General features: G+C 45.3%; 2 protein-coding genes across 6 annotated transcripts; both read right to left on the reverse strand.

Annotated features, from left to right (window-relative positions):
- Nucleotides 1–3,528: 3,528 nt before the first annotated feature.
- LOC115085770 (lymphocyte antigen 6E-like) lies at nt 3,529–108,876 on the reverse strand. 5 transcript variants are annotated; one of them, XM_029592155.1, is made up of 7 exons: nt 108,791–108,876; nt 90,270–90,389; nt 81,965–82,094; nt 28,148–28,291; nt 19,894–20,010; nt 7,205–7,409; nt 3,529–4,090 (listed from the first exon to the last, which is right to left on the reverse strand). In XM_029592155.1, exons 2-7 carry the CDS (start codon nt 90,270–90,272, stop codon nt 4,069–4,071), a joined length of 621 nt encoding a protein of 206 aa, XP_029448015.1. In that variant the 5' UTR covers nt 90,273–90,389; nt 108,791–108,876; the 3' UTR covers nt 3,529–4,068. The 5 variants fall into 5 exon arrangements, with proteins under 5 accessions (XP_029448015.1, XP_029448014.1, XP_029448017.1 ...); XM_029592154.1 differs by having other exon boundaries at nt 28,148–28,294; XM_029592157.1 differs by lacking the exon at nt 90,270–90,389 and having other exon boundaries at nt 28,148–28,294.
- Nucleotides 108,877–130,217: 21,341 nt separating this feature from the next.
- On the reverse strand, nt 130,218–136,417 carry LOC115085771 (lymphocyte antigen 6E-like). Its single transcript, XM_029592160.1, has 3 exons — nt 136,267–136,417; nt 133,121–133,237; nt 130,218–130,689 (listed from the first exon to the last, which is right to left on the reverse strand). Exons 1-3 carry the CDS (start codon nt 136,316–136,318, stop codon nt 130,493–130,495), a joined length of 366 nt encoding a protein of 121 aa, XP_029448020.1. The 5' UTR covers nt 136,319–136,417; the 3' UTR covers nt 130,218–130,492.
- Between the last annotated feature and the right edge of the window lie 7,762 nt (nt 136,418–144,179).

The raw sequence follows: 144,179 nt of genomic DNA on the forward strand, positions 1-144,179 counted from the left end.
CTGCAATACATTCATTTCATCACAGGCATCACATTCATTTCATCACAGCATCACAGGCAATACTAAAATCCTTTTAGCCCTTCCCACATCCACCATCCTCATCCCTCTCCTTCCGTAACAATACTCCTCACCCGCTACATCTCCTTCCCTACTCCCATACAATAAATTAAAACCATACATAATGTTGAGCATCCTCCCCACCATCTCAAAACCTACCTTCCACTCTCTATCGCTTCAGTTAAACCCATTAACATAAAATCAGCCCAAATGTCCTTGAAAAATGCAACTTCTCACCTGTCATGTATAAGAAGTTCACATTTCATTGCAGAACACCAAGAGAAACCAGCATCAACTAAACACCTCCACAAATAAACCAGGCTTTAGTCAGTTTACAAAATTTCAGATAATTAGACTCAAGCCTCACCTCCATTGGGAGGCCATTCCATAAGGATGGAACACTACATCCGAATGCAGAATTCCTGGTGGTGTTCAAGCTTGCTTCAGATACAAATGGAGTGGCCAAAATTCCAGCTCAGATGATTGTAATGACCTTGTAAAAATGTATGGCGTCAACATTTCCTCTAAGCAACTAGGAACATTCCTGTAAGTATATTTCAACACACTAGACTGGAACTTGAATTTAATATGCTGGCAACCAGCGTGGCTCGCGTAGTAAGAGAGTAACATGATCTCTACTCTTAGATTTTAACAAGAACCAAACAGCAGTATTATGTAGTCATGTGCATTAGTTTAAAACAAAATAGAAAAACGAAAAGAACAGGGGCCAATTAGATTCTTTTGTGGAGTCCTGAAATGAATTGAAAGGGCCCTAAGAATTAAAAGAATCTTATTTGTTTCATTTGTTCTAAATAGAATGATTTCTATAAGCCAATATAGTCAATGGACTCATAGAAATCATAGGAAAGCAACAGGGGCATGTGTATAGTTAGAAACTGTAGAACAGACAGTCAGCAGAGAAGGGGAGGATGGGCATATTGTCGAGGAGATGCAAGGAATGATGTATCACAGCAAAGCATTTTGCTAGTCTGATCTATCACTGTGGACCCGGTACAGTGACGCTTTCTTGAAGACTGAGTATGTCAGAGAATTGCTCTGCAGTGCTTCTTAATATATTGTCTGTGTGAAAGCATAGCTCTGAGCTCTCTCTGAGTTATTGCTAAAGTTTTTTGTTGTGGTATATTTTATGGTCTCACTGTGCCAACCCATCAACAGCCCATCACATGAGAGAGGAAAGCAAAGAGTGAGGCCGCGCTGCATCACAATATTTGTCTCATTTCAGATGTGTTGCTTCGCTTGCAGTTCTGTTTTTCCTTTCTCGTGATTGAAGCCTTAGGTACAATTGAGATTAGTCATTTATTCTCTCTTTGCCTATTGGTGGGCACAGTGTGGGCAGTGGGCACTGGGCATAAGTGAGCAGAGGGCAGGGCAGAGAGTGCAGCATAACATGCTGTGTTGTGAAGCCTATGTCAGAGAAGTAGTGCAGACAGAGCAGATAGTGTGACACTCACTGTTTAGGCACAGTGTGAACAGTGCGCATTAGGCAGTGATCATAAGTGAGCAGTGAGGGCAGGGCAGAGAGTACAGCATAACAGGCTGTGTTGTGAAGCCTATGTCAGAGAAGTAGTGCAGACAGAGCAGATAGTGTGACACTCACTGTTTAGGCACAGTGTGAACAGTGCGCACTAGGCAGTGATCATAAGTGAGCAGTGAGGGCAGGGCAGAGAGTGCAGCATAACAGGCTGTGTTGTGAAACCTGTCTGTGTCAGAGCAGTAGTGCAGAGAAGACAGTGAGACACTCACTACAGCAGATTCTCTGTGTTCTCCACAAGGCAGCATGGTACTGGCATAGTCTGGGCAGTACAATGCTACTACAAAATATTAAATCTTTGTTATAATCTTCACATCCCCAGTAACATAAAAACAATCATGTTAGGGATAGGGAAAGGCAGAGCAGATGAAGTAAATGTGTCCAAAATTGGGCAGGTTGGCACCGGCACTGGCAGTACCAGCAAGAACCGAAAAAGTAGCTCCAGTATGGCAAACCAAGAAGAGATCAAGTGTGGGAGGAACAGCCAAGGCTCTAAAAGAGTTTATCACTTACCAGCAACATTGCCGTGAACCCCTGATGGCATCTCAGGTGGCAAACTGGCATTGAAGGTGATATTTAGCATCCTAAGTCAATATGAAGGAGAAACAAAAAAGAAAAGGAGGCACTTAAGCCTCCAAGGTAGGCACTGATAAAGGGGGCCAAGCAGCACAAAGAGAGGCTTCAAGGTTCCAGAGCACCAAGAGAGGTGGCCAATTCTAGTCCTTGAGAGCCACAAACAAGCCAGGTTTTCAGGATATCCACCATGAATATGCATGAGATAGGTTTGCATTCAATGACGGCAGTGCATGCAAATCTCTCTCATGCATATTCATAGTGGTTATCACGAAAACCTGGCCTGTTTGTGGCTCTCGAGGACTGGCGTTGGCCACCCCTGGAGTAAGACGTATGTTGGTGGGCTCTCTCAGTTTTAGGCTCCCAGTCTAGAACAGGAAGGGGAGAGACCGCAGGATCAATTCCTGGTACAGGGCTGACAAGGAAAAAGAGTTTGCTGTTTTTCCTTGGGGTTTTTTTTTCCTATTTTTGACCTGATCTTTCTGGGAGGTTCTTTCCCCTACTCAGGAGGGAGCTGCTCACCCCGTCACCCAAACAAGGAGAGATTGTATTATCCGCAGAAGTGAAGCTTTCCCCCGTTTTCCATCTAGAGGGAAGGAAGATTTATTTTCTGTCATCCTTCCTTATTCAGAGCTGACAGTAAGAACTGTTTCTAGCAAAAGGTCTTTCCTCCAGGAAGGTCTGGCTGCAATTTTGGAGAGGAATCCAAGGGAGAGTAGAACAGCTGAAGACCCTCAACGTAGTTTCCATCCTAGCGGCCCAGACAGGATGAAGACCAGAAATGCCTTTGGACCTCTGGTAGTGCGGGAAAAGGGGACACCCACCACTAGGACAACCCCAGCCAACGTGGGACATTTGTCTCTCTACCCCATGGAGGATAACCAAGTTCCAAGCTCCCTGCCCTGAGGGAAACATTCTCCGGAGGCAGAGACAATAACAACCCATACTCCTGCATCGTTAAGAACCCTGGATATATTTGGACACTTTATTATTGTTTCTTTTGAAATCATCCACAGTAAAATTTATGTATGCCTGCCCCAAAGAGCTATGGTATTCTACACACAAGGGAGTTCATTCCAGTCCTGGGCCTTGAAGATTATCCTCTTGAGACAAGAAGGGGGGGGGGGGGGGGGGGGAGAAGAGACTGAAGATGTAGCTCCTAAGTACAAATGTTTTTATGGACCCTTAGATCAGTGTTTCTCAACCCTCTCCTGGAGGCACACCTAGCTAGTCGGGTTTTTAGGACTGCCACAATGAATATGTATGAGATGAATTTGCAAACCCTGGGAGTTCAATGTATGCAAATCTCCCATACATATTCATTATAGATATGCTGAAAACCCAGCTGGTAGGGTGTGCCTCCAGGAGAGGGTTGGGAAATACACTTTAGGATACAGCTAATCCACCAAAATAGGGTCACACATAATTGATGAATTTTCCGCAAATCGAACAACGAAAAATGAACAACTACTGAAATCTGGCTTTGCATGGATGATTTTGTACCAAGCCATATTCCTAGACTACATATCACTTCTTTCACGGAAGATCAACTCATAAGACTGATGGTTTTATTGTTCATGGTCTATTTGTTCTGCTCACTCGCATCATCTCAAAATGCAACTTAGTGGGACCTCATGCTAGGTAAGCACAAGTCTGTCTCATTGGGTGGACGAAGTTCAGCCACGCACTGAGGCAGGCAAGAGTCACGTTGCTACAGTGGTGTCACACAGTTGGCTTGGGTGGCAGGGCAGGTAGAGCTGTGATACTGAGACAGCGTGTTTTGTATGGCACATGCATTGTGGGCAGTGCCTGCTGAAAGGAGGAGGGTTAAAGTCTGCTGGCTGAACTTTCACAGGTATTTTAATACTTCTTCCAGCATCTAAACATTATTCATAAATTCGGTGTAATCTGGAGGGGAAAAAAAAGACAGTTAATAACCCAGCAAACCTATGTTCAGCCTTCTGAAAATACATGGACCATTCTGGCGGTTTAATGCCAGACTCCATCAAAGAAAAGCTGGTGGATGCAGGGAACAGCTGGCCAGTGGTTGTAGTGACTCAGAATTTAAGACAGCATGAGATATTCACTTGGGGGGAGGTGAGTGTGAAGCCAGAGTTCAAGTAGATTATTGCAAAAGGGAAAAATGAGATTACATAGGTCTTGCAGTATTTGTACACTGTCATAATCTATATTTTCACTCCTGAGACCCAGCTTCCAAAGTACTTGTCTAAGATGATATTATGAAACAAAAAAGTCCTGGCTAGCCGCCTCATACAAACTGTTAGTTGATTGATATAAAGATACCCTATGCGCCACATAACTATTTAGAGGCATTTGCAAAACTATTTAGAGGCATTTGCAAAAAAAAAAAAAAAAAAAAACCCACCTCATGGTAAAACAATTTGACATGTGCGCTTGCAAATTAAATTGCATGTTAGAGTACCACTTAACAAGTGATGCATAAAAGATTTAGAGTTAGCATGATAAAAGTGACTCTTAAAGAATGCCAACGATATTCTCATGCACAAAAACACAAAAAAAGGATTGGCTAAATAGCTTGACCATGAGTAACCAAATACTAAATAGCATGATCATGCTAAACAGAGCAAACCTAGATCTCTCTTCTTGGCTCCTCATTTTTGTTTGCCAAGGGTATACAAGTAGGTCTGGTAAGTAGAGGTTTCTTATCAGAGCTGAAGAGAAAAGTGGAAGAGCTAGACATAAGGAGGTCGATATTCAAATGCTATATAGTAGTAGGACTTATCTGACTATCTAGCAGCCGCTATTTATCCAGTTATATCCAGTTAGCAGGGCAATGGGGCAGCGCTGCTTAGCCAGCTAAGTAGCAATATTTAGCAGGTGTAAACATAGATGGATAAGACGTCTCTGTCTTAAGTAGTGATTTGTCCAGGGATATTCAGAAGCATAGCCGTGCTGCTGAATATCCCATCTAAGGGGGTCATTTATCAAAATGTGGTAAGGCGTTTTCGCATGCGAAAACGTGTTTACCGCATGCGATCGCACCATATCGTATGGTGCGATGCAAATTCCAAAAATAGGAGGAGTTAGCCTGTCTGCGAAGAGCTATTGCACAGCCATAATGCTGATTTTAACAACACCTCTTTCAAATGTGTTAGCTGCTGTAACATTTCATTGCCATGTCTCCTGTAAGTCTGGCTTCAGGGGGAAGAGAGAGAGCTAGGTTGATGTAGACCATCAAGCTAGGTTGAGAGAACATTGCCCAAATCTCATCTTGGAGTGAGTTTCCTCACTCCGAAGGCCAGCAAATCTTCACAAGAGACCACTGTTCTGTTCGTAGGTGTCACGTAGCATGTCAAAGTGGCCCCTAACCCCCTACACACTTACCTAATCCCCACCTCGAGTTACTAGGTGGGCCTACCATAGGGATACAAATACCTGCCTGTGGGCCATGATATTATGGGCAGGTTCTCTCTCTCTCTCTCTCATTAAAAATGGTCCCCCAGTGGTTGAATGTAGGAAATACATCAGCAATTTCATGGAAGGGGGGTGACCCAGGGAGGAATCTGAAAGGACATTTGACCATTTCCCTTTTTTTTATAACCATCCTGTACTGTAGGCATCACAAGGCTGGACCATACTACCCGTTAGTGCCTCAAAAGCTCACAGAGAAGAACTCTGTATTCAAATCAAAGCTCCTGATGAGCTCAAAGAAGCTTCTGAGGCTCTGATTACTGTTTTGTCTTAAGCCTCTGAATGTGCACAGTAGTCTTGTGGCTGCACTAGTATTGCAAATCACAACAAAGACCTTTGCCCCCTGGTAAACTATTGCCTGGATATACATTTCCTTTGCATAAATAAAGGTAATTTATTATTTTTTAAATTTAAGTGTTTATTAAATCAATATTAACAGTATCACAAAATATAACAGAAGATTCTACAATGTGACATTTTTATCAAACACAACATGGTTCATTCTTGCCCTCCACTCATATTACCTACCCTAGCCAAAGAAATCTACAAACAATAATCAGAAAAAGAGGATCCCTTAGAAAAAATAATTCAAAGGGTCTCCAAACTGCATAATATTGAAAATATTTTCATTCTAATTACCATCAATTTACTCATATAATGAACCTTCTATATATATATAGCGTAGAGCTGCTTCACCAGGCAACTTCAGACATTTCCAATGAGAGGCTATTTCTGTGTCAGATATACCCAATAAACATTATTTTGTGATCTTTCAACAATGCCCAGCCCATTATCTCAAAAATGAATGAAATCACCGTGTCCCACTATATATATATTTTTTTATCGTTGGGCATTCCCAACATACTCCAGATCTCCCCCTGGTCCTGGTGATGCCCAGTTTATGCTTTCTGCGACTAGCCAAGGGAGGGGCTGAGTGATGATCAGATGGCAGTAAGTCCATGTGGAGTCTGAAAATCCAGATTCCAGGCTTGAACAGCTGAACAATAATAGGAAATAGAAAAAAAACCCATAATACTGGGACATATGCAGAGCTAAACTTGTGATGTAATATGCGCTATGCTTTATCTTAATGATGCATTAGGTTTTGGGGGACTATTTCTATTTTGCCACAAGTTGACAAATGAGCTGCTGTGGAAGAGATCAGGAAACAATTTGGGTATATCTGACTTCAGGAACAGAACACCTTTTAGATTTATTTTTTTCTTTTTTTTTTTTTGCAGGGTTGGGGGGCAGGAGACAGGCAGACACCAACCTCTGCCTCTACCCAAGCTCCCTAGTTACTGATGGTATGTGGAGCAAAAGGTTGATAGGACCGGTGGCTCGCTCGTTCCGCTGCTTACCTCTGACTTCATACATGCAAGCTAGAGGAAGGCAGCTGACGTTACACAGAGAGAGAGGCTTTCAGAGATTGTTTGTTGCAGTGAAGAACATTAAAGAGGCCCACCTCATGTCTGAATAACCGTGGAACCTGAATTAGCAGAGGTTTATCTCCCAGACACAGAATGAGAGGGAGCCTGGGGGGGTCAATCCGTCCCTCTGCTCCCTCACCTTATTGTTAGAGTCCAGCCCCGCAGCAGGGACAGGACGAAACCCGCCGGCACGAGAAGAGCCAGGAAACTGATTTTCACGCTCGTTGCTCCGCTGTAGTTACACAGATCGGCCTGGCAGCAGGAAATGGAAACTTTCATGCCCTGGAATTCACCTTCCCCTGAAGCACAGACTGGAGCACACTGTTTAATGATTACATTTTTTCCTGTGCAGACACAAAGAGAGAGAATTACATGAAAAGTATTTTTATAATGAATCTCTTTCTTGAAGGTGATGCTTTCCAAAGTGATGGGGCTCTGGATATCATCTTGTGGGCCTCGAAAGACTTTTATGAATTTATATGTACCGATACACCTTAGTCTTCATGGCAGCAGAGAGGCTAAGCCGTTCCTGGCTTTACACTCAGTTCATGCAAGGACTGGCGGTTTCAATTTCTCAAGAAGCAGGCATTACAAAGTCCCATCATGCAATGGGTAGAAAACCAGGATTGGCTCGGCTTTTCCTTAGCGACGTGGAGAGTTTGCCAGTCATGGACTGTGGTAAAAATCTAACTGATATTAACACCACAGGAGGGTGAGCTTGCGTGCAGAAGTTCTGGCTTTCACTCCCGAGCCCAGCTTCCGCTCCCCGGGTCGGCTGGGGCTGGGGGAGAGGGAGGGAGGGAGCCTCAGTTGTAGAACAAGGGTGGTAGACGGTGGCCAGACTCAGGGTGCATGCATACTGGGTTACAAAAGGGAGCCATGGTCGTTCGTCCCTGGCTAGAAACTATCACTACGATGTGGAACATCATGAGAGAAAGAGGAATTTTTTTTTAACTCTTTTTTTTTAATGTTTTTCAACATACATATCAAATAACACATACCTCGCATCGAAACAGAAAAAAGGATCCAGCAAGAAAAAAAGATTTAAGGAAAACCCTGGGGAAATTTCAAATGAAGAATGGTAGCTGCATAATCCAGTGGAGTTCAGGTTGGATTGAGCTGAAGGCCCAAAGCAGCAGGAAGCAATGGGCCATTAAAAAAAAAAGAAAAATTATAGAAAAAAGTAAAACTATAGTATATGAGGCAGCTGCTGAATACAGCACCAAATAGCCTACAGTGTAATCAAATTGTAACTGCCATGTATCTATCTGTATGTTGATATTCACAATATCTGGCTGACTTTTGGATTTTGCTGGATAAAACACAGCATTTACAAATTTACCCCCATGTACTAGCTAAATTTTAGGCAACAAAATAATGTGCGGCAAATAATTATACTGGGCAATAACAGTTTAACAAGCAAAATAGTTTTTTATTCTGTTTGTGCACACATCAATTGTGCACAAGTATTCAGAACCACAATAGACCAATGCTTATAAATGGAAGACCCCGACACGGCCGTGTTTCACGTCAGGCTGCATCAAGGAGATCAGATTTTTCAAATTTTGAGAATTATGGGAGCGGACAGTTGTCAGCTGATTACTTAATGGTAGGTGAGCAGTTCAACTCACGGAAGTGACTATAACACCAAGGCATTGAGGAACTTGAAAACACTTTGAAATGTGAAGTCAACAGGGACTTGCTCCTTTGCAGTGCCTTGGTATGCTATTTCTATTACTCTTACTGTTGCCTTTGTTGTTCTTTTGGTGTCTTGGGCTGTTTATGCAAATATTGTTGGTTCCCTTTGTTCTGCCTTGGGGTTTTCATGCCTCCCTGCTCTTTGCGACACCCCACAGTCTATGCTTTGGGGGTTTTGATACCTCTGTACTGTTTACCATAGAATACACAATATATATTTGGGTATTTGATGTTTCCATGCTTTTTCCAGCATCCCACACTATGTCTTGGGGGTTTAGATACCTCTTTGCTGCTTGTGATTTCCTGCACCTATGGTTTAGGAGTTTTGATACCCCTATATTCTCTGCCTTGTGTGTTTTGAATCCTTCGTGCTGTCTGAAAGTCCCTACACTCTATAGCTTGGAGGTTTTGATGCCACTCTGTCTGTCTCTCTCTGCACTGTAAGCTAGACAGTCTAATATGCAGCTCCTATTTGAGACAAATTTCAGTGAACACTAGCCTAAGCCTTGTCTGTTTCTTCTCTGTCTTATAGGCTGTGTATGTGTGAAAGTACTCAGCACATATACACAGTGTGTGTGAGACTTTTTCACACAATGTGGAAGGAATCAGTACTTTTTTGCGTGGGACCTTGTCTTTTTAAAAGTATTGGGGCAAAGTTAACTATTTGGGAATATTATTTAGTGTGTTTGTTCTTTTAATAATCAGTAAGGAAGTGAATAAACAAGTTAGACTCTTTGTATTTTTAAATAATCAATAAGGCAGCTAGTAAGCAGTAGGTAGTGTATTTATTTTTAAAAATCTGTAAGGCAGCTAGTAAGCAGTAGGTAGTGTGTTCATTTTTAAAACTCTGTAAGGCAGCTAGTAAGTAGTAGGGAGTGCGTTTATTTTTAAAAGTCTGTAAGGCAGATAGTAAGCAGTAGGGAGTGTGTTTATTTTTAAAAGTCTGTAAGGCAGCTAGTAAGCAGAACTGAGTGTTTGTATTAAAAAAAAACCCGAAAAACACACACAACGCCCCCCCCCCCCCCCAAAAAAAAGTAGCCATAAGCTAGAAATAAGCTAGGAGCAGTGTATACCGAAGTAAAAAGGTTGAAAAGTTCAGTTCAGTTACTCACCTTGGAAAGGTGTTGAGGTAGTGTGATTTGGTTTGAATAGGTACCAACATTTGTTAATCAAGAGAGCAGTGAGTCACTCTGGCTGAATAACTGAAGTTAGACTGATGGCACAGAGTCCAACAGGATAAACATCCTGCATGAGACTAAAATACAAAATTGAATCTTTATGGGTAGAAATCCCTTGTGTGTCAGGGAAGACTATAGTGATACTACCGTCCACCTGGTCAAGATGGTGAGACGGACAGTGAAATGCTAAGAGAAATTAGGGAAGCTAACCAAATTGGTAGTGCGGAAATAATGAGAGACTTCAATTACCCCAATATTGACTGGGTAAATGTATCATCGGGACACGCTAGAGAGATAAAGTTCCTGGATGGAATAAATGATAGCTTTATGGAGCAATTGGTTCAGGAACCGAAGAGATCTAATTCTCAGTGGAGAACAGTATTTGGTGAGAGAGGTAATGGTGATGGGGCCGCTTGGCAATAGTGATCATAATATGATCAAATTTGATTTAATGACTGGAAGGGGGACAGTAAGCAAATCCACGGCTCTCGTGTTAAACTTTCAAAAGGGAAACTTTGATAAAATGAGAAAAATTGTTAGAAAGGAGCAGCTACAAAAGTAAAAGTGTGCAAGAGGCATGGTCATTGTTAAAAAATACCATCCTAGAAGCACTATCCAGATGTATTCCACACATTAAGAAAGGTGGAAAGAAGGCAAAGCGATTGCCGGCATGGTTAAAGGGGAGGTGAAAGAAGCTATTTTAGCCAAAAGATCTTCATTCAAAAATTGGAAGAAGGATCCAACAGAAGAAAATAGGATAAAGCTTAAACTTTGGCAAGTTAAATGTAAGACATTGATAAGACAGGCTAAGAGAGAATTTGAAAAGAAGTTGGCTGTAGAGGCAAAAACTCACAGTAAAAACTTTTAAAAATATATCCGAAGCAGAAAGCCTGTGAGGGAGTCAGTTGGACCGTAAGATGATCGAGGGGTTAAAGGGGCACTTAGAGAAGATAAGGCCATCGCGGAAAGATTACATGATTTCTTTGCTTCGGTACCAGAATTGCATGAAGGGCCCAAGGAGTGGTGCAGCAAGCATGCAAAGCAATGGATGACCAGGGAAAGAAAAAGATTAGGCCAGTAATGAAGGGGTAGGGGATTTGGAAAAAGAATCTCAAAGACAGCTAGAGCAGAGAAGGAATCACCCTAAGGCAGTTTTTGCCAACCCTCTCCAGGAGGCACACCTAGCCAGTCGGGTTTTCAGGATTTCCATAATGAATATGAATCAGATAGAGTTATATACCCTGGGTTTCCGATGTATGCAAATCTCATACATATTCATATGGATTTCCTGAAAATCTGACTGGTTAGGTGTGCCTTCAGGAGAGGGTTGAGAAACATTGCCCTACAATACAAAGGCTGGTTTGGACTAGAGACAACAGCAGTGGCACTAAATGGTAGGAGCAATGCAGCAGGAAGAGTAGCTGAAAATCCCCTAAGGTACATCTATCTATCTATCTATCTATCTATCTATCTATCTATCTATTTATTTATTTATTTATAGGTTTTTTATATACCTTTTGAGATGGAAGAAAGAATAGCATCAGAAGCCCAAGGCACCAGGAGGGGCAAAGCAATACCAGAAGTGGCCTAAGGAGTGGTGAAGTTCAGTCCCGGAGACAGTATCTCCAAAGGGACAAAGACAGGATGGAGGCGGTCCAGAGAAGGGCGACCAAAAAGGTGGAGGGTCTTCATAAAATGACTTATGAGGAGAGATTTAAGAACCTAAATATGTACACCCTGGAGGAGAGGAGGAGCAGGGGTGATATGATTCAGACTTTCAGATACTTCAACAACAAACAACATGGTCAATAACAAACCTTTTCCGTTGGAAAAAATCAGTAGAACTAGGGGTCATGATTTGAAACTCCAGGGAGGAAGACTCAGAACCAATGTCAGGAAGTACCGGTACTTCTTTACGGAGAGGGTGGTGGATGCCTGGAACACCCTTCCAGAGGAAGTGGTGAAGACCAAAACTGTGAAGGACTTCAAAGGGGCGTGGGATAAACACTGTGGATCCAAAAAGGCTAGAAGATGGGAATGAAGAGAAGAGTCATGGGGGTAGCTTGCTGGAATGGTGGCTACTACCTGGTGATTACTACCCTTACTCAATAAGCCTTCACACAGTTAATGCAACTCCAACATTGCTCTCTGCTTCAATGGCAAGGAGAAATGTGGAAAAGAGGATTTGCATTCAGACAACAACCAACAAGGACTGAACTACACAGTCTGGGTAAACAAATAAGCGTGGGGTAGCTTGCTTCTTGTGGTGGTTACTACCCTAAACCAATTAAGCCTTGAATGCATATACAGCGTTGCTCTCTGCTTCAACATCAGGGGGAAATGTGGAAAAGTGGATTTACATTCAGACAACATCCAACAAGGCATTGATCTGTGCAGTCTGGTAAACAAGCATCTGGGTAACTTGCTTGATGCAGCGGCTACTACTCTTAACCATTAAGCCTTATGCTTCATCTTTGATACAACTCCAACATTACTCTCTGCATCAACGGCAGGGGGTGGCAGGAAATTTGAATCAAACAGTTACCAACAAGGGCCCTGAACTTGGTGGTCGGTGAAACAGATAAGTATGGGAAAATAAGTGTGGGAGCTTGCTGGGCAGATTGGATGGGCCATTTAGTCTTTTTCTGCCGTCATTTCTGTTTCATGTTTCAAAGCAAGTGTACAAAGCAACAGATGGCTAGGGAATGACCAAGTGTCAGAAAGTACCATAGAAAAATGGGATTTGGAATGAACAAGACAGCCGGGGCACAAAGGAAGAACCTTTGGGTCCACTCCAGAGGACTTTGGGACATGGTGCAGGGAGTCCTCACCAGGGGCTGTCTTTGGCATAGCAAGGTAAATTCACTCAGCAACTCATCCAGAGGCCCAAGCACAGATACAGAATTGCCCATTCTCTCGGCAGCCAGGCAAGGAAAAGGTGAGTGCATATTCCTCTGGCTTTTATGGAAATGCCAAACTCCCCAATACAGAAGAGGCTGGGATAGCCTCAGCTGTGCAAAGGCCTTTCCTTCTGCTGGAAAGCATCGGGTGAGCCCCCATCCAGTGCATGGCAACTGCAGCAGTGTAGGGTGCCTGTCCCAACTGGAGGCATGGTTACCTGGTTGAGCCATGCACGTGTTAAGTGCATACTGCCTGTACAAAAAAACTATAAATGGCTCATTAAAATCAATTATAGTTCCATCTGTTATTTGAAAGCAGTGGTAATTGTAGAACTAATACATGGTGATGAGCACTGACCCTAATATGTAACGCAGGGAATTGCAAATGGCACAATGTCAAAACCCCCAAGGGTACAGTGTGGTCAATTGCAGACAACAAAAAGGTTACAAAATCCTCAAGGTATAACATGAAATCAATCAAACAGCACAGGGTATCAAACCTCTTCCCCCACAAGGTTTTGAGTGTGGGCAATCACAAACAGTACAAAGGTGTCAAAACTCCCAGGGCATAGAATGCAGTCAACTACAAATGGAACAAAGACATCAAAATTCCCCAGGTGTAGGAATGTGGAAAATCACAAACAGTACAAAGGCCTAGACAGGCATAGACAGCAAGATGGAAAATCAGAAAAGAGGTTGGGGGGGGGGGGGGTTTACAAAATGCTCCAATATAACAGAGAGAGAAGCAGGGTGGGAGAATTAGGATGGAATTGTAGCACGGTACAAAAAAACAGTAAGATGGAGAACCAGAAAAGAGATGTGGTGGGAGAAGAAACTTGTATTTTTTTTCCTTTTCACCTTTTTATTTTGGGGACAAAACATCCCAACATAAAAAAAAGAAAGACGTTTGGTGGGAGAACTAGACTGGGATCCAAAGAGCAAACAGGGAAGCAGCAAAAAATCCCAAAGAGGTACATCATAGGCATTACAGCTAGACATAGTGGCACATCTGGGTGGTATATCTGAGGCATGTTAGGTAGATAAAAGTGGCAGCAAACCCCCAAGGTGGGACATCTTTGGCATAGCAAGTAGGCACATTGGTAACAAGAGCCCAGGATGATATATCTGGAACATGGCAGCTAGACATAGTGGCAAAAGACTCTTAATATAGTATATCAGGGGCATGGCAGAAAGGCAGCAAGACCTCCAACATGCTTTCAGTGGTCTTGCCACTTGCATGGAAATTCTGCAAAACCCATCAAAGGCAGATTTTAAAAAAGAACAGTCTTTCTATTAATTTTGGCACCAGCCTTGAATGAGTGGGGCTCACGATGTTCCCTACCATTCAGAAGACACATTAACTAGGAACACTGGTTGGTGGGTAGAAAAGACGATGCTGAGCCACCTGGACCAAACCAGGCCAGACCATGGACTCATGTGCCCAATATGACAGCGCATGCGTGTCCTTTGATGGGCTCTGTTAGAAGGCAAGTTATGGAAATTTCTGCTAGAATCTCTTTTGTTGTAGTGGGGCGAGGGTCCCGCCTGCCAGCTGCTTTAGCTATGGTCTGTGCCTAGAGAGACAGTTGTGTGTAGGCAACTTGGCTTTGGCATTTTGAGGGGGGGGGGGGGGGAAGGAAGTGCTAGCTGATAGGATGCTGCTCATACCCGCACTATTCTCTGGGACGGCCACTCTGTTCTGTGCTACATCTCCATAGAGTCTCTGCCTCTGGCACTCCTGTTAACACACGCTAGCTGCCATTATCTCCTTTATGTATGTGAAATGCTGAGACTGGAGGGCAAAGCTCCCTTTTAAGTGTAGCAAACGTGGATGAATTGCGTGCTATCAGATGTTTCAGTCTCACTTGTACCTGCTGCTGCAAGGTATCCACAAACTGCTACCTCTGCTTCCATTCTCTCTTGCTCATGGAACCGTTTAACTTTTCCACCAGAATATTTACTATTAGGGATGCGCTGTGAAAAAAACTGTTTTGTTTTATAATTTCGTTATTGAGGCATTTTTTTTCTCATTAATTTCAGTTTGTTTACAATGTTTATTTTGTTTTTGTAAGTTTACAAAAATAAAATATTAAAAAAAAAATAACAAAAACAGATTTAAAAAAGAAAACAAGGCCTGTGGAGGCCTCTCTACCACCCATCCCTCCCACCTGGAAAAATGCAGGGGCCAGGATCCTCCCTGGCTCCCACTTACCTGGTCCAGGGGGATCCGAAGAAGCCTAGGCCTAAGACAAAGCCTCTGCTTCACATAGGCCTAGGCTGCGGGAGGTTGCCACGACCTTAGCTAGGGAACCACACAAAGGCCCAGCTTGAAAGCTTGGAACCGACACCTAGGCCTTGGCCTAGGATCAGACCAGATGCAGCCTGGTCCTGATGTCCAGGCCTCAGCTGAAAACAAGTACCGGGGGCCCGATGCCTGAGCCATAGCCCAGGCCATGGCCTAGAGGTCAGGTTGCAACACCTGGGTCTGGGCGTAGGCCAGCACCAATGCCAGGGCTCAGCTTGGAGGCTTGGTCCCGATGCTGGGGCCTTCCCCAGAGGCCGAAGACCAGGATGTAGTGACCCTCTTCTCATCTTCATAAAATGATGTCCTTCGCTAGGGACATGCCAGAGTAACTCTGACTCCTTCATTCTCAGCAGAGTGTGCCATTTTGATGTACGGCAGAATCAAACGATACAGCCTAGCACAGAGACGTAGGACCAGGCCCCTGGCTAAACACTCAAGCCTGGCCCTGATACTGGGGTCTCAGCCCAGGCCCAATGCCCGCACCTGATACAGTCCCGACACCTGGGTTCTTGGCCTAGGCCCGGGCCGCAGTGATCTTCTTCGTTCTTCACTTCTTAAAATGACGTCCTGCTTTGCTGGGGCGCACCGGAGTAACTTAACTCTGGTATCTTCCTCTTCAAGTTACTCTGGTGCATCCCCCAGCAGAGGACGTCATTTTAAGAAGACAAAAAAGAAAAAGATCCCCGCAGCATGTTCTCCGACCTCCGGGCCAGGCCCCAGAGTTTTGCCTGGGCCTAGGCCTCAGTGCTGGGCCATGGCGTCGGATCCCAGGCAAATTAAGTAAATGGCTGCTGGGAAATTTCCCAACCCCATCAATCTTTTTTGTGCCTGGACTTTGCTTGGGTCTCGGCTGATGCTCCAGCATCAGGCCTGGGCCTAAGTTTTGGCCACTGTTTTGGGCCACATCCTACACGTGGATGAGGCCCCGGCCTTGGGCCTTGGCCTAGCCCTTGGCGACATGCTCAGGGATATGCTGCAGCCCCTGCTTTGAGCCTTGGCCTAGCCCTTGGCGACGCCCCGGTCTCGGGCCTTACAGGTAAATTTTATTTTTTTTCTTTTTCAAAACAAAACATGAAAACCAACAACATTTTGTCGAATTTTCAATCATTTAGTTTTGAAAATACAATTAAACAAAACAAGAAGTATCGTTATTTCCTATTTCATTTCTCACGAATGGATATCCCTATTTACTATAATGATCACCCTGTCCAGGACTGCTCTTCTGGAACACAGATCCCCTGTGGCATCCTTTAGAGTTTTAGGATTTGTATCATCTGATTCTTCACTAGCCAATCATGATGCCTCGCTTATCTGTTTTCCCGAGGCGGTTAATGAAGGGGTATTTTCTGCTCCACTAACCTCTGCAGCATCAGATAAGTGACATCCACTGGAATTCCAACATACTGGATCAGATGCTTACAAGGCATCCGGCATTCTTCCAGCTTCTCATGGAGAAGCTGTCAACCTTCGCTCTTCGATGGAAGCGCCCCACCATTTTTCTGCACCTCTGTAGCAGGTCCTTCAGTTCTGGATTTCCGTGGTCCTTGGGACCCAGCGTATCCATCACTGCCAGGTGCAGCCAGTGAGGAAAGCAATGAAATCCCCCTAAGGCCATCTTCCATTGCCTTTATCATATTAGCACCATTGTCTGTCACAGAGAAACCTGCATGGAGGCTCCTACCTCTCCCGTCCAGCTGTCAATTTTCCCAGCATCATTCTTATGTCTGTCAGAATTTTGCATTAGTTTTGACAGTTATCCATCACCTCAATGTACAGCACAGCCCACCTCAAACCCTGATGCTCGGTCCCCACTAGAACTGCCTGCTTTAGCCAGGTCCCACTAGTGTGCTCTCAGAGAGAGATATGCATGGCATAGCATTTGCACTGGTCCAGAAAGCGCTGGTGAAATGTAATGCTAATCCCCCTCTGTTTTAGAAAGCTGTGCCTGAATATGACTACAGCACTAGTATTTGTACAGGGTGGAGTTAATCTGCCTCCTGAATGTAATTCTGGAGGCACTTTGCAACTGAGAGCTAAGAGGTGCAGAAGGCCACATTCTCCACTATCTGGTCATCTAAAACACTCATTTCTCCGATGCACCTCTTTACTGCTTTCGATGCTGCCTACCTCTTGCCCCAGGGCAATGCTAATGGACACCACTCCATTTCCTTTACTCTGGATTGCCACTACAGACGCATGGCATGCTGTCAGGCCACTTGAGTGGCAGAGGGGGCTATGGGATCAGTTGGCGAAAAGTCTTCTCCTTTTCAACCCCTTTCCTTTGACCTTTGCTTTCAGTGGCAGAGAGGGTCACTAGGTTACTACTGCCACTTTCCCCCGATGCCACTGCTAGCAAGTGCTGCTTCTGCAGGTGATGCTGCATTCTAGCATTTGCCAGATGCCCCTTTTAGGCTCCCTCGACTGATGGCCTTATTATGGTGAATACACTGAGCAACACACAGGTCCTCTATCACTTTAAAGTGATTCCAGACCAGGGATGCCTTGCACAATCTCTTCTCTGCATCTCTGGAAGCAGATGCTGGCACTGGAATTGAGGTTGAGGGTGGACCATAAGGAAAAAGGCCAGGGGCATCACTCATGCTCTCCATCTACACTGCCTGCTCTTCCAGGTGGTTGCTTTCAACACCATTAGTATCATATGTCTCCCTCATCACCTCACTGGAGGCTAAGACGCTACTGACTAAACCTCTGAAATTTCCTTCAGCTGTTAGCTCTTCAATTTCTGATTTAGGAAATCCCAGACAAGGTTCTTCTTCAGAATCAGTTGTTGAAAACACTGCCTCCATTGCCTGGGCAGCAGTAAGCACAGGAGTGCACTGCTGGTTTTTGACTGCTATCCTTGTCTATGCCCCTGCCCTGCTAATACCAGATTTTGATGGTTCTCCCACCTTTTGCTCCCTACTCCAAAACAAGGAGGTAGAGGAACTGGTGGCAGTGGCACCTGCTCTCCAAATTTCAATTGCTTCTGGTGTAAGCTGGCTTTCATTGCTGGCATTCTGTTGCTAAAAAGTCTCTTCAGTTTAGGTACAACTGCCTTTTTTCTCACTGCTACTTCTGGACTGATCTGTATGCAGCGAATCCACTGCCCTTTCCTCACAGTGTCATGATGGAATCTAAAGTGCCTACTGGGGGATTTTGATATTGCAAAGAAATTTGATACTGACCCAGCACTCATAGTATCACTCTAGCATGTGCAATAATGTCTGTCAAACACACACACAGTGTGTATATGTGCGCTGCTGACGGATTACTTTTGCATACACAAACAAAACCTGTTAGACAGAACCAAGAAGGCTGGCACTGACAGTCTGGTAAGGCTCTTCTTTACTTCAGTCTGTCTGCTAACCGTACTGCATTGCACTGTGCTAAGTCAGACATCGACAAAAAAAACCCCCAAAAAAACACATCGACACTACTTCGATCTCCACTCCATTCCTACCTTGCCCCCAGTGAAAACAGAAAGCAGTGACACTGCCTCCGCCTTTCTTTTACCACAGTGAGTGAGAATAGAGACCAGACTACTTACTGGAGACTGAAGCACCAAATCCTATTCTAAAGCTTTTTTCAACTCAGAGGTTCCATAAAAAAAAAAAAAAAGAGAGAGATGCTTCTTTGGAAACTGCCAGAGATAGGTTCTTGAAAATGTTAAAACCATTCAGTGGGAGGACATCAGAGTCTCTTGATCCAGATAGCAGCAATAGGCTAACTAAAAAAATACTTCACTATGATTTGTCCTCCATCTAGTCTCCTTGCCAACTTATCTTGTCTCATCTGAGCTCCCTGGAGGCTCTGATGTCACACAGGCAAGAGTTGGTTGCTATATTTACTAGTTTGTTTGCTCAGCACAGCCCTAGACTTGAATAGGCCATTTACTTGAATGGAAAACAAATACATGGGACAAACATTTTCATTTAAATTCATGAGCACCCTCCATTCATTTCAGGGGTTCACAAATGAAATGAAAATGGACATTTTTGCAATTTTTCCCCGTTTGTTACAAACGAAGATCCCTATTCCTTCAATCGTATGCAAATCTATCTCATGCATATTCAATAGGCTAGCTTGTAAACCCAAGCAGATAAATGAGGACTGGAGGTTGTTTACATCTGTCCATTATCCCTTGAAAGAATCGCTTGGGTGATGCCAGTCCCCTATCAAAAAAATGATGGGGAAACTATATTCAGCATGTGTGGGCTGTGATCCCAGTGCATGTATATGGGTGTGCACACCTCTACTCCGCTATTTTATAACCTGTGCATATATGATATAGGTGGGTTATAAAATACACGAATATATGCACCGCACGTAAAAGAAAAACCATGCATATACAATAATTTACTTATCCGGAGAAATGTTGTGTTATCTGGATAAGTAACGGCACTTATCCAGACAAAAGTGCCAATTTATTCGGCTAAGTTGCCGCAGAGTAGATAGTGTTGTAGAAACTGAGGCACAGGGAGATAAAGCAACTTGGCCAAAGGCAGAGAGTCAGTCACACAGCTGGGAAGAGATCAGGAGAAAAGAGAGGTAAAGCTACCAGCTCAAGGTGTTAATGTATCAGCGGTAAAAGGGACTGGATATCGTGTCCAATGGAGCCCTCTTAATTTCTCTCTCGGCCTATATCTAGACCTCCATCTGCTCCCTAGGTGTCATTAAGTAGTGAGGAGTACCCAATGCCATAAGTCATATGCTGACTCCCTCTCGTAGTATGTGTGGTGGAACTTACCAAATGCTGAACCAACCGTGGTCTCACAGTAGTTCTCATCTGAAGTGCATTCAGTTTTTGAAAGGCAGTCGCTGTTCTTTTCTGCCTTAAGACACGTGTAACATATCAGAGAGTGTGCTGCAAGAAAATACATGGTTTTATTGACATAGGTCTGTATTTCTTTCAACTGCCAAAATCTGATATTTTTTTCAAGCAGCATTATTATTAGATAGTCAAATCAAATCGGAGATTTCAATTTCTTGCCCCTCTCACCAGCCACGTTTTACCTGGGCAAGACATTACCCGGATAAAATTTAGCTGGATAAAAAAAAAAAGAGAGAGGTAGGGCAAGGGGTGCTCTGCAGGCATAGCTAAAGTTTATCCGGCTAGCTCTGATATTCAACACTAACCAAATAAGCTAAGTAAGTCTGGTTGGAAAAAAAAGGCAGGCCTAAATGCAGCCACTAGCCAGGTAAGTATGATCTACCCGGCTAAATCCCACTGAATATCCCACAGAAAGTTATTCCAATAACTTTATCCGGCTCTATTTTCGCTTGCTAGAGGAATGAATTGTGATTTCATGGAGAATACAGTAAGGGTCCGTATTCAGATGGGTAAAGGTGAATCGGATATTAACTCTTTAAGGTAATAGAAGGACTAGGGGGCACGCCATGAAGTTAGCAAGTAGCACATTTAAAGAAAATCAGAGAAAATTCTTTCATTCAACACCAATTAAGCTTTGGAATTCATTGCCAGAGGATGTGGTTAGGGCAGTTAGTGTAGCCGGGTTTAAAAAAAGATTTGGATAAGTTCCCGAAGAAGTCCATAAACTGCTATCAATCAAGTTGACTTAGGGAATAGCCACAGCTTATTAGCTGCATCAGTAGCATGGAGTCTATTTAATGTTTGGGTTCTTGCCAGGTACTTGTCACTGTTGGAAATAGGATGGCTGGACTTTATGCACCCTCAGTCTGACCCCAGCTTGGCAAAGTCTTCTGTTCGATGGCCAAGTTTGGGACTTTGTCAGATAAACCACAGTTTTTACATCCCCCCCCCCCCCCCCCTTTTTCGCCTGCTAACACTTATCTAGCTCAGGGGGTAGATAAATATAAATTTAGCTGGATAAGCCAGAGGAGGTCCGGGGCATTCTGGGGCAGGACTGACTCGTCAGTATTCAGTTTTATCCAGCTAAGTCAGCCGGGTAAATCTGGTTGCGCTGCAGAGTTATTTGGATAAACCAATCTGGATAACTTTGATTTATTTGGATATATTCAGCAGCACAGCAGCCGCACTGTTATGAGAAGAGTCTGTTGGTGAACCCTTGGGCCGGCTGACTGGAGAAGGGCTCCAGTCGATGGTAAGGAAGCCGGGTGGCGGAACTAGGCTGGGGCGGGGTGACAAAGACTTCGCCCTGGAAACCCGAGACCCCCCCCCCAGGAGGAGCCCGTAGGGGTCCCGGTCACTGGAACTTAGGAGATCCGGTAGTCGAGGCTAGCTGAAGACAAGGAGAGACGAGAGGAAGTCCGGTGGTCGGGGCTGGCAGAAGACAAGGAGAATCGAGAAGAAGTCCGGTGGTCGAGGCTGGCAGAAGACAAGGAGAATAAAGAAGAAGTCCGGTGGTCGAGGCTGGCTGAAGATAAGGCAGGGTGCTGGAGAAGCGGGAGCGGAACCACGGAAGCGGAGGCTGGAACAGGCAGGACTGGAGAAAGGCTGGAACAGGCAGGAACAGAGCACGGCTGGAACAAGCAGGAACCAAGGCATGGCAGGAACAAGCAGGAACCAAGGCAGGAACAAACAGGAACAGCAACTAAGCACTCACTGGGAGCGACCTCGTTGCAAGGCAAGGTAGGAGAGACAGACGCCGGTTTAAATAGCCAGCCGGCGTCTGACGTCAGGAGAGGGGCGGTTCAGCACTTCCGGGTGCTGGACCTACAAGAAGCGTCCCTTCGCGCGCGTTCCCCGGCAGGGGGAGGAGTCCGGTTCGGGCCTCGGCGGAGTCTCCACGAGGGAGACGCCGCTGCCACGCGGCAAGGCAGGCCTACCTTTCAGTGGATCGCGGCACGAGCGGGGGGTCCGGTATGAAGGTAAGGACCCGGTCGCTAACCTGGCGACCGGGACCGCAGCACGCACTGCTGAATATCCAGTTTAAATTATCTGGGGAAGTTTATCCAGATCTCTTACCCGGCCTGCCCGCGGCTGATTGTGAACCTTATTGTGTTCTCTCAGGCTGGTTTCTCCACTTGGGTCTGTTTAGTGCGTAACCTTCACAGGAATGAACCCTCATGAGTAAGCCAGGGCATGTTGAGAATGATCTCAGTCTCTCAAATTCACTGCTAATGCCCTTCTTAGTACTCGCATTTTGCCAAAAAAAAGCAAGCCTCCTCCTGGAATTCATAGGGTATAGTTCTTATAGGCAACATATCAAGGTGTGCCAGGAAAGTCTTCTTAATCAGGCCAGTGGCACCCAATAGTATTCTCATGAATCAGGTGTGTTAAGTCAGCGATTCTCAACCAGTGTGTCGCCAAGCACTGGCAGATGTGTTGCACACTCCCACTGGCCTGGTTGCTTTTTTTTCTTCCCTTCCAGCGATATCCTTCCGCTGCTGCCGTTACCATCCAGGCTGTCAGCATGCTCAAGGCCAGACGAGAATGGCACCCGTATTAGTGGGAGTTGGCAATTGCAGCATGGTCTCTTCTTCTTTCCACACCCCCCCCCCCGTGGCCTGGAAGAGGAACTGATGCTCAGCGGGGCACGCGGGAAGAAGAAAGGGCCATGCTGCATTCAAAAGTAGCTGCAGCATCAGCCCAAGGAGAATAACATCTGATGATCCGCAATGGAAGACAGCAGCGTTAGTCCCAAGGCTGATGGGATTATTTCTTGGGCTCTGGGGACTGGAGGAGGAAGCTGCTGCAGCTCCCACTTGTGCGAGGGGGGGAGGGGGGAAGGGGGAAGTGAGCGAAATTGAGAACAAGCCAGCATGTGTGTAAGTGAGAGAATGAAAATGTGTGTGACTAAGAGCTTGATTTAAGTGAGAGAGATCATGTGTATGTAAGTGAGAGAGAGCAAGCACTGTGGGATTGAGAGAGAAACTGTTTAGGAAGGTTGCTGGTTTGCATGTGAGAGAGAGAGAGAATGGTCAGGAAAGTATTGTGTGTGTGAGAGAGACTGGTCTGGGAGAAAACTGGTGTGCCTGTGAGAGTGGTCAGGGAGGTGACTGGTGAGCATGTGGGAAAGAGAGACTGGTCAGGCAAGTGACTGGTATGCACGCGAAAGAGAGAGGCTGGACAGGGAGCAGACTTTTGTGTGTCTGTGAGAGAGACTGGCCAGGGAGCTGACTGTTGTGTGAGAGATAGAAACTGGTCATGGGGGTATAAGAGGTGTGTGTGTGTAAGAGAGACAGAGAGACTGATCTTGGGCCCTAAGGAAGAGGACCATCAGGACAGAGCTTCAGCAGCCCCTTCTGCTTCTGGTGAGTGCTAATGGCCTGCAAGGGAAAGGAGTAGGAGAGTTGCTGGAAAGAGTAAGTTAATTTTTCCTGACTGCCATTTTAATTATTGGGAATTATGTGACTAGTCTGCTGTTTTGAAATATTTTATTGGTGTTTGGATAATTTTAAATAATTTTTATGAGTTTGTAATTATTGGATATTATTCTACTCATCATTTGTTTTAAAACATGTATTCTCTTTATTAGAATAATTTTACAATTATTATTTTATAGTTCTTGAGGAATGTATAAACAGAAATGTGCAGACAAAAACTGAACTGGAAACAGCAAGAAGTCAAACTCTGTATGCAGTGCAACAATGGAAAAACAAAACCATTAGCTTCATGGTTATTTTATTCTGTATTTGGTGAGGAACTGTCTGAGTTCTGTATGTGTGACCCAGCTAAGGATGTTCTGCAAGCTTGTAGTTTCTGTATAGGGACCTATAGCAGCTTGGCTTGTTCTGTTTTCCTAATAGGAGGTGTATTGGTGTTTAGGCCTTGGTTTACTATTTGCAGTGTTGCCTTTTCATAGGTAGGGTTGTGAGTGGATTAGTTTGTGTGCATTATTGCAGATCCTGAGAGTCTGTTAGGTGGTATATTTCTCTTTCCATTTCTCCAGGTTTGCACTGCATGCAGAGTGGCTTTTTTTATTTTCCATTCCAGTTTCTGTCTCCATATTTATAATTTGTGGTCTTTCTGTACTTGGTGAAGGTCAGTTCTGGGTGTGTGACTGAGGTGAGATATTTTACTAGCATGTAGGCATTTGCATCAATCTTATTTATTGTGTTTTCTCAATAAGACATGCATTGGTGGCAAACTGCAGTCTTTTCATAAGAAGAGCTATTGTGCTTAGTAGTAGGGAGAGTTTGTGTTGCCGTTACTGAGCTGACACGATATCATCTTTTTTGTAAGGTAATTTGTATGGGAACTGCCCTAGTTCTGCTCTGCAGACATTGTTGGGGGTCAGGGGGTTCCTGTGGATGTAGAGTGCATGTTTACATTTAGCCCCGTGATGGTCACATGTTCAGTGTGTTACACATGAGAGAACCATCCCAACAGAATAAAGGTTGAGAACCACTGGTGTATGTAATCAGTTGATCTATACAGTCAGCAGCAGCCCAGAAATATTTTAGCAATCTTAATAAAGCTTTTAATCTTTCTACACATTTTCCTCGTGTATTTTAAACCTGCTTTGTGCTTCTGGAGAGAGCATTTTATCAACTTTTTCTGTTGTCATCATTCCTTCCCTCGGGTGCACATTTTTCACTATTGACCTTGTTAGCAGTCCATATGTAAGATCCGACTGCCTTCCTTAATCTAAATTTATAGCCTCACAAGTGGAATAGTGAAGTCCATTGCATCCCTCTGAAGAAGCAGCACTGCCACCAGGGAGTGCATCAGGACCCTGAAAGTTCTCCAGGAAAGTGGGCATGAGAGCAGCTGTAGTGCTTTCCTAGAGGAAGCATGACTAAAGAATCTGGGAATTCAGCAAACCTACCCCTCCCTCAACTTTTTCTAGGTAAGACCTTTTCACAATTAGAAGCCCTAAATTACAGGTTGGCAGCTGCAGGGTTAGTGCTTCCATTAGGAAAACTAGGCGCTTGCCGAGAGCACCACAATTATGGGGGAGGAAAATAGCCACAGACCGTAGAGGCAAAAACTCATAATAAAAATGTTTTTAAATATATCCGAAGCAGAAAGCCTGCAAGGGATTGGGTTGGACCGTTAGATGATTGAGGGGGTTAAAAAGGCTCTTAGGACAGATAAGGCCATCATGGAAAGATTAAACAAATTCTTTGCTTCCATGTTTACAAATGAGGATGCTGGGGAGATACCGGTTCCTGAGATGGTTTTCAAGGGTGAAAATTCAGATTAACTGAACCAAATCACGGTGAACCTGGAAGACGTAGTAGGCCACATTGACAAACTAAAGAGTAGAAAATCATCTGGACTGGATGGTGTACACCCCACGGTTCTGAAATTTCAATTTTGAGTTCTTTCAGACCTCTTAGTAAAAATTTGTAACCTATCATTAAAATCATCCATTTTACCTGAAGACTGGAGGGTGGCCAATGTAACCCCAATATTTAAAAAGGGCTCCAGGGGCGATCCAGGAAACTATAGACCGGTGAGCCTAACTTCAGTGCCAGGAAAAATAATGTAAACTATTCTAAAGATCAAAATCACAGAGCATATAGAAAGACATGATTTAATGGGACACAGCCAGCATGGATATACCCAAGGGAAGTCTTGCCTCACAAATCTGCTTCATGTTTTTTGAAGGGATTAATAAACATGTGGATAAAGGTGAACCGATAGATGTGGTGTATTTGGATTTTCAGAAGGCGTTTGAGAAAGTCCCGCATGAGAGGTTTCTAAGAAAAATAAAAAGTCATGGGATAGGAGACAATAGACCAAGCAATGTGAGAGGGACAAAGGAACGTCAATAGTAACAAGAACAGGCCAAGACACCAAAATATAGATGAAGAACACCAAAAACAGTTGCAGGAAATCAACCAAATCCCCAAAAGAACAGCATACCAGCAGCAACTATGGCATAAACACCCCATGGCACCATGAGAATGGGAAAGCACCAAAAGTGGTAGGAACACTTCAAAGCACCAAGAGAAAGTCAAAACAGCACAAACCAGTCTGTCCATCCACACCAACTGCTCAGCTCTACAATCCCTACCATTTCTTCAAAGATGACCTGTGCTTGACCCATGCTTTCTTAAATGCAGATACTGTGCTTGGTTCCACCACCTCCATGGGCAGCTTGTGCCATGCAAAAAAATATGTGTGAAGGATCTGGCGTAACTTGCAGTATGATCTAGAATCTAGTACTTAAGATTCAATGTAAAAAAATGCAGTCACTCATTTGTGCTGCAAATAAACCCAAGGTCATGGCACAGTATAGAGGGAGAAATTCTGTAAAGAAATGTAAGGAGAGAGAGCCCATTCTGTAGTGGTCATGGAAAGGTGGGGGATAAAGATGGGAGAGGAAGTGATAGCTGTCAAGGTGTTTCTAATCCTGACAGTACTGTGTGGGATACCCTCTCTTTCCTGTGTTGCATCACCACCACTGTCTCTGTGGCTCCGGAGCTTCCATGCCTGCAATCTTGTCACCAGGGTCTCCTTCCAGTGAATTAAAACTGTGGGACCACAGGGTGATATTTCCTGTCACCTGTGGGTGACACAGCAAGGATAGCATGTAAAGTCATAAACTTTACATGCTAACTTTACATGCTACACACAGGCCCACTGAACGTCGCCTGGGAGGCCACTTTGCAATTCAGGAGTGAGAGGTGTGCGGCAGCCGCTGAAATTCCATGTTCTCCGTGATTTTTGAGAGCTGGTCAACTAGAAGACCTCGATATTTACTGGCCAAAACTGATGGACTTAACCGGAAAACTGAGAAATGTCCCTCGCACAAGCACAACCCTGCTGACACACGCACATAAAGAAGACCCGGCGAAGCCCTATCTACGGAAGGCACGCCTGCTTGCTTTGCTCAAGCAACCCCAGGAGAGCATACTTAGGCGCCCAAGTCTGCGCACGATTTAAAATTCCAGCGCATCTTCGCTCGCGCGCCGAGACGTGCGAGCGCGGGCGCACGCCCGCTCGTTTTAGAATTAAGCAGAGGCTCTCTTAGATCCCGTAGATCTGTTGGATGTCCTTTCCTCCCGTCGCAGCTTCACTGGATTATCCAAGGTGGGACTGACAGTTCTGTAGTTTCCAGTCTCGTCTTTGGTGCCCAGTCCTCTGGAAGCATTACTACCACTGAACACTACTCTCATTTCTACACTGCTACTCATCAGCAGAGCTCTGCAGATACACATTAGAGAGAGTCACGGCTCTACAGAGCTTACAGTCTAATCGAGACAAGCAAACAGGACAAAAACCAAAGACATTGGGGACTTAATTCATTATGAAAATGGTTAAAGTCAAGAACGTGAGTGTGTGTGGGGGGGTGGTGGTGGTGGTGTATAAATCGGGGGTTAAGATTTGAAGCAGCCAGAAAAAAAAAAACAGTCCATGTCAAACCACCAACAATATAGAGTTTCACGTGGGATATTATAAAACATAAAAGTTAAAATAATTATAGCATGTATTGGAACATAAAAAAGAGATGAAGAGCATTGTGAGATATATTAAGAAAGAAACAAAAATGTTCCGTCAACATTTTTTTTAAATGTTAAAACTAAATTGAAATAGCTAGGAGCTTTCTAAGGGTCTCATTTTCAGTTCTTCAGCCAAATCTTCTCGTGACGGATTCCCCTCGTGACCTTTCCCATGCAAGACCAGGCTAATTTATGAGGATCCCTGGTTACCCTCTATTAACCCAGAGCCCCTTCACATACCCCAAGGTGATGCCGTGGTACTGAGCCTTCCAGACGACGCCCAGCGCTTGTCCCAGGGCTACGGAACCACGGCCTACCCTGCTGCAAGAGGATGGCGGTCCACAGCACCTTACCTATGCTTTCCTGGGATACCATCACTACTACGTTTACAAAACATTAAATCTATCCCCCCGGAGCATGGTTGTCATTTCAGATCTGCAAAATACACTAGGCAGCTTTATTTGCCGGGCACGCCGCTGGTTTTGTCAGACGTACAAATTACGTAAGTGAGAATTATGTTAACCCACCCTTCTGTCTGGCTTGAAATGGTAAATATATTGCAGAGAAACGCACTATCGTTCCTCACTTCTGTTTTTCGTACGAGAGAATTATTAAAAACATCACGTCTAAAATGGTGCGAGCTTCATCCCTTGCGTCTCGCCTACCTGCATGAAGACAGAGAGCCGCGGCCAGCAGGGGGAACAGAACAGACTTCATCGTCAGCCGATGCCCTTGGACGACCGGGAAGGGGATGGTCCACTGGGCCGATCTTAGGTAGTCTCTCAGTTTGGATTTCCTGCAGAGTGATCCTACTGACAAGAAAGTGAAAATTCCTAGATTATGTCGACATGAAATGAGCAATTTCTTCGGCACATGTCCTCTACCACCATGCAATGGTCATGCTGATCGTAATCAAGGACTAGGACTGTAAGTAAGGTTGGAGCCCTGTGCAAGGCTCTGGTGAGACCTCTTTTGGAATGCTGTGTACAATTCTGGAGAATGCACCTTGATAATAATAATAATAGTACTTATTTTATCATTCAGAAAGATATAAATCCCAGTTGGTCCGGAAGACGGCTGCTAAAATGGTCAGTGGTCATCATCATAAAGCGTATGGGGACAGATTTTTAAAAGATCTCCAGGCGTACACCCTGGAGGAAAGGAGTGGAGCGAGGAGCTTATTGTAACCTCTAGCACTCAAGCAAGGAAGCGCATTCCCGCTTCTGTCACGGTGTCCGGGGTGGCTCTTCTCATCTGAGGAGTAATGAAGCAAAAGGGCCTATTCCCTCTCCCCCAGTCCCAGCTCTCTGCCAGGTAACTGGGACAAGGGCCACGACTCAGTGGGAATATTGGTTTTATTTTCCAGGTTTTATGCACCGTCATTAAGATACAATCCATCACAGTGGTTTACACAATGCTCTAAAATCAATAAGAGTGAATGAAAGAGAAAATACAGTAAATACATAATAAATACATTATAATAATGTTACGTCATAAAAAAAAAGTATTTAGAAATAATAGAACATGATGTAGAAAAGAGGAATAAATGTAAAATAATCACATGCATTAATTAAAAACTAAAATAATAAATATCTCAGGACCTTCCATCTGGAATGCCATGCCTCTGGACCTCAGGCAGGAAACCTGTCTACTAACTTTCAAAAAGAAACTAAAGACATGGCTTTTCTGCCGAGCCTTCCCAGATACCAGCGCTAAAGTCTGATTTAGAATCCTCATATCACTTATGTAAATAATCAAATGCTATTCTTGCTCACATCTTATCATGAGGTTTGGCTTCTGCCTCCATCCCATACTCCATTGTATATAGTAATTTATTGTATTTAATAATTTATCTTTCGTTCTCCCCCTCTTTTTTTCCTTCTCCCAGTTAAGGCAACCTTGTTATAATGTAACTTTTATGCTCCTTCTAAATGTCTCTTGTTGAATTGTTGGTTATAATTCTGCTTAGTTCGATGTAAACCGAGTTGATTTGATCTGTATCAAGAAAGTCGGTATATAAAAGCCTTAAATAAATAAATAAATAAATAAAATGAATAAGAGCACAAATAAAAAAAAATAAAGCAACTCTGCTATTCAAGGCTGGGATGGACACAAAGCAAATTATGATCTTTATCTGCAGTTTCTACAAACTAAGCCGTTCTATTGTGTTTAGAGATTAAGTAAATCAGTGATCGGAACTAAAAGACTTCAGTGTCAATGTTTTATGTGCGCCTCTCACTGGAATGGCGCAAGATACATTTCTCAGACAGGCAAAGAAGTGCATCCAAAAACCTTTCACACCAACAAGCTCTGGCTAATCTGTGCCAATCAACGTGGCGGTGCAATTAATTAACTTTTAGCCTGGGCCATTAACTGGATAGCCCAATGTGTGCTGTGGATACAAACAGTGAGCTTACGATTCGTTGGGGACCTTCTCACCAGGATAAGCAGCACCGACGATCCCTGGTTCCTCTGAACACGGACGCGGCCCCCTTCACTGTAGCTCTTCTCGAGCCTTGAGTCCTGACGGTGCCTGTCTTCCTGACTTAACGTAACTACTCTGTGTAACTTTGGGTAACCAGTCCCTTGCTCCAACTGGAACCTTTAGGGTCCGATTTTCAAATGCACGTCCGCGCTTAACACTGGGTTCAACACCTGTAAATGCACTTTACCCCTGCCAGTGAGCTTTCAAAATTGCTACCACAGATGGCATTGACTCGGCGACAGGTTTTACCTGCACTGAGTGCGCTTAACAAGGGTAAATGGCTTTAGAAATTTGCTACGATAGGACGTCACGTTTGCAAGCTTAACTCCTTCGAAAAATTCACCTGCTAGTGAACCAGGGGGGACCTAGATGTTAGGAAAAACAAACAAACATTCGGCATCCCTAAGTGTAGTAAGCAAGAGAAGAGTACAACTCACAGCCACTCTTCCTGTGTCACGCAGCGGAGTCCTCCTGCAGCTTTCTCTCCGGCTCGGGCTGAATTCGCCCTCCCAGAAAGCTCTAGGCTCTTCCTCTCCCCGACGCACTTCTCTCACATGCGATGTGGGGTCTCGGGCTCCTCTTGGTGCACCCTGGCTCTCAGCAACTTCAGGCCAACCTCTCCTGGACCAGGCTCACCTCCTCACGGTTTCTTGCCGGGCTGTCTTCTTCTCCTCTACCCAGCAGTGCCTCCTGTCTTCCCCTGCGACAAACACCGGGCTCCGGTGCTTTCTAAGCTCTCTTCTTCTTTCTGCCTCCTTATTTGTGCTGTCAGGTGCTCGTCCTACGTTTCCCGTGGAGGGGGGGGGGGGGCACGAGGAGGACCTTCCTGGACTTCCTCCTGCAGGACAGCACAGCTGTGCTTGGGGGAGGGGGGAGGGGGGAAGAGGAGCTTTTTATGGTTTTCTACTGTTTACAATATGATAACAGACATTTAAGTACCGCCAGAAAACAAGGACACACGAGACGGGCCTCTTTCAGTGGAAAGGAGGACCCAGGACAAATGCTTATGGCACGGGGTGAGTATGAAAGCGGGGCAGACTCGGGAGTAACCTCGGGAAATATTTCTATAGAGAGAGAGAGAGGTTGGTAGAAGGGTGGAGAAGCGTCCCAGTGGAGGTGGTGGAGGTCAGGGCCACATCAGAATTCAAGAGGACATGGGACAAGCGCAGGTGGTCTCCGAGGAACAGGAAGGGACTACAGAGCTGAGCAGGAGATGCGGACGGGCAGACTGGTCGGACGGACGGATGTTCTGCGTTTCTAGGATCATGCCTGATCCGACCCGGGCTCCCTCTGGGTGCACTCGCTCGCCTGCACGTCCTCCGTCCAGTTCTCTTTTTATGCCTTCGGATATTTTGTCACACTGGCGGGAGGCATTACCAGGGCAGGTTTAGGTTAGGGAAGAGAATGAGCAGCCACCTGGTAGCTAAGAGCAGAGGGCTGAGAAGTAGGAAGGCCAGGGTTCAAATCAGGCTGCTGCTCCCTGTGTCCTTGGTCAAGTTACTTCACCCTACATCTAGGGGAAGAGATGGCAATGAGAAAAAAAAATGGTCTTTAAAAAGAGAGGTCTTTCAAGGAAAACGGCCTTAACAGTTCAGATGGGGGTCCTATCAGAGCCTCCCATATCAGAACCACAGGCCTGAACAGAAGGAAAATCTGCTTCTGGGTGTGTGGTTATCTGTCACCCTTTTATTGCACCTCTGTAGCATGAAATGGCTGCCACTTGTAACTTTACCAAGTTAAAGGGCAACCTCTTATCCAGCTCCTTCTGCGGGAAACGCAGGATAACGGCAACATCCACCTTGCGGGGGGAGATTTTGGGCTCCGAACAGAAGCCCTCAAATACAAGCCAGATCCGAATATAAGCCAAGGATGTTAAGGCTTTGCAGGCCCACAGCACCGTCGATGCGACCATGGGGGGGGGGGGGGGGGGGGGGGGAGCGTAGCCTTTTCTGCATAGACTGCATAGACGCTGCCTTTCAAGGGCCAAGCCGTAAGTGAAAAAGGAGCCTGGTCTTCAGTCATGATCAGACCCTGAGATGGGACGCTTGTGCTTCCTGGGAAGAGGCAACAGAGAGCCAACCAAGAGCCTCACTGAGCCCGAGTACCAAGGATGCCTTGGCCTAGTCAGGGGCAGCCAAGATTGCCGTTGTGCAGTGTTTCTACCCCAGTGGTCCCCAACCCTGTCCGGGGGGCCCACCAGCCAGTCGGGTTTTCAAGATATCCACAATGAATATGCATGAGAGAAAATTTGCATGTTATGCAGGCAGTGCATGCAAATTTTCTCTCATGCATATTCATTGTGGATATCCTAAAAACCCGATTGGCTGGTGGGCCCCCAGGACAGGGTTGGGGACCACTGTTCTACTCCTTTCGAGGTTCTGCAGCCAGTGCAGACCCGTACAGGAGGGCATTCGCCTGCCAGGGTTTGATCAATGTGTCTAGGCCAGCATTTCCCATCCAGTATGCTGTGGCATATTAGTGGGCCATGGCTGAAGGGCAGGGGGTGCCACGGCTGCAAGCTTGCTTTTTTCTTTCCCTTCTGGTCTGCAGGATGCCCTCCTGCCAGTAGGGGGTGAGACGGAGAGCAGTGCTTTCCTGCCTCTGCTCCCTTTTCCCTCTTCCCTCAGCAAGAGAAACTGCACAGGCCCTGTAGTCTTTTGCCAGACCTGCTGGTCTCAGGCTGCAGAGGGGAAGCCGATGGGGGAGGAAGACGCAACCACCAGGACGGGGGCAATACGGAAGAGCCGGACTTGCCAGGGAAAGTGATGATGCCAGGGAGTTGGGGGACAGGGAAGGGAAGGTGGTGATGATGCTGGGTGGTGGGGGAGAGGGAGAGGGATGCTGAAGATCATGCCAGAGGGTGGAGGGAAGGTGATGCTATTGATGCCATGAGAAGTGAAGGGAGAGGGACAAGAAGAAGGATGATGATGCCAGGGGAGATGGAAGAGAAGGTGATTATGATGGGGAGTGGGGAGAGGGAAAGGAGGAGAAGGTGATAATGCTGGGGATGGGGAGAGAGGGAAGGTGATGATGCTAGTGCGCTAGGGATAGATGGAAGAGAAGAGAAAGCGAAGGTACAGAAAAATGGTTGGGAACCACTGGTCTAGGCCACTGGATTCATATTAGGCTAATATGATAAAGGTGATAGGTTGAATATGACGATTATGCCTATTATGGAGATTAATTGGCTTTACATAAAAGAGTATAAACAATTAACATGTTCCTGTTTTAAAAAGAACTGCTTTACATTTTTGTGAGTCTTGTGTGCACTATTTAAAAAAAAAAAAAAAAAAAAAAAAAAGAGGAACCAACTGCAGCAACTTTGGGCGTTGGCTGTCATTTTTTTACAGTCCTATGCAGGTATTAAAAAAAAAAAAGAAGCATGAAAGTCTATAAAATAGATTTTCAACAGAGCCAGTCGTCCAAGCATGGATGCACCCATAATGCTTGAATTGTACAGGGCTGCAGCCGCCGCCACCACCACCATTGTCCTAGTGAAAGTCCTTGGGACAGTCGCTAGGCCAAAGCCTGCACCTGAAACCGGAAGTGCTTGCCTAGGACACAAAAGCAGAAAAACGTTTGCTGTGCTTCCCAGATGGATATGTGGAAACAGGATGCTGCAAGGTCACGAGCCGTAAGAAATTCCCTTTTCATAATGGAGCAAAGGGGCTTCCACTCGGAAACACGGTAACAAAGGACATTTGTTGACTTCCGAGAGCCAGAGCTGGCTGAAAGGACCCTCCTTCTGTGGCACTTCCCTGGGTGGTTAACTCAGAAGCCGCTTTCTCTTCTGATTTTAAGAGATTTTTAAACATTTTTTTTGGACCATCATCTGCTGGAGGAAGAGGACAATGACGCCTTCTCCAGCTGCACCCGGTTTATCTAGACCAGCGATTCTCAACTGGTGTGTTGCGGCTTCCCGGTGTCCCGCTGCCCCGGTTGCACACGAGACGCACAAATTCTTCCACTAACACTGCTGCCGTTCCGTCCAGGCAGGAACGGCAGCAGTGTTTAAAAAAAAAACAACCCCCCCCAAAAAACCTGCCCCATCCCTTCCTATGTCATTAAATATAAAGCCCCCCCCTCTATCCCGACCCCCCCTCAAGACTCGCCCAAGCTCCCTGGCAGTCCAGCGGAGGGGGGAGGGACCTGGGAGCGATCTCCCGCTCCCGGGCCATTGGCTGCCAGTAATCAAAATGGTGACGGCAGTACCATGTCCTTACCATTTTGATTACTGGCAGCCTACGGCCTGGGAGCGGGAGATCGCTCCCGGGTCCCCCCGCTGGACCGCCAGGGATCTTGGGCGAGTCTGAGGGGGGGCGGGAGGGGGGTCTTCCTATTTCTTTAAATATAAAAGGATGGGGGCAGGTTCTGTGGTTTTTCTTTTTTGTTTGTTTGGTTTTTTTAAACACTACTGTCATTCTTGCCTGGACAGAACGGCAGCAGTGTTAGTGGAAGAATTTGTGTCTCTCGTGCTCAACCAGGGACTTGAGTAAGGGTGAGCCAGAGGGAGAGAGAGTATTTGTGTGTGATTTACAGCATGCAAGTGAGAGAGAGCGTGTTTCTGCAAGTGTGATTGACAGAATGTGTCAAAATGAGAAAGCATGTGTGTGAGGGAGACAGAGACTAGTCAAGGAGATGACTGGTGTGTGCGTGTGAGGGAAACAAGAGACTGGTCAAGGAGGTGACTGCTGTGTGCGTGTGAGGGAGACAGAGACTGGTCAAGGAGGTGACTGGTGTGTGCGTGTGAGGAAGACAGAGACTGGTCAAGGAGGTGACTGGTGTGTGCGTGTGAGGGAGACAGAGACTGGTCAAGGAGGTGACTGGTGTGTGCGTGTGAGGAAGACAGAGACTGGTCAAGGAGGTGACTGGTGTGTGCGTGTGAGGGAGACAGAGACTGGTCAAGAACATAAGAACATAAGAAAATGCCATACTGGGTCAGACCAAGGGTCCATCAAGCCCAGCATCCTGTTTCCAACAGTGGCCAATCCAGGCCATAAGAACCTGGCAAGTACCCAAAAACTAAGTCTATTCCATGTAACCATTGCTAATGGCAGTGGCTATTCTCTAAGTGAACTTAATAGCAGGTAATGGACTTCTCCTCCAAGAACTTATCCAATCCTTTTTTAAACACAGCTATATTAACTGCACTAATCACATCCTCTGGCAACAAATTCCAGAGTTTAATTGTGCGTTGAGTAAAAAAGAACTTTCTCCGACCAGTTTTAAATGTGCCCCATGCTAACTTCAGGGAGTGCCCCCTAGTCTTTCTACTATCCGAAAGAGTAAATAACCGATTCACATCTACCCGTTCTAGACCTCTCATGATTTTAAACACCTCTATCATATCCCCCCTCAGTCGTCTCTTCTCCAAGCTGAAAAGGGAGTTGTTCCATTCCCCTTTTCATTTTGGTAGCCCTTCTCTGTTCCTTCTCCATCGCAATTATATCTTTTTTGAGATGTGGCGACCAGAATTGTACACAGTATTCAAGGTGCGGTCTCACCATGGAGCGATACAGAGGCATTATGACATTTTCCGTTTTATTCACCATTCCCTTTCTAATAATTCCAAACATTCTGTTTGCTTTTTTGACTGCCGCAGTACACTGTACCGACGATTTCAATGTGTTATCCACTATGACATCTAGATCTCTTTCTTGGGTTGTAGCACCTAATATGGAACCCAACATTGTGTAATTATAGCATGGGTTATTTTTCCCTATATGCATCACCTTGCACTTATCCACATTAAATTTCATCTGCCATTTGGATGCCCAATTTTCCAGTCTCACAAGGTCTTCCTGCAATTTATCACAATCTGCTTGTGATTGAACTACTCTGAACAATTTTGTGTCATCTGCAAATTTGATTATCTCACTCGTCGTATTTCTTTCCAGATCATTTATAAATATATTGAAAAGTAAGGGTCCCAATACAGATCCCTGAGGCACTCCACTGTCCACTCCCTTCCACTGAGAAAATTGCCCGTTTAATCCTACTCTCTGTTTCCTGTCTTTTAGCCAGTTTGCAATCCACGAAAGGACATTGCCACCTATCCCATGACTTTTTACTTTTCCTAGAAGCCTCTCATGAGGAACTTTATCAAACGCCTTCTGAAAATCCAAGTATACTATATCTACCGGTTCACCTTTATCCACATGTTTATTAACTCCTTCAAAAAAGTGAAGCAGATTTGTGAGGCAAGACTTGCCCTGGGTAAAGCCATGCTGACTTTGTTCCATTAAACCATGTCTTTCTATATGTTCTGCGATTTTGATGTTTAGAACACTTTCCACTATTTTTCCTAGCAATGAAGTCAGGCTAACCGGTCTGTAGTTTCCCGGATCGCCCCTGGAGCCCTTTTTAAATATTGGGGTTACATTTGCTATCCTCCAGTCTTCAGGTACAATGGATGATTTTAATGATAAGTTACAAATTTTTACTAATAGGTCTGAAATTTCATTTTTTAGTTCCTTCAGAACTCTGGGGTATATACCATCCGGTCCTGGTGATTTACTACTCTTCAGTTTGTCAATCAGGCCTACCACATCTTCTAGGTTCACCGTGATTTGATTCAGTCCATCTGAATCATTACCCATGAAAACCTTCTCCATTACGGGTACCTCCCCAACATCCTCTTCAGTAAACACCGAAGCAAAGACCGGTGTGTGCGTGTGAGGGAGACAGAGACCGGTCAAGGAGGTGACTGGTGTGTGCGTGTGAGGGAGTCAGAGACCGGTCAAGGAGGTGACTGGTGTGTGCGTGTGAGGGAGACAGAGACCGGTCAAGGAGGTGACTGGTGTGTGCGTGTGAGGGAGACAGAGACCGGTCAAGGAGGTGACTGGTGTGTGCGTGTGAGGGAGACAGAGACCGGTCAAGGAGGTGACTGGTGTGTGCGTGTGAGGGAGACAGAGACTGGTCAAGGAGATGACTGGTGTGTGTGTACGTTTGTGAGGGAGAGAGACTGATCAAGGAGGTGACTGGTGTATGCGCATGTGTGTGAGGGAGACAGACTGGTCAACAAGGTGACTGATGTGTGCGTGCGTGTGTGAGGGAGACAGACTAGTCAAGGAAGTGACTGGTGTGTGCGCGTGTGAGGGAGACAGAGATTGGTCAGGGAGGTGACTGGTGTGTGTGAGTGAGGGAGACAGAGATTGGTCAAGGAGGTGACTGGTGTGTGCGTGCATGAGGGAGTCAGACTGGTCAATGAAGTGACTGGTGTGTGTGAGGGAGACAGACTGGTCAAGTAAGTGACTAGTGTGTGTGAGGGAGACAGACTCGTCAAGGAGATGACTGGTGTGTGCGTGTGAGGGAGACAGAGACTGGTCAAGGAGGTGACTGGTGTGTGCACGCGTGAGGGAGACAGAGTCTGGTCAAGGAGGTGACTGGTGTGTGTGAGTGACAGAGACAGAGATTGGTCAAAGAGGTAACTGGTGTGTGCATGCATGAGGGAGACAGACTGTTCAAGGAGGTGACTGGTGTGTGCATGGGTGAGGAAGAAGTGGATATGGACTGGGTAGTTACCAAGAGTATCTTCTTCGGGTCTATATGTGTTGTGGCTCATCAAGCACATCCTCCGAATAGAAAACCATAACAGAGATACTCTAAGCAAAGGGGCTTCCAATCAGAAACACGGTAACTAAAGACATTTGTTGACTTCTGAGAGCCAGAGCTGGCTGAAAGGACCCTCCTTCTGTGGCACTTCCCTGGGTGGTTAACTCAGAAGCCGCTTTCTCTTCTGATTTTAAGAGATTTTTGAAAACATTTTTTGGACCAGTCATCCACCATCTGTTGGAGGAAGAGGACAATGACGCCTTCTCCAGCTGCACCCAGTTATCTAGACCAGCGATTCTCAACTGGTATGTCGCGGCTTCCCGGTGTCCCGCTGCCCCGGTTGCACAAATTCTTCCACTAACACTGCTGCCATTCCGTCCAGGCAGGAACAGCAGCAGTGTTTAAAAAAAAGCCAACCTCCCCCAAAACCTGCCCCATCCCTTCCTATTTCATTAAATATAAAACCCTTCCCTCTATCCCGACTCCCCTCAAGACTCACCCAAGCTCCCTGGTGGTCCAGCGGAGGGGGAAGGGGCCTGGGAGCGATCTCCCACTTCCGGGCCGTCAGCTGCCAGTAATCAAAATGGTGACGGCAGTCCTATGTCCTTACCATTTTGATAACAGGCGCTTCCAGCTCACTACTTATTTTTTATTTATTTATTTAAATTTCTTATATACCAGCATTCGCGATGGGAGTCGCATCATGCCGGTTTACAAATAACAAGGTGTGACAACAGAATAAATATTTAATAACTTAAAAACATTAACATGTGATAGAAGAATAGGGTAGCAGTTACAATAAAACAGGGATAAAATGCAACTTGGAATGTAGAGAAGGCAAAAGAGAGATTAACAATGAGATAACAAAAGAATAACCAAGGTAAATAAAACCTGCCAAATTAAAAAAGAAAGAACATTATTGAGTTGTCAAAGGTTGTTGATTACCCTGACGGGAGTTCTTAGTTGCTTGAGTTGAGAGTGGGTTCAGTTGGTATCTGGAAAGGCTTTCAAGAATAGCCAGGTTTTAAGTCTTTTTCTGAAAGTGGGGAGGCAAGGTTCCACCTCTGGTGGTTTACCATATTGTCTAATAAAAGAACTATTGTGTGTCTGTCTCCTACACTAAGCCTGACCTGTGGTCCCTCTCGGGATTTCCCCCAAGGGCGTGGTCACCTGCCACTGGTCCAAGGATCCACCCACAACTACTCTAAATAACTACAGATTGCTATACCAGCTTTCTCTACAGAGCTTTGACATCAGATTGTTAACTCTGCATGGAGAACACATCAGATTGCTATCTCCTCATGGAGATCACAGCAGATTTACATCATTTGCTAACTCCATGGATCCGGCTTGTCTCCAAGGTTCTGGCTTGTTTCCTAGGTTCCGGTTTAACTCTATGCATCTGGCTTGGCTACTTGATTCCGGCTTGATTCCAGGGTTCCGGTTTATCTACATGATTCCGGCTTGTTTCCAGGGTTCCGGTAAACTCCTAGGATCCAGCTTGACTACAGGGTTTGGCTTAACTCCAGAGTTTGGATAACTACATGGATCCAGCACAACTCAATATTTTGCATGCTATACCGGGCCTGGCTCAGCGCATCGCGGAACAAGAGGACCCTTGGAAAAACTTACTTCAGCTTTTCATCAGCTACACACACAGAAAGTTCAAAGTACTACTTCTAACCATGAAAGTCAGTTACAGGAGGTAACTTTAAAGACTGCTGTACCACTGTCAGCTCCGATCCGCTTCTCTGGAGAAATACAGAAGACTCGGGGCTTTTTAAACCAGTGCTGCTTGCACTTTACCTTACAACCATCTTTATTTCCTACTGCTCTCTCCAGGACTACCTATATCCTTTCTTACTTGGATGGTAGGGCCTTGTCTTGGGTATCTACTTCGTGGGAGCACAAGGACCCTATTTTGCAGGACATAGAAGGATTTATGGACTTATTTAAATCCGTTTTTGATGACCCTGCTCGAAATTCTGTAGCCGGTTTTACTTTGGTGGATTTGAAGCAAGGCAACAGATCATTGGCTGAATTTGCCATAGAGTTTAAAACTCTTACGGCGGAACTTTGCTGGGACCCTAAATGTCTCAAGACTCTCATTTGCAGAGGCCTGGATACCTGTTTAAAAGACGAGCTGGCTGCTCATGAAACACCTGACTCACTGGATGAATTAGTAGCCTTGGCTACTCGGATTGATCACTGGCTCCAGGACAAGGTGAAGGAACTCCGGCCTAGGAGGTTATCTGGGTTGGATCAGGCTAGCTCTATACCTGCACTTCGGAAGGTTCCAGTAATTTCTGCTGCTGATAAAGATGAACCTATGCAACTTGGTCATGGACATTTGACTTCTAAAGAGAGTAGATTTCGGAAGAAGCGCAGCCTCTGCATGTATTGCGGTCAGCCTGGCCATGATGTCTCTACATGCTCCATTCATCCGGGAAACGGACGGGCCTGAGTCCTGCAGGAGGACTGTTTTTGGGCCTTAACGCGTCTTCTCCTCCACATTCTCTCCCAGTCTCTTTGACCTGCAGACCGGGTTCGGTTCAGACTCCTGCCCTGGTGGACTCAGGGAAAGGAGGCAACTTTACTCCTCAAACTCTAGTGGAATATCTGAAGAGTGCTCTCACCAATTCAGAAGATCCACTATTGCACTACAACTTGAAGTGGGCTTTGGACGTTTCTCAACACTGCCACTTCTATTGAAGAATGCTACGACGTCTCCTGCAGCCTTTCCATTGCTGCTGATATTCATAAGCCTTCAACGTTCACCGTGGCTCGAAGGCGCTCAACATCATTACCGTATTCACTGATCCTATACCTTTGAGTATCTCTGTCATGCTCTTTTCCATTCGGATGATGGGCATGATGAGCAATGGTACATATCAATGTTGCGTCCGTCGCTGCTCGACGCCCTCACTCCGCCCTCCTTACCACTGTGGCGACTCCCTCCGGGCCTGATGGATGGTTTGCTGCCGCGGCGTCTTCTTGCCGTCTTCCTCCGGCGTCCCCGGAGCGGCATGATGCTGTGGATCCGCCATGTTCCTGATGACGTAGGACACGCGCGCGAGCTCTGAATAATGTACCAGCAAGGGCGCGAACCTCAGGGGCGTCCCCCTGAATTGATTTCATTCGCTTCCAATATAAAAGGTCTCAGTATTTGCTAACGAATTGAGTTAGCAAGGATTCGTCCAAGCTACTCTGCCTCCTCGGACTTACCAGGAGTACCTCGGGGGCCTCGCTCTCTTTTCTCTATTTCAGATTGCTGATAGGAACTGGTACTCGCTCCTCGAGGGCCCACCTGAACACTCTGAAGATTCTCTACTGCCTGGAAGCTATCACAGATACAGATAATTGTGAGTTACCATCGCTCTCTCAGAGCTTTCCCTGGAACCAGGTACTCGCTCCTTGAGGGCCTAACCCTTTTCCAGCTACTGAGCTTTCTAAAGACCTTATGTGAGTTCTGTCATCCAGTTCTGGCTATGAACACAGCATACCCTGTCTACTCACTATCTATAGTTTCTCTACAGCTCAGCAATCCTGGGATCACTGTTCCAGTACCTGAGGGACTTCAGCCCTGCCGGGCATATCAGCTCACTACTGCCACCTCTGGTGGTTCTACTAACCTGTCTAATAAAAGAATTATCTGTGTCTGTCTCCGTACTGAAGCCTAGCTGGTGGTCCCTCTCAGGATATCCTCCTGGGGGTGCAGTCATCTGCCATCAGCCCAAGGATTCACCTATCTACATTCCTCTACAGCTGAGTGTCCTCTCCAAGCACTCCACTGGTAACAGATGGCTACGCCTTCCCCACCTGGAGTCTTCAGCAACAGATTCATTACAGTTTGTTACTACTCCCTCTACAGGAGCTGAGCATATCAGTTTACTAACTTCTCCTTCCTCAGGAGTAGGTCATAACGGATTGCTAACTCCGTATGGAGATTCATAACAGATTGTTAACTCCTCCCTCTTGAGGTGTCATTCTCAACCAGCTTGCTAACTCCTCCCCTTCATAGGAGTTTAACCATCACAGATACCAAGCTCCTCCCTCCAGAGGAGCTCGCTCATACAAGATCGCTAACTCCTCCTACCACAGGAGCAGATTCCTAACAGATTGCTAACTCCGCAGTCTAAACCCTAACAATTAAGACCCGAAGAAGATACTATTGGTATCTACCCAGTCCATATCCGCTGGCAACATCATCAATTCTCATCCAGCAATATGTACTGGAATGTCATTTTTTAAGTGGTTTTTGGACGTTCTCAACATCGCCACTTCCACTGAAGTTTCAGTGACGTCCCCAGCAGCTTACCACTGCTGATGAATTCCATAGACTGTGGCTTCAGATCAAGGACATGCTCATTTAAGCGAGTGACCATCCTAAGAAGTGCTACTATGCGCTCCTTGCGCAGGCTCCAGTCTTCAAGCCAGGAGACAAGGTCTGGTTGTCAACCAAGCACCTCTGATTCATCTGTTCTCCCTTTGGATTGCTCCTCGCTACATGGGTCCATTCCCAATCCTTCTTCGTTTCGGCAAAGTCACCTACCGTCTGAAGCTACTACTTGGTCAATTTCCATAACACATTCTACGGTTCATCTGAAACCGCTCATTCTCAACGAATTATCTTCAAAATTTCAAGATCCATCTGTCATCTATGCAGAAGAAGATTTGAGGTTAAATTCAAGAGTTACTGGATGTTCGTAACAGAGACAAGATTTTTGAATACCTTCTATGATGGGAAGGGTTCGGCCCCGAAGTACACACTTGGGAGCCTCAGACCACTATCTTGGATAAGTGATGCTTCGTCGATTCCATCTTGCGCATCCTTCAAAACCCAAACCTGGTATCCGAAGAAGAGACCGCCCTTTGAAGGGGGTACTGTTGTGTCCGTCGCTGTCCGATGTCTCTGCTCTGCCCACCTTACCTCGTTGGCGACTCCCTTCGGGGTTGATGGAAGGCTAGCTGCCGTGGCGTCTCCAGGCCGTCCTCCTCCAGCGCTCCCGGCTTGATGCTGCAAGCCGCCATGTTGACCAGATCCCTAAGGGCGCGCGCGGCCCGACTGATGTACCAATGTTGGCACGAACCTCAGGGGCATTCTCCTGAGATGATGTCACCAGCTCCAGATATTTAAGGTCTCAGTTTTCGCTAACAAGTCGAGTTAGCAAGGGGTTCGCTTCCTCCTGGTCGCTGCGGATGGGATTTGCTCTCCACGACCCTAGCTACTCTGCCTCCTTGGACTTCACTAGAGGTACCTGCTCCTCGGGGGCCTTGCTTTTTCTTTTTCTTTGCAAGTCGCAGTCCGGAACCAGTACTCGCTCCTCGACGGCCCACGTCCCGGACTTGTTCCTGTATACCACTTCTGCTAAGAAGTCATCGCTGCTTACAACATTGTGAGTTTCCATCTATCTCTCGGAGCTTTCCCTGGGTACATGTACTCGCTCCTCGAGGGCCTAATGTATACCATCTCCTGGGCTGCCTTATGAGACTATTGTGTGTGAGTGTTACCATCAAGGACTTGTTCCAGAACTCTGCATATACTGCCTACTCACTGTCTTAGTTTCTCTACAGCTTAGCCATCCTGGGATCTCTTTTCCAATACCTGAGGGAGTACAGCCCAGCCGGGTGCTTCCAGCTCACTACTGTCACCTCTGGTGGTTTACCATATTGTCTAAAAAAAGAACTAGTGTGTGTCTGTCTCCTACACTAAGCCTGACCAGTGGTCCCTCTCGGGATTTCCCCCGAGAGCGTGGTCACCTGCCACTGGTCCAAGGATCCACCCACAACTACTCTAAATAACTACAGATTGCTAATACCAGCTTTCTCTTCAGAGCTTTAACATCAGATTGTTAACTCCGCACGGAGAACACATCAGATTGCTATCTCCTCACGAAGATCACAGCAGATTCACATCAGCAGGCTCCCAATCACTGTTTCTCTTTCACTGGCACACTCACAAGCAGGCTCCCAATCTCTGTCACTCTTTCACAGGCACACTCACAAGCAGGCTCCCAATCTCTCTCTCTCTCTCTTTCACAGGCATACTCACAAGCAGGCTCCCAATCTCTCTCTCTCTCTCTCTCTCTCTCTCTTTCACAGGCATACTCACAAGCAGGCTCCCAATCTCTCCTTCTCTTTCACAGGCACACTCACAAGAAGGCTCCCAATCTCTCTCTCTCTTTCACTGGCACACTCACAAGCAGGCTCCCAATCTCTCTCTCTCTTTCACTGGCACACTCACAAGCGGGGTCCCAGTCTCTCTCTTTCACAGGCATACTCACAAGCAGGCTCCCAATCTCTGTCTCACTTTCACAGGCACACTCAAAATCAGGCTCCCAATCTCTCTCTCTCTTTCACTGGCACACTCACAAGCGGGGTCCCAGTCTCTCTCTCTCTTTCACAGGCACACTCACAAGCAAGCTCCCATTCTCTCTCTCTCTTTCACTGGCATACTCACAAGCAAGCTCCCAATCTCTGTCTCACTTTCACAGGCACACTCACAAGCAAGCTCCCATTCTCTCTCTCTCTTTCACTGGCACACTCACAAGCAGGCTCCCAATCTCTCCTTCTCATTCACAGGCACACAAACAAGCCCCCAATCTCTCTCTATCTTTCAGAGGCACACCCACAAGCAGGCTCCCAAACTCAGAATTGTACCTCTGTTCATTCTTCAGCCCTGCTGGCCTTGATTGAAACAGCTCCCATCACCTAGTCTCTCTTCTCCTTCGGTGTGCTGCATCTATCTTCTCCATTTTTGGCCCTGCCAGCCTGAGCTCTTGCACGAGCCGCTGCCATGTCTCTCTTTTGCGCCGCTGCCACGTCTCTCTTCTTTGATGCAGACTAAGCGTTGCAGCCGGGTACAGATACTTGAACATATGAGTTGTATCTGCAGAGGAAGAGAGAGTGCACCTTTGGTTACCCATTGGAGAGCCTCAGGAGTTTGGGCTGAGGATTTAAGGTTTTTTGTCATAGCTCAGATTCAATTACAGAAGAGAGGGGGAGTAATATTTCTAAAATATTGACACAGAGGGAGCAGAGATTTATTTTTGCATGGAACACTTTGGAGCTGCATGGGTTAAATCAGGATATAGAATGCAGTGTTTTCATGTGATTCCTTTGGGATTTGACGAGTTGGGATTTGTTGGGTTTTGGCCAATCCCAGTTATATGCCTTAAAAAAGAGGTAGGACATGTTTTCCATTTAAAAGGCAGCGTGCATATTGTTCGCATGCACAGCGTTTTAGATGAGACTCACCATGTTGAAATTTTTTGGTTTTGGAGATTTAATTGCTGTCGTAAAATCTTGCAAGTAACAGCGCTTGTTACGGGGTAATATATGGCTTGTTAAATCATATATATTAAATCTATTTAAAACCATTTAAGATATGGTTTATAATGGTGCTTTATTGTTTGTTGTAGGTGGTGACCTTTTGGGAGTACGGCAATGTGACAGAAATATTTGGACAGATGGCACAACTTGTATTCCAAAAATAGGTTTGAGTATTTTGTAGGTGTATTGTCAGTGTGGGTCTGATTTACAATATAACTTTTGATACAGGGGTTTAACATACTTTATTTATTATTGCTTGCCCACAGATATTTCAATCATTCAATTGTGTCGGAGGGAAATAAAGGTCCAATGCATTTTGCATATGGGCTAATTTAAACCCATCTTGGATGCTGTTATAAAAATGTTATAATTTATGGTATTGTGTGCTGGTTATGTGGGTTTATAATTGGGTAGGTTTAGTCCCCTGAAGAAGCTGGCTATGTCACCAAAACTAGGGTCCTAGTTGGGACTGTAGTTGATTTTTTAATATAGTTACAATATATGTGTACGTGTAGTTTGTGGGATTGGAGGCAACTTTTTAACATTTTTATAACATATGTGTGCCTGTTTTTTTGTAATTCATATGTACTTGGAATAATATTTAATAAATATTTTGTGCATGTTATGTCCACCGCAGCATCCCACGACGCTGGGGAAGGAGATTAAACCCAGGGGGAATGACTCAGAACCAACACCTTGTTTATTGTTTAGTATCTTTACCAGTTGCTTGTAGTTATTGTTGTTATTTGGTGCCTGTGGTACCGATTCTTTGATTGCTGATATGTTCAGTTGGTTTTCTTTAATAAAAACTTTAATTACAAAAAACAAAAAAAAAGAACCAACACCAGAAAAGGTGGTGGATGCCTGGAATGGCAACACCAGAGGAGGTGGTGAAGATGAAAACAGTCAAAGATTTCAGAGTGGCATGAGATAAAATCGGTGGATCCCTGAATGCCAGAGGATGGAAATGAAGAAAAGTAGGTCTGAGGGTAACTTCCGGGTGTGGCAATTACTATTCTTAACAGAAAAGTCTTAATACTTTTGATGCAACTGAAACATTGCTCTCTGCTTCTTCGGTAGGGGGAAAAGAAGAGTTGGATTCAGACAACAACCATGAGGGCCCTGACATTTACGGTCTGGGGAACTGTTAAGCATGGGGGTAACCTGCACGGACCAGCAATTATTACCCTTAGTAAAAGGCAAGGGATTACTACCTTAACCAATAAGCCTTGATGCTTTTGAAGCAACTACAACATCACTCTCCACTTTCACGGTGCTGAGGGGAGGGGGTGGAAGAGGAATTGGATTCAGATGACCACCAACATGGGCCCTGACTTTTAAGTTCTGGGGTACTGATACACAGACAGAAATGAAAAAATGCAGGACTGCTTCTACGGCCAACTCCATAAGCAAACCACATCAGCACTTTCTGAATTTTCAAGACGGCTCATCAAATAACTGCACGGAGAAGCAGTTGCTACCCTTGAGAGAAACATGGGGTAACCTGCACAGTGTACAGATACTACCACTTTCTGGGCAGACTGGATGGACCATTTGGTTCCTTTCTGCAGTATATGATACTGTGTTAGTGAATACCGAAGCAAAGAATTCATTTAGTCTCTCTACTATGGCTTTGTCATCCCGAAGAGCCTCTTTTACCCCTTGATCATCTAATGGTCCAACTGACTCCCTTGCAGACTTTTTACCTCTAATGTACCTGAAAAAGGTTTTATTATGATATTTTACATCCACAGCAATCTTCTTTTCAAATTCTGTCTTTGCCTTCCAATGGTTTGGATCTGACTTGCCAGGCTTATACTTTTTCCTATTTTCTTCATGTGGATCCTTTTACCATTTTTTGAAAGAAGTTGTTTTGGCTATAATAGCTTCTTTCACCTCACCTTTTATCCTTGCCAGCAATCATTTCTTCTTCCTTCTGCCATTTTTAATGCATGGAATATATCTTGTCTGGGCTTCCAATATGGTGTCTGTGCCCCTGGATAGACAATCGCATTACACTCTTCATGAGAAGAAAAATGTAAAACCACAATCCTCTCATAACACCAACCAATCATATTACTTCTTGAATGAAAACTATACTTTAGTGGATGTGCCAAAAAACGGACGATTTATAGGAAGCAGGATTAATTTAATAAAACAGTCTACTTCCTTATTCAAACCAAAGGGCTCAACTGTTTCTAATCTATAGTGGGTAGATTTTAAAAGGCCTATGCGTGCTTGCAGGTGCCACACTGAATTGAAAAAGAGGCCGAGTACACGTATATTTCCCGGTATGTGCACAAATCCAAAAGAAAAAAAATGGGTGAGGTGTGGGCAGGACATGGGTGGTTTGGATGTGTAACTACAAATGTGCGTGTAAGTACTTACCGCATAACTTTACTTCTGGAATGGAGGAGGTGTAAGTAGAAAGCAAAATAGGCTAAGCAGGGTTTTAAGGATCAGGACAGGTAGGGTTAAAGAAAGACTAGTTAGCTGGGGGGTGGTAAGAAAGTCCTTTCCTTTAACTGGGCAAACTGGGAATGGACTGGGGAAATGGGTATTGGTATCGACTCTCATATCTTACAAAATCCCCCCCTTACGCGGTAGATGCGGCATTTGTGTGCACATGCACGCGTCCATATAAAATTGTGCATACATGGATGCACATCCTGATTTTATAACATGCATGCATATATGTGCATATGTTATAAAATGGATGCGTGCACGTGTGCGCGCACGCCAGAATGAAAGTTACCATCTAAATCTACTGCTGTTCACTATGTAGTGAAAGCAGGTTCAAATCTCCATCCCATATTTTCTTAACTGGTTGGTCCAATGCTGAAAGAAACAAAGGATCCTCGAAAGAATGTCCTGAAGACTGACAATGTCTTCAAATTCAACTACGATTCTCTATCAGACAGGATTGGAGAGCGTCATCTTTCCTACCCGTCTGTGTAAGAAGCTTAGGGTCGGCAACACTAAGGATGAGTCCAATGTGTGCAAGCAGACCGAGAGGGAGTCTAACATTTGCTTGGCATTTGTTGAATGCAGTTCACTAATGTCTCTTTTAGTATAAGACTGACCTACACTCCATGAGTTCAGAGTTCGGAGCAGAGCACCATTCTTCCTGGTTATCATTACGCAGATGTAGAGGTGGCAAGAGTGCCTCGACAACTGATGGAGAAGCTGCAGGGATATGAGAGCTTGGAGGGCCAGCTCTAGCTAGTCGAGGACATTCATCCAAAGCCAACTTTTTCAGGATGCATGTTCCTTTATTCTCTCCCTCTCTGGTGTGTGTGTTTGTGCACACATGCGTGGTGGCATTGTTTGCTTTCTTCTGCTTTGGGTGCAGTCCTCTTAGGGGGATCACTGACTCATTGCCAGAATACGGAACATATCTTTGGTAAAAACCCTACAGCAGGCACACTTAGTCTATGCAGCTGCTCTCCCTCTCTATCCTATGCTTTTTGATTACAAAGAAAGCATGCGTCATGGTGGAAGAGCAGCCAAGGGGACAAGGACTACATGCATCGTGTTCCTGCCTGCCGTTGCTCTGCTCATACGACTGTGCCCCAAGAAACTAAAAGGAACCCAACACCAGAAGATTAACATGGGCTAAGGGATAGTTCAGAAGCTCTGAAACACATATTATTAGTCTCTCTGTACCCCCTAGTGGGGTGTTTTAAGTCCCAGGGGCAGACAATCTTTTTTATATCTTCTGGGGTTGCTCTGGCTAACTATTCACTCTCACACACTGACTCTTAATCCTTGGGGGTGGGGGGCTTTTTATAGGGGGAAAGTTCTTGCTTATGGCCCAGACGATGAAAAGAGGTCACCGATTATGTGTGCTTCCCATGAGGTGAGAGGTTTTACAAATAATTAGACAGGACCAGGTCTGGGTGGTAAAATAAAGTTTACTGATTCTTAAAGTTAAATTAATGTCCATTGGTCCAAATTGATGTTGATGAGTGTACATCTGACTGTAGTTACAGGGTTTTTCTGAGTAGGTAGGTGTCTTTATTACAGACCTCTGGGAAGAGTCCATGGTGACTTTAAATGCGCATAACTCTCCCAGCAGCTGTCCCATGGAATCCTAGTGAGAGGGCTCCCTTTTAACTGCCTGTCCTGATTCCTTAGGTGGAAATTTGGATGGGATCTCCTTCTCTTGTTCCTTCTTCCTTTGGTTATGCTGTTAATGTATTCCCCAGCGGTTACTTCAGGTGATTTCTCTTGTGGAAAAATCTGGTGACCAGGCTATTAATCCTGCGCTGAAATCCCAGTGGGGAAGGGGGATCCAAATAAAAACCTCCCCACTACTCTTTAGTTCCAAAAAATACTTTAGATCTTAATCTGGATGGCTTCTCTACCATCACTTGTCTCTCGCAGCAGGATCCATCCCTGGTGCTTGCCTGCCTAGGGAGTAGAGTAGGCTCACAGGTCTTTGATTCCCTGAAGAGAGCCCCTTCATCCCAAAGAGATATCAGGCTTTAAAAGTCTATCTCACTGCAAATTATAAGAAGGACCCTCTGGCGGGGAGTGCACGGTGAGCACGGTGAGGTATCGCTTCTTTGGGCAAGGCTGGGAGGCCCTACCAGACTGTGGGAAAAAAATGCTTCTCTACTTTGCAGCTGCTCTCTCTAACTGAACCCCCCTGACTGTTAAAATGGCCGGGCTAAATAGCACAGAGTCACTGAAATCAAAGCTTCCTGGTGGGAGGGACTGAAGGGGTGCATGGCTCCCACTAAGTATGTTCTAAAGACAGGGATAGTGGCATCTAGAGGCCAGTCAGGAGGGTCTGCCACATCTACTTAAGAACCAAATGGGTCTGGATCAGTGCCTTATATTTTATTTTGGAAGATGGAGAGGAACCTGGGGAGAGATGAACTGAAGGGAAAGGAGGGAGAAATAGAGAGGAATCCAAGAGTAGGGGTTGACAAAGAGGAACCTAGCAGAGGAGGAGAAGATGGAGATGAGCCTGAATGGAAGAGCAAAGATGGTGACAGACAGGGAAAGAGCAGAAGGGAAGAGGAGAGTGTGGAGGGAAGGAGAAGGGGATGATGCGAATGAACTGCAAGGGACACTATTTCATTGGTCTTAGCTTTTTTTTGCCTCTCAGTTTTCTCCTGCTCTTTTGGGCTTCCAGTTTAATCTGGACTGGCCTCTATTGGTCAATGCTGCCTTGAACCTTCATTCACAACTGCTGGGGATTTTCCCACCCTTATTTGTATATCCCATGGCAGCAGCAGTCCTCAGCTGGGGGCCACAGGCTGTGGCTCCCTCTGGAACCTGGATAATGTGTACCTTGAGTCTGGCCACTAGGAGCTGATGTTGGGCAATGACTTGGACTCATTACCCCCCTCTGCCCTCAAGGCATCCCCACCCTCAGCCAGTGTGGGGAGCAGAGGACCTAACCTGGTTCCCTCCTCATGGCAGGGCAAAAAACATAACCACCGAGCCACCAGGCTGGCACCTTTGAGTGGACAGGCTTAATGCATTTGTGGCTATCTTTCAAGAGTTGTACTCCCTTCCAGCCATGGATCTAGTCCTTGAGCCACAGGGGAACCATTGCTCTGAACATCCGGTCTATTTCCGTATGACATTCTGCCTTCAGTACCAAAACAGTGCTTAACAATAACATCTCTCTGCACAAACTGCACAGTCTTCTCTATCACCCTTCCCCTTTGAGATGCTCTTTGTGTGACCCTACGTGGGTCTTTCTGTTCCTCGCCTTGAGCCATCTATGGGAAGGCAAATCCAAAAATGGAATTAATAAATCAAAAAGGTTCAATTTGAATATTGTTCCCGTGTCTGCTGTTTTTCTCTTTCACCCATTCTATGTTTAATTTGGAATATTAAAACATAAGGAAAGCCTTGGCCTTTCTCATGCTTAACGTGTGGGCATGCGTGCATGTCCAAGGCTGACGTGGCTGCCCTTTCTTTCCAATGAAGGTGAATGATTGACTGGAATTCATGCAAACTGGGAAGGCGATTATTTGTACAACAGATGGGGCTAATTGTACCTCAGCCACTACTTCCTCCTCAAGTGCAATAATTCTGCCATAAATTGCAATTCAAGCTGAAGGGTTCAGGAAATGAAGCAGGTTTACAATTAAAAAAAAACCAAAAAAACAGTGTCCTTGGGGCGATTGAAATGTTGCCAGACTCTCGGCTCAAACCTCAAACAGACTGAAGAAAAGAAGATATGGGGGGGGGGGGGGGGGGGGGGAGGGAACAGATAAGGGGAGGGGGAAACAAGGAGTGGGAGTGGGAGTAGAGGAAGAAGGGGAAGGGGAAATAAAATGATGGAGGAGCAGAGGGAGCAAGCTGGTGAGAGAAGTTAAGAAAAGAAAGGAGGAATGATGAAAAGGAGGAGGAGAACTAGGAGAGGAGAAGGAGTGCAGCAGCACAAGGAAAGATGAGCAGAGGGAAGGAATGAAAGGAAAAAAACGATAAGGAGGGAGGTGAAGGAAGGGGAAGAGGACGTAGAAGAGCAAAGGGCACTAGAAGAGGGTGGGGGCAGGGACTGGATTTTTAAAGGAAAACTTGAGCAGAGAGCACCTCTTTGATAAGGAAAGAGTGGTGGATGTGGCTTCTTTGGGCTTCTGACACTGAGCCACGTAGAGGGCTGGTAAAGAGCTCTCAGCCCACTTGGGTACTTTTGTACCCGTGGACCCTGTCTCTAAATGTAGCTCATTTTCCAAAGGAACCTACCCCGACGGCCCAAGTACTTTGCCCCTGCTGTTTCTCCAGGTGGCAGAACCGGGGGCAAAGCACCACAGGCACATCTGAAATTACAATTCCACGTGTGTCGTTTACTCCCCAGTCTAGATACCCCATTGGGAATGCCGGTTTTTATTGTAGCTAAATGCACGCGCGCTGCGAGAGCCCCAGCCACAGGATCACTCCTTGCCATGCCAAGCTGATGCTTTCCTTTGTGTCTTTGGTCCTCCAAAGCAGTACTGGGGCTGCCACAGTGAAGGTGAAACTACTCTGCTATGTCCCTAAAGGTCTTTCTATACCTCTGTCTGCCTCAGCTCCTCCACGCTCGATTCCAGAAACCAGGCTCATTTTCTGAGAGCTTTGGAGCCTTTTGCACCACGTACACACTTCACACATGACCTCTCCCCAACAGGCGGATAATCATGCATGAGGCAGTCAGTGTTAAAAGACCAGATAGCTCCCATCCTGCTGCTGGATTCCTGCCTGTAGCTTTTGCGTTATTAAAGGAGAGTGGGATGGGAAATGCTTAACATGCTTACGTTCCTTAAACTGCTAAACTTTGTAGTCGTAAAGGTTTTTATTTGAAATTTATTATTGGGGATTCAATTCAACTAGCCTTTCAACGGTTTGATAGTATTTAGCTTTAATTGCCTAGTGCCACTGCCTAAACCCCTGAGCTTACTGCCCCTGAACGTAAGAAGTGTCATGTTCAGTCGCACCAAATGTCCGTCTAACCCAACATCCTGTCTCCTATAGTGGCCAAACTGGATCACCATAATTATTTACTTATTTTTAAGTATTTATTAATCACACTCTCCTTCAATCAAAACAGCGTACAGATAAAACAATCATAAAATATATATAAAAAATTCAAAAACCACAACCATCAAAACAAAATAAAAATACCCAAAATAACCATCTAGGATAATGTCATTGCTCGAATCACAGATAAATGCGAGAAGTACCTGGCAATCTCAAAGAGCAGATCCATTTTTTAATGCCCAGTCTGGTGGTTTTCCCAATTCTACCTGCTAATAAAGGTTGATGGACTTTTCCTTCATGAACATATTACTATTCTCAATATCTGACCATATCACATGGTAGGGAAAAAAGTGTTTGGCATCATTTTGAGGCTCGGAGCCAGTGGGCGCTATGGGCCCGCACTGCACCATCAATGAATCATTTTAAGGTATGGGGAGGTCTGGGGGAGATGGAGGGAGTCTGGGGGGGCCCTAGACCACCAGGGAATTATTTTGAGACAAGGGAGGGGGCCTATCCTAGACCACCAGGGACTTATTTTGTTTGGAAGGGCGTCCAGGGAGAGGGGGTTTTGGGGGGAGGCAGTGAGGGGGAAAAGACTTTGGTTGAGGCAGTGGATATTTTTATGCCAAGGGAAGGGGTTTGGTTAGGGGGGGCAGGGCATCGCTGCATGATTTCTAAAACTTTTTATTTTTTTATTGCAGGGCCACCTCGACAGGCGGCCCCAGGGTGGGTGGAGTCTACCAAGCCACTTGGGGGACATTTATGTATTTTGGGGGTTGTTGTTATTTGGAGGCCTCTCTCTTTAACAGGCCTCCTGGGGGACATAGGGAAGCGCATTAGCATCCTGATGTCCCGAGGAGCAAATAACTGCACATCCTGAAATGCAAAAAAGTAATGTGGTTGAATGTTTTCAAAGTCAGCCGCATTATTTTACTTGCCCATTGCATTGCCTATCCCTTAACTGCTTTGCATGCATTAGGCAATTTTATGCACGTAAAGCAGCTAATTTCCATAGGGGGAGGAAATGTTTGAAGAAAATCACGTTAAGCGCTGTTTATCACGTGCGATAGTAATAATGCGGCTTAGTAAATCTAGGCCTAAGGGGCCTCATTTACTGAGCATTTCCCCCATAGACACAGAATAGAAGAAAAGCCTTAGTAAATCAGGGCCTAAGTTAGTATCGGAGGCAATGGAGAGTGAAATGACTTGCTCAAGGTTACAAGGAGCAGCAGTGGGATTTGAGGCCTGGTTTCCCTGGGTTGGAACCTGCCGAAGCATTATTCCACTAGGCTAATCCTCCACAAGCAACTTAGAGTTTTAAAATTGTCTTAATAGCAGTGTTTGATTGCTAAGCAGTTTATTTTGTAAGAAATTAAAAACATGGCTTATGTCAATGGCCTGGTGATTGACTAATGAGAATTGTTTTGGGCAATATTGGTCTGTTGACATTTGTTTTTACTGTGTATAGTGTTTTAATGTTATGATTATGTTGCAAATTGCTTTGAGAGATGCAATCAGGAAGGCAATTAAGAAGTATCTTTAAACTATATAAATAATTATATTCATTTTTATACCTCGCAAACTTTGATACAATCATTCAACACAACTTACAAGAAAACATTCATAATAAACATAATACATACACTAAACTAAACAAATATATATATAGTTAGAAAAACATACACAAGGCAAATATAATTAGGTAAAAGCCTGAACAATCATTTACTAAACTTTAGTAGTCTCATTCCTCTCGCATATGAAGTGATAATGTATTCCATAAAGAAGTGCCTGCAATAGAAAATCCTCAATTTTGTGTCTCTTGTAGTCTGTAAATATGAAAAGAAGGCAACACAAGCAAATTCTGAGTAGCACAACACAAAGAGCGTTTAGGATATCGTAATTTAACAAGTGCGCAAATAATGAGGGCCATCTGAGTAAATTATTTTATGAACGATAGTTTAATATGGTAAACTGCAGTCTTTCCGAGACAGGTATCCAGTGTAAAGTCAAGTAACCTTCGAGTAATTCTGTCATTCCCTTTGATCCCAGTAATGACTCTGATGGCAATGTTCTGAACTAATTGCAGTACCTGTAACAGTCTATTAGGAAGGGGGCTCTGATAAAGCGAATTACAATTGTTTAACTTCGATAAGACCAACGTCTATACCACAAATCTATAATCAGAGAGAAAGAGAAACTGTTTAAAACGGACATCTTGACTATAGCACTAACCTGCGGTTTTAAACCCAACTTACAGGCCGATGCAATAAGAGGTGCGAGAGAGAGCCGGCGCTCTGAGTCGAACGTCCGCTCTCCTGACGCAAGCCCCCAGGCACCTCTCTCCTGGGCGCGCGATTTTGTATTCAAATGAGGCTGGAAGCGGTGGCCGTCAGCGGGTCCAACAACCGATGCTCAATTTTACCGGCGTCGGTTTTCGAACTCACTGACAGCCATGGGTTCAGAAAACGGATGCCGGCAAAATTGAGCATCCGTTTTCAAATCCGCCAACTGGTGAGCAAATTTTTAATTTTATTTTTTTGGTATATTTTTATTTTTGGTGCCTTCGACTTAATAATGCTTTCAAAGTTAACGCCTGCCCTTGGCTTGGCCGCACATTTTACTTTCAGTATTCCGGGTGAATAACAGGCTCATCATCATGCATTTGCATGTGATGAGCGCTATTAGTTTCGGAGGGGTTGGCCGCGCGTTTTCCATGCGTTATTACCCCTTACAGTATAAGGGATAATGATAGCGCGTCTAAAACGCACGGCCAAACGGGGGCTAAATGGTGCACTCGGCCTGTTACATAGAAGCCCAGAAACATTTCCAGCATTAAATTTCAATGTCTTTTTCTGGGCTTTTATTTAGACTCTAAGTTGGGTTTAAAACCACAGGTTCCTGAAATAGAATAGGATCAGCACAGATAAAATACCACATTTCTAAAGGCGACATTAATTTGGCCGATGGCTGCATACAGACATTGAAAAGCATGGCAGACAGCAATAGCAGTCCAATAGGACATCACATCACCCACTCTGACCTGCTGGGCTCTGTCCAGCAAATATGAAGCAAGCCACTCTAGTACAGCCCGCCCCCAAATCCCAAAAGACGAGCAAGCGGAGTTTCGCGATGGACCATATCCGAAGCCGATGACAAATCAAGCTGAACTCAAACCCCTGAAGGTCCATAATCGAAGTGACACCTCAGAGAACCCAACAAGGAGATCTGCAGCGTTTTTGCTTTCCATGTGCCTCTCTGAATCCAGATTGCCCTGGGCATTTCTTGCTGCATTAATGTTTGAACTATTGCACGGTACGTGGACTACTGATCAACAGTTGTACTTTTAATATAAGGGGGCTGAGGTGAATGCAGCCCTGAGAAGGGAGGGCTATGAATATTCCAAGGGGCAGAAGCAGCACAGGAGGAGCTAACTCGCAGCCATTTAAGGGCTCAGTCAGAAAGTGTCAGGGTTGGTGTACACCAGGGGTGGGCAATTAATTTTCCCATGGGGCCGCATGAGAAATTGGGATGGTTTTAGAGGGCCAGACTAATATAATTAACTCAGTTCTCAATAGCCCTACTTATGAAAAGACAGCAGTTTACCACCAATGCATGTCCTCTGAGAAAACACAACAAATAAGACCGATACAAACGCTTACATGCTAGTAAAATATCTCATCTCAGTAACAGACACAGAACCGACCTAACATACTCCCAGGATCTGTAGTAATGCACATAAACTAATCCGCACACAGTTACACCTGTATTATGGAATACACTCAAACAGGAGCAACCCTATCTATGAAAAGGCAACACCACAAATATTAAATCAGGTCCTAAAAACCAATACACCTCTTATTAGGAAAACAGAACTAGCAAGCAGCTATAGATCCCCACACAGAAATAATTGTAAAACTATACTAATAAGCAGAATAAATGTTTCAAAACAGCTATGAACAGAATAACATCCAACAATTAAAAACTCATAAAAACTATTAAACATTCTCCAAACACCAATAAAATATTTCAAAAAAGCAGACATCACACAATTAAAATGGCAGTCAAGAAAAATAAACTTAAAGCCATCTTTACTTACCCCCTCCAGCAGCTCTCCTACTCCCCTTCCCTGCAGGCCGTGGCACACACCAGAAGCAACAGTAGAAGCTAAGCTCTATACTTATGGTCCTCTTCCTTAGTGCCCATGTCTCTCACACACACACCATACCAGTCATGCCCCCATGACCAGTTTCTGTCTCTCACACACCAATCATCTCCCAAACAGTCTTTGGCACACACACCAGTCACCTTCCTGAACAGTTTCTCTCATGCCATACACACACACCCACAGGCTTCCCACTCCCGTGTTCTTCTTACATATATGGGCTTCTCACTCTCATAATCACTTTCTCTGTCTCTCTCTCTCACACACACACACCCACACACTCACTCACCAGTCTCTCACTCCCATGCTTGTTCTCTCCACATGCACAGGCTTCTCATTCCCATAATCACTTTCTTTCTCTCTCTCACACACACACACACACACACACACTCACCAGTTTCTCACTCCCATGTTCTCTTTCAGATATACAGGCTTCTCCCTCCCATGATGTGTCTCACACACACCCAGGTTTCTCACTCCCATGCTCACTCTTCACATGCACAGGCTTTTCATTCCCATAATCACTTTCTCTCTGTTACACACACACCAGTCTCTCTCATTTCCATGCTCACTCTCCACGTGCACAAGCTTCTCATTCCCTGAATCACATTCTCTCACATTCACACACACCAGTCTTTTTCTCTCACACACACCGTCACCTTACCAAGCAGTCTCTCTCTCTCATGCATGCACACTCACCCAGGTTTCTCACTCCCACAACACCAGGCTTCTTACGCTCATGCTTTCCCACATACCCAGACTTCTCACTTCCATGCTTTTTCTCTCTCACACACACACACACATCAGTCACCTCCCTGACTAATGTCTCACACTCTCACATACACATCAGTCATCTCCCTGAGCAATCACTTTCATTGTCTCTCACATACACACACATCAGCTCTCTGACCAGTCAATCACACCCAGGCTGGCTGGCTGGCTGCTTCTCTCTCTTTCTCACTTCCTCTCCCCTCCACCGGAGCACAAATGGGAGCTGCAGCAGCCCCCGCAGGCCAAGAAAGAAGAATCCCATCGGCCGCGGGAGGCTCATGCTGCTGACTCCTTTCTCGATTACCGGCTGCTTCAATTGCTCTGGGACAGACGCTGCAGCCGATGCGGCACGGCTCTTTCTCCTTCCCGCGCACCGCTCCGTGTATCACTTCCTGTTCCGGGTCACGGGAGGGGGGGTGCAGGCGCGGGAAGAAGAAAAGGCCAGCCGCGGGTACCACAGCTTCTAACACTGCTGCCGTTCCCGCTGGGCTTGAACGTGCTGACAGCCCAGCGGCAACGGCAGCGGGAGAGACCGGGAGCGCGCGCCGCGGACCGGCAAAAAACTCCTGCGGACCGGTGGTTGGGGACCCCTGAAAAAGACCACGAAAGGCGGAACTGGTAGGTAGGTAGGAAGGAAAGAAACTCGAGCGAAGACACGCTGCCCGATTGGCCGGTGCTGGGCAAGGCTTGCCCAGTACCGGCCAATCGGGCAGCGTGTCTTCGCTCGAGTCACTCCCTCCCCCCCCCCCACCGAACGCTGTAAAAAACCAGTTCATTCTCCGCTCCCTCGCTCCCCGATTGGCCGGCCAATCGGGGAGCGAGGGAGCGGAGAATGAGGCACGCTGCCTTCCCTTGCAGAGGGAAGGCAGCGTGCCTCATTCTCCGTCTGCTCTCAGCAGTGGGCGGGCCGGTCACAGACCGTAGGCGGGCCGGATTCAGCCCGCGGGCTGCCCCTTGCCCAGGTCTGGTGTACACCTTAGCGATGTTGGTTTTCAGCCCCACTGGTTGAATACCTTGTTTCGTAATGGCAGAAGAGCACGTGCAGCAGCCTTATCTGACCTTCCTTTGTTTAGTGACCTAGTTCTTGGCGGCAGGAAGAGGCTACTCGATCCATCGAGTCTGCCCAGCTAGTCCTGTCCGCGTGCAGGATCCCAGTCCTTTAACAGTCAGCTTTTCTTCCTCTTAACGTCTCTGCCATTCTACATAGATGACCGTACAAGATCCCACCCCAGTCCAAGATGGAGCACCACCTCTCCTCCAGCATCGCCAACCCTTACTACAAAGCTCCATAATAGTTTATAGAGGTACAAATCTAGTGATGCCGTTGCCTGAACATCCAGCCTGCTAGGTCTTCGAGGCCTTCCTGGAAAGTACCAGCGCCAACATGATTGCTTCCTGGGGAGTGGCAGCCTGTTGGTGGTACCAACCCGAGACTCCCGTGGTCTGTACTATTGCTAGCTTGTGCTTCGTTTCCCTGCCCTTTTCTTTACTCCTTATCACTTGCCGCTGCTCTTGAGAGAGTGAAGATCAGAACATTTGTAATACTGCAGCCAATCAGGTCCATTCCAACTACTGTTTGACACTGTGATAGCAGGTGACCATTTGTTGAATATGGAGGCATAGAACACACTTGAGGCAGCTTTCATCGCAGGCAGGAAGAGAAGGGGTGAGCCCTCACGAGGCTCTTCCTTTTATTTGTACATTCATACAAAGGCAGATGATGTGTCATTACATGATTGGCTACTTTCCCCATAGCAACAGACGAGTCCCTACACTATTGGCTTTGGCTCAGGGGGTGTGCACGGATCATCTCATTGGCTTCTGAAATCTATACCTCCTGACTTTGTCCTGCCTCTGACTAGGGAAAACCCAGCCCTTCTTTCAGGCTAACAGGATTAATTATAAGCCAGAGAAATACATGACAGTCAGGTATCCTTTCCTAGGCAGAGAGGCTTAAGCACAAGTGATGCTTTTATTCAGGCAAAGTTCAGGCAGAAGGGAAGTTAGTGTTTAACCCCTGATGAAATGGCTTGCTGGCAAAGCTCATATTTCCCACAACCATTAGGTCCATCTAGTCTGCCCAGCTTCACTCCTGCTTCACTGCCACGTACCCCAGCTGAGCTCTGGCTAATCCCCTCATTTCTTTACCACCAGGGATCTTCTATGTTCATGCCAGGCTTCTTTGAATTCTGTCACCAGGTTTATTCCACCACCTCCGCTGGGAGTTCATGCCATACATTCTCCGCCCTTTCCGATGTTGCTATTGAGTCTAACCTCTTGGAGGCTAATACCATGACTTTGGGTTATTCTGTTAAAAAGATTTGCTGCTTGCGACTCACTTATACCTTTCAGACATTTGAACATCCCTTGTCTGTCCTTTCCTCTAGGGTATTATAAGAACATAAGAACATAAGAAAATGCCATACTGGGTCAGACCAAGGGTCCATCAAGCCCAGCATCCTGTTTCCAGCAGTGGCCAATCCAGGCCATAAGAACCTGGCAAGTACCCAAAAACTAAGTCTATTCCATGTAACCATTGCTAATGGCAGTGGCTATTCTCTAAGTGAACTTAATAGCAGGTAATGGACTTCTCCTCCAAGAACTTATCCAATCCTTTTTTAAACACAGCTATACTAACTGCACTAACCACATCCTCTGGCAACAAATTCCAGAGTTTAATTGTGCGTTGAGTAAAAAAGAACTTTCTCCGATTAGTTTTAAATGTGCCCCATGCTAACTTCATGGAGTGTCCCCTAGTCCTTCTACTATCCGAAAGAGTAAATAACCGATTCACATCTACCCGTTCTAGACCTCTCATGATTTTAAACATCTCTATCATATCCCCCCTCAGTCATCTCTTCTCCAAGCCGAAAAGTCCTAACCTCTTTAGTCTTTCCTCATAGGGGAGTTGTTCCATTCCCCTTATCATTTTGGTAGCCCTTCTCTGTACCTTCTCCATCGCAATTCTATCTTTTTTGAGATGCGGCGACCAGAATTGTACACAGTATTCAAGGTGCGGTCTCACCATGGAGCGATACAGAGGCATTATGACATTTTCCGTTTTATTCATCATTCCTTTTCTAATAATTCCCAACATTCTGTTTGCTTTTTTGACTGCCGCAGCACACTGAACCGACGATTTCAATGTGTTATCCACTATGACACCTAGATCTCTTTCTTGGGTTGTAGCACCTAATATGGAACCCAACATCGTGTAATTATAGCATGGGTTATTTTTCCCTATATGCATCACCTTGCACTTATCCACATTAAATTTCATCTGCCATTTGGATGCCCAATTTTCCAGTCTCACAAGGTCTTCCTGCAATTTATCACAATCTGCTTGTGATTTAACTACTCTGCACAATTTTGTGTCATCTGCAAATTTGATTATCTCACTCGTCGTATTTCTTTCCAGATCATTTATAAATATATTGAACAGTAAGGGTCCCAATACAGATCCCTGAGGCACTCCACTGTCCACTCCCTTCCACTGAGAAAATTGCCCATTTAATCCTACTCTCTGTTTCCTGTCTTTTAGCCAGTTTGCAATCCACGAAAGGACATCGCCACCTATCCCATGACTTTTTACTTTTCCTAGAAGCCTCTCATGAGGAACTTTGTCAAACGCCTTCTGAAAATCCAAGTATACTATATCTACCGGTTCACCTTTATCCACATGTTTATTAACTCCTTCAAAAAAGTGAAGCAGATTTGTGAGGCAAGACTTGCCCTGGGTAAAGCCATGCTGACTTTGTTCCATTAAACCATGTCTTTCTATATGTTCTGTGATTTTGATGTTTAGAACACTTTCCACTATTTTTCCTGGCACTGAAGTCAGGCTAACCGGTCTGTAGTTTCCCGGATCGCCCCTGGAGCCCTTTTTAAATATTGGGGTTACATTTGCTATCCTCCAGTCTTCAGGTACAATGGATGATTTTAATGATAAGTTACAAATTTTTACTAATAGGTCTGAAATTTCATTTTTTAGTTCCTTCAGAACTCTGGGGTGTATACCATCCGGTCCAGGTGATTTACTACTCTTCAGTTTGTCAATCAGGCCTACCACATCTTCTAGGTTCACCGTGATTTGATTCAGTCCATCTGAATCATTACCCATGAAAACCTTCTCCATTATGGGTACCTCCCCAACATCCTCTTCAGTAAACACCGAAGCAAAGAAATCATTTAATCTTTCCGCGATGGCCTTATCTTCTCTAAGTGCCCCTTTAACCCCTCGATCATCTAACGGTCCAACTGACTCCCTCACAGGCTTTCTGCTTCGGATATATTTAAAAAAGTTTTTACTGTGAGTTTTTGCCTCTACAGCCAACTTCTTTTCAAATTCTCTCTTAGCCTGTCTTATCAATGTCTTACATTTAACTTGCCAATGTTTATGCTTTATCCTATTTTCTTCTGTTGGATCCTTCTTCCAATTTTTGAATGAAGATCTTTTGGCTAAAATAGCTTCTTTCACCTCCCCTTTTAACCATGCCGGTAATCGTTTTGCCTTCTTTCCACCTTTCTTAATGTGTGGAATACATCTGGACTGTGCTTCTAGAATGGTATTTTTTAACAATGACCACGCCTCTTGGACATTTTTTACTTTTGTAGCTGCTCCTTTCAGTTTTTTTCTAACAATTTTTCTCATTTTATCAAAGTTTCCCTTTTGAAAGTTTAGCACGAGAGCCTTGGATTTGCACACTGTTCCTTTTCCAGTCATTAAATCAAATTTGATCATATTATGATCACTATTGCCAAGTGGCCCCACCACCGTTACCTCTCTCACCAAGTCCTGTGCTCCACTGAGAATTAGATCTAAAATTGCTCCCTCTCTCGTCGGTTCCTGAACCAATTGCTCCATAAAGCTATCATTTATTCCATCCAGGAACGTTATCTCTCTAGCGTGACCCGATGATACATTTACCCAGTCTATATTGGGGTAATTGAAGTCTCCCATTATTACTGCACTACCAATTTGGTTAGCTTCCCTAATTTCTCTTAGCATTTCACTGTCCATCTCACCATCTTGACCAGGTGGACGGTAGTATACCCCTATCACTGTAGTCTTCCCTGATACACAAGGGATTTCTACCCATAAAGATTCAATTTTGTATTTAGTCTCATGCAGGATGTTTATCCTGTTGGACTCTATTCCATCCCGGACATAAAGCGCCACACCTCCTCCCGACTGCTCCTCTCTGTCATTGCGATATAATTTGTACCCCGGTATAGCACTGTCCCATTGGTTATCCTCTTTCCACCATGTCTCTGAGATGCCAATTAAGTCTATGTCATCATTTACTGCTATACATTCTAATTCTCCCATCTTACTTCTTAGACTTCTGGCATTAGCATACAAACATTTCAAAGTTTGTTTTTTGATTGTATTTTTATTCTGCTTTTTAATTGATAGGGATAAGTTAGAATTTTTTAGCTCAGGTGAGTTTTTAGTTACAGGCACTTGGACTACTTTTCTAATTATTGGAACCTCACTGTCGGGATGCCCTAATTCTAATACATCATTAGTATCCTTTAAAGATACCTCTCTCCGAACCATGGGCTGCTGAGCGACTGTCGGCTTTCCCCTTTGTTCTAGTTTAAAAGCTGCTCTATCTCCTTTTTAAAGGTTAGCACCAGCAGTCTGGTTCCACCCTGGTTAAGGTGGAACCCATCCCTTCGGAAGAGACTCCCCCTTCCCCAAAAGGTTCCCCAGTTCCTAACAAAACTGAATCCCTCTTCCTTGCACCATCGTCTCATCCACGCATTGAGACTCCGGAGCTCTGCCTGCCTCTGATGACCTGCGCGTGGAACAGGGAGCATTTCAGAGAATGCTACCCTGGAGGTTCTGGATTTAATCTTTCTACCTAAGAGCCTAAATTTGGCTTCCAGAACCTCCCTCCCACATTTTCCTATGTCGTTGGTGCCCACGTGTACCACGACAGCCGGCTCCTCCCCAGCACTGTCTAAAATCCTATCTAGGTGACGCGTGAGGTCCGCCACCTTCGCACCAGGCAGGCAAGTTACCAGGCGATCCTCACGCCCACCCGCCACCCAGCTATCTACATTCCTAATAATCGAATCACCAACTATGACGGCCGACCTAACCCTTCCCTCCTGGGCAGTAGGCCTTGGGGAGATATCCTCAGTGTGAAAGGACAATGCATCACCTAGAGAGCAGGTCCTTGCTACAGGATCCTTTCCTGCTACATCTGGTTGGTGCTCTCCCATTATGAGACCTTCTTCCTCCAAGGCAGCACCAGGGCTGCCAGTCTGAAGTTGGGACTGGACTACTATGTCCCTGAAGGTCTCATCTATATACCTCTCTGTCTCCCTCAGCTCCTCCAGGTCTGCCACTCTAGCCTCCAGAGATCGGACTCGTTCTCTGAGAGCCAGGAGCTCTTTGCATCGCATGCACATGTACAACTTCTCACCGGTGGGTAAAAAATCATACATGTGACACTCGATGCAAAAGACTGGGAAGCCCCCCTCTTGCTGCTGGACTGCTGCCTTCATCTCAATTTTGATCAGTTCCTAGTTAAGTTTTAGGTTGCTATGGGAGTAGGAATGTGTCTAAGTTCCTTTAAATGTATTAGTGAATTCACTATATGTCTGGTAGTGGCCTACTGGGGTCTGATCGAATTCTCAATAAAGTTTTTGTTGATGGGGTTTTTTTTTTTGGTTTTTTTTTGTGCAAGTGGCACCTGCCTATAAATTAAGGGATGAGCTTGGGGTGGGTGGGCGAGGGGTGGAAGGGTTGGGAATTACAAACAGTCTAACTTTAGTTAGTCAGCCTGAGTGACTCACAGCTCCCTTGATTAACAAATGTTGTTCCCTATATTTTGTGTTTTTTTTTGTTTTTCAATACAATGCACTCAGTTATTTATTAAATAAAACACTTAGCTCTTTAAAAGTCTGGAGGACACTTTAATAGTCAGGCAGACTTTTAAAAAATAAACACACTACCTACTGCTACCTTATTGACTGACTAAATACAAACAGTCTAACTTGTTTATTTATTCACTGCCAACCTACTGCTACCTTATTGACTGACTAAAAATACAAACAGTCTAACTTGTGTATTCACTGCCTACCTACTGCTACCTTATTGACTGACTATTTAAAAATGCAAACAGTCTAACTTGTTTTATTCACTGACTGATTATTAAAGGCACAAACACACAAACACACTAAATAATATTCCCAAATAGTTAACTTTGCCCCAATACTTTTAAAAAAGTCAATGTCAATGTCCCAAGCAAAAACTTACTGATTCCTTTCAGCCACCAGCAAGGTGATCCTCTCCTCTCAGTGTTTCCACTGAGAGGAGAGGATCTACAGGTGTGGGCTAAATTTTTAAATGGCTGAATGGGCGTCCATGTGCACGCGGTTCCCGGCGCATGCACATGGATGCGCCAATTTTATAACACGCGCACCAACTTGTATCAGCGAGCGCACGCGCGCGCGGGTGCCCACTCGGGTGCGCAGGGGGCAGAATTTTTTAGCTCGTGCGCGGCCTTTGCCCATTTCCCTCCCAATCCGCTCCAATTAAGGAGTGGTGTGGGAGGGAACTTCCCTACCCCCCTAACTCACCTTCCTCCACCCCAACTCTTAAACCCACCCTAACTCTTCTATTTTTTTTTTTGGTTACAAAACTTACCTGCTCCTTTGAGAAGTAAGTTGCCTGCTGCCGGTGCACACTTCACCGGGGCGGCGCAAAATGGCGCCGTCCCGGCCAGCCCCCGCCCCCAGCCTGCCGTTTTTCAAAACCCCAACTCTTCCGCGCGTGGCGGCAGATACGCACGTGGCCGGGCTGTTTTGAAAATGTGCTCGGCGCGCGTATCTGCCAGGATTTCCGCGTGCCGGATTTTGAAAATTAACCATTATGTCTTTACCATTTTGGTTGCCTTCCCCTGGACTGTTTGGTTCCCCGGACCGCCTGCGTCCAAAACTGAACACGATATTTTATGTGAGGTCTCACCAACGACCTGTGCAGAGGCATTGTCACCTTTTTTTAAAAAAATCTTTTATTATACCATTCCCTCTGCAACCTCTCATCCCTGTGGCTCTGGCTTCCACCCTAGGCAAGAGAGTGGCCTGGTGATTAGAACCACGCGCTGAGAACCAGAGAAACGAGTTTTCATATCCCATTTTCCTCAATGGATACGTGATCTCTATGCCACAGAGAGGTGTACAGAAGCTGAATATCAGGCCGATACAGTAAAGCGCGGCCGCGGTTACCCTGCTTCTAACCCGCTTCTTTTTTTTTTTTTTTTATATTTAATCTTTATTGATTTTTAGTTGTATGAACAAAGAAATTGCTTCTAACCCACTTCTAACTCACAATTTGGCCGCCTACGTCCAACCCGCGATTCACTATCCCTTTTAACTCATCCTTACCGCTTCTTTAAATCAACTGGTAACCCTTTCCACCCGCGGCATGTATATGAGATGTAAACGCTCCGATTAGCTATTCCCTCCCATACAGCAATGGGCGCCCCTATTATCTCCTCTTTAACCTGTAGTTTTGCCGCGCATTTAACCTGCTAACTTACCGCCTACCCTTACCTCTGCGTTAGTGTGGAGCGTCAGGTCAGAGAGACGAAATTTCATGGGCAAACGACCCCCTCACCCCCCGGGACCCTTACCCTGGCGTTAGTGTGGTGTGACAGCAATCGGCAGGCTCCGGTCAAAATCCCCCCCAGGCGCAGGGCGAAAATCGGCTCGACATGTCATTAAAACAAAAATAAATAAAGTATAATAAAAGTAAACTTACTACATGTGTATTTTCTTTGAACAGTCCTCTCTCCCCTCCTCCCGAGGTGCGCACTGCAGCTCCCCTGCCTCCCGGGGGCAGCCGGCGGCGAAAGCCGCTTCCAGCAGCCCCCGCCGGCGAAGGTGGTTGAATGGACGCCCATACGCCTGGATGAATGCACGCCTGCTGGCAAAGGTGAGTGAATGAATGCACGCCCGTACGCGGCGGGAGGGCGTGCATTCATCCAGGCGGAGGGAGCCGGCGGCGAAAGCGGCTTCCAGCAGCCCCCGCCGGCGAAGGTGAATGAATGTGCGCCTGTGCGGGCAATTTGGTCGCTCAAGGCATGACGTCACGACGTTTGACGTCGCGGCGTGTGACGTCGGCGTTCGCTAATGCACTGCCTTGAGCGCCCAAATTGCACACACAGGCGTGCATTCATTCACCTTCGCCGGCAGGGGCAGGGGAGCCAAAGCGGCTTCCAGCAGCCCCCGCCGGCGAAGGTGAATGAATGCAATTTGGGCGCTCAAGGCAGTGCATTAGCGAACGCTGACGTCACATGCCGCGACGTCAAACGTCGTGACGTCACGCCTTGAGCGACCAAATTGCACGCACAGGCGCACATTCATTCACCTTCGCCGGCAGGGGACTGCTGGAAGCCGCTTTCGCCGCCGGCTCCCTCCGCCTGGATGAATGCACGCCCGCCGGCGAAGGTGAGTGAATGAATGCACGCCCGCCGGCTCCCGCCGTGTACGGGCGTGCATTCATTCACTCACCTTCGCCAGCGGGCGTGCATTCATCCAGGCGTACGGGCGTCCATTCATCCAGCTTCGCCGGCGGGGGCTGCTGGAAGCGGCTTTCGCGCCGGCTCCCCCCGGGAGGCAGGGGAGCCGCAGTACGTGCCTCGGGAGGAGGAGAGAGAGAGAGGACTGTTCAAAGAAAATTCACATGCAGTAAGTTTACTTTTATTATACTTTATTTACTTTTGTTTTAATGACATGTTTTAATTTTCGCCCTGCCTTGCTTCGGGAGGGGGGGAGAGAGGACTCGCAATCCTCCCTGGTACCAGCGCACCCAGGATACTATATAGGCACTGTATAGGCGCTCTATACAGTAAAATGGATTGCGCGGGCCTAACGCTTCATGGATGCTTCTCGGACGCGGCTTGCGTTTGCATGCCATTTTAATACAGTATCGAGCGGTAGGTGAGCCGGACTGTGCGTGCGGCAAACGCGGGTGCACCCGGCCGTAACGCACCTCTTCCTACCGCTCCTTACTGTATCGGCCTGTATGTTAGCAAGAGTACAAATATTTATTTATTTATTTTTAACTTTTTCATTACCAATCTTCTTGCATGGGATACAAATCAAACCGGTTTACAGTGAAACAATAACCTCGCATGAGAGCGTTACATAGAACATGAAACACCGAATAAACTTTGAAACAAGGAGGCCTGTGTGCTAGAAATCTCTTGATCCCCCTGGAAGTGCAGCAGGAGGCAGGAGGTCCCTTGGAAGGAAGAGGAGAATCTTCCAGAGTCGCTCACCTCTCTGACAGATAAGGGGGATACACCTCCCCCCCCCCCCCCCCCAAGGGCCTGGTAAGAGGGGAGATAATAAAAATCTCTGGCTCTTCTGAGTCAGGGGCTGTTTTGAGATTCCACTGGAAGAAATTGTTTGGAGGTGAGAGCCTCTCGAGGGATCCCCAGAAGGGAAGCAGCCAGGAGTGAGGCTGGGGATTTTCCACTTAAATCCCTGGATGCCTAAGGAAGAAAAGGGATGCAAGACTGCTCAGAAGCGGCAGGTGGCACCCGGACCGACTAGGGCAGGGACTCTGCTGGATTAGGACCAACCAGGTTCGCAACCTAGCAATTCTTATTGATCATGAATTTAGAATGAAAACTGACATCCAGAGAAAACGTAAGCCTTTATTAGAATTTAACGATTTTAGAACTATTCTACAAACCTTGCTTTTTTTTCCCTGCTATTGACTACTGTAATGCTCTTTTATTTGGTTTACCTGGAAACTGCCTTTACAGCTACTCCAAAATACAACTGCCAGAGTCCTGTGTGGAGGAAAACGATAACGATCATATCACGCCAACCTTGATGGATTTACATTGGCTTCCAATAAAACAGAGAATTGAGTATAAATGTTTTTGCATTACACGCAAATAGTTAAACTGTAACCGAACTGAATGGTTAAATGCCTCTTTGCATCTGCATTCACCAGAAAGGAATCTCAGGTCTGCAAATAAAGGATTTCTCACAGTGCCTTCCAATAAACCGCACATTTATCTGAAGTCAGGGACAGCGCAATTTCAGTGGCAGGTTGGAACTCATTACCAGATGAGCTCAGGCTTCAAAAAGATATCAGAACATTTAAGAAAAACCTTAAAACCTGCTTATTTAAAAAAGCTTATGACAACTGAAAGCTAACTTGAGCACTTATTTAGCAGCCAGATGTGTCTTTTTAGCAAACTTTGATTACAGATTTAAAATTACCTATTTTATTGCATAGCACAAAATAGCAACCAGATGTGCCTTCCAGTAAGTTTTATTTCAGGCTCGCATATTATTTAGCTGTTAATTTACTTCTATTTTAAAGAATTTTAGTTTAATTTTTTTGTATCGTTTTTTATTTGATTATTGTACACTGTATTTTAATTTATATTTATTTATTGTGCACCATCAAGATTGTTTACAGATTGACAGTATATAAAATAAATAAATAAATACAATACAGTAAGCCAGAGAGCACCTGCCTTGGGCTTGGGGAATCTTGAAGACATTCCTGACAGGTTTTCTTCTAGTTGAACCGAAGTTCCAGTGAGTAACCTTCTATCTGGTGGAGGTGTGGAAGAAAATACTAGTCTGGTTTGGCCAGGGCCGGCGGAACGACTAGGGTGCCAACGTTCCAGGGGCGGCAGCAAGAGAGAAGAGACTGCTGCTGCCATGGATGTCTCATCTGTCTTGCTGCCGACCGATGAGTGACCCGTCCGTCCTCACCCGACCCGACTATCGGCTCAAGGCGGGTCGGGTGAGGACTAGCGAGGTTTTTTTTGGGCCTGTTTCATTTTTGGATTGGGGGTATGCCATTTCAGTCCACCCCCGGATCCAAATTTTTTTTCCTGTTAATTTCACTTAAAAAAAAAATAAAACAACCCAAAACCCGCCCCAACTCTTCAAATTTAATTAAGTATAAAGTCCCTGGCAGTCCAGCGGGGGGCCTGGGAGTGATCTCCTGCTCCCACGCCATCGGCTGCCAGTGATCAAAGTGGCGCCAGCGGCCTTTTGCCCTTACCAAGTGACAGAGGGCTACCAGTGCCATTGGCCGGCCCCTGTCACATGATAGGGGTCATCCATTGCCCCTACCAAACACCCCGAGGCTGGGAAGGTGGCCTCCATGATATTTTCATAAATTTGGATTTTTGGATTTAATTACTTTGCCTTTCCAAACCCGAGCTCAAGGCAAGTTGTTGGAGGCATTGCTAGGTACTTAAAAGACTCAGGGTAAGGTCCCAAGGGAGTCAGGCCCATGCAATCTCCCCCTGAAGTTTTGATAATTACTTAAATTAGTCTGTCCCCATGCCTACCCGACCCTAATAATGATCCTGTAAAAACGCAGGACACCGGTGTTAACTGAGATCCTGCTTGCCTTGTGGGGACAACTTAAGGAATCAGAACCAGCCACTCTGAAAGAGCCAAGGAGATGCACTGCACTGGCTGATCCTTACATGAACAGGGACGCGCTGCCCCTTTCGTTATCCGGGGGCTCTCACCAATCCTGTTCTGCTCGGTGAGGCGTTCCTTGTCTTCAAAAAAATGATTTAACTGTTCACCATCTTTCTGCATACGTTTTACATGTCTAGAGAGAATGAGGTCGCCACTGGATGGCCCTAGTTCCCAGCCCTTGGTTAGACGGCTGCAAAGGGGCCTACCATTCGATACAGCACCTCCCTCAGAGGAGGACTGGAATGCAGAGCCCATGTGGCACAAGGGGGGGGGGGGGTGTAATGGTGAATGGAAGCTGCTCTGAAGAGAAAGCCATGTTAAGCGGAGCGCCACAGGGGTCAGTGTTGGGACCGATTTCTGTTTAATATCTTTGTGAACGACACGGCAGAAGGGATAGAAGGTAAAGTTTGCCTATTTGCAGATGATACTAAGATCTGCAACAGAGTGGACATGTCTGAAGGAGTAGAGAGAATGAAAAGTGATTTAAGAAAGCTTGAAGAGTGGTCAACGATTTGGCAGCTGGGATTCAATGCCAAGAAGTGCAGAGTCCTGCGTCTGGGGTGCAGTTCATTCAAAAGAGCTGTATGTGATGGGGGGGGGGGGGGGGGAGAGAAAGACTGATGTGCATGGAGCAGGAGAGGGATCTTGGGGTGATAGTGTCTGGGGATCTGAAGATGTGAAGCAATGTGACAAGGCAATAGGTAAAGCCAGAAGAATTCTGGGCCGCATAGAGAGAGGAACAATCAGTAAGAAAAAGGAGGTGGTGATGCCCTTGTACAGGACCTTGGTGAGGCCTCACCTGGAGCACTGTGTTCAGTTCTGGAGACCGTATCTCAAAAGGGACAGAGACTGAATGCAGGCAGTTCAGAGAAGGGAGATGAAACTATTGTGAGGTCTATATCGCAAGACCTATGAGGAGAGGCTGAAGGATCTGAATATGTAACCCTGGAAGAGAGGAGGTGCAGGGGGGAGATATGAAACAGACCTTTAGATACTTAAAAAGTTTAAAAAATGTATGGACTTCAAACCTTTTCCTTTGGAAAGAAATCAATAAAACTAGGGAGGGTCACGAAATGAAACTCTGGGGGGGGGGGACAACTCAGAAGCAATGTCAGGAAATATTTCTTCATGGAGAGGGTGGTGGAAACCTGGAATGAAGAAGAAAACAGTAAACGAATTCAAAGGGGCATTGGATAAACGCTGTGGATCTCAAAAGGATAAAGGACGGAAATGAGATAAGTGTGCATGGGGGTAACTTGCTGGTACGGCGCTTACCACCCTTAATCAATAAGCCTTTGATACTTTTGATGCAGCTCCAACGTTGCTCCCTGCTTAGATGGCAGGGAGATAAAAGGAATTTGATTCAGACGACAACCAAGAGCCCTAATTTCCATGGTCTGGGATACTGTTACGCGGACATAAGGGAAAAAGCACAGGACTGCTTCATTGGCCAAGTCCTAAAGGAAATGAAGAAAGAGTGCATGGGGGTAACTTGCTGGTGCGGCGCTTACTACCCTTAATCAATAAGCCTTTGATACTTTTGATGCAAGTCCAACATCGCTCTCTGCTTCAACAGCAGGGGAAAAGGGGAATTGGATATAGACAGCAACCATTGAGGGCCTCAACTTTTACAGTCTGTGGAACTGATGACCATGGGGGTAACCTGCACAGAGCAGCAGTTACCACCCTTTACAGAAGGCAAGGGATTACTACCCTTAACCAATAAGCCTGGATGCTGTTGATGCAACTGCAACATTGCTCTCTGCTTCGAAGGAGAGGGGTAGGGGCTGAAAGGGAAAGGAAATTTGGATTCAGGGACAAGCAACACGAGCAATGACATTTTTACAGTCTGGGGTACTGATGTTCAGTCATAAGGAAAAAGCACAGGACGGCTTCTACGGCCAAGGCCATGAGCAAAGCACGTCAAGCAGCTCCAACTGATACATGGGGGTAACCTGCACGGAAAGCTTGCTGGGCAGACTGGATGGACTACTGGTCCTTTTGTGCCGTCTTTCCTATGTTTCTCTGCTATGTTTATATGTTTCTCTATTCACAGAGTTGAGGCTCGAGGTGAATAGTAAGATCTTCAGAGCTAATCTGAAGACTTATCTGTTCAGTCTGTCATTTGTCCTTAATGACTGAATTTAAGCTGGCATGATGAACAGTTTTCTTAAGGCAGTTTTGTTTTAATTAATTTAGTGTTTAGTATGTTGTTTTAACTGTGTAGAGTCTCGTACAGCTGGCAAAGCATACATTTTAATAAACTGTAAATGGTATAAATGTTTTATCACTCAGGAAAAAACATGATATAATATCCTCTTATCTACATGACAGCCTATTTGATTTGACGTGATTATCTTCTGACTTTCCCTTATTGCAACTAACCTGTCCTTCAGGTTATTCTTTTTTTTTTTTCCAGCAGATAAGGGAGGATAAACGAGATGGAGGCCTTTTAGTTCACTTTGGGACTGCAATCTTTATCATTTTTTCTATTAGTCACAGCTGTGAAAGTATTGTTTTTATGAGTGATAATTGGAATATTTGCTCTGCTTTCTTGCCTTCCTGATATACTTTGTAAAGATCTTTTGCCAATATGAGACATTTTTTTTTTTAGTTTGTCTTTAATATCTTCCACAGTTTTGTTAATTGGTGATTCTAATATACATATTGACAGTAAACCGTGTGGTATTTTTCAAGAATATGAGGACCTATTGGCCTCATTATAATTGAAATAGTGCGTTTTTAAAGCTACTCATCGTGGCAGGCACATACTTGACCAAGCTCTGATTTCTGATCATTCATCAAATTTGTATATTATTTTTGACCTTAGAATTGATTCTGTAGTGTGGTTAGATCATTATTTTACTTCTTTTAATTTTTATTTCAGAATTAAATTATCGGCTTCATCAGAGACGTGTGTAAGAAAGATTTGGGTTCCTACTGATCACAGTTTTTTTCTACCAAAATGGAGATCAGTTAAGAGTAATTTGCTTAACAGTTCTATTGACCACTTGGCTGATTCTTTTAACTCAGTTTTACATTTTGTTACTGGTAAGGTTGCCCTGGTTATATGTAAAGTAATTCAAAGAGGTCATACCAGAGTTCCCTGATTTGATCAAGCACTAGTTCCCAGCAAGAGGTTTATGGGAAAAAAAAAAAAGAAAGGAAATGGAGGAAAAATCACTCCAGTGCAACACCAATTTCATATATTTACAAGCAAGGAATGATTAAAAGAGATTATCTGAAGCAACGAGGAAAAATTATTATACCTCTCGGCTTAAAAAATCTCTGACTCGGCCAAATGAATTGTTCAGTACAGTAAAGAAAATCACTGACGGTTCAAAGAATATTGATTCTTCTACAAAGATTTCCCAGACGAATTTCCATCTTTCCCGTGCACTAAACTAGAGACTCTGACAGCTAATTTGCAATGTCCCATTGCACTACTTCCGTAAAAGTACACAGTGAATTAGTGGACGATTCAAATGTATCGGTTCAGGCCTCTACATTATGGGAATCATTTTAAGATGTTGGCAAAACTGGAGTAGAAAAATATTTGGGTCAGTTTAAAAACTCATTTTGTTCTCTGGAATCCTTATGTCACATTTTTTCCCTTGCTACATCTCCCTTTCTATATATAAAGGGATTGAGTGGTGGTTTAAAGAATCACATGATTTGTTTTGAAACAAAAACAAAATGGCGGTTTGTAGATGTTTGAACTTTTGGTGGCATTTTTGGTGATTTTTTAAATATTTCGGAAGGTAGGTTTTGGCTGTCTCATAGCGACAATTTGATAACACGTGCTTATTTTGATATATGGTTTTGGTACATTTTTTATATATATTATATATTTAAAATTGATATAAAAAAGGATGTATTCATTGTCCATAGAATCCTATGAGAAAAGGTGTTGAGATAATTTAAGGATGTTTTCCTATGGATTTATGATATTTTTCAGTGGTTGGGTAGTTCATTTTATGTATATATGATAACATGTTTTGTATAAGCATATTACTGTATTTGATACAAAAATATATATCTAAAAAACAATTATTGATTCATATTCACATCCATTGATGTGAAAGAAGTGATATCTTTGTGGACAAAAAATTCTCTCCAATATACAACTATTATTTGATTTGAATTGCCCCCTGAAGAAGCTCTTTTGTGAGTGAAACAATTTGGGGAATGAGGCCAATGAAAATTGAGATAGAAATATATTTTTGGCATTTGAAAATAATATATTCTATGTTTTTAATTTGTGGTTATGCATGAATGTGTGTGGATTTAGAGTGAAGGTATGATTGATGGATGATTGGGTTTTATTTGGATAGGGATTTTGTATGGTGAATTTGTATTTGGTTGTCTGAATATTTTATAAACAAAAATGTATGAGGAAAATTGATTAGTGAAACATTTGTTATCCATTTTATACATTTCATGGAATTGATATAACATTTTGTAAAGCCATTTATTATATTGGTTTATCTGTAATGTAGACCAATCAATGGAATGTTGGTGGGGTCTGAGGAAGGCAGGCAGGAACTCTCTCTTCTGAGTTGGAGGGATGAAGGAAGGCAGGAACTCTCTCTTCTGAGTTGGAGGGGTGAAGGAAGGCAGGGACTCTCTCTTCTGAGCTGGAGGGGTGAAGGATTGAGCTTGCCATTATCGCCTCTGCTGCTGCTGCCTTTTCCAACTGCAGCGGCAGCAGCAGCAGGACCACTCGCGCCGCCGCGGTTGTTTAGAAGAAAGGCGCCACAAGCATCCGGGGGTCTCGGGGAAGCTCCCGGCATCGAAAAGAAATGCAGACCTGGCCCGGTGGTGACATCAGCATGACATTGCTTCTGGGAGCACAGCACCACCAGCCAAGACTTTAAAAGTTTAAAAAAAATAGAGAAAATAAATAAAATAAGTACAAGGGGGGGGGGGGCAAGTCCCCCAGACAAGAAGATCCTTTTCACCACCCCAGATAGTTAAAAAACGAAATAAAAAAAAAATGGCAATAGCAGCGCTGCCACAGTGATAAAAAGCAATCAAAATAAAATTAAACATGTGGCAGGGAACATCAGCCCAGAGGTTGGGACCCTCTGGGGCTGATTCCCATTGAGTCTAAAATGGAACAGAAAAGCAGCTTCAGCAGCAATTAAAATTGCATTTTCCTGACCAATGGGATAAAATTAAATCATAGAACATTATATATCACCTTAAATTATTTTGGGGTAGATTTTACAAAATTACGCACATGCGTACTTTTGTTCGCGCACTAGGCGCAAACAAGAGTATGCGGGATTTTAATAGATACGCGCATAGCCGCGCTTATCTGTTAAAATCCGGGATCAGTGCGCACAAGGCTGAGCAAAATAGGCAGCCTGCGCACACCGAGCCGCGCAGCCGGCCTCCATTCCCTCCGAGGACGCTCCGAATTCGGAGCGGCTTCAGAGGGAACTTTCCTTCCACCTCCCCCACCTAACCCACCCCCCAGTCCTTTCTAAACCCCCCCTACCTTTATTCCAGAAGTTACGCCTGCTCGAGGCAGGCGTAACTCGCACGCGGGCCGGCTGCCGGCGCGCCATGTTCCGTCTGGGGGCTGGTCCGGAGACCACGGCCCCACCCCAGAACACCCCGGATGACGTATCACCGCAACACGCCCCCCGACATGCCCCCCCCCGGAAAGCCCTGGGACTTACGCGCGTCCCGGGGCCTGCGCGTGCCGCTGAGCCTATGCAAGATAGGCTTGGCGCACGCAAGGGGGGTTTGGGGTAGGTTTTTGGGGGTTACACGTGTAACCCTTTGAAAATCTACCCCTTTATTTTTGTGGTTCCTCCTACCTAGTATCTCGATGATACTAATAGAAGGAATCACAGAAAGCAGGAATTTTTTTTTTCCATTGAGCCCTTGAGTGCAGCAGGCTTTTACGCCAGACCAGGACTGGCTTAAAAGTTGACGCATGGCCGCATTGGGCCGCACAAGACATTTTTTGAACTGTGGGGATCAGCTAATAGCCTCATCTACATGTTTTAATGCCCGTGTTGCATGGGGGGGTTATGGACTCGTGACCAAAATGTGCATCCAGTCAACGACGCTGGTCCACCAGGCAGTGAAGCTGAGGGGCAGCCCACCAGCATCGGGCACCTTGAGGGACAATCCCTGACAGAAAAAAACACAAAAAAAGTGAAAAAAAAAATCGCCAGGAAACAAAGAAGATTGAGAGAGCTCAGGGAGAATAAGATCCGCCCCCTCTGACGTCACCACGCTCAGCGTTAGAGCCGGTAAACGACGCCGGTCAACCAGGCAGTGAAGCTGAGGGGCAGCCCACCAGCATCGGGCACCTTGAGGGACAATCCCTGACAGAAAAAAACACAAAAAAAGTGAAAAAAAAATCGCCAGGAAACAAAGAAGATTGAGAGAGCTCAGGGAGAATGAGATCCGCCCCCTCTGACGTCACCACGCTCAGCGTTAGAGCCGGTAAATGACGCCGGTCCACCAGGCGTCGCGCGCCAAAGGGGCTCTCCCCTTTGTGCACCCCTTCGTGCAAACCTTTGTGCTTCTTTTAAAAATTTTTATTTATGTTTCCTTTGTTAATTAACCTTTATTAAAGTTGTTTAGCTTTTCGCTTTGTTAACAATTGTTTCGTTATAGATGTTCAATGTATTAGACTAAGGAATCATATTTCCTGCTTATTCTGTTTCATTGTAAACCGGTTTGATTTGCATTTGATGCAAGAATGTCGGTATATAAAAATTAAAAATAAATAAATAATAAATGTGTTAAGTCGTGCTCTGGCCACAGCACATGGCATTGCATCGGCCTGAGTGAGAGGTAAATATGGCTTGTAAGAATGAGTTTTAAGAGTAGATTGTCTTTATAACTCATAAAGAAGATAAGGATCAGAGCAATTAAAATGATAAACTATAAAGCTGCAATGCAGAAGTTATCAGTCAGCTTTAATTACACTTATTTAAGTGTGGCTGAAGGAAAGAGTGGAACAGGAACAGAAATACTCGGACTCTGAATGAGCATTGCTCTCTGTATCCTACCCCAAATGAGTTGGTGAGTTCCTTTAATATGAAGGAGACCAGAATAATAAATGTCCCCTCCCCGTACATAAAGAGAAATGGTTCGAAATTCTGAAAGCTATCATTGCAGCTATTAAAGAAGCTGCCAAGATCTGACTTGGAAAAAAAAGAGTTGAGCTGCAGAAAATGTGCTGACTTTAACAAAACTCTCTTAGCACTGATAAGTGAGTCAGAGGCAGACATTTTTACTACTGCAATACCTCCTTACTAAAAACGTGGAAAGGAAATTAAGCCTCTTACTGTTCCTTTAATAATTAGAAGAAAAATAACTAATTTTCCATTTGTGTCAGGTTTAGCTAGCAAAGTACAAATCTTCTTGGACATGCACCAGGGAACATTACTAGAGCACCAGAAGAACAATGAGGAGAGAGCAATTATAATTTATTGTCCTATTGTTTTATTTATAGTGTCGTGTAGTAGGGTGAAAGAAACAGGGAGTCAGGAGGAGATGGTGCAATCCAGAGAGAAAACGACAGCACGAGGAAAAGAGAGGCAGTGATCCCTAGTAACGCTAGCCAACAGCGCCCCCTAGCAGCGAGTAGGGGTAAAAAAATACTAATGTGCACACCGATGATCCCACTTCAAATACAGTCCAGGGAAAAGTTGACACAAATACCAAAAACAGAAAAAAGAATGCACAGAAACAAAATACTTTTAAACACCCTTTTCGAGACAATTAAAACTGACAGAAAGAAGGAAGAAGAGAGACAGAAAGATAAGGAATAGAACATATATTCCTTAATATATATATTCCTTAATAACTTAACTTATGTATTCCTTAATAACGTATTGGAGGGGGGATGACTTAAGCTCCCTCAACCTATTACTTCAAGTTATTTTAATTCCCTCAGCTCCCCCTAGCTCTCCTTAACGCCATCAGCCCCTGCTAATCAACTAACTTTCAATTCCCTTCCCAATACTAACGTTGCCTGTATCTATGCAATATTAATGACGTCTGTAATATGTTTTTGCAACTATAATGATGTTGGTATTTGTTTCCCCTCAGCCCCTATTAACTATTAATGTATCCATAATGTTTAAATAACTGTTCTAAAACCGTTCTCTGCACAGCTACGTTAGCTGCATTTCAGGTTCATTGGAAACCGATGTGATGTTCCGGACGAGTGTCGGTATATAAAAATGTTAAAGAATTTCCGTATTTTTACCCATAGTTTTCTGTATAGATCCACAACCTTGTAAGACAACAAACAGAACACACAAAGAATCAAATTCTTGTAAAAATATAACAATAGCAAGGTGTAATTTAGAATTAATACGCATCCGATAAGAGCGCAATTGTAGTGTTTATAGAACAAGTTCTGCAGAAGAGAATAACAGTTCGATTTTGCTCATTACGTTTTATTACAATATTATTATACTTGTCGTCAGTGACGTAATAACAAAGTAATGACGGCGGAAAAAGACCAAATGGTCCATGCAGTCTGCCGCTCCGTGCAGGTTACCCCCAAGGCTCATGTTAAGAGTAGCAATATTAAAAATCAAAACAAAGCAACTGTCAAACCCATAACAATCTTACTGCTGGCAACATTTTTATAGGTTGAGCAGCCTTCCTGATAATTTATAGGATGCTGCTGCTTGAACGTGCTCTGTTTTCGGACTCGGCTTTGTCTCTTATGTCTGCCTATCTGTGACCCCAGACCATAAAAGTCAGGGCCCAGGATCAGCACATTTAACTATTGATTAATCCCTTTCGCAACAAAATTGCGTTCAAATTAATATATGGCATCTCCTAACTTCCCTATCCTATTTCCCCTGCTCCCCCTCCCCCTACCACCAGGAGACTGGATTGGCTGTGACTTGGACTCCAGTACAATAAACCAAATAGGAGAGAGAGGGCTTCTGGCACTGACCCGCCACAGGTAACCTCGAGGGCCTCCTTATCTTCACCGTCACTGGCCTTAGGCAGGGCAGCGGGAGGGGGTGCCACTGAGAGGTCCAGTTTGCAGGCAGGGCATTGAAGTGCAAGTTGTGCTAAATCAAAAACGCACGCAAAAGCACGAGAGACAAACCCTAGAGTAAATCAGGCCCAGTGTATCTAAAGATCGCTTTGTAAAACTTGTGGAATTAAGCCTCAGCAAACAAACTGTGGGTGATACCTTTTTCAATGGACTAACTTAATAGGCCTGTGATGAGCTCCCGAGAGCTGACTCTGAAAGGTTCATCGCAGATGTGTTAAATCAGTCCAATAAATAGGTATCGCCTTCAGCTTCCTCATATCCAGGTGGCCTACCATGGCAACCACAATTTTTTGCTTTGTAAAACATTTTTATAAACAAAGTTTATTTTGTCTGAAAAAAAAAGATGAAAAGAGTAAGAGGGCAATAACAAAGGACATTTATGCAGGTGATACAGCATTTTGCATTTGGAAATGGGCTTTATGATTCTTGCCCACCCATTATTCACACGTTGTTGAACAATCTGTTCCTTGAGGGCAGGGTTAGTCAGGGGAAGAAACAATGCACGTAGGTTTAACTTGAAAAAGTATCCACAGAGAAAGCAGGGGCAAATACCTGTGGGGAAACTTTTTTCCTGGGGGCAACTTTCAAAGCAAAACTATCTGCGAGTTTTGCTTTAATAATTGGTACAAATCCCATAGGAAAAACCTATCTGATGCCACTTTTTTTCTCTCTTCCAGGTCACTTTTCCTTCTTTACATATTGCTCACTTTGTATTCCTGCATTTGGACTCGTTCCCTATGACAGTGGAGCCAGGTGGCAGCTCTATCTAGAACCAGTAGCACTGATGGTGTGCGGGGTTGCCAACTGGCACCAGATTTTCAGGACAGGCTGATCCAGTCCTGGTTTTCCTCCTCTGCATGCAGGCACTTATAGTCTTGATTTCCTTAGGGAATGCAATAGGGGGGAAATCAGAATGTCAAAGCAGGCAATGGGGTAAAGCCAAGACTGGATCAAGCTGTCCTGAAAATTTGGAGTCAGTTGGCAACCCTAATGGTGTGGTGGTGCCGGCGTGCCAGCAGCAAATATAGGGGATGGAACCACATGGTTCTGACAAAGTTAGGACTCACTAGAAAATAGTTGGTCCCAGGTTTTGCATAAGAAAGGAAACACATTTGTTCTCTTTTTTTTTTTTTTCCTACTTTTGGTTTACCTCCAGAGCTGAAGCAAGGAGGACCAGTGGTGAAACAAATGGAGTGGAGCAATAACCGACCGTTATATATTGTGTGCAATAAGCCTTTTCCTGCCTCAGGACTGGTAAATAAGCAAAAAGAAAATTAGTCTTATAGCAGCCAAAAGTCAAAATATAAAAGCAGCAGAGTGGCGGGACAGGGGAAGGGGAATCCGATTTGCTGTAGAGAAATAGGGTGGCAAGAAATCTTCCCACCCTAAATTGTGGTTTTGCTGTTCAATAGAGCTGCTTGCTGATATTTCCTGATAAATCTGCTGCCGTTAACAAAGAATGCACGGGCACAATATCTTCAAGCACCTTTAGAGAGGGTAAAACTGTGGGATGCTATGGAGTGAATTCAACAAGAGGTTGGGTGCTAAACCCTGGGGACGGCTGCTGACAAGCGTCAAACCTTGCGCTGACTCGGGCATTTTACCGTGTGCAGCTTGGTCTCTGAGACACGCCAGCTGGCAGATAGCGTGAGACCTGAGCAGAGCGTTCACATTTCTTTATGTTTGTTTGCATAATAAGGCCCACTGAAAATTGCAGCCCTCCCCCCCTGACACACACACACACACACACACACACACACACACACACTGTGGGTTAAAGAATCCATGCTGATCATAGCTGTGCTACTTTTACCCATAGCCAAGCAGGCACAAATGTACAGAGAAAAGAACATAAGAAATTGCCATGCTGGGTCAGACCAGGGTCCAACAGGCCCAGCAATCTGACTCCAACAGTGGCCAATCCAAGCTGCAAGGAGATCTATTTCTTGTTATTGACTTCCAGGGGTAGCAATGGCTTTCTGTAGTCTGCCTGGCTAACAATGTGTTATGGACTTATCCTCCAGGAACCTGTCCAAACCTCTCCTAAAGCCCGCTGTGCTGTCGCCCCGATCACGTCCCCTGCCAACAGATCCCACAGCTTGATTGTGTAAAGAGTGAATAACAAGTACTTTCTATGGATTGTTTCAAATCTGCTGGTTCTTAAGTTTCATGGCGCGTCCCCTTGCTTTGGTATTTTATCAGAGGGTAAATAGCCATCATCTATCTACCCCTTCCACTCCGCTTATGATTTCATAAACTTCTCTCCTGTCCCCTCTCGGCCCTCTCTTTTCCCAGCCCACGCAGCCTCTCCTCACAGGAGAGATCCTCCGCCCCCTTCATCGTTTCTGTCGCCCTCCTCTGCACCTTGTCTAGTTCTGCTGTAGCTTTCTTGCGATGCGTCGAGCAGCGCCGCGCACAAACCTCCGTTTTATTTCCCCCTTCCTTTTTGGATCATTTTTGGCCGCTGCCACTACCCCGAAGCTGAAGATTCCAATGCTTTGTCCACAAGAATTCCAAGCTCTGTTTCCTGGCTGAACCCAGCACCGTGTGCCTCTTCTTTTTTTTTTTTTAGGATTATTTTTGAATATGTGCATTACTTTGCACTTTTCTGTGTCACCCCCTCCGGTTTAGGAGCCAGGAGGACAGGGGCACAAGAGGGGGTCCCAGGGCAAATCCCTCAAAGTTCCCCGCACACTAACACATTCCCAGGCCCCGGGTCAGGGTTCTTTTCCAGTGGGGGGAGGCAGGGGTGACTCTTCATTTGTTTGCCGGAGAGGGGGGAGGGGATGATTATAGGTCTCCTTCACCTTCGGGGGATGTGAGTGCCAGCAAAATATACTGGAGGCTGAGCGTGGTGTGTCCCCTATGAAATAGCTCAGGAATGGCACTTTCACATCAGATCTTGGCATGGAAAGGTGACATTCACAGCTCTCCAATTCTATCTGTGCAAGTGTCCATCAGAACTGGGGCAGGGAAACTCTCACCCTCCAGGATTTGGAGCGTAAAGTCCCCGGTTGGGCAGGGAATCTTTAATTAGGTGGGAAAACACTTCCCAAAATACTGATGGCAAAAAGGATTGCAGTCTCTGCAGAAATAACCCCGGGGTGAAGATGCCGGGTGGGTGCCCTCGAAGTAGAATTTTAGGTCTTACTCACGCTTCTCTTTTCCAGGTGACAAATCTAGGTCTTTCTTATGAGGAGTCCAGTAGCAGGGAACAGAGTATCTCTTTCCAGATGTCCTCTCTTCAGGAAGGAAGGGTGGCCAGCAGAAACCTCCTCCTGGGAGCTAAAAAAAAAAAAATAAATCTTCATGGAAATGGTAGAAACCTTAGGACTCCTTCTACAGACGGTCACCTCTGATCCAGCCTCCTCTGTGAGGACTGGAGAGCAATGGGGCCTTCCCTACCAACCGATCTACCCCAAAATCCTCCAGCTAGGGGTACCAGAGCTCTCACAAGAAGGGAACCTGAAAGGGCAAGAGTTTCCAACCAAAATATGGAATTAGCACCTAGGAAGGTCCTGGTCCCCTTCCCACTAGGGCGGAGCTTCTCCTGGACGCACACCTGGCCAGTCGGGTTTTCAGGATTGCCACAATGAACACGAATGAGCTAGATCTGCATACCCTGGGTCTCCAACGTAGGCAAATCTCTCCCCTGCGTATTCACTATGGATATCCTGAAAACCCCCACTGGTTAGGTGCGCCTTTCAGGATAGGGGAGCACCGGGCACTGGCCCAGGCAGTAAGAGGGTTAAACTCATAATAAAGAACACCCCTACTCCCTCAGTCTCCTAACCAAGATATCGCACCGTGAAATGCTGCACACTGCCTTGGTGTACAGCTGGAGGCTGGCCACTGCAGACACCTGGGTGGGGGAGCTGTTCTGAACGGTGCACCCCTCCCTCCACTACCTGTCCTATCCTAGACCAGAGCCAATCATGAAGATCCCAAAGCAGCCACATTCAATTTCACCTGCCATGTAGACATCTAGTCTTGGAAGTTCCTGCCGCAGTTCCTCACAATCCAATGCTCTTTTAACAACTTTGAATGATTTTGTGTCGTCTGCAGATTTGGTCATCTCAATCATTCCTTTTTTCCAGAGAACACATTTATGAAAATGTGAAACAGCACAGTGGCCCAGTAGCGATCCCTGTGGTACTCCACTCATGACCTTTCTCCATTCGGAAAACTGAGCATTTAGTCCTCCTCTGTTTCCTGTCTTTTAACCAATTATCAGTCCACAAGAGGACACAGCCTGCCTACCCATGACTGTGATTTCCTGAGGAGTTTCTCAAAGGGACCTTGGCAGTGCCTCTGAAAATCCAAATACACTGCATCAGGAGTGGCCAACTTCAGTCCTCAAGAGCCACAAACAGGTCTGGTTTTCAAGATATTCACAATATATATATGCATGAAAGGTTTGCATGCACTGCCTTCTGTGTATGCAAATGTATCTCGTGCATATCCGTGACAGATATCCTAAAATCCTGGCCAGTTTGTGGCTGCTGAGGACTGGAATTGAACATCCCTGCACTGTATCTAGCTACCCACCTTTATCTACATGCTTATTTACACCTTCAAAACTTCTAATGCATATGTTGTTAAAACCATGTCCATCTATAGGGCTAATGATTTGTTTTTAAGGATAGCTTCTACCATTTTGCCCAGCATCGATGTCAAGGTCACTGGTCTCTATTGTTTCCTGTATTACCTTTGGAGCCTTTTAAAAAATTGACATTACATTGGCCACCCTCCTGCCTACAGGTATTGTGGCTATTTAACATGATAAATTACAGATCACAAATAACTGGTTTGCAGTTTCATATTTGAGTTCTTGTAGGTGCATTTGTTACTCCTTAAGTTTGTCAGTTTGATCTATTACATCTTCCATTATCACAAATATTTTCTTTAGTTGCTCAGAATCATCGCCATAAAGGAATGTTTCCAGTGTGGGTACATTCACAACATCTTCCCCAGTAAAGACCAAGGCAAAGAATTAATTCAGTTTTACTGGCAAGGACCTTTGTGGCTGCAGTGTGGTTGGTGCCACTTAGTGAGCTCGCTCACTAGGCCTACATCAGCAGCTGGAAGAGTAGCCACTATAGGCTGGACCAGCTGGAGCTTTGCCCTTTACCAGTCACATCCCCTACAGGTTGAGCTTTTGGGTTCTGGCAGCCAGCAGGACTTAGGTGGGTCCTTAGGACGATCCTGAGTGAGAGTCTAATTTGAGCAAGGCTCATGTCAGGCAGTGGACACTACAGCAGAACAGGTAATAAGCCAGATGTCGGGGCAGGCAGCAGACAGCAGAACGGGTCAGGCCAGGGACAGGATCCAGGTAGTCAGTGCAAGACAAACAGGTCAGACAAGACAGACAAGCCAACAGGACAAGCAAGGAAGGGAACGAAGACAGACTGGCAAGGAACCAGACAAGGAACAAAGTGCAGAGGAGGTTAGGACCAGACAAGGAACACAGAACAAAGCACAAGGCTAGGAAGACAGACTGGACCAGAAGGGCACCAGAAAACCTATTGCTGAGCACTGGCTGGTTGCAAGGGAGTTCCTTATATACTCATGGAGGATGTGATGCATTAAACCAGTGCCAAAGGAAGTCCCGGCTAGGGACCTATAAAGGAAGTGGAAATTTACAGTAAGTTCTATCCTGGGTCCTTGGAACAGGATGATGCCAGAGGCTATGCCAGAGATGCTTCAGATCAGAGGTGAGAGGCTAAACATTTTTTCTCAAATTCTTTCCTGGCCTTTCTTTCTACTGTTTCACATTTAACTTGCCAGTACTCATGCTCTTGCCTATTTTCTTCATTTGGACCTGCTTTTCATTTTTTGAAAGATGCCCTTTAGACTTTAACTGGTCTTCCTTTGACCTTTTATAATGCAAGGAATATATTTTACCTGTGCTTCCAAAATGGCCTTCATAGCAGGGGTTTGCCACTGCCACTAATAATATCCCTGATATTTACTGCTACGAAAGGGATCATTTTTCTCTCTTTTTGGGATGTGACATAGGGGTATACATTGGCCCCTGAGCATGTACAGAGAGTCTTTCTGCTCTCTGGTGGATTGATGCAGAGGTATTTGAGAACTGGGAGATTATTTTTGGAAGAAATTTGTGTAAGAGGTTTGGAGATATTTTTTCCCCAGTGCTCTTTTAGGAAGGTTAGTTACCACCACTCTAGAAGAACTGGATTTGATCTTGGGTTCTTTGCTTGTGCCCAGCAAACAGCAAGGAAGTGAAGATAGTGACTTAGAGATTTTTGTAATCAGTTTTGCAGTGGTGAAGTCAGTACCACCTTCCTGTAGTAATTGGAAGATGGCTATTTTATCCCATGACCAGTAAGTAAAGGCTGCTAATTTTGTAAGGACTTTTGAAGAATATTTGGAGTCATCTAATTTTTGGAACAAAGGTACATTTTCCGTTGAACCTCTTGCCTTATGCTGGTTGCTGGAGTCCTCCCCTGTATGGGGAAGGGATTTTGGAAACTGGTTTAGTCAAAGAAAAAAAGTGGAGAGAAGGTGTACCATGGATTAGGAAACCACAGCTTTTGTTATTAAGATTTTTATTTTGCTATTCATGATTTTTTGCGATCCTAGCTTGGATCCTCCTTTTTAAGTTAAAATAAATTTCAGCTGAACACTATCCTCCGACTCCATACTTTATTCAAGAGCGCATTTCCCCCAAGATGAGTCTTCTTTTGTGAGTATTTACCAACCAGTACAGAGTGTGAGAGTTGGGGTGTGAGTCAGTGACTAAGATTGAGTTATTCACTATTGTACTAGGGGTCCAGGAGATTGAACCTTCACCTCAATGGATGAACCTTCACCTGGGGCAATCCCAGATTCTGGCATGGACAATGTACGAGAGTAGGAAAGGTCTGGGATATTAAGGAGCTGGCCTGTGTGACTCCCCGTTAATCCAGTTCACCCCATGATGTGTGTGTGTGTGGGGAGGGGGGGTTATCACACATTTTTAAACATGAAAACCTTTAACCTTTGCAACTGTTCCTTTTAGTTTTTTCTAACTAATTTCCTCGTAGGCTCCCTTTTGATAGTTATGTGCTACTGCAGTAGATTTTCTTAATGTCCTCCCCAGTATGCAGAGACTAAGTACCCGCTGTGCACCACCAGCCGTATTTTCAAAGGGAAAACCCCCTTTGGGACGGGGATCCCTTTGAAAATTAGCTTGCAGGCCCCCACGGGCAGAATGAAAATAGCTCCATTTATTGTCATGGTCTGTGAGAGAAAAAACTATTTGTCCTTCTCCTGAAGCACAGACCTTTAAATCATGAGCTGTAGCACACAAAATTTCTGACTTTGAATAAATGAACTGTCACAGTAGCAGAAGAAATTAACAACGGGATATATACGGATCTAAACCTGTAATTTTAATTACTGCTGATAGCTGGGGAATCATAACACAGCTACTTTTTATCTTAAATGAGAAATTAGGCGAATTTTAAAAAATCCATTTTACCACAAGTTAATAAATGCTATGTCCCAGGAAAAGGAGAGGTCTACCAGGGTTCAGATCCTACTTCTGACACTCTTTGCGACCTTGGACAAGTCTCTTTTCTCTTCTGTTGCTTCAGGTACCCATTTAACATGTAAGCTTCCTGGGGCAGGGAATTATTTTACTTGAATTCTCAAAAAACAACATGTTGTCAGTTGCCTTGAGACTTGGAAATGACAGACTAAAAATCAAAAGTTCTCTTCCATACTGAGGTGGTGTGGATTAAATCAGGAAACAATCTGGACATGGGTGTACGCAGTACGTGTCTGCAATTATGCATCCGAGCTAGAGGCGTGTGGCTAAAGTTACGCAGCAGGAGACTTTCAGACATTCTGAGGTCACTATTCAAAGCCTTTGGGGCCGATGCAATACGGTGCGCTGAGCCGAGCGCACTCTTAATGTGCACTTGGACGTGGGTAGAATAGGCGCTAATCAATCCCCTAATGCAATAAGGGGATTAGCGCCTATTCAACGCGCTTCTAACGCGGAGTGAATGCAATAGCGCTCTTCACATGCAAATTTATTTATTTTATTTATTTATTAGCTTTTATATATTGATATTCGTGGGTACATCATGCCAGTTTACAAAATTACTGAAGGAGGAAATTACAAAAAACCAGAGTGGGGGGAGAGGGAGCAGATAGGAAGAGAGAAGGGGCGAGCGAAGAGAGGGAAAAACAGGAAGAGGAGAAAAGGAACAGTACCTGATGGAAAACAACAGAAGAACATAACAACTCGGCATTGGATAAAAACCAATGCCGAGTTTATTGGCGTCGGTTTTCCTTAGTGGCGGACAGCCAGGAAAACTGACGCTGATAAACTCGGTGATGGTTTTCAGCGAACTAGTCAAGAAAACCGACACCGGGTTTATCGGCGTCGTTTTTTGTGACTGCCGTACGCCAGTCAAGAAAACAGATGCCGATAAACCCGGCGTCGGTTTTCGTGACCAGTGTACGGCAATCATTTCGGTTGACATTGTGCTGAGTCTCAGTGGAGAGTAAAAAATATAATGAAATTGCACAAGAAAGGAACTTATACATTTTAAATATTTTAAAAGATAACCGTGGCAGACTTTCGGCGATGACTCTATGATGAATGGAAACCGTTTGGGTTCGCGTTAGCAAGGATGAGCTAGGGTCGCAAGCAACCCTAGCACATCCTTGCTAACGCGACCCCCTAATTTAAATATTGCATGGCACTCTCCTTTGGGGCGCCATTCGCACGTTAAGAGAGCGGGCGCTGACTGTTCAGCGCCAGCTTTCTACGTGACTTTATTGCAACGGCCCCTTTGTATGGGCAACTTTTCCAGTTACTAGGACAAAACCGAGCTTTGAATATTTTCCCCTGCTGAATGCATAGATTTTATGTGCAATGAGAGGCATGAATGGAGGCGCTCCAGATGCTGACCTTTAGCTGGTGAGTGCACGAATTGAGCACTCGCTGGCTGAAGTTATGCGCATAAAGCTGACTGGAGGAATCACAGTCCAAACTTTACCAAGATACAGCTGCGCACATAACTTTACACAAGTATATTCAGCAAGCATATGTACGTATTACGTTCCCGGGTTAAATCTGCCGCTCGTTGCGTTACTGAATATTGACCTCTGTGTCTGTGACAATAAAGAAAGCTAAAGAGATTCTTCATGGAGAATCTCGTGGGAGCCGCTGTAGCAGAGGATTATCCCCCAGGCACGGAAGGAGAGGAAGCCTGGGGGGGGGGGGGGTCAATCCGTCCCTCTGCTCCCTCGCACGTTATTTAGAGTCCAGCCCACAGCAGGGAGAGGACGAAACCCATGGAGATGAGCAGGGCCAGAGAGTTGTGCTGGACCCGCATTGATCTGCTGAAATTACACAGGTTGGTCTGGCAGCAGGAAACAGAAATCTTTACCCCTTCAGTAATGCCTTCCTCTGGGGTACAGGTTGGAGCACATTGTTTAATGATAGCATAGGAGCCTAAGCAAAGAAAGAAAAGAAAAAAAAAAAACAAAAAATACTTGAAAAGGAATTGCATATTTTATTCAAGTTCTTTCTTGAAGATAATTCCCGACGTGTTGGGATTCTGTGATTCAACCTATGGGCCAAGAGACCCAGTCCTTGATTCCCCTAATGACTTCATCGAGGCTTTAAGGTTGATGCTGACAGTAGAGCCATTTGATCATCTTGCCATCCTGACCTGTTGGGAAACCAGCTGCCAGCACCAACTTTCTAGCTTTTCATTGCTGGTTCATAAGATTTTTCCCTCCAATCAATCTTGCCAGATGGCAAAATTTGTTATAGCCCAACCAATCACAACATCAAGCCCAAAAGTAGCCCAAAATTATAAAGTTGCAAAAATAAATTTTATTTATTTGTCACCTGGTGCCAGACTCTAGGTGACATACAAATACAACATACATAATACAATTCCGAACAAACATAAAAACATCTGTCAAAAGAAGCTAACAAGGCAGAGGCTGCAGGACCTACTCAAATTGAAAGTATCAGGAGAATGCCCACTGGAACAAAAGTTTTAAACATTATGACCTGTATGAAATCCTTCCAGTTAAGCGACATATTTTTGCGTTGGATCAGCCACAATAAATGCCCTCTCTCTAGTTTCAGCCAGGCGCATCATACATACTGAGAGAACATTGGAAGTCCTCTTTGAGAAGAATGCAATGTACACTTGGGGTTGATATGTGAAGCATTGTGTTTGGCCATGGGAAGGATTCAAGATTAGGTAAGGGAATCTGCTTATTTACTGTCCAAGATTCCTGGATATGTACAATTATTGAATGCAAATATTTAATAAGAGAAATGTAATTTTCAGCCATTAACCCTAAGGAGGAATCATCAATGGGACATTTTTATGTGAACATGCATTGAGAAATAAACTATGTAAATATAAAAAAGAAAACAACATTAGAATTTGATTGCATAGTGTAGTTACAAAACAATTGGTGTTCTAAACTTAAATAATTTGTAAAAAAAAGAGATGCATGGTTAGCCGGTCTTGAACTACATCCCCCACAATTCTCAGTGCTGATGGCGGTTCTATGCTGTGGGCTCTCTCTCAAAAGCTGGCTTGGCATAGTGGAAAATGGAAAGAAAGGTGATAGCTCAGCACTGGAAGCTGCCTTTGCTCATGAACTCAGCCAATCTTTGCAACAAAGCGTTCTCCTTTTCATTGGTTGTCACTGATGCAGAGCAGGCCCTGGAGGACGCCCAAAAGGCCACAACCAAAAAAAAAGCCAAGAATTTCCCACAACTGTTCACAAAAAGTGAAAATTGGGCATCAAAACCACCATCTGGCAACAGTGCCTCTGACAGCGGGCTGAGAGCAACCCTACCCCTAATGATGTCTTCTGGGCTTTAATTCCTGGAGATTGATGCCTTAGGCACCACGTACTGGGGTGTGCATTCATGCGCCGTGCACACGAAGAAGCTGCTCTTTCATGTGTGTTTTTGGACGCCTGGCCTTTTATGTTTGTTGTTTATTTAACACCATTTTGATATCTATTTAATTTTAATGTGGTAATTGTTTTAAGATATGTTGATGAGATGGGTGTTGAGGTAATTGAGTCAGGTTTTGAGTCAAAACCGGTCTTTTTGGTTTGGGTTATAATCGATAGACAGGAATATAATCACGTTGAATGGGGAAATCAGAATGCCTCCTCCTCCTATCAGTGGGGAGGTGGAAGGAAGAGACCAGAAGCACAGTGATGTAACATTACCTGCTCAAGATCGCAGCGTGTCAGTGGTAGAGAGAATTGGATTTTGTGTCTCATGGAGTTCTCTTAATTTCTTGCTCAGTCAGTTATATATATATATATATATACACACACACACAAACTCCATCTCTTCTCTAGGATCATTAAGAAGTGAGGAGTATCCATGGTGTAATAAGTGTACAGTAAGTCGATGCACTGTATCTGTGTCAGGATGAAGTATGTGCAACTTACCATCTGATCCTGACCCAACAGAGGTCCGACAGTAAGCAGCAATTAATGGACAATCACGTTTTATAAGGCAGTCATGGTTCCTTGTCGCCAAGTTACACGTGAAACACGACAGTGAGTGAGCTGTAAGAAAACGTGATTATAATAGCATGAATCAATACTACTTTGAACTACCAAATTTCAATATATTTTCCCCCACAGGATTATCGTTAGATATATGGGGGTAGATATTCATAAGCTATCCGGTTATCTAAATTAGCCAGATAAGACTTATCCAGCTAACTTGGATGGGATATTCAGCAGCACGGCTATGCTGCTGATTATCCCCATAGAAATTGCTACTTAGAAGGGTAAGTTATCTGTCTATTGCTGAATATCACTACTTAGCCGAATAACTTATCTGGCTATTTAGTGCTACCCCACTCCGCCCATTGCCCACTTACAACTTATATGGCTAACTCGATAGTGACTTATCCAGCTATCTAGTGGTCTCTAAATATAATCAGATATTCAGCAGCCACTAGATATCCGCATAAGTCCTACTTATCCGGCTAGCTGGCATCTGAATATCTACCTCCTGGAGACTAGACTAAGGCCGATATTCAGAAGGCTGTTAAGCAGACAAGTTTGTCTGGTCAGCTTTAGCCAGATATTTCAATCTGAATATTTATTTATTTATTTATTTATACAGTTTTTATATACCGTTGTACAGAAACAAGTTCTATCTCTATGGTTTACAATAGTCACATTTTAAGAACATGATAAAAGAAAGAGAAAATAACAATATATCTTAAAATATCCAGAAATAAAAATCTATAAAACTTTCTAAAATAGGACTAAAATTAATATTAAAATAGATAAGAACAGACTAAAAAGGGGAAGAATGGATCATATAAAAAAACTGAATAATTGTCCAGTTGACTTTATACCAGCTATATGACCAACCAGAGCTACCCAAGAAACTTTGACTGGCCATCACTGGTAACTCCTTAGTTACTAGGCTAGATCCTTCTGAAAACTGTCCTATCCATGAGTATATAGGCCTGGACTGTTTTTGACTGTTTCCCTCACAGGTTTTAATACAAAGCATGTGACATAAACCTACTATGAAACTATTTCATACCTATAGATCTTAAAAGGCAGCAGCAAAAAAAAAAAAAACCCCCCAGACCCTGGCACGAACACCAGAGAGTCCTTCAGTTGGTACAGCTGCCTAGGAACTGAATTCTATAGGTTTGTACCCAGGTAGGAGAAAACTCTTCTAAAGGTATCAACAGAGAAAAACCGGACATTCTGGGACAGGGCATACAGTGAAAGCTGATCTCTCTCGCTCTCTGTTTCTCTGGTTTTCAGGGGCGATATTTGCTACCTTAATGTTAGAAACAGAATTTTGAACCGACATCAATATAAAACTGGAAACCAGTAAAAGGTTTTCCAAGGCAGGTGAAAACTTAGGCCAGTCACATTACCCTCCATTGCCTCAGGTACAAAATTAGATTGCAAGCCCCGTGCAGACAGGGAAATACCCACGGTATTTATTTATTTATTTAGTTGTTTTATATACCGTCCTTCCGAGTGATGATCACAAGGGTTTACAAAAGTAACAAGCGTCCTTAGCTCATTACACTAGGATGTAACACGTATTGATAAAACACCAATTTTTGTAACATACATTTTGCCATTACACATACTTTGATAAGATACATATTTTTGTATGATATATACACTGGAGGAGCTCAAGTGGATCATGAGACTCTAGGGTGATGTTCTTCTGGGTCTCAACTTGAGGGTAGGGGCAATAGATTAGTAGGACAGGGATTCTGTACCTGAATGTAATCTGCTTTGAAGTGCCGAAAAGTGGAATACAAAATAAATCTAAAATAAATACATTTGATTGTTCGGACATGGTCCTAAAATCAAACCAGCAGAGGATTTCTGGATCATCTGTAATCTCTATGTAGCATTGGAAAAGAGACAGCCCCAGAGAGAACTGCAACAATCCAGTCTGGTTGCCCCCTTTAGAGAGAGATGGGCAGAGGTGATGGATGGTTTGTAATGGAGCAAACAAGGATTTAACAAATGAGGTAGTTTTGAGGGGTCACTGTTAGTTCTCTGTCTAAAATAACCCCTCAGATTTGAGCCTGAGTACTCCCAGCTAAATGAATCTCATCCATGATTACAGTAGGAGTGGGAATATTCAACAATGATTTCTTAAATCATAAGAGCTCTATTTTTCAGCATTAAGTTTAAGTTTATAATTCCCCATCCAGCTTGAAATTAACGATAAATATGTGTTACATTTTTACAGGAATCTAACTGGTCCTTGTTCAGTTCCATGTACACCTGAATATCATCCACAAAAAAAAAGAGTGGTATTCTTTTCCAGTCCTCAAGGGCTGCAAACCAGTTGGGTTTTCAGGATATTCCTAATGAATATGCATGAGATAGATTTGCACGCACACTGCCTCAATTTGTGCAAATCCACTCATGCACATTCATTAGGAGATTTATTTATTTATTTATTTTTATGTACCGACATTCGATATGGCATATCACATCGGTTTACATATTAACTCATGGAATAATATGACACACAATGTCTTATTATTATTACATTGTAACAGAGAACCTTAATTAACAATTTGGAAATTATGTTTGTTATACATTGTAACCGTGTAACTTAATTAACAAATTGGAGCTTTGATATCTTGAAAATCATTTGTGGTTCTCAAGGACTGGAAATGAATAACTCTGGCATACACCAAATATTTACAACCTGCCTGTCTGTAACACACTGCTAACCACAGAGTGCTGCGCAGCGTTTGGCAACCCATTCCTCAGGATCCGGATCAAGATCCATCCTGATCCTCTGATGTATCCTGCACCTCTGTCTAGGGCCCTCACTGGCTCGGTAGTTTTATAGACCCGGTGCACAGAGTTTCCTATGGGTGTCCCTGATGTCATCGTCACTACTCTCCTATACAAGGAAGCTCTGTCCTTGGAGCCAATGCCTACGCAACAGGTTTTTGGTTCCCTGCATTGCTGTTCTCCTGTGACCTGGCTTGATTCCTGACTCTGCCTAGTCTGCTGCCTACCTCCAGGCCTGTTGCTTGCCTCTTGTCTGTGATTGAACTCCGCTGCCCTGACCTTGGCTTGCCTCGACCCTGCCTGTCTGATCACGCACGTGCCTCCTGATTCTGTTCTGGTGCCTTGGCCCTGACCATCGGCTGTTGTGAGTCCACCCCCCTAGCCTGTGACACTGTCTAATCAATTCACTCAAATATATATATAAAACTGAAGAAAACTGTGGAAAAGGTTGATTCCTTCAGGATATTCTGTTCTAGTTCCCAGGGAAATAACCGCAAGTCTCCAATTACTTACCTTTGTAGTCAACCCTTCAAAAAAAGTAGAAATCAAACTAACATCTTACCACTGGCCCCCTCACCTCAAGGACCTGCAAGCACCTCAACAACATGGAGTAATCTATCATGTCAAAAGCCACCAACAGGTCCAAAAGGGCTACAACCGGCTCCCACTCTCTGTCAATACTCCTGTGAAGATCATCTTGACTTAGTTTTTGGGTACTTGCCAGGTTCTTATGGCCTGGATTGGCCACTGTTGGAAACAGGATGCTGGGCTTGATGGACCCTTGGTCTGACCCAGTATGGCATTTTCTTATGTTCTTATGTTCTTAAGGCAAGGCAAGTGATCTCCATATTAAATCCAGCCAGAAACTGGGATCAAGCAGGGATCAAGGAAGTATTTGTTATCCAGAATCTCAATTAACTGTTTAGTTGATGCACACTCAACTAACTTGCCTAAAAAATGGCAAATTGGTTACCTATCTATAATTTAGAGGCTGAGAGGAATCTATGAGCCACATTTGCTCAAAGGTTTGCTACTCATACAAATGAGCTGAATAGTAAACTTTTGCCAAAAAAAGTTGTATCAGTGCCCAGCAGAAAAAGAAAATGACACCTCAGTAAGAGCCTAACTTTCAAACCTAACCTCGGTACAACATTTGCATGCATAAGAAGACACGTGGAGATTAATGCTAGTATTGCATAAACTGTGCAGCAGGAGCTATAAGGTTATAAAAAAACCCTGCATATTTCTGCTCTGAAAATACAAGCATATGTTTCAGTACCTGGGAATATTTCCAATGCAAGAAAATGCATACTATCTCTACCTATTTTATAAACATAATGCGTATAATTAGGGCACGAAAAATATATCACGTGTCCATGTAATAATCCTGAATTATACACAGAGACAGGTATTTTATAAAGTAGATGCATATACTACTTTGAAAATACTCAGTTTGCTGATATCTGCAGTTCACCCACACAGGCTAGTACTTCACCCTGAAACCCCCCCCCCCCCCACCAGTCCACTCACATCTCCCACCCAAAAGCTGCCGCCAACAGACGACTGATTTCACTTCTGTGAGTCACTTAGCAGGCTTAAAAGTGTACAAATGCCTTCGATATAATGTATACGAGGATCAATCTTCAGAACGGCAACGACCACGAGCACTTTGGAGCTCCTTCCCCAGTCCACCCCTTTTCTTCTCCCGTACCCTTGATGTTTATATAATAGCATATACTTGCGTGCATATATAAAATGCAAAACCCCTTTGAAAGTTCACTCCTAGGGTTTCTGTGAAATCAGCCCATGAATGCATTTTCATTGACTGCTTTTAAACTGAATTTATAATTAATGAGCAGCTTTGCACGATAGTGCATGGCAGCAGCTCATTCATTTTGCATTTGAATTCAGATTTGAACCGAACAAAACTGTAGGGCCTATTTACTAAAGGTTTTCTCCCATTTTGCTGCCGCTGCCTCTGTCTTCCTGCTCGCGGGGGCTGGACGCCCTGAGCGCACTTTCAAAATGTGCACTTGCCACTGCAGCTTTTTTCCTTCCCGTTCACGGGGGCTGGGAGCTCAGCGAGCATATCAGGAATTCTTGCCGTCGCCGTCTTCTTCCTACCTGCGGGGTTGGGGAATCCCTGCCAGTATATCATAGATATGGGCCACTGCCACTGTCCTCTTCCTGTCTGCAGGGTTGGGAGCCCCGCGAGTACATCAGAAATAGCCCGCTGCCCCCCGCTAGGTGTGCCGCCCCAAGCAAATGCACAGTACGCACACCCGGTTTGCCGGGCCTGGACCTGAGTTGTTTTTTTTCTGGAATAAGAGTTAACAATATCTTTACCATAACTTGAGGCCTTTTGTCTTCAAAGGTATAAATGTTTACAATTTCTTTCAAGAGGGTTAGTGCAGAGGAGTCGGCAGGAAAAGTTTGTTTTTTTTTCTGCAGATAACCCTAAAGGACCTATTCAGTAAAGTTCATTCATGCATCTTGATAGCAGCTAGGTAGAGAGAGCATCTGTCTAGGTGGAGAGTACAATGTACAAATCTCATCTTTGTGTCCCTTTCCTCACCCCCAAATCACATCAGATCTTCACTGATCTGTACTGCGCTGTTCGTACCTCTGATTGTGCATGTAAAACTGGCCCCCAAACCCTAGGCCAACACCAAAACGTCACCTTGAGTTGCTAGTTGACCCTCCTACAGTGGTATAAGTAGTTGGCTAATATACAATGCCATCCTAGGGGCTCTCTCTCTCTCTCCCTCCCTCTCTCCTCCCACCCCTCTCCAAAACAGGATTTGTAAAGAATCCCATTACATGCACATATCTATCACAGGCATAACCCTAGGAAAAAAGGTGGCGTTATATCCCACAATAGCATGTTCATGAAAAATGTTATATACCCTCCTCCATCTATCGAACATGTGCTGTCCTATCACACCCAGCATCAGCATCTCTCATTTTCATTTACTCTTCCCAAAATCCACCCTCTTGAATAATTTTTTTGAAATTTGCATACTCAGCTCACGGCGCGATAAATAACACCTGCGTTATGGCGTTATATCGCAGGCATTAAGGTCCTGCCGCATTTTGATGAATGACCCTGTCAGATCGTAAGCCCTCTGGGGATAGGGAAATACCCGCAGAACCTGAATATAGTCCGCTGTGAAGTGCCGAAAAGCGGAATATAAAAATCTATCAATCAATAAATAAAATAACAAATAAATGTCATCAAATTGGTGCACTTTATGCTGTGCTCCTGATTCCCCGGCGTGGAGCGTTCCACGTTCGTTTCCAGCCCCTGGTAACGTGGCCTGCTAGAGAAATCCCTAGGAGGGTTCTGCAGACCTCCAGGACTTTCACCGGATGCCCTGCACGAAGGGCTGAGTGGATCATTTATGTGGATGAATGGAGAGGAAGGAAGGAAGGAGAAAAGAAGCGAGCTGTTCATTAGCCCAGGTTTGTGAAATCCCTGAACTGTTGCTGAGAATTTGGCCTCCTCATTGCTATATCCCCCTTTGACACAAGTTTGAGAAGGGCATCCTGCTGCTGCTTAGTACCAGTGAATGCACCAACATGTTAATTAAAAATGCTATATTGCCTCCTCGATCTACTGATAACACCCAAAGCAGTTTACAAGCAGGTGCAATTCCCATGATTTTAGTAAAATATCATGAATTGCCTGTGGATACGGCCTTTGTGAATGTCTATAAGCCTGTGAATAAAAACGGACACATTTGGAGCCAGCAATATCGTTCTTATTCTGAAGTGTTTCTCTGGGACTGGACCCGGTGGGCCAAACAGCGAACACGCTCCACGTGTTTCATCTGCATGCCTTTTCCAGTCTGATTTCACAGGAGCTCTGGTCCCCACAGAGGGGTCTGGTCAACCTTCTCCAGTGAAGGATTCACCTTGGATGGCCCACTACACCATCTGCTCGACTTAGACTGTGAAAGAACCATACAACTCAGGCAACGACTGGAATTTCGCTAGCTAAGAAGAGAAGTAGCTGTGTTTGTATTTGATTATGGATTCTTCAATGCTGTGTTGCAAGGTTTTCTATTTCTACCAACCTTGACTATCAGGGAGAGGAAAGGGTTGTTGTTATAGGGGCACCGTCTTAGTAGGAAAGAGAGAAGATCAACAGCCTAAGGGATCTGAATAGTTGTCGTTGACGCTTGGCTATAAACATGAACTGGTTCTATTACTATATCATGCACCTTTATAATCTTGAAGCATACCAGAGTTCTCTCAATAATTTATTAATACATTATTGAGATCTTAAACTATTAGTTACAGGTATTTTCAACATTTATGCAAATTCTGAAGCTTCTCGTCATGCTTTAGATTCTCTGGTACTAATGGCCTCACATGGTTTTAGCCAATGGATTATAGATGAACATATGTAGGGAGAAATACCCTTAATATTTCGGTAAGAATCGATAATGACAAAGTCAAATTTATCTCAAATGGAGCTAAATTCGTTGGGTTGGTCAGATCATTTAATACTTTACAGAAAGATATCTGTACAAATGATTTGGGACATAAGACACAAGTAAAATGTAGAATTAAAACATACCTAATTGCTATCAGTTTATTAAGAATTCTAGGAGATATATCTCAGATTGAGGATTGATCAATCTATGCCCATATAGATAGTTGGAATCCTGCTCTTTCCAACATGGTTGATACCACCACAGCTGTAAAAACTAGAGTGATGAAAGAGTGGTAAGTCTTTCCCTTGGTTTAATGAAGCCCTTAGGAAAATTAAGCAAACGGCCAAACAACTAGAAAGGGTTTGTCAGAAATCCTTTAGGATGGAGGACGGATAAGATATATATCTAACATTTAAAGACTTACTGTCAAGCCAATTCAGCAGCTGAGAAGAGCTTCTGTCTTCCTAATATTGATCAAAGAGTCATCCTAAGGTTTCTTGGATTAGTAAAAAAAATCTCTTCCAACAACCTTTACGTACCTCATCCAATCTGGAGGTGCCCATGGATTGTAATACTTACACATTTGCTGATCCTTTTATCTGAAAGGTATGGAACATCCAGGCAGAGTTGGATCAACAGGATATGTCTACCTGTTCTCTCACTGCTTCTTCCACCTCCCATTCCCAATCCTGGATTTGTCAATAGGCACACATTACGCTTGAGGCTTAGGGCATCAAACATTTAGGGGCGGCAGGCTGGCTAAGAGTTGCTGCCTTCCAGCTCTGCCGAATCTCATTCAGCCGACAACAGCCCCTCTGCTGCCCTGTAACAGACCCTTAACAGGAGGGAAGGAAGGGGATGAAAGCAGCAAAATTGTCTTAAGGGCAGCAAAATCCTAAATCCATCTCTGACCATTCCACAAATATCCTCAAGCGATGAATGAAACATTTCCCTCCTAATACTGGCACGGGTTTATGACACACTCACTGGGGGGGGGGGGGGGGATGGGAGGGGGGCAGGCCCAGGCTCCAGTCCCGTGGGAAGATGTGAAAGAATTAGGAAATGGCTGACAAAGGGAAAGTGGAAAAAAGAGACCAGCACCAACTAATTAGAAAAATGAAAAGATCAGACAAAGGTAAGAAAAAAAAATGATTTTTTTTTTTTTTTTAACAATTGGAATCTGCCATCCGTGGGAATGTGCATTTCTTAAGTAGTTGTATTTTGCTGTTTCTTTAGAGTTCCATTGCTCAGACTCCGGTTTCAGTTTCTAATTTGCAGTCCCTTATTTCTCTGCTAGATAAGGGCGGGTCTGTGTGTATTTTCTCTGTAGGGATTTGCACCAGTCCGGCTTGTTCGCTTTGTCCAGTAGGTGGTGTATTAGTGTTCTAGGGCCTGGAGTAATATTTGTATTGCTGCCTTTTATAAATAAGAGCGCTGTTTGACGCCTGAGAGTTAGTGCTTCTAGGGATCTTCTTTATTTTTATTTTTTTTGCAGGGGTTTGTTAACTTCACAAAGGGCTGGATTTTAATATCTACGCCTGATTTTATAACATGCGCGCGTGCAGCCGCGCGCATGTTATAAAATGCGGGGTCAGTGCGCGCAAGGGGGTGCACACTTGTGCACCTTGCGTGTGCCAAGCCTTAGGCGAGCCCCGATGGCTTTTCCTGTTCCTTACCTAACCCGCCCCCCCAGCCCTACCTAAACCTCCCCCCTAACCTTTATTTAGCAAGTTGCGCCTGCCAGCCTAGCGGCCCTAGGGAGGCCTCTGGCCACGCCCCCGCCCCGCCCCAGACCAACCCCGCCCCGCCCCTTTTTTCAAGCCCCGAGTCTTGCGCGCGTCGCTGGGCCTATGCAAAATAGGCTCGGCGCGCGTAACCCCACCTGCGCGCGTAAATCCAGCTCGATTTACGCGCATAGGGCTTTTAAAATTTGCCCCAAAGTGTTTAGCGGTGGAAGGATTTTGTTTTGCTGAGGTGATACCAGAATTTGATTTTGTTTTTCTTGTGCATGTGATCTGTCCTAGTTCTGCTCTGCACTCGCTCTTTATGGTTATGATTAGTGCTACTTTATTGTAGTTATGATGAGCTCTGCCTTTCTAGAAAGAGGATTCATGAATGAATACATTGATATTTGTTTTAGTACATGATTGGATCTGATATTTGTGTTCCTTGCATTTTACATGATAAGCTTATGTATTTATGAACTATAATAAAATAATAAGACATTTTTAATGTTGGTAAGTGAATGAAATAATTTAAAATATTTTAAAGTTCCACTCTTGATGCCTAACAGCTGTTGTAGCCTACTTAGAAATTCTTTGTCACGTGTGCTCTAAGGCATTATTTATGGATAAGAGTGCAATTAGTAGGGCTCAGACCTGTATGCCTACTGCCCACCCATGTTAACCTTTGCCCCCCCCACCCCCCCATGCCACTGCCGCAGGGCCACCGGTGCAGCCTAACTCGCCGGTGGCTGAAGAAGGAGAGAGGCTGCAGGTTGCTGGAGCTCAATCTGCCGACGGCCGAAGGAGAGGCCCGTTTTCCGTGTATGTGCATGGGTGTGCACGCACACCCATGCACAGCTTACGCTTCCCTCCCAAGCAGGAAGATTGGTGGAGCTCATCCCATCACGGCCCGATGACAACAGGAGACCATGTGTGTATGTGTGTGAGCTTGCTTGTGTGTGTGTGTGAATGGTGAGAGCCTGTAGGTGTCTGAGAGCCTCTTTGTGTGCATGTGTGTCTATCTGTGTCAGATCCTATATGTGTGTGTGTGTCTGTGTAAGAGCCTGTGAGTGTGTGTGAGTGTGTAAGAGCCTATGTGTGTATCTGTGTGAGAACCTGTGTGCCTGTGTAAATTTGTGCCTGCAAGAGCCTATGCGTCACAGATAGGATCTCTCGGGCATGCACACACACACACACACAGGGATAGATTTTAAAAGGTGTGCACGCGCTTCTCAGTGCACACACATGGACGTGCCAATTTTATAACATGTGTGTGCTGGCGCGCGCATGTTTTAAAATCCAGGGGCTGGGGGCATATGTGCACCGGATTTTATAATCCGTGCGCGCATGTGCGGTTAGCATGCACAGGGGGGGCCTGATTTTATAAAGGTATGAGCGGCGACGAAATCGAGCCTCTCCTAACCCCCTGCCTAACCTTCCTTCCCTTTCCCCTCTCCTCCCCACCCCCTAAATCTAGCCTACCTTACCTTTTTTTTTTTAAATTTTTTAAGTTGCTGCTCCTCCGGAACAGAAGCAACTTGCACGCACCAGCCAACTGCCGGCCGCCTCCAGCCCCGCCCCTCCCCCACGGACCTCCCCTTTCTCTGGGCCCGGCACTTATTCGCGTACCAGGGTTTACGCGCGTGGCCGGGCCCGTTTGAAAATTCGCCTGGCGCGTGTAAAGCCTGGCCATGTGCATAAACCCCGGGATTTATGCGCGCCGGGCCTTTAAAATCTGCCCGATAATGTATCTGCGAGGGAGAGGCAGCCTGTGTGTTAGAGAGGGAGTGTGTGAGAGAATGTGTGTGTTACTGTGCATATGTGTGTGAGAGAGAGAAGATAAAGTGTGTGCGGCCCTATCTTCCCCAATCCATGACAATCTCAGGGTGACTGGAAATCAGATGCCAGGTATGGAGAGTAGGTTTTTAAATTCTTATTAGTTTTAATTGTTGGGTGTAATTTGTTGATTCTGCTCTTTTGAGATTTTTTTTTTGGGAGGGGCGGGGAATAGAACATTTTTTAATTGGATTTTTTATTCATCAGATTTTTTACTTTTTTTTTTGTGTTTGAGAAATTTTCGATATTCTATTCATTAACTGGTTTGAAATATTCTTTTTATGAATATGACTTTACTATTATGATTAATGTTTTATATTCTTGATTTTATTTAATGTTTTATGGAGAATGGTACTGTCTCTGTTTTTCCATTGTTGCTCTGGCTTGTTGTGGGTTCCAGTTCAGTTCTTCTCAGCAGGTTCCTGTTTATACTTTCTGATCTCTTTATTCTGTATTTGGTCAGGGTCTCTCTGTGTTCTGCATATGTGACCGAGGAGAGGTATTTTGCTGGCATGTAATTTCTGTGTAGGGATCTATAGCAGCCTGGTTTCCTAATAAGAGCTTTATTGGTGTTCTAGGGCCTGATGTAATATGTGAGGTGCTGCCTTTCATAGATAAGGTTGTTAGGGTTGTTTGGTATGTTTTGGTATTGTAATGGTAATTCAGTTTGTTCATGGCTTTCTGAGGGCCAAGCCCACACCCAACACGCATTACAGAAAGTTTAATTCCATAGGAGCTCCAAGTGTCTTTTCTGCAGGATTTTCTGGTTGGCACCAAGCAGTGCATGTAAATAGAATATGCAGGTTGTAAGTGATATTTTTGCCTGAGAAGACTGTGCTTTTGAATGTTCTTTTTCATGTACAATTTGTTATAAATGCATAATTTTCACTATTGTGGTCTGCGCCTGTCTTCTCTTCAGGGTGCGGGCCAGAAGGTTCCCTGCCTTGTTGCCACCCTCAAAATATTGATGTCTTACCAGTTCCATTTGGTGAGCAATGACCTGAGCATCTAATTTGGTTATTTGATCACGCACTTCTTGGAGCTTAAGCTTGACTTGTGGAGGCTTTCACCCAGATTTGTGCTGATGTTCTAATTGTTTAAGTGTGGCCAATAATTTATCTCGTTCCTCGTCCCTCTTCTTTTTAAGATAGGAGGCTCTAGCTATAAATGTGCCTCTTAGAACCACCTTGAGACATTCCCAGAGCACCCCTGATTACATGTCACGCACATCATTCCACTTCAAGTATTCTTTAATCTCCTCATTCACTTGACTCACAAAATTTTTGTCACCTAGTAGGGAGTCATTGAGTCTCCAGTATTTTTGTCCTTGGTCATAATCCTTACAATTCATTTTAAACCAGATGGGGGCATGATCCGACCATATTAAGGGTTCGATATCCGTAGCGCTTACTGTATTGAGTAGGTTCTTGCTGATCATGAACATGTCTAACCTAGAGAGGCTATTATGGGCATTAGAGAAAAAAGTATAATTTCTCAATTTGGGGTATCTAGCCCTCCATATATCAACTAACACTTCTTGGTCTAAAAAATTTTGTAATGCCACCCTCGCACTCTGGGAGTCGGCACTATGTCCAGCAGACATGTTTATGTATGGATTCAATGTGAGATTAAAGTCCCCCCAACCACCATATTTCCGTTCACCCTGTCTGCTGAGATTGAGTTTAGGGATTTATAAAGGTCTGCTTTGTGGGTTGTGGGACCATATATATTGAGAAGAGTCAGCTTTTCCACCCCCATTTTCACTGTTACCCAAATATATCGCCCTTTATCATCTACGTCCACTTGTACCAACTCATAGCGACACTGTCGCTGCTACCGAATATTGGTGGGGATATTTATCAGATCTCATCAGGCTTTCATACCTTTTCCTTAGATGGGTTTCTTGCAGAAATACAACATCTGCTTGTAGTCTATCAAGTTCCTTAAAGAGAAGTCTCCTCTTACGTGGGGAGTTTAGGCTTTTCACATTGAGTGATATAAATTTGAACTCAGCCATGTGGTTGATCTGTTAAATATACCAAACCATGTATCTGGGCCATCAAAACAGTACCCCAGTCTCTTTCCATCCCCTTGCCCCCCCTTTGCATCTTCCCTAGGAGAATGAAATCTCTTCTTAGTCGCAAGGAATCAGTGATTCCGTATCTGACATCCCCTTTGGTACTCCCCACCCCCTCCCTTTCCCCTTTACCTGGGAAAACACCTTCGTTTCCCAGTTGTCTTGGGAGGAAATCACCATGCTAGTAGGCCAGAGTCTCCCCATCACTGGCCCGGTTTCTAATTACGTCATAACATTTAACCTTAAAACAATAGAACTGCGAAACCAAACCATATTCTTGCCATCTATGACACTGTCCCAACAGAGCTGTTTATCTGACTGAGGGAAGCTTTCCATCCTCTGTCCTGTAGGTAGGCCACGCTACTCGGATATCCGAAGTCCTTCAAGTAGGGGCAGCGTCCTTGGCCTGTGCTTCCTGTGTTCTTTGGATTCTCCGTCCTCCTTTTGCGACTCTTTGCCAGCTCGCATGTTCTTCACGGACGGGAGATGATGGCTTTCCAGTACTGGAGTTGATAGTCACATGTATGCCCGCGGATTGCAGTATTCCAGCTGCTTCGTCTATGGTGCGTACCCTGTGTGTTACCCCCTTCATCATGAACCACAGTCCAAATGGGAACAGCCATTGCTATCGGACATGTTCCACACTTAAGGCACCGGTGATCGCTTTAAAGTCTAGGCGTTTTCTTAGCATGGTGGCAGATGCATCAGCATATATCGAAAGATCAATCCCTGCCCAGTGCCAAGTGCACTGTTTTCTTGCCGCCAAAGCAATTTTTTCCTTATAAGCGCAGGAGTGAAAGCAGACCACTATATCCCGTGGTCTGTTCCCAGATTTGGGGCCCAAGGTCCTGTGAGCTCTTTCTATGCTGGAGCACTGTTGTGATGCTGCGGACTCCTCCCTACTTTCACCAGTGATATGTAGACATATTTTTTCTATCATACTTGTACAGTCACTATATTCCTCCGTTTCTGGTATCCCTCTGAAGCGCAAATTGCAGCGCCTGCTCCGATTTTCCAGATCTTCCAGCTTGTCATCCATTTTTGCTTGGTTAGCCTGTAAGTCTTTAGCAGTTGCCTTCATCAGCTTCCATTTTCCCTCCTGTGCCTCGAGTCTCACATCTGTCTCATCAGTTCTGCGGCCTATTTCGGCGAATTCTTCTCTCAGCTCCGCGCATAACGCTGTGACCTCGGCTTTATCATTTTTTATGTCCTGCCTGAGTTCACCGAACCACTCCCTAAGCTCAGACCGCGTGGGCCAGTCAGTGCCCTCAAGTTTCTGCGTTTCACCCGCATCCTCCCTGTCCTCCATTTCTCCATCAGACGCCATCTTGTCTCCCTCTGCTTCTGTGCCTTCTCCTCCTTTATGGTAAGAGTATTTACGGAAGTCCACGGCTTTACGTTTTGCCGCCATAAAGTGTGCGTGGGGGGTGTTTCCCGCTGGTGGTCCTGCCCTGATCTCGTTCGCGGTCGGTCCTGGTGCGTCAAGATTTCGCTAATTATGCCAGTGTGGCAGAGAGCTCCGGTTTTAGGCTGCCGGCATGGGAAGTGACGTCACTTCCTCCCATCGGTGGCATCTCTGCCGTGAGCCCAGGCAGTATGCTGTTGCTCCCGCCACGGAGGGCGGCCTGACGCATCGAGGAGGCGCCAGGATGTGGCGCCTTTAACCAGGCTGGGCTGGAGGTGAGAGCAGCGGTCCGCAGGAATAATTGCCGAGCTTAACACAGAGGCCTAGGAAGTTATCTCCCTAACCCAGCACCTTAGCACTCCTGGATAACACTAACTGCCCAAACTGGGGATCGGCTGCATAAATGTATAGTTTAAGAAGTAAGGAACAAAACTATTCAAAAAGTTATTTCAATTTTATAAGAATAACCTTTCTGATGAAGGCCTTCAATTTAATGACTAAATCCCCCCAGGGCTGGTGCAAGGGTATTAGGCTCCCTAGGTGAAACTTACGGTTTTCTACTCTCCCTCCCCCCCAGGTATCTGATCCGAAGTCCTGACAATCTACTGTGTTCTAGGCCTAGGTATCAGTGCTAGGCCTCAAAGCTTGGTCTCGGTGCCTAGGCCCCGGCTGAAGCCTCGGCCTTGGGTAGGCCTAGGATGCTGTAGGTCGCTACAACCTGTGTCTAGGTACTATGCCATGCCCAGGCTTCAGTCTGGGCCTAGACCTTGGCATCGGATTCCCCCTTGGACTGGGTAAGTGGAAGCTAGGGTTGCCAACTGTCCAGTTTTGGACTGGAAAGCCAGGTTTTCGCTATGCTGTACAGTTTCCAGTCAAAGTACTGACTAGATACTGAAAATCCGGTTTCTGCAAGAGGCTCCCCTTTTCTCACAGCTTCCTGATCATAGGGAAAGACAGAGCAGAGAGTGTGTTCCTGTCCATTTGCCTCCTTTCCTGTGTTGTAATTGGATGGGATGGGGACAGAAGGCGGGGCACAGCATTGCCCTCAGTTTCCAGTGGCGCCACAGATCTCTGCAGCAATGCCCACTGGGTCCTTCCCCCTCCCTCACTGCATGCTGGGCCAAGACCCGAGAGAGGGGCTACAATGAGCCAGTTGAGTGATACAGGAACAGAGGAGGGGGAAGATGAAGAAAGAGATAGTCAGAGTCACAGGGTGAGGAAAGGGGAGAGACAGAGTGGACACAGAAAAGGGGAGGGGAAGGAAAATAGACACATGGGGAGCAACGGAGGAAAGAGACAGGGGGTATGGAAGGAAGGAAGGTCACAGGGAAGGAGAGAGCCACAATGGGAGCATGAGGGAAGGCGGGAGACACAGATGGGGGAAGGGAAGGAAGAGACAGAAGAGGCACAAAGAAGACAGGGGGACACTGGAGGAAACGAGATAAAAAGGAAGGCACAGGGAGAAGAGGGAGACAGGAGGGAAGAAGGAGGGGGAGAGACAGATAAGAGCATGGGAAGGGAGTGTGCATGTGTGTAAGATAGGAGGATGTGTGTTTGGGAGTGTGCATGCATGTAAGAGATAGGAGGATGCGTGTTTTCAGAGTGTACATGCGTGTAAGAGATAGGAGGATGTGTGTTTGAGAGTGTGCATGTGTGTAAGAGATAGGAGGATGTGTGTTTGAGAGTGTGCATGCGTGTAAGAGATATGAGGATGTGTGTTTGAGAGTGTGCATGCATGTAAGAGATGGGAGGATGTGTGTTTGAGAGTGTGCATGTGTGTAAGAAGAGGATGTGTGTTTGGGAGTGTGCATGTGTGTAAGAGATAGGAGGATGTGTGTTTGAGAGTGTGCATGTGTGTAAGATAGGAGGATGTGTGTTTGGGAGTGTGCACGTGTGTAAGAAAAGGATGTGTGTTTGGGAGTGTGCATGTGTGTAAGATAGGAGGATGTGTGTTTGGGAGTGTGCATGCGTGTAAGAGATAGGAGGATGTGTGTTTGAGAGTGTGCATGTGTGTAAGAAGAGGATGTGTGTTTGGGAGTGTGCATGTGTGTAAGATAGGAGGATGTGTGTTTGGGAGTGTGCATGCGTGTAAGAGATAGGAGGATGTGTGTTTGAGAGTGTGCATGCGTGTAAGAGATAGGAGGATGTGTGTTTGAGAGTGTGCATGTGTGTAAGAAGAGGATGTGTGTTTGGGAGTGTGCATGTGTGTAAGAGATAGGAGGATGTGTGTTTGAGAGTGTGCATACATGTAAGAGATAGGAGGATGTGTGTTTGGGAGTGTGCATGCATGTAAGAGATCGGAGGATGTGTGTTTGAGAGTGTGCATGTGTGTAAGAAGAGGATGTGTGTTTGGGAGTGTGCATGTGTGTAAGACATAGGAGGATGTGTGTTTGAGAGTGTGCATGTGTGTAAGAAGAGGATGTGTGTTTGGGAGTGTGCATGCGTGTAAGAGATAGGAGGATGTGAAGGAGAGACCCGATCGGATGCCGCCCCCCGCCCCCCAACGTCACCAGGGGCAGCTCCGACCGTTGAAAGGCACCCTGCCACCGGCACCCTCGAACTGGCAGCCCACCCACCACCTTTGGGCACCCTGTGGCCCTTTTTCATCGCCATGGGAACAGAAGTGAAGAAAAATATCACCTGAAACTGCAATGTGAGGGAGAGACCCGTATAAAAGATAGGAGGATGTGTGTTTGGGAGTGTGCATGTGTGTAAGAGATAGGAGGATGTGTGTATCAGAGAGAAGGCTGTGCGCCTGGGAGTGTGCAAGTGTGTAAGAGATAGGAGGATGTGTGTATCAGAGAGAAGGCTGTGCGCCTGGGAGTGTGCAAGAGTGTAAGGGGAGGATCTGTGTTTGGGAGTGTGCATGCGTGAAAGAGATAGAAGGATGTGTGTATCAGAGAGAAGGCTGTGCATCTGGGAGTGTGCAAGTGTGTAAGAGGAGGATGTGAGTTTGGGAGTGTGCATGTGTGTAAGAGATAGGAGGATGTGTGTATCAGAGAGAAGACTGTGCGTCTGGGAGTGTGCAAGTGTGTAAGAGGAGGATGTGCGTTTGGGAGTGTGCACGTGTGTAAGAGGAGGATGTGCGTTTGGGAGTGTGCATGCGTATAAGAGATAGGAGGATGTGTGTATCAGAGAGAAGACTGTGCGTCTGGGAGTGTGCAAGTGTGTAAGAGGAGGATGTGTGTTTGGGAGTGTGCACGTGTGTAAGAGGAGGATGTGTGTTTGGGAGTGTGCATGCCTGTAAGAGATAGGAGGATGTGCGTATCAGAGAGAAGGCTCTGAGTTTGGGAGTGTGCATGTGTGTGAGAGATAGGAGGATGTGTGTTTGGGAGTGTGCATGTGTGTAAGATAGGAGGATGTGTGTTTATGGGGAAGTATGGTGAGTGTGTATTAGAAAAGCTTTAGTTGTGATAGAGGGCAAAACTGCATGAGAGAGGCTGTGTTGATATGTTTATGATAGTTGAAATAACATTTTATAAAACAAAGTATATTGAGGGGGGGGGGGGGGGTTGGACAACTGACAGTAATCTGTAACCTCCCCCCTCTCCCCTCCCAAAGCACGAAGTTTAGTGGGGTGTCGAGTTTTGATCCGTGGAAAAGTTGGCCACCCTAGTGGAAGCCGGGGAGGCTCCTGGCCCTGGCAATTTTTTGGTTGGGTCGGATGGATGGGGGACAAAGAAGGCCTTGGAAAGCCTCAAACTTTTTCTTCTTCCCACCTCTATGTAGCAGGAGTGTTTTGTTTTTTAATTGACCCAGCAGGTTTTCCCTCCTGTTCCTTCCTGCTTTCAGCTGAAATCTGGCACTGTGTGAGCCTTCATTCATCACTGCTGGGGAATTTCTCTCCTATTTCGTGTCCCTATCCCCCCCCCCCGTACTGGTCCTGCCATTGCAGTGAAGGTGCTGGGCCGGAGGAGTGGGACGAGCCACGCCCGGGTCTCCTTGGCGGAACCCTGCAGTCACGAGCCCTGAATCCGTCCACTAGGTGTCACCCTTGAGCCGGGATCGCGGCCTCCGCTGACCCAGGAAGCGGCTCAGCTCTTGCCGTCTGAGCCACTGGGCCAGGCAGGCTGGGAGCGTTAGAGGCAATGGGGGAGTAAGACACAGGAAAGCCTAAAAAAAAAAAATAAATAAATCTTTGTTTTCATGCCATTCAGCCCCGGCGACCCACTTACCGGCGTGCAGGCAGAGCGCCGGGGCCAGCAGGGCGAGCAGGACAGTCCTCATCTTCAGCCGATGCCCTCAGACTATGGAGGGAGCGGGGGGGGGGGGGGGGGGGGTGCACAAGTTGGGGAGGGAGCAGGATCCGCTGGAAAGGTTTTCTATTGAAACCAATGAGTGGTAAGAAATATTTTGCAAATGGTTGCAACACATTTGCAGGGACCTCATTGTGCCTTTAAGCAACACTAAGAAACCAAAAAGGAAGAAAGGGAAAACTCATAAAGGGACTGCCACCGGCCCGCGACCCCTGTGCCACACGGGACATCCCAGAACGGAACTGTTTTCAGCCTTAGTGGAAACCAAGATTTCCTCAATGTTTTTCTCTGGGGCATGTGCGGGTCTGCCCCCCCCCCCCCCCCCCCCCCCCCCCCTCCCTTAACATATGCCCCTTGTCTCCTTTCCCCTTCCCCCAGAATCTGCCCCTTCCCTCCTGCCACCACTGCTGCTGCCATCATCGTTGCATCTGCTCCCCCGCCCCCAGCCTGTTTCCCCCCCCCCCCCCCCGTCTCCACTCAGGAATCCAACAGGAGCCTGTGCGCCACTGCTGCTGCCGCTTCCCCTCCCTACCGGGGTCCGGTGGCAAAGAATCATCACTTCTGACACCACCACCATCCACCCCTCCCTCCCCTGTGATCGCCCCAAGCTCTCAAACCTCTTGCAGCTCCCCCAATGCACTCATGCCTCTCTCTCCCATCTCGGGGGCTCTCACACTCCTGTCCCCACCAACTCTCACCCTCTCCTCTCAGTACTTTCATCCATCTCCCTCTCACCCCCCACTGCTGAATGCAGATCTTGCTCTGCACAAGTTCAGTACACAGGGAGCAACAGCCTGTGATTGGCAGTAGTTACAACCCTGCAATGTGGCTCTGTGATTTTTTTTTTTTTTCGAAAGGGTACCTTTGATGTGGGGAGGGATTAAGCTGGGTGGTCTACAAGGAGTATTTGGTTATCTTGTGTAGTGAGGTTTTGAGATTCTAATATTAATTCTGTTATGTTAAATTGATGTTTTACCTTAGCTGACCCTCCCCCTAGTGAAAGTAGGGTGTGAGGTTTAGGATATCTTAAACGTTTGCATCAAATAAGAAGATAAGAAATGCCATACCAGATCAGACCAAAGGTCCATCAAGTCCAGCATCCTGTCTCCAACAGTGGCCAAGCCAGGTTGCAAGAACCCTTCAGCATTCCAAGCAATTCATCCAATCTTTCTTACTCATATCCAGGGATAAACAGTGGCTTTTCCAAATCTTCATGGCCAATAATGATTTATGGACTTTTCCTCCAGGAACTTGTTCAAACTCTTTTTAAACTCTGCTATGCTAACAGCTTTCACCACATCCTCTGGCAACAAATTCCACAATTTAACTGAGTGCTGAGTAAAAATCTGATTTGTTTAAATGTGCTACTTATGAGCTTCATTGAGTGTATCTTAGCCCTAGTACTATTTTAAAAGGTAAATAATAATTTCCTGTTTGCCCGTTCCACCACATTCATGATTTTATACACCTCTATTATATCTCCCCTCAGTTGTCTGTTCTCAGAGAAAAATCTAAAATATCTAAAATCTCTCGGAGAGAGATTTTAGATATTTTAGATCTATTTCTTAATGGAGAGCAGGATTTGGTGAGAGAGGTAACAGTGGTGGGGCCTTTTGGCAATACCTAACATAATGTGATAAAATTTGAATTAATCACTGGAACAATAAGAAACCCAACACCTTCCCTAAAAGATAAATACAGAACCATACTATACATATACAGATCTGACACTGACAAAGCCAAGCGTGATTTCTATGCAAAAATGATTCATGACTATCAATTTAACCCCAAAACCCTATTTGCATACGTCACAGACTTGACACAACCAATCCACAACTTATCTCCACATGATAACCCAACAAAAACCTGCGATGAACTAGCCCACTTTTTTAATGACAAAATGTAAAAAATAATCACAACGAATCCTCCTTGGATTAAGAAAACGTCAAAACCGTCAAACATACCCACATCCACATGAACACAATTCGAGACCGTTGCATCAACCGAGGTCGAAGCAATCCAAAAAATAAATCCCACCACACACACCCTCGACCCCAACCCTATAAAATCCCTAAAGCCAATCTCCAATGTCATTGCCAAACCGATAGCCAACATAGTCAACCTTTCACTTGAGCAAGGCATCTTCCCAGACAGACTCAAATGTGCTGTCATCAAACCAATGCTCAAAAAACCTCAACTTGACAAATCCGACCCTTCAAACTACAGGCCTATCTCCAATCTTCCTTTTATAACCAAGATCCTCGAAAAAATTGTTAACCGCCAACTCACTGAACATCTGGAAAATCAGAATATACTATCCCCAGCTCAACACGGCTTCAGGAAGCATTACAGCACTGAAACGCTACTTCTCACCCTCACTGACTCAGTTCTCAGAGGACTCGACAGTGGACAATTCTACCTATTGATCCTATTAGACATCTCTGCTGCATTCGACACCATCAACCACGAAACCCTGTTAAACAGACTAAACAAAATTGGTCTATGCAACTCTATGCTCAAATGATTTAAATCATACCTATCAGACAGATCCTACAAAGTCAGACTATGTTTATCAGAATCCAAACAAATTCCCCTTCCTCACGGCGTCCCTCAAGTCTCATCCCTTTCCTCCACCCTCTTCAACATATACATTTATTTATTTATTTATTTATTTATTTAGCATTTTTATATACCGACATCCTGCCCCTCTGCACACTCCTATCTGACTTAGGCCTATCCTACGTCATCTACGCAGATGACATTCAAGTTCAACTCCCCCTAAAAGAAACCCTCGAGCACACACTCAAACTCTGGGACACTCATCTATAGGAGATAACACAGCTACTCTCTCAAATGTCTCTCTCCCTCAACAATAATAAAACCGAAATTTTATACATAACAAACAAATCCACCACAGCACTTAGTCACAACTGCACAGCTCCCCGCATGAAGAATCAAATCGTCCCCACAGTCAAAGATCTAGGCATCGTCCTAGATGGTGAACTTAACCTTAAAAAACACATCAACTCAATAATAAAAAGTGGATTCTTCAAACTTCAGGTCCTAAAAACAATCAAACCGCTCCTTTACATCCAAGACTATCGAACAGTCCTCCAGCCACTAATATTTTCAAAACTCGACTACTGCAATGCCCTCCTCCTTGGCCTCCCGACCGCCTCCCTCAGACCTTTGCAGCTATTACAGAATGCCGCAGCAAGATCACTCACAAACAGCAAAAGATCTGACCATATCTCCCCGATCCTCAAAAACCTGCACTGGCCACCCATCCCATTCAAAATACAATATAAAGCTCTAACTCTCATCCACAAAGTCCTCTACAATAATAAGTTTGACTGGCTGAACGCATCCCTCCATTTTCACACCCCCCAAAGGAACCTTTGTTCCACTAACACTGAGCTCCTCCCAATTCCCTCCCCGAAAATGGTCCACCTGACTTCAATACAAGAACGTGCCCTGTCAATAGCAGGACCCTCGCTCTGGAACAATCTCCCACCACAACTAAGACTGGAACCCACGACTCAGACCTTCCAAAAGAACCTCAAAACATGGCTCATCCAAAAGCCTTTCCTACAGCATCCTAATGACCACCTAACACAAGCACTAAGCAGATCACCCTTCCTCCCACTGATCATCCATTAATCCACCCCTCCCTCCCCCGCCACCTTACACCTAGCAGCATCCCATGTTACACAATCTTGATTCCTTTATCACAAATCCTTCATCATCTAAAAAGCTCACAAGACTAAGCTCCCTACAGTTCCCCTCGAAAGTCCATGAATATGAATCTGTACATAACAACATCTATTCCGAAGGCAACATTAACGCCGTTAATGCCGTCTCCTGTTCTACTCTAACTTATTCTTAGTTATACTGTCAGAAATAATGTTGTCTATTGTTTCTTCCTAAGTCATATTGTTAGAAACAATAAAAAGTTATATTGTAAGAAATTATAAGACGTTATACTGTAATAACTAACAAGAATCCAATGTCTTATTAAACCCACTGTTGCATTGTAAACCAATGTGATATTCCAAATCAGATGTTGGTATATAAAAATAAATAAATACATAAGTAAATCCTTGGCTCTAACACTAAACTTTCAAAAGGGAAACTTTGATAAAATGAGGAAGATAGAAAAAACTGAAAGGTGCAGCTGCAAAGATTAAAAGTGTGCAAGAGGCATGGACATTGTTAAAAAATACCATCTTAGAAACGCAGTCCAGATGTATTCCACGCATTAAGAAAAGTGGAAGGAAGGCCAAACGATTGCCAGTATGGTTAAAAAGTGAGGTGAAAGAGGCTATTTTAGCCAAAAAATCATCCTTCAAAAATTGGAAGAAGGATCCATCTGTTGAAAATAGGATAAAGCATAAGCATTGGCAAGTTGAATATAAGAACATTGATAAGACAGGCTAAAAGAGAATTTGAAAAGAAGCTGGCCGTAGAGGCAAAAACTCATAATAAAAACGTTTTAAAATATATCCGAAGCAGGAAACCTGCCAGGGAGTTGGTTGGACTGTTAGATAATCGAAGGGTTAAAGGGGCACTTAGGGAAGATAAGGCCACTGTTACGATTCTGGCTGCTGTGCAGCCTCCTAACCACCAGAGGCCCCCCATGAGCTCGCTCCCTGGTTGGCCTGGCCTTCCTTGCCTACCTGCCCCATATCCAGAACTCTCTGTTTAACCCCACCTAGCCCATGCTTCAGTGCTTCGACATCGAGTTCCTTTGGGCTTCCTGCTTTAGCCATCTTTTAGCCTTGCCTTGCACGCCTTCGGGCATCCTGCTTTCCTGTCTTGCCTTGCTCTGTGGCCTATGGGCCTGCTGGTTCTTTGCTGATCTTGCTCTGTGGTCTACAGGCATTCGAGTTCTTGCTTGCCTTCTGGTACCCTCTCTCCCTGAATCCCTTTGTAGCTGTGCTATTACTCCTTCTGCTTGCCCCTGCTTCCCGTGGACTTCATTGCCCTGCTGCCTTCGGGCGTTTTGTGTTTCATGTTCAGTGTAGTCCTTGTCCTGTTTGTCCAGTCCTGTCCTTGTCTGTCTTCCTTGCACTGGTTCCCCTACATCCCAGGGTTTTGAAAGAACTAAAAAAAATGAAATTTCAGATCTAGTAATAGGTTACAAACTACTATCATTAAAATCATCCTTTGTACCTGAAGACTGGAAGGTAGCCAATGTAACCCCAATATTTAAAAAGGGTTCCAGAGGTGATCTGGGAAACTATAGACCGGTGACGCGGTGAGTCTGACTTCAGTGCTGAAAAAAATTGTGGAAAGTTTGATAAAGAATAAAATCCCAGAACATATAGATAGACATGGTTTAATGGGACACAGTCAGCATGGATTTACCCAATAAACATGTGGACAAAGGTGAACCTGTAATGTAGTGTTTTTAGATTTTCAGAAGGAATTTGGCAAAGTCCCTCATGAGAGGCTTCTAAGAAAACTAAAAATTCATGGGATAGGAGGCGGTGTCCTTTTGTGGATTGCAAACTGGTTAAAAGACAGGAAACAGAGAGTAGGATTAAATGGTCTAATTTCACAGTGGAAAAATACCCAGTCGAGTGTCTCAGGGATCTGTACTTGGATTTATGCTTTTTAATATATTTATACATTTTCTGGAAAGAGGAAGAACAAGTGAGGTGATCAAATTTGCAGATGACACAAAATTATTCAGAATAATTAAATCACAAGTGGATTGTTATAAATTGCAGGAGGACCTTGAGAGACTGGAAGATTGGGCTTCCATATGGCAGATGAAATATACTGTGGACAAGTACAAGGTGTTGCATATAGGGAAAAATAACCCTTGCTGTAGCTCCACGATGTTGGGTTCCATTTTAGTAGTTACCACCCAGGAAAAAAAATCTGAGTGTCATAGTTAATATTACATTGAAATTGTCGGCTCAGTGTGCTGTGGTGGTCAAAAAGGCAAACAGAATGTTAGAAATTATTAGGAAGGGAATGGTGAATAAAACGGAAAATGTTCTAATGCCTCTGTATCGCCCCATGGTGAGACCGCACCTTGAATACTGTGTACAATTCTGGTCGCCGCATCTCAAAAAAGATATAGTTGCGATGGAGAAGGTACAGAGAAGGGCAACCAAAATGATAAAGGGGATGGAACAGCTCCCCTATGAGGAAAGGCTAAAGAGGTTAGGGCTGTTCAGCTTGGAGAAGAGACGACTGAGGGGGGATATGATAGAAATCTACAAAATCATGAAAGTACTTGAATGGGTAAATGTAAATCAGTTATTTACTCTTTCGGTTAATTTAAGGACTAGGGGGCACTCCATGAAGTTAGCAAGTAGCTCATTTAAAACTAATCTGAGAGAATTCTTTTTCACTCAGTGCACCATTAAGCTCTGGAATTTGTTGCCAGAGGATGTGGTTAAGGCAGTTAGTATAGTTGGGTTTAAAAAAGGTTTGGATAAGTTCCTGGAGGAGAAGTCTATAAACTGCTATTAATGAATAGGGAATAGCCACTGCTTGTTGCCAGCATTAGTATGATGGGACTTACCAAGTATTTGTGACGTGGATTGGCCACTGTTGGACTCAGGATACTGGGCTTGATGGCCCTTGGTCTGACCCAGTATGGCATATCTTATGTTCTTATGTTACAGGGGAGCTGTTCCACCCCCTTTAACAATTTGGTCGCCCTTCTCTGTGCCTTTTTTCAGATGGGCCAACAAGAACGACATTCAATATTTAAGCTCTGGTCACACTCTGGATCGATACAGATATCCTTTCAGGTAACCTCCTTATTAAGGAGACTTTCATTGTAAATTGTTTTGGTTATTACCTTCTTGTTCTCCTATCCTTCCTACTGCCTTTCTGTTCTTCCCCCCGCCCAGTTACATTCCCCTGTTGCAATGTATTTTCCAATCTTTCAGTTACTATGTGAACCGGTATGATGTCCCCACAAATACCGGTATATAAAAGTTTCTAAATAAATAAAAAATCCTGTTTTATTCTCCATTCCTTTTCTTATAATACCAAACATTCTATTTGTTTTTCTGACCTCTGCTTGCTCGCAAAGTTGAGGATTTCAAAGTGACTCCAAGAACCTTTTCCTGGGTGGTGACACCTGAAATGGAAATCAAGGTCATGGATCTGGATTATTCTTCCCTATGTGCATCTGGAAATGTCCACATTAAATTTTACCTGCCATTTAGTCTCTTAAGGTCCTCCTGTTTATAAATTGTTTGAAATGCTTTTGATCTTAATACATATTTATGAACTGTGTTTTAACATGCTTGTATATATGAAATTGTGTACTTTTGTATGTCGTAAACCCCTCCAGGTGCTCCTTTGGAACTGGGGGAGTGCCGTATAAATCCACGATTAGATTACTGTTTGCAGATAAATACAGTGGCATTAACAAACCTTGGCGACATTTCTTCCAGCCGTGTAAGAGAGGGGTACAACCGTGGGGCATATCAAACCAAACAAACGGTTTTCTGCACGCACAGCAACAAAAGACTGGAGTCTTGATTCTCGGTGCGTTGTGCTGATTCAGGCATTCTGCTGTGTGCACTTGTGTCTCTCTGATAGTTAAACACCACCTCCTGTTCTGTTCTGCTGAGCTGCACAGCACATTTCTCACTTATAGTCTGACCGCAGACATTTTGCGAGTAATATTCACAACCTTTTTACAGGGCTAAACCATTGAACCAAGCTACCCTGCCCTTGGGTACATCCTATAAAGATTTGAGGGTCATCATCAGAGTCTTCCTGTTGGCTTTTGGCAGGTCATCCTCATCTCCACTTAACAGGTGAGAAATGCCCTGGCTGTTTGGAAGCCTGTTTACATAATTGCTCATAAATCTAGACACGCACAATGAAACTGGATGAGGGCCTTGCTCCTTTGGAAATGTTTGGAGGTTTTTCTGAAGTTGCAGATTCCGTGGCCATGGGAGGGTCGCAGAATCCGCCTCATCCCATCAAATTCCCACAGGAGAGCAGGGCTGAGCTGGGTGAGTGAGGTAGAGGCTGTTCTGCAACGTATTTAACTATTTAAACCCCCCCCCTCCCCTCCCCACACTGATTGGGCAGTAGGGAGGAGTACAGCAGAGATGGTGCCTTGGGCCACGACCTTCTCCTCCTACAGCCTAGGGCTCAACTATGGCTTTGAACTGCAAGGCTGCCCGGTGTCCTGCATGGTTTAAAGTGCAGAACCAGCCCTGGACAGCAGAGGAGGAGCATAGGGCCAGAGGCACCGCCTCTGCTCTCCTCCTCCTCCTCCTACTGTCCAATCAGCATTGGAGGGGAGAGAGAGAGAGAGGGAACTGGGATTGCCAGATGAAAGAAGAGCTAGAGGACTGGGCGGGGCCGGTGCTACCTGTTCTGCTGCCCTGTGCAAACAATTACCCCACCACACATACTCTCACACTCACACACACTCACTCACTTACTCACTCTAATGTAGCACTTCCTAAGAAATAGGGAAATCCAGGCCTGGTTTCACCATATTTATTTTATTTTATTTTTATATATTTTTTATATATTTATATTTATATATTTTTATATATTGCAATGTAAACCACAAATGCATGCATGCATGCAGCAGGGGAATAAAACCATTAGAAGGTAAGATGTGGCCATGCTAGACCAGACCAAGGTCCATCGAGCCAGGCATCCTGTCTCTGACAGTGGGCAGTTCAAGTCACAAGTCACCAGGCAGATCTCTTTCTTGTCGCTCTCTCCCAGGGACAAGCGATGGCTTTCCCAGGTCTGCTTGGTTAATAATTACTCATGGAACTTGCCTCCATAGGCCAGGACTAGATTAGGCTGGTCCCAATGGCTTGCAGTCAAGTGGCAACTCTCTCCAGAAGCAGTACTATTGATGGGACAGCACGGGATGGGACAGGATTCTTTTGAGTAATACCTATAGATTGGATTTGCCTTTTGCATTTTATTGGATGCATACATTTTAATGATGTAATTACGTGATACATTTATTGTACTATTTCGTGCTGCAAACCACTTTGTGTTGAAATGAATGTGTAGAAAGTGGTCTATACATGCAATATGACATAACTAGGATGCTGTGGTTTCACTTTTTGTTTGCACAAGAAAGAAAACACATTTGTTTGTTCCTTCTGCTTTTCATCTGAAGCAGAAGCCAGGACTCAGTGGTAGTTGACTCAATGGGCCAATGGTGAAAGACATGAAGCAATGAGCAACAGTTATACCATCTACCTGCAATAAGTCTTCTGGGAAAGTCTTTTCCTGTCAATTGGTTGATAAATAAGCAAATAGAATATTAGTCTTAAAGCAGCTGAGAGAGAAAACCTGATGTGATTTCACCTCTGCTCACTTGGATACCAGGATCTGAGGAATGCAAGAAATGATGTCACCCTAAATTGTGGATTTGCCAATAAATCCATTTGTTGGTTAACAACTTACTAATTATCTGGGGACACTGACAAAGACTACACACACATCCTGAAACCTCATAAGACAGGGTAAAAGTGCAGGATTTATTTATTTAGATTTTATTTTTTTATATTCTGCTTTTCGGCACTTCAAAGTGTACATCAAATTGGATTACATTCAGGTACTATACGTATTGAATAAAGTCAATCTTTTTCTGTGTGTGCGGTATTGAACGATTGGGTTCCTGGAGCAGTGCACGGCTGCTCACGGCTGCTTCAGGCATTTTACTGAGCTCACCTGTGTCCTTGACACACGCCACCTCCGGTTCTGTGCCGCCGCTGCTGGGCTGTAGGACACTAGTTTTCCCCTATAGTTGGAGTGTAGATATTTTATTGGCATTATCTGTAAGAGTTAACTATTAGTCCATCTCCTGAAGCACAGATGATTAAAGCATTAGGGGAGGGGGTGGATTTTAAACCCCCTACGCCGGCGCGCCTATTTTGCATAGGCTGTCGGCGTGCGCAGAGCCCCGGGACTCGCGTAAGTCCCGGAGTTTTCAAAAAGGGGCGGGAGGGGGCGTGGCCGCATGATGCGGCGTTTCGGGGGCGGGACGCGGTGTTTGGGGGCAGGACCGGGGGCGTGGTGCCGGCCTGGGGGCGTGGTCGAGGCCTCCGGACCAGCCCCCGGGTCGGATGACGGCGCGCCAGCAGTCTGTCCGCTGGCGCACGTAGATTTACGTCTGCTTCTAGCAGGCGTAAATCGAAGAACAAAGGTAAGGGGGGGGGGTTTAGATAGGGCCGGGGGGGTGGGTTAGGTAGGGGAAGGGAGGGGAGGGCGAAAGAAAGTTCCCTCCGAGGCCGCTCCAATTTCGGAGCGGCCTCGGAGGGAACAGAGGCAGGCTGTGCGGCTCGGCGCGCGCAGGCTGCCCAAAATCGGCAGCCTTGCGCGCGCCAATCCCGGATTTTATAGGATACGCACGGCTACACGCGTATCTTATAAAATCCAGCGTACTTTTGTTTGCGCCTGGTGCGCCAACAAAAGTACGCGTTCGCGTATGTTTTAAAGATCTACCTCTAGGTGTATTACACAAAGATTCCAGTCCTTGAATTCAGTAATAGACAAGAATCACACTGGAACATATACAGAAAATGAACATATGGGGCCTGATATTAAAAGCGAATTTAATGCTGGATAAGTAAAACTTATCCGGGCTATCTAGCAGCTGCTGAATATCCACTTATGTTCATCGCCCTCTAGAAAGCCAATAAGTGTTGCGGGCGTGGACCCTTGGGCCAAGGGGGAGTTGGCGCAACCTGCAGTGAGGAGCCCTACGGGTCCCCACCATCATCTTGCGGAGTTGGTGGAGGCAGAGGCCCAACTGGAGCTTCACCAGTACCAGCCCTTGTTTCCCTTAGGTTGAACCCTTGGGTGCTGGAGCCGGCTAGACTTGGGCTCAGGCCTCTGCGGAGGTGAAGATCCAATGAGTAGAGGAAGTTGCAGGCCAGGGTCTGGCGCAGGAGGAATGCAGGCGGAGATGGAGTCTGAGCAGTCATCAGTGCCATGCGGAGTTCAGCAGAGTCAGTATCCAAGATACAGTCAGTGGCAGGCGGAAGGCAATCAGAGTTGTAAAGCAGGCCAAGGTCAAACCAGAATGATCCATCCGAGACTAGGCAAGGTGGAAGAGAAGAAGGATGGCAAGGACAACACAGGCAGGCAGGCAAGGACACTGAAGACTGAAGACCGGAACACAAGGAAGACAGGAACTGAAGACAGAAGACTAGGAACTCATGAACAAGACTTCGGTCACAGGATCGCAGGAACGTTGAGGCAATTCACACTTTTGAGAAGTGGACCTATTGCCGAGGCATGGATGATCTGCTGACATGGCCTTTTATAGGCCTGAGCTGGTGAATGTCATCCGTCAGCGCCACTGGAGATTTCCCACCGCGGGCCTTGTAAGAAAAGGCCGGTCGGGTGCACACGCGCCTAGAGAGGGCCTGGTAAGAGAGCAGCAGTGCGTGGCGGCCTGTTACATGTTTGGAGGGGGAGCAGGACCAGGGTCAGCGGAAGCCGCCAGAGCAGGGGGAATGCGTTGGTCAGCTTTGCATCCGGACAGCATTTGGCCAGATTGGGGGCACAGGTAAGGACGGTGGACCGCCAAACGCAACAATAAGTGACTTATCCAGCTGTCTGAATAACCAGATAAAATGTGGTGGGCTATGTGTGGATCGGGGTGGTGCAACTTATTTGGTTAAATTAACTGGATAAGTAGCAATATTTGCTCTTATGTTGTTAAGTTATTTGGATAACTTATACTGCCAAAGAGCAGGTTTAACTTAGCTGGATATAACTTATCTGGTTATTTAGTGACTTGAACGGGGATATTCAATGGCATAGCTGTGCCGCTGAATATGCCTTGTAACTTAGCTGGATAAGTCATATTCGGTTAAGTTACATAACTGGATAATTTGGGCCCAAGATATAATAAGTGCTGATAGCTGACAAAGCTTAACAAACAGCTATGTTTTATCTTAGGTGGGTTTAAAAATGTATTATAACACACGTTAATAAATGTTATTTATTGAGCTGGTGTGGAAAAGATCAGTAAACAATTTGGATTTGGGTCAATGTTGGGGCCAAGATCACCCCTGACCCCACCTTACCCGGTCCAGTGGGTATTCACCGGCAAGGCGTAGGCCCAGGCAAGGCCACGGTAGGTCGCTGAGACCTCACCCTCAGCCTAAGCTAAGCCCGGAGCCTGGCTAATGCCAGCTCCAGGCTTGACACCAGGGCCCGGGGTCAAACCCAGACCAGTTGCCAGGGCCTGCCACGAAGGCTGGGTCCCGACACCTGGGCCTCGGCCTATGCCCGGGCCCAGGCTTGACATTGCGGCCTGGCCCAGAGGTCGAGTGCTGATCCCTGGGACTTGGCCTAGGTTCAGGCCTTGGACTCGGAGCAGCTCCATCGACGTCCTCTTCTTTCTTTCTTTTCTTCTTCAGCTGACGCCATCTGCTGGGGTTGTGCTGGAGTTAATTAACTCTGGTGCATTCATCCCAGTGGGCAGCGCCATTTTGATGTACAGCATTGTATGGCAATTGCCTTACATCAAAATGGTTCATCTGCTTGGGTAAATGCGCCGGAGTTAATTAACTCCGGGGCAACCCTAGCAGATGGCGTCAGCTGAAGAAGAAAAGAAAGAAAGAAGAGGACGTCGATGGAGCTGCTCCGAGGCCTTGGCTCCGGGCCTGACCCTAGGCCACTGCCCACGCATCGGGACCTGGCATTCAAGCCAGACCCTGGCATCAGGCCTGGGTCTGATCAAAGCCCTGGCATCGGAACCTGGCCTCTGGGCCTGGAATCGTGGGTCCAGGCCCCAGGCTGGGTCTTGGCATTGGGCCCAGGTCTGGGTCAAGGCCCCAGTGTCGAGACCTGCCTGGTCACTTCTGTGGATGTCCAACGGATCAGGTAAGTGATTATTTGTGGGGGCTTGGGTCTTGACAGGCCCTGGTGTCATCCCATACTTAGGCCAAGACCCCGGGATCACGCTCGGGCCTCTGCTTTGGGCCTCGACATATGCCCTAGGTGAGGTCCTTGCCTTGGGCTTAGGCCTAGCCCAATGTATTCATTTAAAATGAATGCAACAAATAAGATTCGTTTCATTTGGCAGGACCCTCAATTTGTTTCAGGACCCCCATGAATGAAATGAATTGCCCTTATTTGTTGTGTTTTGTGCATTCATTTTAAATGAATGTACATCCCTATCTCCTCCCTCTATCAGCCCCATCATGGATGCTTTCGTCCTCTCCCTCCACCCAATAATCAGTCTCCCTCACCCTCCATCCTTTTTTCTCTCTTTCACTTTTCCCCTCTAGCCAGGGTACTTTCTCCCTCAGTCTCCATCTTCTCTCCCTCAGGTCCCTGGTCCTCTCTCTCTCTCTTCATCTTGGGTCCTGTCCCCTCTCTTTAATCCCCATGTCCTTTCTCTCTCTCTCTGCTCCATCCCAGACTCAATCTTTGCTTTCCTCAAACCCAAATTCCCTCTCCTTGACCCACAGTGAGCTGTCCCCACATTCCCCTCTTACCCCTGGAAGGCTCTTCCCATATTCCCATCCCACACCTGGAAGGGTCTCCATCCGTTCTCCTCCTTCCTCTGAAAGCTCTCCTCGCATTCATCCACCCAAAGCTCTCACACATCCCCTCCCCAATTCCCTTGCTCCTCTAAACCCTGTGATCCCAAGTGCAACTTAGGCCTCCTTCTCATCCTCCCTACTCAGCAGAGGGAGTGGTGCTTAACTTCCTGTGCTGTGTGGGTCCAGTTTCATGGTAGAAGGTGCATGAATTCCATAGATCTTGTGCCTCACAGCACAGGGGGTTAATGCTATGTTAAGTGACACTCCTGGCAGTCGGGAATGAGGGCAGTGGAGAGGATAAGCCAGGTTCTCCACTGTTTAGGCTCCATGGCAGGTTCAGTTGTGTGATGTTGCCCCCTTGGAGCTGTTGCCCTGTACAAGTACACAGTTTACCCAGTAGGTCATGCCAGCCCTCTTTTCTTGCACATTAGAGTCCAGCTTGCAGGAGGGTGCCAATGACACCCACTGAGATGACCAGGACTAGGTTTGAGATGTCTTTACTTTGTTGTGGTTGCACTGAGCAGTTTGTCAGCAGGAAAGAAGAAACTTTCATCCTATAATGATAGCCAATCTCTAGGGGACTATGTTTGAGCACAATTTTTACCAATAATGCTGGGTCTGAGCTTGGCCCTAAACAAACTAAAAAGAAAGGGACGAATTACTCTAGATGTAGTTTGACCTCAGACTGATGTGGATTAGTGGCAGGGAGACACAATTTATCCCACCCTCTGACCCCAGCACTCACCATTCCCCACCACTCCAGTGTTGGCCTTAGAAATATAGAAATACACATTCTCCAGATCAGCGAGTCTCAACCGGTGTGTCGCCAAGCACCGGCAGGTGTGACGCGCACTCCCGCTGGCCCAGCTGCTCTTCTGTTCCCCTCCAGCCAGAGTGAGTGCAGACATCCTTGCACTGCTGCCATTGCCACCCGGGCTGTCAGCATGCTTAAGCCCGGATGAGAATGGCACCAGTATTAGTGGAAGTTGGCAACTGCAGCATGGCCTTTTCTTCTTCCCGCACCTACGGCCCAGAAGAGGAATTGATGCTCAGCGGGGCTTGTGGGAAGAAGAAAGGGCCATGATGCATTCAAAAGTAGTGGCAGCACCGGCCCAAGGAGCAGTGCCGGCCTGGAGAAAAACAGCTGACGATCTGCAATGGGAGTCAGTAGCGTTAGTCCCTGCAGCTGATGGGATTAATTCTTCAGTGGCGGAAGCTGCAAGAGAAGGCTGCTGCAGCTCTCAGTTGTGCTCGGGGGGGAGAAGTGAGTGAAATTGAGAGCGAGCCAACGTGTGTGAGAGAGAAAGAATGTGTGTTACTGAGAGCTTATGTTTGTGAGAGAAATCATGTGTATGTAAGTGAGAGAGAGAGAGAGCACGTGGGTGACTGAGAAACTGGTCCCAGAGATGACTGATGTGCTTATAAGAGAGAGGGAGAAACACTGGTCAGGGAGGTGACTGGTATGTGTGTGAGGTGACTTGTATGCATGTGAGAGAGATCAGGGCGGAGACTGGTGTGCAGGTGAGAGAGCAACTGGTCAGGAAGAAGACTGGTGCGCATGTAAGAGAAAACTGGTCAGGGAGGTGACTTGTGCATGAGAGAGATGGAGGCTGGTGAGGAAGGTGACTGTGTGTGTGTGAGGAAGATGACACTTTGTGTGTGAGAGACTGATGAGGGAGGTAACGTGTTTGTGAGAGAGAGACTGTGTGAGAGAGAGCTGGTGAGAGGTGACTGAGAGAGAGAGGGAAACTGGTGAGGGAGGTGACTGTCAGGCTGATGCAGTATCAGCTCATGTAAAACGGATGCTCTTGATTGATTGCCCACTCTACTAATGCACACCCAGCCACTTCTCCTGGGTGAGTGATGCATTATTTAAATGAGGGGTCACGCTAAAAAGGATGTATGTGTGAGGGATAAATTGTGTGTCTTTAGTACGTCCATGGCATCAGGCGCCCAGGAGAAGTGGCTGTGCGCCGGTTAGGAAAACGGACGCTCAATTAATGGGCATCCGTTTTCCTAACCTGACCGCCGGCAAGATTTTTTTTTCATGTTGCTTCCTGTGGTTCCTCCTACTTAGTATTGGGATGATACTAAGTAGGAGGAACCACAGAAAAACAGTATTTTGGGCTTTTTTGTGGCTTTGTGGGGGGTAGGTTTCCGACAGCTCAGAGTGCATGAAGACTTATCGGCAGTCCTGGGGTGGGGCTGCCCATGCTCATGTGTTTTCCCAGACCCTACAGTTTAATATATTTGTTGGTTGTTGTCTGAATCCAATTCCTCCTTTCCTCTTTTCCCCCTGCCGTTGAAGCAGCGAGCAACGATGGAGTTACATCACATTTTGAAGTCTATTTGCCAGGGATAGTATCCGCCACGCCAGCAAGTTACCCCCATGCCTTACTTCATTCCCCTCCCCCTTGCATTTGGGGATCCAGAGTGTTTATCCCAAGCCCTTTTGAAATCTTGCACCGTTTTTGTCTTCACCACCTCCTCCAGTTGTTGATGAAGAGATAAGACAGAGACTCAGTATATCAGTTCAGTCCTTGTAGGTAGGCGGGGAGTCATCTGATGTGAGAATGCTGATTTTATAGGTGTCATGAGCTGTAGTTGTGCAGTCTGTAATGTTTTCCAGGGGCAAGGACACTGGAGGGCAGTAGGTCATGGTATGAGGCTAAAAGGGGGCAAACTCAGGAGTAACATGAGGAAATATTTCTTTAGCTTCACAGAAAAGTTGCTGGATGAAGCATGGACATGGTGGCAGCTGGCAGGATAATGAGCCAGTAGTGGAACTGTAAACACCCTTGGGCACCAAACTATCTCGGGCACTGTCACGTGGGTAGCCAGATGATAAGGCAATTGGGTTTTCTGCTTTTCAAGATGGCATGGAGATAGGTTGCCCACCCAGAGTGCCTTCTACCAGAAAATAAATGAAAATAGAAAAATTATTTTAGAGGCACTTTTATAATTAACTTAAAGGATTTTATTTTACTGGGATAGGGATAATTTTGTAGGTTCTTCACCTCTAGAAACAAGCGTAATTATTGAATCAACCAACCTTTCAATAATGTCAATAATTGCAATGAGAAATAATTTACTTCTGATGATCAAAAGCAATTTTTCATATGTGATTCTCACTCTAATTCTTAAAACAGTTTAGAATAGAAAATGGTTCCTGTACAAGGATTACTTCTTAATGAGAACAAATGTTGAATTTCAACTTGAATTCAATAAATCTGATTCTTTGTGTTAACTTGTTGTTACAGGCTCTTTAGGCAATTCTGGAATTCTCCACATAAGTATTAACAACTTTTATCTTTAACCTGTTTTAACTCAATAACTTTGACTTCTTGTGTGTACATGTGTGTTGCACTAGTGCAATTTACCAAAATTGTGTCACAGTTCGTTGGTGCGCGCTTATCTTTGATTGCTGGATAATAATTTTTGAGAGTGCTGCTTGTGAACGTGGGTAGAGAGAGTGCTGACCCAGGAATGACGTGAAGCTTTGGTGGCTTGTGATCAAGGTAGCTCACGCTGCTTGACGGCGTAGGCTGGACCTGATCTACCACTCTTGATCACAAAGTCTCAGGATACAGTGATTCACCTAATACGCTATCTCAAACCAAATCAATAATAAAGACTGACTGCCTCACACCGCCAATCTTCCGCAATCTATAATGTTGCTAGCATATGTTGCTAGCATATGTTGCTAGCAAGAACACTGGAGTTCTTGCTAATAGAAATAAAAAAAATAATTATTTCAACCCTCAGGATTCTGGCTTTGAGAGAACTCACAAAGTAAAGAAAATATTTAATCACTCTCTCACATTACACAATTATTTGCCAATAAAAAGAGGAACAATTTGTAGGACTTCTATATTACAAGTTATGTCAAAGAAATTTTTTGTTTCCTCTAAGGAAACAACACCTTTATCTACAGGTGGAGTGTACACAATCTGAAGTCTGTAGGACATAATGAACATTTTTCTTTCGGAGGTAGTATGCACTTCAATCGGATCATCAATCTACCCTTCTCACATCCACTTATCTATCAAAGCTGGCAAAAATAAGGCAGGCCAACTATAGGAAGTTATCCTGAATTTTAACTAATTTTCTTACCTCAGAAAAGGATTAGAATTACAATAAGCACACTGTCACAACTCTGCCAGCAGCCTATAGCACACAGCCCTCTCTCAGATTGCAAGGGCTTTCTCTGTAACTTCTCTCAGTCTCTGGCACAACCCTGCTTCAGATTTCTAGCACAGCAGCTCTCCCTGCAGCCTCCAGACACACAGATCTGCCTCATTCTGCAGGTCTCTCCTTGCAGCTTCTAACACAGCCTCCCTCTGCAGTCTCCACCTGCATTCTGAAACAAAATCCTCAGAAGAGATCCTTACTCCTCTGAAGTCTCTTCAAGAAATACTACTCATCTACTTTAAAAGACCTTATCCACCAAGAAACCTTTTCAAAACACCTTGACTAAAGAACACAGCTTTCAAAAGAATGTTAAGTATGTCAAAACATTCTTTAAAGGCAAATTACTTCTCAAATCTTTCTGTGCTTTTGCCTCAGCTTGGTATTATTACGCAGACCTAATCACCCAGCTGCCTTGCACAGACCCTGGGGTAGGCTAGTGTTACCATGGCGATACCATGTCATTGTCTATGGATGGCAAAGAGTTTTCTTTTTCTTTCTCTCTCTCTCTCTCTGAGAGCTGGAAAATGAAACCAATAAGAAAACTCCACTTGCACAGTTCAAAATCACACTTTCAGGTTAGCTTCTAAATAAATGTTACAGTACTCCTGTATATTTTCATGACCATATTAGCTATTTTTACAGCTAATTATATTTTTAACTTACATAATAAACATTTTCCCCCCAAAACAAGTGTTAAATCCATATTTATGTGATCTCACCCCGTGGCCTCACCACCAAACCTCAGTTTCTGATGTGTTTTAATCACCTTTTAAAGTTTAATTTTCCTACAGGCACTGTGTAGGCAGCCTCTCGCTGACGTCACTGTCTGTGAGGACCCCTTGGCCTGCACTGTAATCGTGCCGGGGCTTTGATTCCAGCCCTGACACCGGCTGCTGGCTTACGCTGGCAGAGGCAGCATTCCCAGCGCTGGTGCTGCAGTGTGGCACCAGCCCCACTGAGCTGCATTTATCTATTTTAAAAAACTCAACGCTGCACTTCTGGGCTCTCTCTGGCTTGCAGGAGCTCCTCAGGCTCCCGTGGCCTCAGCAACGCTAAGGCAGGGATTTATTTTCATTTCATTTACTCCCCATTTACAGAACAAATGGGGTGGAGCAATAAACAGACATTTAAAAGGGGTTTGTTTGCAAGAAGTCTTCTACCACCACAAGGCTGATAATAATAAACCAAACAGATTTGGAATCCTCCCTGCTCTCTCGGTCAGCCGTGGGGTTTTAGCTGTAAATATTTGTTGGGAAATGTTTACTGATAAATCCAGTGAGATCAATAAAAACGATGCATATAACCACAAGCCCCATATGAGAGGGTACAACTCAGGGATGCATCGAATGATTTCAAACCGTTTTTCCCGCGTGCACGGCAACAAAGGACGGGAGCTTTGATTCCCAGCGCGGCCGCTCACAAGTGTCGACCCTCGTGCCGACCGGCGCGCATTACTGTGTGCACTCCTGTCTCTCTGATGTACACCAGCTCTGACTGTCTGAGCTTAAGGCAGTTCATTGGCATTGGCTGTGACAGAAAACAAGATGTCCCTGTACCCTGCAGGTCGATATTCCAAGGCTCCGACATGGAAACTTTAAGAGCTAGCCAGAAGAAATCGAGATTTGAAACCTTCCCTGCCCCCCTCCCCCCCCCCCCCCAGTGACCAGCTACGTTTTCTCCGGTTAAATGGACAATAATGAGCTGGATGGAAGCATTGAGGGTGCATGGTTAGTTATCTGGATAACTTTAACTGGGGATATTCAGTAAAATAGTTATCAGGTTACATTGGAGTGGAGGAGTAGCCTAGTAGTTAATGGGCGAGGGCGTGAGACCAGGCTTCAAATCTCCCTGCTGCTCCTTCTGATCATGGGCAAGTCTCTTTGCCTTGTAATACCTCAGGTACAAACTTAGCGCTGGATTCATTAAGGCTCTTCTCTCATTTTCAGGACGATGGGCTTGGACGCACATTTTGGATGCACTAGGACGCACATTTTGGATGCACTAGGATAACACCCGATGCAATATGGGGATTAGCGCGTCCAAAACGAGCATCCAAACCAGCTCATAGCTAATGGCGCTCATCACATGTAAATGTATGTAGACGAGGCTATTAGCTATTACCCCCCAATGCAAAAAAGTCGGTGTGCTGGACTCGCACGTTTTAATGTCTTTATGCACTCCGAGCTGTCTGAGAAACGCCCCATAAAGCCACAACGAATCCCAAAATACTGCTTTTCTGTGGTTCCTCCCACTTCGTATGGTCCTGATACTAAGTAGGAACGAACCACAGGAAGGTGCATGAAAAAAAAAATCTTGCCAGCAGTCAGGTTAGGGAAACGGATGCCCATTAATTAAGCGTCCGTTTTCCTGACCGGCGCACAGCCCCATCTCCTGGGTGCTCAATGTCGTTGACGCGCTAGGGGGACACACAGTTCATCCCCAGAGAGTCCTTTTTAGCCCGGCGGTTCATTTGCCTATTTGCATCGAGCGCCCATGAGAGGTGATTGTGCGTGCTTCCAGTTTCGGATGCCTGCTTTTGCATGCACTTTATTTCGTCGGCCTGTTTGTGCCTATTTGAAAAGCCTTTAGTGAATCAATGACTTAGATTGCAAGCCCCCTGGGGCTAAAGAAATACCTCCAGTACCCAGGGCCGGTGCAAGGGGGATTGGGCGCCCTAGGCACCTTCAGCCTTGTGCCGCCCCCCCTGTCGTGCCGCTCCCAGTCGCAGCCCTGACTCCTCCCCCCCCCCTGCAAAAGAAAATTTACAAACTTGGTGGTCCAGGTGGGGGCCCGGGAGCGATCTGCCGCTAACCAAAATGGCGCCTGTGGCCTTCAGCCCCTACCATGTGACAGGGGCTACCGATTTAGGGGGTGATACACTTACAAGCCGATAGTCAGCGGGCCACTGAGCAAGAAAGCTACCTGGGTTATTCAGCAGGCTTATTTATTTTATTATTTTCTGCTTTTTGGCAGCTCAGAGTGGATTGCACTTAGGTACTGGCAGGGCCGGAGGAGCCACTAGGCGAGCCTGGCCTGTGCCTAGGGCGGCGCGATTTAGGGGGCGTCGCGGCAGGCGGCAGAATTTTCAAAGGGCAAAAAGTGCCCTTTCAAAGTTCAGCCAGCCCCCGCCTCACCGTGCCACCCTCCCGACGCCCCCCCTTGTGGTCCAGCGGAGGGCCCGGGAGCGATCTGCCGCTCCCGGGGCCTCGGCTGCCACTAACCAAAACGGCGCCGGTGGCCTTTAACCCTTACCATGTGACAGGGGCCGGTAGCTGCGGCCCCTGTCACATGGTAGGGGCTAAGGGGGCCGGTGGTAGGGGCTAAAGAGGCCAGTGACCTTTAGCCCCTACCACGTGACAGGGGCCGGTAGCTGCGCCCCCTAAATCGCGACGCCCTAGGCACAGGCCAGGCTCGCCTAGTGGCTCCTCCGGCCCTGCCAGTACCTAAGTGCAATTCACTTTGAGGTGCCAAAAAAGCAGAAAATAATAAAATAAATAAGCCTGCTGAATAACCCGGGTAGCTTTCCTGCTCAGTGGCCCGCTGACTATCGGCTTGTAAGTGTATCGCGCAGAGATTCCCGGCCTTGAACGTTTACAGTGACAGGAAAGGAACGCACGCCAGGACATGCACAGAGCTAAATCCATGATTTAATAAGTGCTGATAGCAGGTAGACCTTAAGAAAACAGCTATGTTTTATCTTTATGGAAAATTATATCATCATTTTTTTATTTTTTTTGGGGATAAATGTCAGGAACTGAGAGGATAGAGTAGATGAGTACACAGTGTGGATTTGGCTATATGAGTAGCCGGCATTTAAATCCAGGCTAGGGCCAAGCAACTAAAATTGCAAAGGAAGAGACTTTCTGGTAAAGGTGAGAGCGGACCTTTGCTCCCTCGCACGTGGTCAGAGTCCAGCCCGCAGCAGGGAGAGGACCAAACCCGCCGGGACCAGCAGGGCCAGGGAGCTGAGTTTGGCGCTCGCTGCTCCGCTCTTGTTGCACAGGTCTTCCCGGCAGCAGGAAACGGACGCTTTCGTGTTACCCTGGGAAGATTCCGCCGGAGTGCAATCTCGGACGCATTGTTTAACGATACCAGTGGAGCCTGAAGCGACACAAGAAAAGTCAAGAAAGACATATAAAATTGCTTTCCACGTAAGTTCTTTTTTTTTTTTTTTTTGATGTTCAGCCCACTTTCCCAGGCGATGCTCATGGTTGCTTGCAGTATTTTTTTTGGAATTCAGGTATAATAATTCCCCTTTCCCAGAGAGCTTACAAACTCCCTGGCTGGGTTGAGGCAAGGTCATAAGGAGTCTCCGGCGGGGAAGGTGGGGTTTATTTGAATCCTGGCTCACAGCCCTTTGTTCTAACCACGAGGACGCTGCTCCCCCCGCATGTTGGGGGTTATCTTGAAGGTAATTCCCGATGTGTTGGGGGGGAGGGGGGGAGTTATGGATTTCAACTTATTGACCTGGTTCCATTAGTCCGGTTCTGTGTCAGTAAAGAGAGGCTAAGACAGTCCTGGTTTTGCTCTCGGTGCATGCTGGGACATGTACATTTCTCAGGGGGAGAGGAGGGGCAATAATCAGATGGGTTTTTTTTACACAGGCATGCTATAATAGTAACTATATACAATAAATAGAAGACCTGTTATATATAAGATGTGGATTGAGAGTGCCTTCATACGATGCGAACAGAATGAGTTCAGCTATCGTGTATGTGAGCCATATTCTGGGTTCTAAATCATTAGGCACCTCAATTAGGTATTAAATTTATGTTTGTGTCCACGGGTTTGCGTGCTCTTCAAGTTATTTTCTTGACTGTAAATGTATTATAGCCACCACTTATCATGTACTTGCGTATATGTAGTCAATCTTGTGCTGCCGACACCAGGGTGTTTCGGAGCGGGGCTCCTTCTTCACGGGCTGTCCTTTGACAAGAGAGACCTCGGAAACACTGTGGGAAATTATTCTGGTGGCTGTATAGACTTCTGTGGACTCCGGCGTTAGTAGTGCAGATTGTTAAGCTCCGTGTATATCCGACGGCTGCCACGACCTGCTCCTTTTACTAACAGGTCTTCTATTTATTGTATTCAGTTACATGTTATACAAGTTTGGGTATATTATTTCAATAATAGTAACTATGGCATAGCTAAGACCTGAGTAGTGCACCCCTATCTGCAAAACAATTAGTTTATAACTAACATGTACCTAGCATGTAGCTACCTAGTTATCAAGTGTATGTGCAGGATATACCTTGTATTCCTAGTTAATGATAACATTATATATTTTATTTTTCCAACAGTGACATCCGAAATGGAAAAGGCAAAACACCGGGCATCCATTACAGCATTTGGGGAGCAAGTTATAAAGGGATTTCCACGGAAACTATCCACCCCCCCCTTCCTTTTGAAGATTGCCCATCCCCCCTCTGTGGGGGAAAAACACTCAAGCTGTTTGAGCCGAGCTGATCAGTGCTGTCTTACCTTAAAACAGATTCAAAACACCGAGCCAGGGTCCGGCCCACAAGACAGACCTATATACCCCACAAAAGACTGTGGATAACTATGGTGAAAGTGGGACTGTATGGTGGAATTCGATGGATGATAACTCTTTGCGCGCATGAGATTTATGTGCACCCGATACTACATGACGGTCACTCTTTAATCTACACATGGTGCTTGCTCGCCAGCTTCCAGGACAGGCGGTCCTTTATCATAGATTTATTGGCTATTCCCTTGCAAAGATTCTTTTTTTGGTTAACTGTGGTGACCTAGACATGACAGGGTCTGTGACGCTGTGACAATCCCCCTTGAGCTGGACGGTCCGTCACCGTGGAACTGGACAGAGTGAAAGAAAGCTCCCACGATTTTCCATGGGCGGAAAATTAAAATAAAAAATATACATTTCTCCTCCCATAGGAAATAACGGGGGGGGGGGGGGGGGGGGCGGCCATCCAAGCTAAGGAAGCTTATTCTTCCTCTGAGGTAGAGGCCTTGGGGAACTGAATAAAAGCCATGTGTCTAGTTGACTAGGTTAGAAGTGGAGTAAATCCTGGGGAATGGAAGACTCTAAGCGGGATCCACCTCCTGTGCACTTCAAGTATCTTTGCAGTTCCCTTCTCTCAATGTCTCAAAACACGCCGAATAGCAGCCAAATATCCCCTCTTACCGCACTGGAGGCCCAAACCTCTGGGTGTGAATTGAGCTCTCCAAAGTTTAGTCTTCCTCAGTTAGTGTTGCGTCTGTCTGGTTTTGACTTGGGCCAAAACCAGACAGAGAATCAGTCGCAGAGCTGGGAAGAAAGCAGAACAGAGATTGGTGACGTGACCTGCTCAAGGTCACAGCCCACCAATGGCAGACGGGATTGGATGTGTGTCCTGTGGAGTTCTCTTAATTCCTTCCTAGGCCTGTATCTAGACCCCATCTGCTCCCTGGGTGTCATTAGGTAGTGAGGAGTATCCACAGAGTAATTACCATCTACAGTGAGTCGTTTGCTGAATCTCTCTTATGACGAGGTGTGCGCGGTGGAGCTTACCAGATACTGAAGCCACGACGGTCATACAGTAGTTCTCATTTGATTCACACTCTGTTTTTGTAAGGCAGTCGCTGTTCTTTTCTGCCGCAATGCATGTATAACATTGCAGGGAATGAACTGTAAGAAAACATGACTTTTAATAACATAGCTCATGCCAAATCCCAATACTGAGCTAGCAGAAGGGTTTGCTTTGCACGTACCATGACAATAAATGAACCTCTTAATCTTTGGTGCGTGCTAGAAAAAGGCAGTACTGCATTCCCTTGAAATTTGGGAATACGTGTAATCAGTGAGCGCATCTACACGTGACAATGTAGCAGCACCAACCCAGAAAAGTTTTTACCATCCAGAATATAGAACTAGACAACTAGGACAGAAGGAAAAGACCGCATGGCCTTTCTAGTCTGCCCATCCACCCAACTGATTTAGCTTTACAATTCCTGCCACTCCCTTAGAGACCATCTGTGTTTATCCTGTGTTTTCTTGAATTCAGATACTGTTCTTGTCTCTGCCACCTCCACCACCCTCTCTGTAAAGAAATATTTCCTAAGATTACTCCTTTTCACCCTCATCCCATGACCCCTCGTTCTAGAGCCTCTTTTCCACTGAAAGAGGCTCACCTCCTGTGCATGGAAACCTTGGAGATATTTGAATGTCTCTCTCATATCTCCCCTATCTCACCTTTCCTCCAGGGTGCACATGTTTAGATCTTTAAGTCTCTCCCCCTATGTTTTAGAATGAAGACCACTGCCCATTTTAGTAGCCTCCCTCTGGCCCGACTCCATCCTGTTTATATCCTTTTGAAGGTGCGGGCTCCAGACCTGTACTCAGTATTCCCAGTGAGGTCTCATCAGGGGACCTATACAGGGGCAGTATCACCTCCCTTTATCTGCTGACCACTCCTCTCCCTGTGCACCCAAGGATTTTTCTGGCTTTCACCGTCAATGGGGAGAATAATGAAGGGAAGTGTGTGGGGGGGGGGGGGGGGAGGAGGATGAGGGGTGAGTAAGAAGATGAAAGATTGGAGAGAGGCACGAGAGGGGTAAAGATGAGAAGAGGCAGGCGGTTGGGATGATGGAGGAAAAGAGTCCAAAAATCACTCAGTGGAGCTCTGAAGGCTGAGCCCTCACCTGGAAGAGTGGGATACAAAGAGCTGAGCTCCCTCGTCCTGCAGCTGACTCTGCCCTTCCTGGGCAGCTCCTGGTCAGAGTGAAGGCGCACGCCAGGCATCCAGGAAGAGGACCGGCAGAGGTGGAGGACAGGGGGGGTGCCAGGGGCTTTCTGCACCAGGAAGGGACAGACCGAGGGCAGTGGCTGCCAGCTGGGAGGTGGAGGGAAAGGAGAGAGCTGGAGAGAGAGAGGAGCACTCAGGGAAAAAGACTGCGTCCCTGGCAGGACGGACCAACTCACAGTGTCTCCTGGAAGGGATTCTTCTTATGGGCTGCGCTGCACACCCTGCCTACTGCTCTGTCTCCTCTCCTACCTCTGCCAAGCTCAGTAACTTGCTCCAAGATGATCTACGGCTGCTACTACTACTACTACTGCTACAATAACACTCCATCTCTACATGGATGAAAGGTCCAAGAATTTCCACCAGATTTGTCCGAGTTCCTTATCTTGCAGTGCTCGGCAATCCCCAGTCAGACAGAGATGTTAGCATGTGAACAGGTCACGCTATGGACAGGTAAATTCAAGATAATTGAATTATGCATCAAAGGAAAAAAGAGACATCAGACTATGGCACAATACATTCTGGTGTAAAGAGCAAAATGGTTCAAAAAGTTATTTCACTTTTACAAATTAAAATAAAGCTGCCTGAGAATCTCACCTGCAGTACTTTTGCAAGGATTTCAGATGAAGGTTTTCAATTTAATGTCTGGCACTCGCTCAAGGACGACCCCTCTTCCCCTCATAAATTGCTCTGCAATCGCACTTATTTATTTATTTTTGTTAATAATATTTGTGTATCGCTTAACTGATTTAAGAATTTGCCCAAAGCTATTTACAATATTAAACATGCAATACAACTTAAGAAAATAAACCAAACGAAAAATTGAAATAAAAAGATACAATAACTAAAACCAGGCTTCAGTGAGGATTGGGCTAATGTATGAGAATCCCTGGGGCACTCTTGTGCCCCTGAGCCCCTCACTTGCCCCCATGGAGATGCCACACGATCACCCTCTGTAAGTGATGTGTGTGATTCTCAGCAAAGGGAGCGAGCCTGTCCCGTCTTTTACTGCAGAGATAAGGCTCACTCCCTGCTCTCGCAGCACAGAAGGAGCAGCCTACATGCAACAAGTCCCTCACCTCCAGCATGTACATCACTTTCCACAGCATTCATTTTTTTTTTTCACTTTTTTTTATCATGCCTAACTTTTTTTTTTTTTTTTTTTAGTGGGGCAGTAACAGGTGCTAGCAAACCCCACAACTGCTGTAATGAACTGGCACTCTCCCTCTTGTTTCTTAAATGAAATTATACAAAAGTTCAAGCTTTAGAAGGAAAATCCCATTACTCTGGTCCTCGAGACGCTACCCCCGGCTCCCAGTCTCACAGCGCAGAACGGTACAAGCCTGCGAGGATCATTCACTTCTCTATACACCATGCACTTCCCATGGATCTCTTCTGTACTGGAAATCCACACCTCTCCACGGCCCCCTCAGGTCGTCAAATGCAATGCTACTTACTCCATGTTCCATCCCCGAAGATGGCCCACCTTGATGAAACGAGAGAGAGAGAGAGAGAGGAGACCCCTCGGCAGGTCCTCTCCTGTGGGAAGCGAGGTGCCTCCGAGAAGCAGCTTTCTTTAAAAAAAGCATTACCCAACATGAAGAGGCATTTTATACTCCCCAGCGCTACCCCTCCCTACCATCCTTTTACTCATATTAACCTATATTCGATACCATAATTAATGCCTTAACCTCTCAATGACAACTTTATTAACTAGCTGTTACTGCATGCCTGCTACTTCCTTGTCTATCCCATTGCCATTCAACGTTTGACTTCACTCGTAGCGTAGATTCTAGCCAGTCACGATATTTTATCTTCTTAATGGTTCCCGGCTCCGAATGCTCTTAAATAAAAATAAAAATAAATCCGTTCACATGCACACAAGGCTGAGCTTCCATCCCGGCGTCCCACTTACCGGCGTGCAGGCAGAGCGCCGCGGCCAGCAGGGAGAGCAGGACGGTCCTCATCTTCAGCCGGAGCCTTCAGACTGTAGGGGGCAGGGTCCAGTGGGGGAGCTTTATATACCCTCTTGGTAAATGCCTTCAGGTGTTATTATGCAAAAGTGGTCTAACTCACAGGGAAGTGAAACCGATCAGAATATTTCTCTGCGCTCCCGGGATCGCTGAATATCTGGCCACAAATTCTTTCTTCTAATGTCCAGAATGACCACACCGATAGCTCATGGTCAGGGCTTGATTGTCATCATGGGATAAGGTGTTCCTCGGTCTAAATCCCTCAGACGTTCCCCTTTCTCTTCTGGTATTCAGATGTCACTTATTCATATGGAACAGTGGGACAGAGGACTTTCCCCATCCTGTGCCAACTCGGAACCTGTTGCCTTTTTAAAAATTTGCCAAAAACATAAAACAAAAACAGCTGAAATGCATATGTTCGTGGTTCCGCATTTATCCATCTTAGAGATTTCTACTCATTATCTGGACCCCCTGCCCTTGCTCATCAGTAAAGAATAGGGTTTCTTGATTTAAGAACATAAGAACATAGGAAATTGCCATGCTGGGACAGACCAAGGGTCCATCAAGCCCAGCATCCTGTTTCCAACAGAGGCCAAAAACCAGGCCACAAGAACCTGGCAATTACCCAAACACTAAGAAGAACCCATGCTACTGATGCAATTTGAAAAAGTTTTGTGACAGTTTATTATCTTTCTCTGCAATCTGGGCCTGTTTCAACCACTTTGAAAAGAGCAGTAATTAGGTCTGCCTTGAAAGACTCATCTGTTTCCTCAGATAATTTGGGTAATCACCGCCCGACTTTTAACTTATGCACTATTGCAAAACTTTTAGAAGAACCTGGGTTAATGCAGATGGCTAATTTTTTTAGAAACACATGATATTCTTCAGGATGATCAGTTCAAATTCTGGAAAGGGAGAGGTACTGAGACCCTTTTAGTATCTTTGTTAGATGAAATGTGAAGTAATTTAGAATATTAAGGGGGAGTGTTTAAAAGCTCTGCGCATGCAAAATCCTTTGGTTGCTTGCACGTGTGCCAGGCGCACGGGGAACACTTTCATAAAGGCGGCATTTGTGCGCGTATGTAGCGCTATGCATAAAAATGGGGCTTGGGGGCAGACTTCATACATACACGTGTATGGTGGATTCTATAAGGGATGCATGCTTTATGACGCAACGCATTGAGCCACATACACGCGTGCACATTTGCTCCTGCCTATTTATTCGAGGCAGCGCAAACCTTCATTTTCTATCGTGTGTTTTCCGTCTCTCTGGGTGAGTGGACACAGAGGTAGGTCAGGGGGTGGGGAGGGAGTGTGTCAGGGATAGACTGGGACTATAGGGGGTCTCTGGAAGAGTTATAGGGACATCCTTCCTGCTTTTCAGTTTGTGAATCGGGGATAGGAAAGAGGGCAACACTGATGTAACAAGATATTCTGGTGTAGGCACAGAGCCTAGAGGAAGCAGAATAGACGGGGATGAGACAGGAACAGGGGATCTACAAAGGAGACTAGCAGAGTGTGTTCTACCTCCGGAGAGTCCCTTTTCAAGATGATTCTAATAATTGCATGGGTATTCAGATCAATATGGCTGAGGAGAGAAGGAGTAGAAGGAGGCGGTACCCCTTACACAGACTTTACAAGACTAGGACACGGTTTCTGGATCTGTCAGAGGAGCAAGTCATGCGCAGGTTCAGACTCAACAAGGAAATCATACAATATCTATGCCAGCTGTTAGAGCGAGACCTGCAACTTACTACCCAAAGGGGGCCATGCCTTGCATAAACGTGTCAAGGTCGCTACCACCCTGGCCTTTTCCGCTGTTTGCACCTTCCAGCCACCTCTAGGGCTCACATCCAGAATCAGTCTGCCACCTCTAGGTGTATAGAGCAGGTCCTGGCTGCCTTGCTCAGGAAGACGCAACACTTCCTGTCCTTCCCTAGCAGAGGACAGCAACAACACCAAATAATGACAGATTTCTATCAAATCGCACATTTCACCTCTGTCTTTTCTTGGGAGCTATTAATTGCACTCATGTCCCCATAAGGGCACCAGGGGGGGACGAGGCAACCATTAATGAACTGAATGATGATGGTAACACACGACTGTATACACCTCCCAAATTTCCTCTTCCAGTATACTTTAGATATCTTCTGATTCAGACGAGCCAAGTAATGTCTCTTTATCTGAATCAGTGGAGGAAAATATGGTTTTCACTGCTTCATAAGAACATAAGAACATGCCTTACTGGGTCAGACCAAGGGTCCATCAAGCCCAGCATCCTGTTTCCAACAGTGGCCAATCCAGGCCATAAGAACCTGGCAAGTACCCAAAAACTAAGTCTATTCCATGTTACCGTTGCTAGTAAGAGCAGTGGCTATTTTCTAAGTCAACTTAATTAATAGCAGGTAATGGACTTCTCCTCCAAGAACTTATCCAATCCTTTTTTAAACACAGCTATACTAACTGAACTAACCATGTCCTCTGGCAAAAAATTCCAGAGTTTAATTGTGCATTGAGTGAAGAAGAACTTTCTCCGATTAGTTTTAAATGTGCCACATGCTAACTTCATGGCGTGCCCCCTAGTCTTTCTATTATCTGAAAGACTAAATAATCGATTCACATCTACCTGTTCCAGACCTCTCATGATTTTAAACACCTCTATCATATCCCCCCTCAGCTGTGTCTTCTCCAAACTGAAAAGTCCTAACCTCTTTAGTCTTTCCTCATAGGGGAGCTGTTCCATTCCCCTTATCATTTTGGTCGCCCTTCTCTGTACCTTCTCCATCACAATTATATTTTTTTTTAGATGCAGTGACCAGAATTGTACACAGTATTCAAGGTGGGGTCGCACCAAGGAGTGATACAGAGGCATTATGACAATTTCCGTTTTATTCACCATTCCCTTCCTAATAATTCCCAACATTCTGTTTTAGGGATGTGAATCATTTTTCTGACGATTTAAAATATCGTCCGATATTTTTAAAATCGTCATTAATCGTTAAAGATTGCGAAACAATAGAAATTCCCCCGATTTATCGTGAAAAATCGTTCATCGTCTTAGTGCGCACTAACGGGCGTTAGTGCGCGCTACCCATTGTTAGTGCGCACTACCCATTGTTAGTGCGCGCTAACAGAAAATGATACTAATTTGACACTTTTTGGGCAATTTAGGATCATGAGAGGTCTTGAACGAGTAGATGTGACTCGGTTATTTACACTTTTGAATAAAAGAAGGACTAGGGGGCATTCCATGAAGTTAGCAAGTAGCACATTTAAGACTAATCAGAGAAAATTCTTTTTCATTCAACGCACAATAAAGCTCTGGAATTTGTTGCCAGAGGATGTGGTTAGTGTAGTTAGTGTAGCTGGGTTCAAAAAAGGTTTGGATAAGTTCTTGGAGGAGAAGTCCATTAATGGCTATTAATCAATTATACTTAGGGCCAGATTTTAAAAGGGTTACGTACATAAGGTATGTGCATAACCCTTTTTGAAACTCCCCTGCGTGCGCCAAGCCTATTTTGCATAGGCTCAGTGGCGCGCGCAAGTCCCGGGGCTTGCAAAAAGGGGCAGTTGGGAGCGTGGCCAGGGGGCGCGGTTTTCGATCGGGGCATGTGGGCGGTCCGGGGGCATGGCTGAGTGCCCCGACACAGCGGCCTGTGTCGGGGCCTGCCGGCGCGCGTAGGTTACTACTGCCCGGAGGCAGTAGTAACTTTTCTGATAAAGGTAGGGGGAAGGGTTAGATAGGGCCGGGAGGGTGGGTTAGGTAGGGGAAGGGAGGGGAAGGTGCGGAGGGGTGGAAGGAAAGTTCCCTCCGAGGCCGCTCCGATTTCGGAGCGGCCTCGGAGGGAATGGAGGCAGGCTGCGCGGCTCGGCGCGCGCAGGCTGCCGATTTTGCGCAGCCATGCGCGCGCCGACCCCGGATTTTATAAGATACGGCTACGCACGTATCTCATAAAATCCGGTGTACTTTTGTTCGCATGCGTGCGTATGTTTTTAATATCTACCTCTTAGAGAATAGCCACTGCTATTAATTACATCAGTAGCATGGGTTCTTCTTAGTGTTTGGGTAATTGCCAGGTTCTTGTGGCCTGGTTTTGGCCTCTGTTGGAAACAGGATGCTGGGCTTGATGGACCCTTGGTCTGACCCAGCATGGCAATTTCTTATGTTCTTATGTTTATTATTTTTTTGTTACTAGGCACTGGCACATGAAATGCTAGTGCATGTTTTGAATTTGCCAATCCCTGTGCATTTTAGAAAGGTGGTCCTGGAATTATATATGCATCATACACACTTCGAATAATCCAATCCTGCTTGCTTTTATATGAGATGTATATGGTAATTGGTAAGTGTATTTTTGAATTGGCCAATACGTTTACTTTCCCTCCTACGTTTACTCACTAGCAAAGCTTTGTAAGAAGGGCTTCTCTGCTTGTGTGTTGCTTTTGTTTGGTGTGAGGAGAGGAGAAACATCAGCTCTTATTCAATCTACTGGATCTATTATATCAACCTAGTCACATTACTAGTCACACTTGCTGGGGCTATATTATATTAGCTGCTTAAGTTTAAAAAGTAAAATACAACACAATACATTACTGAACTACTCACTGACTGCTGTGCCAGCTTACTTTGTTGGTGCTGGACTTGAGTCAGCCTGGCTAGCGGTTATAATTTATAAATCACTCAGTATCAGTAGAGCTATTAATGGGTAGTGGCTGGCTAGTGGCTGGCTAGTGGCTACTAGTAGCCAGGGAGCCAATAGTCAGATTACTAGTCATTCAGTGACGTGTCACTGACTAAGTCACTATATCCTTCCTTATATCTTATCTATTAGGTGCTGCTATTACTAGTGTCAGTACACTGCTGTGCCAGCTTACTTGTTGGTACTGGAGTGGACTTGCAGCTTGACTGAGCCTGGCTGGTGGGCCAGTGGCCACTGGTTATAAAATCACCTATAGCGCTAGTATAATTAATTTCCTGTGCTCTGGGGTTGCTATAGTATTATTACCTGCTAAAGCCATAAAGTTTTAAAATGTTTGGTGGTCACAAGAGTGCTACTGGAAAGAGAAGTCCAGTCCCTAGAAAAAAACTGCAATTTGATAAGAATGATACCCCTTCTAATGCAGCTAATGTAGAAGTGCAAGGTAACTTGCAGGACAAGGAAGGAGCAAAATCAGGAAAATGTGACGGAAAGGTGAAGGTCAAATCTGTGCAGCTGCAGCACACTTTATTGTTAGATGAAGTACTAGAGAAAGTCTTGAATAAAGAATCAGAGGACTCTGAGGAGGAGGATGACGATGTTGATGATGATCAGGGTTTTTGGGCTATTAAAAATTCTGAGGAGGAGGAGGAGGAGAAGAACACCACCAATGACAATGTACTATCAGATGGTAGTAATGATGGTAGTCCGATTGCAAAAACCACTGTCAGTGCCAGTATCATCCTCCCTATTCCTAAACCAGTTGAACATCGGCAAGTTAATACAACAACAACAACTTCTTCTGCTACTTCTTGTAATACTACTAGTACTATGACAATGACAAGAAGTGTCCAGCCTAGAGTAAGGGACAGTAGAAAAACATCTAAGGTTTGGAATCATTTTAATGTGGCTGATCGGAGATGTGCTGAATGTATCCATTGTAAAAGGATGGTGAGCCGTGGAAGAATTTTTGGACATCTTACTACCACCAACATGAAATATCACCTTGAAAGAGAACATAGAGCACTGTTGCTTGCAGAAGAAGCTGCAGGGAAGCCACAGAAGGAAATTAGTTCAGAAGATTGTGTGTATGTGAAGCCAAAGCAGTCTCCTCCTTCTCCTCTTCCCCGGCACAGCGGCAAGCTACTATTGAGCAGATGGGGTGGTGTCCTTCTTCAATTTCACAGACTAGGAAGCAAGTAATATCCAAAGTGGTGACACGACAAATTGCTGTAATGATTGCTGATGATGATCAGCCACTGCAGATTGTAGAGAATGGTGGATTTAAGAAGCTGATGCATCTTGTAGCCCCTGACTATAAGATTCCTTCAAGAACTACATTTATCCGTCAGGTGATTCCTTCCCTGTACTCACAATGTCGTGCTCAAATGCAGAGCGTGATGGCAAGGGCAAAGGGAAGGAGCATACATCTCACCACTGATATTTGGACTAGTATGATTGCAATGCATGCATATTTGTCTCTAACAGCACATTGGTGGCAGCTGGATGAGGCATTAACTGACAGCACAAGAAGCAGTGGCAGTAGCACCAGCAGCTCCAAAAAGCTTTCTCCAGGATACCGGTGGGCTTTACTGCATGCTCAAGTGGTAGACAAGAGACATACTTCTGAAAATATCTTACAGACAATTCAGGGGATGATGGAAGGATGGAAAGGGCTACTTAGAAGCAGTGATATGGTGGAATATTTAAATGGATATGTTATTACTGACAATGGTGCCAATATGATTAAGGCTCTGGCTGATGGTGGATTCAAAGGCATCCAATGCTTTGCACATACACTGCACCTGGTAGTGAGGGATGCTTTGGGGCTAAGTGGCAAGGAAATGCAAGGTGCTGGTACTAGTCAAGTCCTGAAGCGGTTAATTGAAAAGTGTTGCAAAATAGCTGGGCATTTCAATCGCAGTATGAAAAGTGGGAAGGAACTCAGAGAAAAACAGTTAGGGCACCAGTGCATAACCTTGTTCAAGATGTGCCTACCAGATGGAATTCCACTTACCTTATGTTGGAGAGATTGTCTGAACAACAGACATCTCTGCATGATTTGGCAATGGAATCAGAAATTGGATTGGAAAATCCACTTGGATGTCAGGACTGGACAAACATTGCACAGATGGTGCATGTCCTCAAGCCTTTCAAAGAATATACTGATGAACTGAGTGCAGCTACGGCCAGTTTAGGTGATATCATCCCTATAATATATGATCTGGACCAGGTATTAGAGGAATTTCTGCATCAGCCAGATTTGTCAAAGGCATCTCGTGAGGAGGAGATACCAGTACCCTCAGCTCCTGAATGGCCTCCTCCATGGCTGACAGCCTCCTCTCCACATCCTTGCATTGAGTATCAAAATTAGCCCTGAGGCTGTTTACTCCCTGCAGGATCTCCTTCAGCATGGTAAACCGTGCATGTGCAGTGCATACGCAGCTTGGAGGAGATCCTGCAGGGAGTAAAGCAGCAGTGGTGCTGCTGGCGCTTGGACCTGCTGCTGTGGCACTGATGGTGGCTGTGGCACCGGTGGTGGCTGCCTCTTCTTGCCCTGTAAAGAAATGTAAAAAAAAAAATGCAACATAAGATATAGAACAATACATGTGAAATAAATAAGCAAATATTGTACGCGTACGCGCACCAGCAAGTTTATAATATTAAAATAAATTTGACCCCTTAGTTTACTTAATTACAGGGTTTTAGAAAAATGAGTCTATATTCTACAACATCAGAGAGGGAGAGTGGAGGGATATCATTCAAGATAATTAGATAATATTATATAAATATATAACATATCCCAACCTATATAACTGATCAAAAACAATAATTTTGTTTTTCAGCCTCAGACAGATATACTAGACACACTACTATTACTAGTACTTAAGTACTGGCCCTGTGGCCCAAAATACAAGCCATTAAGCCTGTGAAAACGGGCTAGATTAAAAAAAAAAGTTTTTCAGTTCCTTTTTGAACACGGCACTCTTCTACACTTCTTCTTCCTCACTCATCCTTTTTCTCCCACTGCCTCCCTCCCCTCTCACTGACTGATACCCCCTTCCCTCAGTCTCACATTCCCCTCCCCCCCCCCCCCCAATTCACATTTGCAGGCCAGGGCTAAATTATCTAATAATATAATACCTGGCCCACCAGTG

The sequence above is a fragment of the Rhinatrema bivittatum genome, chromosome 2 (genome assembly GCF_901001135.1).
Source record: "Rhinatrema bivittatum chromosome 2, aRhiBiv1.1, whole genome shotgun sequence".
In the NCBI taxonomy this organism is placed as follows: Eukaryota; Metazoa; Chordata; class Amphibia; order Gymnophiona; family Rhinatrematidae; genus Rhinatrema; species Rhinatrema bivittatum.

Bases quoted from the DNA above. Each gene is read 5' to 3' on its own strand.
- LOC115085771 (XM_029592160.1), bottom strand. From the start codon at position 136,318: ATGAGGACCGTCCTGCTCTCCCTGCTGGCCGCGGCGCTCTGCCTGCAC. The intron at 133,238-136,266 runs GTAAGTGGGACG...GTTTTCTTACAG, and splicing joins GGCGCTCTGCCTGCACGCCG to TTCATTCCCTGCAATGTTAT. The intron at 130,690-133,120 runs GTAAGCTCCACC...GTGTCGCTTCAG, and splicing joins CGTCGTGGCTTCAGTATCTG to GCTCCACTGGTATCGTTAAA.
- LOC115085770 (XM_029592154.1), bottom strand. The intron at 28,295-81,964 runs GTGAGTAAGACC...CTTTCTTGTCAG, and splicing joins GTCACCTGGAAAAGAGAAGC to TAGGATCACTCTGCAGGAAA. The intron at 7,410-19,893 runs GTAAGTTCCACC...GTGTCTGCACAG, and splicing joins CACGGTTGGTTCAGCATTTG to GAAAAAATGTAATCATTAAA.